This window comes from Chrysemys picta, chromosome 10 (genome assembly GCF_011386835.1).
Source record: "Chrysemys picta bellii isolate R12L10 chromosome 10, ASM1138683v2, whole genome shotgun sequence".
NCBI lineage: Eukaryota > Metazoa > Chordata > Testudines > Emydidae > Chrysemys > Chrysemys picta.
The window spans coordinates 47,406,979-47,538,497 of NC_088800.1; the positions used below are offsets into that span (position 1 = coordinate 47,406,979).

At 48.1% G+C, this 131,519-nt stretch overlaps 3 protein-coding genes across 5 annotated transcripts; 2 read left to right on the forward strand and 1 right to left on the reverse strand.

Moving 5' to 3' along the window:
- Nucleotides 1-39,587: 39,587 nt before the first annotated feature.
- LOXL1 (lysyl oxidase like 1) lies at nucleotides 39,588-90,499 on the forward strand. Of its 3 annotated transcripts, XM_005290509.5 has the most exons (7): nucleotides 39,588-41,187; nucleotides 66,593-66,701; nucleotides 69,672-69,809; nucleotides 70,991-71,147; nucleotides 73,125-73,220; nucleotides 74,107-74,222; nucleotides 76,870-90,499. In XM_005290509.5, the coding sequence occupies exons 1-7, from the start codon at nucleotides 39,984-39,986 to the stop codon at nucleotides 76,874-76,876; spliced, it is 1,827 nt and encodes a 608-aa protein (XP_005290566.1). In that variant the 5' UTR covers nucleotides 39,588-39,983; the 3' UTR covers nucleotides 76,877-90,499. The 3 variants fall into 3 exon arrangements, with proteins under 3 accessions (XP_005290566.1, XP_005290567.1, XP_005290568.1); XM_005290510.5 differs by lacking the exon at nucleotides 74,107-74,222 and having other exon boundaries at nucleotides 39,604-41,187; XM_005290511.5 differs by lacking the exons at nucleotides 74,107-74,222; nucleotides 76,870-90,499 and adding an exon at nucleotides 73,699-73,808 and having other exon boundaries at nucleotides 39,604-41,187.
- Nucleotides 90,500-92,886: 2,387 nt separating this feature from the next.
- LOC101950956 (zona pellucida sperm-binding protein 3-like) lies at nucleotides 92,887-97,989 on the reverse strand. The gene is made up of 9 exons (XM_024104018.3): nucleotides 97,506-97,989; nucleotides 96,053-96,171; nucleotides 95,868-95,971; nucleotides 95,255-95,432; nucleotides 95,039-95,159; nucleotides 94,856-94,947; nucleotides 94,039-94,184; nucleotides 93,778-93,885; nucleotides 92,887-93,701 (listed from the first exon to the last, which is right to left on the reverse strand). Exons 1-9 carry the CDS (start codon nucleotides 97,911-97,913, stop codon nucleotides 93,613-93,615), a joined length of 1,365 nt encoding a protein of 454 aa, XP_023959786.1. The 5' UTR covers nucleotides 97,914-97,989; the 3' UTR covers nucleotides 92,887-93,612.
- An 18,516-nt stretch (nucleotides 97,990-116,505) lies between these two features.
- LOC135973998 (uncharacterized) lies at nucleotides 116,506-121,079 on the forward strand. Its single transcript, XM_065559695.1, has 2 exons — nucleotides 116,506-119,632; nucleotides 120,442-121,079. Exons 1-2 carry the CDS (start codon nucleotides 119,242-119,244, stop codon nucleotides 120,942-120,944), a joined length of 894 nt encoding a protein of 297 aa, XP_065415767.1. The 5' UTR covers nucleotides 116,506-119,241; the 3' UTR covers nucleotides 120,945-121,079.
- Nucleotides 121,080-131,519: the final 10,440 nt, after the last annotated feature.

The window sequence follows — 131,519 nt, forward strand, 5'->3', positions numbered from 1 at the left end:
CGTTCCCCCCCTGCTACCCCCCGCTCACGGGTGGCAGGCTTCCCCCTCACCCAACGCTCGGCTACAGAAGCCTAGGCGTACCCTACCTATCTGCTGGCTCGCTCAGCCCCTGCAAACAAGGGCCTGAGCTTAAACTGTGTTTGCCCCGCCCTGATCCAGGGCCTGGGCCCCTGAACTTGTTATCCGCTCAGCCCCTGCAACTAAGGGCCTGAGCTTGAAGTGTGTTTGTCCCGCCCTGATCCAGGGCCTGGGCTCCTGAACTGCTTGCTCGCTCAGCCCCTGCAACTAAGGGCCTGAGCTTAAACTGTGTTTGCCCCGCCCTGATCCAGGGCCTGGGCCCCTGAACTGTTTACTCGCTCAGTCCCCTGCGACCAAGGGCCTGAGCTTTACCTGTGCGTACCCCGCCCTGATCCAGGGCCTGGGTTCTTTAACTGTTTGCCCGCCCAGCCCCTGCACCTACGGGCCTGGGCTAGAACTGTGTGGGCCCCGCCCTGATCTAGGGTCTGGGCTCCCTAGCTAGCTGTCAGTTTTGCTCCGTCCCTGCACCGGAGGGCCGGAGCTGCTGAAGTAACTGACTATTTACCCCCAACTGTAGTGAGTCGGTGTGGCTCCCCTCCCGCCGGAAGGGTTGAGCCCCGGCAAGGACCTATTACAGGGAGGGAGGACTAAGAAAAGTAACATGCCCCAAGGCTCCCCTCCTCCTCTTTCTCTGTCCATTGATTCACTGAACCAGTAGGGACAAAGGCAGCAGTCATTAACCAGAGGAAGGGTCCTGGCCTAAGTAGTTTGGCTGGTAAGACTGTTGAGAGCATGTGGTGAGAAAAAACATATGGTGAGTTTAACATAGTGCCTAACTTCAACTAGTTGTGTTTTATCTTTATTTTTCTTGTAATCTTTTCTGATTTATACATCATTACTTGTATTATCTACAAAGAGTGAGATTTTAATCGAATAAACTTGTTTTATCTAAACCAGTGTGTTTGCATTGAAGTGTTTGGGAAACTCCATTTGGAATAACAAGATTTGTGCATGTCACTTGTAGTAATAAAATGACAGACTATATATAAGCTTGTATTGTCCAGGAGAGGACTGGGCAGTACAAAATATACATTGCTGGGGTCACCCTGCAGTGTAATTCAGACTGGGATGAGCCTAGGTGTGGCTGGCTGTTGCACACTCAGACATAGCTGGGAGTGACTTGCATGCTAGAAGCTGTTTGTGATTGGAGGCTATAGCAGCAAAGCAGTGTAAAGGGCACCCCAGGTTAGAGCGTAGGGGTGACACAGCTACTCACTAGTCTGGATTGTGCCTTGGTCCTGGGTATGTCACATATCACTTCCACTTCACCCCATTTCTTAGATGGCTCATAGATAAAACCAGCATCTGGTAGCAGCATAGATTCCTGCTGAGAGATGGGATGGAGCAGTGGCTGGGGTGCTGGCCTGGGAGACCTAAGTTGGGTTCCCTGCTCTGCTACAGTCTCTCTGTGACCTTGAGTCCAGAGTTACAAAGGTATTTTGGTTTCTAGTGGGATTTACAAAGGTGACTAAGCCTGTGCCAAGGGGAGTTAGGTGCCTAACCTTCCTAGGCACCTATGTGACTTACCATAGTGCTTATTGGCGTCTTTAAAGACAGATTTAAAAAGTTATCTGAGAACCTAAGTGTCTCTGGGCCTCAGTTCCCTATCTGTAAGCTGGGATCATAGCACTGCCCTGGGGTGTTGTGAGGACAAGTGCATTAAAGAACGTGAGGTGCTCAGACTACGCTAATGCAGGCTAGATAAGGATCTCCGGTAGATAAGGAACCAATGGAGAGCAAGGATCACCAGGGACTCCCCCCTTACACATGTCACTTTGTGTCCTGCCAATAGGAAATGATAGCCAGCTTAAGCTAGGGCAGCCGTGAGCTCCCAGTGAGAGACTCTGCTGAGGAGGGAGCTTGCTGCTGGCACTGTCTGTAATCAGTAGAAAGCTCTTTGTTGCTAGTTGAGTGGAAAGGGTTCTGCCATACCAGTTCCCATTCATTACCTGCTTTAACTATATTTTCCAAAGGCTGCTCGATCATGGCCACTCAGTGAGCAAAACAACCCAGACAGACTCTGCTCTGCCATTCAGCTATTGCGCTGCTTAACACATGTGGCTGCTGAGTGTGTGTGTGTGTGTGGGGGGGGGGTTGAGGATCGAAGAGTTGGATTTAGGTACCCAAAGACTGGCAACTGGGTGCTTAAACCCCTTTGTGAATCTAACCCTCCGTGCCTCAGTATTCTTCGAGAAACTAGCACTAGTTTGCATTGGCTCTGGCAGCACATGGCTGGAACTGAACAGCCTCTCAAAGCCCGAGACTGCTGCATGTCACAACAGGAATTGGAAGGTTACTCTACCAGCCTAGGACGGGAAGGGAATTTTGAGTGTAATGAGGCCTCTCTCAGTGATATCAGTCTGTGTGTACATCAACCAAAGGACATGATTAGATGCAGTCTGTGCTGCACCAGGTGGAGCCGCACTCAAGCAGAGAACAGACCCAGAGAGAAACCCATTGTTTCCCATCTAAGCAAACAATAGATAATGATCCCTTGCTGGCAGCTAGATGCCAGATAATCATTTCAAGCTCTCCCTTGCTGGCAGGTATATTGTTATACCTTTGGGGAGAAAGAAATGAGAGAGGCTTATTTGTTTTGTTTTAATAACTATCCCCCATCTCTCTCTGGAAGGCTGCCAAGCAGAAGTGCAGTCTGCTGGAGATAGGGGCAATTTTTGAACAGGTTAATTCCAGCTGTTTCCAGGCTATGCCCCAACCACTGGATGATTTTCTTGGCTCAGACGTTGACATGGGCTCCCAAGCACTTCTCCACTCTGAACTTTAATCCACTCCTACCCATTAGCAAATCTAGACGATACAGTCAGTGCTCATGTGTTCACTAAGTAAACCCAGGTGATTCATTGTAGTAAAGGGGGCAGGGGATTGGTCAGAGTTCACAGGCAAAAGGTTTAATTGACATCTATGGCCAGCTCGTCTGCTGCTGTATACTAGTGTAACCCACACACCTCCTGGGGGTGTGGTGCTCTGTCCCCTCTCTTGGCACCTAGACCACTTGGAAATTAATGAGTCTGCTACAGCCTTAGCTGAGGGCCACATGGCTTTAGCTCATGCAGTAGAGGCTCACGGATTTAGCTCCTGAGGTCCCAGGTTCGATCCTGTCCACTGAAGACTGGGGTCTGTCAGTGTTACACTAGTGTAGATCCGTTGGTTTAGATGGAGCCACGCTGACCTGAACCAGCTGAGGCTCTGGTACCTGCTGTCCTCTGTGTTAAGACTGCACAGGAAAATAACTGTCCTAATGAACACTAGATATTCAAGAGTAAGGCCTGGGTTTGGATCTGAACCACAACCTCTCCTTTATGTGTACTTTCCTGCTTATATGAAAACACAGGTGGGGGTTTTCTTCCAGCAGCACTATGCACTGTGCTGCCTAAACCCAGCACTGATGCAGAAACTGCTCTTAGGGGGTGGATTCACTTTGATAAGAACCTGCAGGCCTACTTCACCCTTTATCCCTGCTAATATCTTATGCTCAGAATCCTCTTGTCTCATTATTTATTTCTATTATAGTGGCTAAAAGGGTATGTCTACACTATGGAATTAGGTCAATTTTATAGATTTTATAGAAGTTGATTTTTAGAAATTGATTTTATAGTCAATTGTGTATGTCCCCACTAAGTGCATTAAGTCAGCAGAGTGTGTCCTCACTACCGTGGCTAGCATCGACTCACAGAGCGGTGCACTGTGAGAAGCTATCCCACAGTTCCCGCAGTCTCCGCTGCCCATTGGAATTATGGGTTAAGCTCCCAATGCCTGATGGGGCAAAAACATTGTCGTGGGTGGTTTTGGGTACATGTCGTCACTCTCCCCTCCCTCCCTCCCTCCCTTCCTCCCTCCCTCCATGAAAGCAACTTCAGACAACCATTTTGCGCCTTTTTGCCAGGGTTACCCATGCAGACACCGCTGCTGTTGTGAGCACTGTAAACACCTCGCACATTATACTGTAGTATGTGCAAAACCTGGCTAAGAGACAGCAGCATGAGGACGATTGTGATGAGGACATGGACACAGACGTTCCTGAAAGCACGGGCTGTGGCAATTGGGACATCATGGTGGCAGTGGGGCTGGTTGATACAGAGGAACGCCGATTCTGGGCCCAGCAAACAAGCACAGATTGGTGGGACCGCATAGTGTTGCAGGTATGGGATGATTCCCAGTGGCTGTGAAACTTTCGCATGCATAAGGTCACTTTCCTGGAACTCTGTGAGTTGCTTTCCCCCACTCTGAAGTGCAGGAATACCAAGATGAGAGCTGCCCTGACAGTTGAGAAGAGAGTGGCGATAGCCCTGTGGAAGCTTGCAATACCTGACTGCTACCAGTCAGTTGGGAATCAGTTTGGAGTGGGCCAACCAGTACGTAAACCGGAAGGGGTACTTCTCAATTGTGCTGCAAGCACTGGTGGATCACAAGGGACGTTTCACCGACATCAACGTGGGATGGCCATGAAAGGTGCATGACGCTCGCATCTTTAGGAACTCCAGGCTGTTTGAGCAGCTGCAAGAAGGGACTTACTTCCCAGACCAGAAAATTACTGTTGGGGATGTTGAAATGCCAATAGTTATCCTTGGAGACCCAGCCTACCCCTTGCTCCCATGGCTCATGAAAGCCATACACAGGCAGCCTTGACCGTAGTAAGGAGCAGTTCAACTATAGGCTGAGCAAGTGCAGAATGGTGGTAGAATGTGCCTTTGGACATTTAAAAGCTCGCTGGTGCTGTTTGCTGACTAGGTTAGACCTCAGCACAACCAATATTCCCATTGTTATTACTGCTTGCTGTGTGCGCCATAATATCTGTGAGAATAAGGGGGAGACGTTTATGGTGGGGTGGAAGGTTGAGGCAAATCGCCCAGCTGCCAATTTTGAACAGCCAGACACCAGGGCGATTAGAAGAGCACAGGTAGGCGTAGGTGCGCTGCGCATCAGAAAAGCTTTAAAAAACAGTTTCATGACTGGCCAGGCTACGGTGTGACAGTTGTGTGTGTTTCTCCTTGATGCAAACCCGCCCCCTTTGTTGATTTTAACTCCCTGTAAGCCAACCACCCTCCCCACTTCGATCACAGCTGACAAAGGAAATAAAGTCACTATTGTTTTGAAACCATGCATTCTTTCTTTATTAATTAAAAAAAAGGGAGATAACTGATAATGTATCCCAGGTGGGGTAGTGTGGGGTGGGGGAGGAGGGAAGGACAAGGCCACATTGGTAGCCACACTACAAATCAAAACTGTTTGAATGATAGCCTTCTGTTGCTTGGGCCATCCTCTGGAGTGCAGTGGCTGGGTGCCTGGAACCTCCCCCCCTCCCCCCTGTTCTTGGGAGTCTGGGTGAAGAGGATCTGGAACTTGGGGAGGAGGGCAGGCATTTGTACAGTGAATGCAGCGGCGGTCTGTGCTCTTGTTGGCTTTCCTGCAGCTCCACCAGATGCCTGAGCATGTTTGTTTGCTCCTCCATTAGCCTCAGCATTGCATCCTGCCTCTTCTCATCGCGCTCACTTAATGCTTTCCTGGACTCTGCCACTGAATGCCTCCATGCATTCAGCTGTGCCCTATCAATGCGGGAGGACTGTATGAGCTCGGAAAACATGTCATTGCAAGTGCGTTTTTTTCGCCTTCTAATCTGCAATAACCTCAGAGATGGAGATGATAGGGGGAGCATTGAAACATTTGCACCTGCAAGGGAGAATAAAATTTAAGATGACACATTTCTGAGAGCAAAAGGGAGACTCTTTCACAGTGAATCAAGCAATTCACAGCAGACAGCACATGTGCTTTAAGTACAAGGTTGCATTTTGCCTTTTATATTGAGCACCTGCCGGTATGGTGACACATCACACACGGTTGGGCAACAGAATTTGGTTTCCAGGCAGCCATGGTAAGCCAAAGGGTACGCAGGTTTGGCTTCTAGTGCCTTGATAACATGTGGGAATGTTTTCAGACTGCAGTGCCCTCCTTTCCATAGCAAGCAATGCCAGTTGGGTTTGCCATTTAAAAGGAGGGGCTGCAGTTCTCGGGTGGATGTGCAGCACACACCTTCCCCCACCCCTCCGTGTGGCATTTGGGATGATACCTTCACCCCTCCCTCCCGCTGTGTGGCTATTTTCAGGAATGATCCCTTTTAGCCAAGCACAAACAGCCCAGCATGAACCGGGTCCTTTTACTGTTCCATTACAAAAATTCCCCTATTTCAACCAGGTGACCATGAATGATATCACTCTCCTGAAGCTAACACAGAAAGATATAGACCGAATGTTGCTTGAATGCGACCAAAACCCAGGACCATTTGCTGCCATGCTTTGTGCTGCAATGATTCCAGACTACTTGCTACTGGCTTGGTGTGGTAAAGTGTCCTACCGTGGAGGATGAAATAAGGCAGCCCTCCCCAGAAACCTTCTGCAAAGGCTTTTCGAGTACCTCCAGGAGAGCTTCATGGAGATGTCCGTGGAGGATTCCTGCTCCATCCCCAGACACGTTAACAGACTTTTCCAGTAGCTGTAGTGGCCGCGAATGCATCCCAAGTCTTCAGGGCAAATCAAATATTAAACACTATTGCTTTTAAACCCTGTACTGTACTTACAAATGTGCACTCACCAGAGGGGCCTCCTCCACCTTCAGGGTCGGGGATCCCACCTTGGGACAGTATTGGCTCCAGGGTGATGAAAAGGTCCTGGCTGCCGGGGAGAACGGATTCACTGCTTGCCTGCTGCGCATTCTCCTCCTCCTCCTCTTCCTCATCCACAAAATCCTCCTCTGTGTGCCGTGAGACTCCCCCCTTGCAGGTGTCCACGGACAGTGGGGTAGTGGTAGGGTTCCCCCCCTAGAATGCCATGCAACTGATCATAGAAGCGGCCTGTATGGGGCTCTGACCCAGAGTGACCGTTTGCATCCTTTGTCTGCCTCCTTTGTCTTTTGGTAGGCTTGCCTGAGCTCCTTGACTTTCACACGGCACTGCTGCGTGTCCCTGTTGTAGCCTCTGTCCATCGTGCCCTGGCGATTTTGGCATATATATTAGCATTTCTTCTTTTTGATCGGAGTTCTGCCTACACAGATTCTTCTCCCCATACAGCAATCAGATCCAGTGTCTCCCGTTTGCTCCATGCTGGAGCTCGTTTGCAATTCTGGGGGGACTGCATGGTCACTTGTGCTGCTGAGCTCGCCATGCTGACCAAACAGGAAATGAAATTCAAAATTTCCCAAGGCTTTTCCTGTGTACCTGGCTAGTGCATCGGAGTTCAAAGTGCTGTCCAGAGCGGTCACATTGGAGCACTCTGGGATAGCTCCCGGAGGCCAATAACGTCGATTTGCATCCGCACTACCCCAAATTCGACCTAGCAAAGTTGATTTTAGCGCTACTCCCCTTGCCGGGGAGGAGTACAGAAGTCGATTTTAAGAGCCCTTTAGGTTGACAGAACGGGGTTGCTTGTGTAGACGCATTCGTTATAAAATCAACCTAATGTGGCTAAATTCAACCTAACCCTGCAGTGTAGACCAGGGCTAAGAGTCCTAGTCACAGACCAGGACTTCATTGTGCTACACACTGAGATATTTGGGGCCTCCTTTTCTATTCATCCACCCATTCCTACAGATGCAGCAGGAGATGGCGGGGATCTTCCCATTTCCTTTTTCCACTTTATTCCCAACCACCTCTCCAATTTCACTTTTTCCAAATCCCCAATCTCCAGTCTTGTTGTGCATTGGAACTATTGGCTTAGGGCACCACCTAGTGGAGTTTCTTTCAGCAGCCACAGGCAATGTGTGGAGGTCTTGTCGGTAGATCTGGGAAAAAATTTTCAGACAAAATTTTTTTTGGCAAGAAACCCAGATTCAGCAACACAAAAACACTTGGAAAATTCACGTCAATTTTGCCAAATTGTTCTAGTTAGGGCAGGAGGGGGAATCTGTAAAAACTGAAAGATTTCATTTTTTATTTGAAATGACTATTGCTTCAACATTTCCTTTTAATTTTATTTTTTAATGAAATGTTTAAAAATGGTCAAAATTAAATGAAATATTTTGACTTTGGGGTGCTGGATATTTTTTATAGTGGGGGGTGCTGAGAGCCATTGAACCAAACTGTAAACCACTTCAAGCCAGGGGTGTGGCAGTGAGCACCCCCTGCACCCCAAATTCCAGCACCTATGCAAGGGGCTGTTTGCAGGAAGGGGAAGGAAGAAGAGGAGAGATGGGCCAGGGACGGAGAGCTGGGATCTTGATCTGCACTGCCACAAGTCAAGCATGACCAGATTGGGTGGGGAAGGGGCTCCGTTCTGCCCATTACTGCGCTATCCCAGTCTGGATCTGTCAAGGCAAAATCCCCACTCTGGCACTTTGAGTGCAGAAGGTAGGGGCCTGCAAGGATTCTAAAAATTAATGCTTGCCACGCCAGGCTTGTATTAAACTCCCATGGTTACAGCTTTTCTCTGACCTTGGCTTGATAAATGCTGCCACCACCTAAATGCAAAAACAAAACAAAACAAAAAAAAACTCTTGGACCCATGAAGGAACACTTGGGAATTCTTCCCTATGGGGTACCCTCAAGCCCTTTCTCTCTCTCTCACACACACACACACACACACACACACACACACACACACACACACACACGGAAAAGCTGAGGAAAAAAACCCCAAAGGAAATTAACTGTAGCCACCAGCTAATCCAACAGCATATGCACAAAACTTTTAGGACACCAAAAATCCAATCCTGTTCTTAAAGGTAAATTTTATTAAAAACAAAAAAGGAAGAAAATACATCTGGAACTTAGGTTTCTGCTAGATTTTAAAAGAGCAATTCCAAAAATTAAGCACCCAAACTAGCTTTCTTGGGGGTTCGGCTTAAAGGTTATAAGCAAACAAAAGCATCAGGGGTTAGCACAGAGGAGAGGCACTAGCCAAAATAAGAAATAAACCTGATAACATCTAACTAAACATTCCCTAGTCAAATTATTTTTTCTAGGTATGGAAGATACTTTTTCATACCTGGTACCTGCTTACAGCATTCCTGCTCCATGTCCCTCCAGCCCAGAGAACAACAGACAAAGGGAAACTTTCTTTCCTAATTTTAAAAAGTTCTAGCCTTCCCATTGGCTCTTTTGGTCAGCAAATTTTAAAGGTATAGTCTTCCCACTGGCTCTTTTGGTCAGGTGCCCACTTTTATTTTCTTTACCTGTGGGACTTTTTAACCCTTTATAGGTAAAGCAAGTAGAGAACAGCTACCAAAAGGGATTTTACAGCTAACTGCCTGGCTGGGTGTCCATCAAAGGGACACCCAGCCATCATTATCACATGCCCCCCAAAATCACAGATGGTGCTGGCCAGCCTGGTTCAGGTTGGGTTCACATCAGTTGGGACATGGGATGTGGAAACAGAATTAATAAGGTACATGCACCTCTAATTTTACTAATAATTACATGAAGAACTAATCAGTACTTTTCACATTTCAAGGACTACAGTGACTTAGAATGCAGGGACATTTTTACCCGGCTGATTTTGAGAAACCTTCCCAGGAGAGTGCATCAGCCACGTTTTTAGAGGTTCCTGAAATGTGTTGTATTTCAAAATCAAAATCTTGAAGAGCTAAACTCCACCAAAGAAGATTTTTGTTAGTCTCTTTGACTGTGTGAAGCCACTTCAGTGCAGCATGGTCAGTCTGCAGGTGGAACCGCCACCCCCAAATGTTTGGGTGTAGCTTCTCCAGAGCATACACAATTGTGTAACATTCTTTTTCTGAGACTGACCAGTGGCTTTCCCTCTCAGAAAGTTTTTTGCTGAGAAACATGAAGGATGGAATTGTTGATCTGGTCCTTCCTACATTAAAACTGCTCCTACACCACGCTCAGATGTATCTGTGGTTACAACGAACAGTTGGTCAAAGTCCAGGGCCCTCAGTACAGGGTCAGATGTAAGGGCCGCCTTAACCTGGTTAAAGGCTTTTTGACACTTTTCAATCCACTGAACTACATTTGGCTATTTTTTCCAGGTCAGGTCTATCAGTAGGGTGGCAATTTGGCTGTAGTGTGGTACAAATCGTCGGTAATACCCGGCCAAGCCCAAGAAGGATTGGACCTGCTTCTTTGACTTAGGGACAGGCCAATTATGGACAGCATTTACCTTAGCCTGAAGGGGGTTGATAGTACCTTGGCCCACCTGGTGTCCAAGGTATGTAACCCTGTTTAGGCCTATTTGAAACTGTTTGGCCATAATAGTTAATACTGCCTCCCTTATGCACTGGAAGACAGCTTGGAGATGTTCCAGGTGTTCTGCCCAGGAATCTGAGAATATAGCCACATCATTGAGGTATCAGAGAGGTAGCCGTGTTAGTCTGGATCTGTAAAAAGCAACAGAGATTCCTGTGGCACCTTTAAGACTAACAGATGTATTGGATCATAAGCTTTCATGGGTTGCGTCTGACGAAGTGGGTATTCACCCATGAAAGCTTATGCTCCAATACATCTGTTAGTCCTAAAGGTGCCACAGGACTCTCTGTTATCATCGAGGTAGGCAACTGCAAATTCCCCAGATCCAGCTAGAAAGTTATCTACCAGTCTCTGGAAGGTGGCAGGTGCATTTTGCAGTCCAAAAGGGAGCACAATAAATTCATACAGCCCTAAATGGGTGATGAAGGCTGACCTTTCTTTGGCTGGGTCATCTAGTGGCACTTGCCAGTACCCCTTAGTTGAGTCTAAGGCGGAGATGAACTGGGCACTGAAATGGAACTTCAATGATGGGGAGTGGCTGGAGAGGGACCTTGACCTGGTCTTGGGGCTTTCCCACCCTCTGGCACACCTCACAAGACCAGACATAGGTAGAAACGTCCTTGCCCATTCCCTCCCAGTGAAATGACTTCCCCAAATGGTCTTTGGTCCTGTTCACCCCAGCATAGCCACTAGGGTGATCATGGCCTAAGCTATACTTAGTTGGAACTACCAACTGTCTCTGAGGATGCCAGTCCTCCTCCTGCCCACCAGAAAGGGTCTCCTTGTATAAGAGTCCTCCTTCTATAACAAACCTGGACCTATTAGAAGAGCTGAGAGGTGGTGGGTTGCTCTGTGCTGCCGTCCAAGCTCCCTTGAGTCTTTCATCTGCTCCCTGCTTTGCCTGGAACTGCTCCCTTGATGCTGGAGACATTAGTTCCTCGCTGGGTTGTGGACTTGGGCTTGGTTCCACTGGAAGCGATTCAGGTGATAGGGTTGTTTCTGTCGACTGTGGACCGCTCTCCGCTGGTACACTAGGTGGTATTTCAGGCTCCAGTTGAGCCTCTTGTGCCGCTTTAGCTACTGCTGCAGGTGCAGGATCTATGGCGCCCTTTGGTGCTGGCTCCCCTGACTCTGGTTGGGTTGCAAGCATGGGCTCTGGTGCTGACTGCTCCACCAGTTCCGATCCTTGGGCTGGTTCTCAGGAACTGGATTTACAACTGCTGCCATAGACTCTAGTCTGGGGTCTGGTTTCAGCACCTCTGGCTGGGTCCCTGTAGGAGGTTCAGGAATGGAGTTAGGTGTGGAGGCCTGTTTAGCCTGGCTGAGGGTGACCATCCCCACCCTTTTTGTTAGACTTACATGATTGACTAAGTCTTCTCCCAGCAGCATGGGAATGGGATAATCGTCATAGACTGCAAAAGTCCATATTCCTGATCAGCCCTTGTACTGGACAGGCAACTTGGCTGTAAGCAAGTTAAAAGAGTTGGCCTTAAAGGGTTGCACCATCACTTGGGCCTCTAGGTCAATTAATTTGGAGTCCACCAGGAATTGGTGGATAGCTGACACCTGTGCTCCAGTGTCTCTCCATGCAATAAGCTTCCTTCCGCCACACTGACAGTTTCCCATTGCTCTGGGGGTATTTGGGAGGCATCTGGGCCTGAAGGTGGGACTCTCGGTGGGACTCTAGGGTGATGAGTTGCAGTCAGTTGGTGCTCTTGGGGCAGTTGGTCTTCACATGCCCCAGCTCATTACATTTAAAGCATCACCCAGCTGCCTGGGGACTAGGGCAAGGTGGGTGGGTGGAGAGTGGGGTGGTGGGACAAGAGGGCATCTGGGGTCTCCTTGGCTGTGTGGAGGGCTCCTCCTTGCAAGGTGGGGCCTTGGGATGACTCCGATGGTGGGGTGTTGTCTCGGGTTTCCCCTTCTGTTATCTGCACCAACTGCTATTAACTCTCCTGCTTCTATTACAGTTTTGGGCTTCCCATCTAGGATGTACCTTTCTATTTCCTCAGGAACACCCTCTAAGAACTGCTCCATTTGCATTAGGAGAGACAGATCTTCCAGAGATTTAACACTTGCTCCTGATATCCAGACACCCCAATTTTTTACAATGTGGTAGGCGTGTTGGGAAAATGCCACCTCTGGTTTCCACTTTAGGGCTCTGAACGGGTGACAGGCATACTCGGGTGTTAGTCCCATTCTAATTCTGGCCTTTTGTTTAAAAAGTTTGTACTTGTTCATGTGTTCTTTAGGCATTTCAGCTGCCACCTCTGCTAAGGGTCCACTGAGTTGTAGCCTTAGCTCCACCATATACTGGTCTGTAGGGATGTTGTACCCAAGGCAGGCCCTTTCAAAATTTTCTAAGAAGGCCTCTGTATCATCGCCTACCTTGTATGTGTAAGCAGAGTCAGGATGAGCTCTACCCTGACATCTGGTGGTGAATTATGGCGAGGGTGGAAAAGAACTTTAGGGGCTGATCTTGTTTGCATAGGCACACCCACCTGCCTAGCCTGGGACAACAACAACTGAAAGTGGTTACTTTGGCTGGTGTGGGATCCCCAGTTTCTCTGTTATTGGGGCAGGAAGAATAAAGTGTTGTTACCCTGATTCTGTGAATCAAGGCCAGTGGAACTGTTGTATGACAGGGGGACTCACCAGTAACTAAGTAGCACTCGCTAGACAGGGGGCATGTGTTACAAAACCCAGTGAATTGAAAGAGGTTGGGGACAGGTATGTGTACCTGATGGTATGGGCCCCTTTTGAGGGCCTGGAACACCAATTGCACTACCTCTTCTCTCCACTGTTGAATAGCAGAGCTAAGTTTGCTTCCATTAGGAGTCTAGCTAGAAGTTACTGAACTGAATTCACTTTGGGCCAATGGTGCACAAGCATTGGGGCTCTCCTACTACAAGCTGAAATCACTAAAAGAGCTAAAATTGCTGAGCCGAGATCACTGAGTGCTGTGTTAAACAGTGCGGGCGCCTGAAGAAATATTGCTAAGCAGCTGGCAGAGCTGTGGACTGCTTGGAGCAGCCCACGGAACAGCAAGCAGAGCGGAGCAGTTTGTGGGATGATTGGAGCAGCCCACGGAATGGGGAGCAGAGCGGAACAGTTTGCGGGGATGACTGGAGGAGCGGAGCGGCGCGGCACGGCTGGTAGAGCGGAGCCAATCATGGTGAAGGCTGCAGCAGAACTCCACGGAGAGGTGGGGCAGTCGGTCTTGGACCACGTAAGGTGCCCCTTAACATCCCGTGTGCCCCCCCCCCATTGCCGCCCAGGCTGGAGCGGTAAAACTCTGCAGACAAACTTTTGAACTCTGGGGTGGCCCTGACCAGGGACAGAGACTTTTGGGTTGTTGGACTTTGGGGTGATTGGACTTAAGACCCTGAGGGGAAAAGGACACTGCCAAACTTACTTGGAGATGGGTCTTTTGCTCCTGGTTTGTGTTATGAATCCTGTTTGTGGTGTTTCCCCAACATAATGCCGCATTGTTTCCCTCCTTTATTAAAAGCCTTTTGCTACACTCAGACTCTGTGCTTGCGAGAGGCGCCAGGGGGGGTGGTATGTAATTGTCCCAGGTCACTGGGTCGGGGCTCGAGCCAGTTTTGCATTGCGTTATTGAAACGGAACCCCTAGATACTGAACCCGGCCCTTGTTGCTGCCAACTCAGATGGGCAGAAGGGTTACATATGTGGGGAATTTCTTGGCCCGGGGAGCAGTACCTGGAGAAAGACTGTTGGGGTTACCTGATTGATCCAGTTTAGCCTTTTAAAGCTCTAAGCGCTTCAGCTCCATTTCCGTCTCCAAGCACTTCATTTCCGAGTGCTTCTCCTCTCTCCTCTCCTCCATTTCTGCTTCCAAGCGCTTTCCCTCTGCTTCCACCTCCAAGCGCTTTTCTTCCGCTTCTAAGAGCTTCATCTCTAGGAAGAAATTCCTTTCTGCCTCAGTTAGAACTTGGCCTGAGTTAAAGGCATCCCTCCATCCTGGCAGCTGGATCTCAGGTTGGGGAGGGCTGACCCTTCAGTCCCCCATCCTTTCCCTGTATTTCTGTCATGGAGCTGGATGTCTGTGCTTGATCTGGGTCTGTCTTCTCTGTGGCATTCCGCTTTGGGAAGACTGGTTTCTCTAGGGTTTTGGTTCTATACCTCAACCTCATGCACAGGCTGCCCTACTCTAGCCTAACTATTTCATTGCTACAAAGCTAGAAAAAAGAAATTGCTTGTTGGACTCCCTGGCTTTGCAGGCTAATCCTCTGGTTTGCCTGTTCCCCATTAGGCAGCAAAGAAAAGAAAAGAAAGAAAGAAAAAAAACCTCCTAGGCTTTCAAGCAGCCAAAAGGAAAAATATGTCCTTTTAAAATCCTGAGGTCTCTGCTTCTGGTTCAAAATGATCCCACCACTCAGCCACCATAAATCCAATCCTGTTTTTTAAAAAGGTAAATTTTATTAAAAATACATCTGGAACGTAGTCTTTTGCTAGATTTTAAAAGAGCAATTCCAAAAATTAAGCACCCAAACTAGCTTTCTTGGGGGTTCAACTTAAAGGTTACAAGCAAACAAAAGCATCAAAGGTTTTAATTTTAAAAAGTTCTAGCCTTCCCATTAGCTCTTTTGGTCAGGTGCCCACTTTTTTTGCCCCTTTACCTTGGGGACTTTTTAACCCTTTACAGGTAAAGCAAGTAGAGAACAGCTACCAAGAGGGATTATACAGCTAACTGGCTGGCTGGGTGTCCCTCAAAGGGAGCTCTTCCCCCCCCTCCCCCCTTCATTATCACAGGATCACATCCTCCTCAGTGTTTGGATGTCCTGCTCACAGAGAGGGGGGAGGTTGGGTTGGGAGTGGAGGATCCTATTTCAGAACAGACTCCTCCTCCTCTTCTTGTACCAAAGCTAGCCCAGAGTGGGAAGGATTTTTCCCTGTTCCTCTCAAGAACTGCCCCCTCCTGACCCCGACCTGTGTCCTGATCTGACCTGCCTGTCCCGATGCTAAGCTGATCAGTGGTAGCCAGACAGCTGTACATTACTGTACCTGAGCCCCATCCCCTCCCCAGCCTGTGGATCCCCTTGCCTCACACCCTGGCATATGCCTCCCTTGGGCACATCCATACTAACAGTCATCTCAGAAGGGCAGGCCCGTAGTTCTGACTCCCTGGCTTTGTAACAGAACCCTGGCCTGGCAGCTCCATCCTGTCCTTCAGTCCCCCATGGCTCCTGCAACCCCCCTCAGGGAAGCAAATTCTGGGACACACACATGCCTGCAAAATGCCAGTCTCCTTTTCAATGGGCTGGAGCAGGGGCTGTTGTTCCCTGCAGTTGTTGAGCAGTGGCTGCTGGTCATGCCAGACAGGGGTGCTGCAGGTGAATCAATAAAGGGTGGCTCCCAGGGCCAATGCAAACAAGAGGAGTGTCTGAGAAACAGCCTGTGTTGTCCCAAAACCGAGGGGAGGGGGAACTGGATGTTGGTTGTGTTAGGAAGATGGGGGAGGGGAACTGGAGCCTGTAAGATTATCCAAGATTGCATTGCTGGCAAGTGCTGCCCTGCCTGTTACATCAACTCTGGTATTTCCAACCCCCAGGGGAAGGGGTTGGGGGAAGGGGGGCGGGAGAAGAGATGAAGGAGAAAAAATAAACAGGGAAACAGCAGGCCAAGGAATTCTTCAGGGTCCTAGAATTAGCCCTGTTCAGTATCATGGCCCTGTCCAGCCCCTGCCCCTGGATGCCGGGACACCACTGGCCAGCCCTTTCCAACAGGCTTGGGTTGGCTTCAGAATGCCCTGTCCCCAGCTTCGGAGCTGGGAAGGGAGAGCTGTGGGATGGGGAAAACATGGTGAGCGTTTCAAGCACCAGTTTCCTCTGAAACCCTTGAAGAAAAACCAGCTCACGAGTGTGCCCTATTTGGTAATTAAAGGCTGGAGCTCAGCTAGGCATAGGATTGGGGGGGTGGGGTAATATCACCTGCTCTGCAATGGCAGGCTCTGCGATCCTGGGGGAGAGGCTCAGTCTCAGTGAAATAGAGACAGAAGGAAGCCAGGCCTTCCTACCCAGAGGGGACTGTGAGGCTGAGGGGGTGAATGTGTATAAAGGCCTTTCAGATCCTCCCAGGCAGTGCTGTAAAAATGCAGGAGTCTGGGCCCTGGCATGACAATTTAAGCGATCTTTATTTCATTACTGTAGTGCCTTTGGGCTCTTGTCCTGGCCAGGACCGCATTGTGTGCACAAACACAGAACAAAGAGTTTACAATCTAAATAAGAAGCAAGAGCCATCAGATGGATACAGACAGACATGGGTGTATAAGGAAACAAGGAGACCATACTGGTCAGCATGGTACACAGTGGAGATATGCAGTGATCTCAGTGCACCAGTGGCCTAACCAGGGTCAGGTGTTTTGTAGGCATCAAAGCAAAGGAGGGAGTTGAGGAGGAAAAGGAGGTAGCTTGGTGATGTTTCTGGGCAGTACCTCCCAGGCACGAGGGGCAGTGTGGGAGAAAACATGAAGGTGTTTGGTTGATAATGTAACAAATAGGAGATGGAAGCTGGTTGCTCAGAGATGGGAGGCAAGATCTCAAGAGAGCATGAGAGATAAGTGCCCAACTGTGGCATCTCACTTTGGTGTCCATGACTGGAACCTGAACTCTTAGCTTACACAGGTAAAATCCCCACTCCACTAAAGTGGAGTTTTTTTCCCTTGACTTCACAGAGGCCAAGGTTTATCTCACAGTGCCTAGCTTTACCCCGGCGGCTCTCAAACTGTGATCCAGGGGGATTTGAAGAGCTAAGCCACTGGGTGCTGGAAAACCTGGGAGGGGAAATGCAGAATACAACCCACACAGGGATTAGTCCTGCTTGGCAGGGGGCATCATGGAAGGAGCTTGCATTGCCTTGACCCAGACTTCAACTGCCATTTGGATAAATAAAGGATTCACCTTCCTTCCCAGGGATATGAACCTTCAGTACCAGAGCTCCTTGGAATTGGGAGGGAGTCTCCCAAGCAATGGTGGGTTAACCTCAAAAGAACGGGGGATTCAATTCGGATCAGAACCTCAAAGTTTGGGGGAAAGGATAGAGCCCATTTGCCATTCCTAAAACAGCCAAAGCGGGTCTCTGTGGAGCAACATACTCTTTCCTGGGGTGTAAGCATGTTCCTCTGCAGCAGCCCAACTGGCCTGGAATCAACTCCTTTCTTGCTCAGGTCACCCTGAGTAACGTGCCACCCCTTTGCTAGGACACCCTAATTCAAGCGTAATATTAGATCCCTACTTTACCAGCATAAAGGTGTGCTAGCACACATGTGGGACAGATACAGATCAGCTGGGTGCAATTGAAGAGATGGCCTTGCAAAATAAGGGACATTTGGGGAGGGCCATCTGCTTTCTCTTTCAATGCAAACATTTGAAAAGCGCTGATTAACAAGCTAAGGTTGTCAGATCCTTGACTAGGGCTCAGGTTACAGTCAAATGCTCTGCAAAGGTAAACTTTTCTTGCATCTGATATGATCAGGGAGTCCTCCCAAGAGCATAAAGCACCAGAAACCTGCCTCTGATTGTCCCCTTGCATTTGATAAGGTGGTTCCCATCCCAGGTAACCTCAAATGGTATTAAAAATAAAAACAACTCTGAGTGGTTAAAAACTAAGGCTGGAATAAATGGCAATGGAGACAGATTGATTGGTGTTCTCTGAGCTGCCCATAATCTCTTAAATTGCATGTCAGGGAAATAGCACGTCTCAGGGAGAACGGGTGAGAGCTGAGACAGCTGTTGCCTTTGCTCTTGGAAAGAGCACAGACAGATTTCTGAGAGAAACAGAGGCACGGAGAGAGAGAGAAGGATATGAAGGGTGATACATATATAGATATGTGTGTTTGTGTGCATGTCAGATAGATGCCTAAGTGTGGAGTGACTGAGGCAGGGGGCTGTAGGAAGAGAAAGTTGGTGTCATGGTTACAACAGTTGAATGCTGCCCTGGATGCTGGGCAAGTCACTTCAACCAGACTTTTCACTGGTGGCCACTGTTTGGTCTTTGTTTTCTGGGTGCCCAACTGGAAACACCTGAGATCTGATTTGCTGATATGTAGAGAACTCACCCTTGCAGCTGACATCAGTGGCAGCTCTGCTCTGAATGGAGGGCACCCAAAATTAGCTGATGCTTTTGGCAATTATGACTTTAATTTCTGTGTCTCGATTCCCATAAGAACATCAGAATGGCCAGCTGGGTCAGACCGATGGTCCATCTAGCCCCGTATCCTGTCTTCCAACAGTGGCCAATGTTAGGTGCCCAGAGGGAATGAACAGAATAGGTAATCATCAAGTGATCCATTCCCCGTCGTCCATTCCCAGCTTCTGGCAAACAGAGGCTAGGGACACCATCCCTGCCCATCCTGGCTAATAGCCACTGATGGACCTATCCTCCATGAACTTATTTATTTATCCCCGTGTGTAAAATGGAGATAAAACCATCCCCGCACCTCAAAGGAGTGTTCTAAAGATACATTCATTAATATCTGTACAGGATTAATGATACTACAATGAGAGCACCTTAGAAAATCCTATGAGAAGATTAGCAACTCTGTATTCATAGCAGATTTTGAATAGTGTACCGTGAATAAGGCAGGGGGCATACATTGAATGCTGAGGAAAAACTAGTATGTGATCATGTAATTAAAGACCATCATAATGCATGTGCACCAGGTGACACAGGTAACCTTCTGGGTGCTTGATTTTGCAGGCTCCATGTTCTTTTAATGTTGTTTTGGTAGATATAATTTCCTAAGTTTTTCACAAATTTAAAAAACAAAAATTTCACTACATGGAACCATATTGATCCCCTCACAAGTATCATCAGCGGGGCTGGGATTTTTATGATCCTCCACACAGTCCCTGACCACTTGCTCTAATGGAATAACCAGTAGCAGTAGTAGGCAATTATCTCTATGTGGAGCTACCACTAGATGGGGTTGAGAGATGGTTTGCCAGTGAGTTTCATAGATATTTGCTGACAACAGAAGGATGGTGAGACTCTGGAATCGTGGGTTCCACTCCAGGCAAGCAACAGGAGTGTGCTCTAGAGATTACAGACCTTTCTGACCCTTCCCCCGCTGGCTCTCAACTTTTACCATACCAGGATTCACCCCCCATCTTGCCAGGATCCCCTTCCCATGAAAAAATGTTGCTACCAAACAAACGATTTGCAGAGTTGATTCATATTTAACAATCAAGCAGTCTGAAGCCTGCATACCCCCATGTGGTAACATACTACATGGGAGGCTGCATAAGGAAGTCCAGTTTGTGTTGGAGGCTTTGTTAATGTTAATAGTGGGCTGTTGGGGTTAGCTGCATTTCCTGCCCTTTGAGGGACTGATTTGTCACCTATAATGTTGCATTAATGCTAGTTTTTTGGCATAGAGTTTTCTTGTTTTTTTTTTATTTTTTGTTTGTTTTTATAAGATTTTTAAAAAATCACTAAGGCAGACAAAGGCAGCATGGTCTAGTCCAATGTTTCTCATCCTTCTTTATACCAGGGACTGGCTTGCTGTCTTCCTAAACTGTCAGGGAGATCTCAGGGACCAGTACCAGGCATTAGACCAGTCATTGAGAAACATCGCTCTAGTGGATAGGGCATTGGGATGGGACTCTGGACATCTGGACTCTATTCCTTGCTCTCCCACTGGATAATCTCAGTTTGGATCTCTAGGCTATCCTGCATTCTCTCTCGTTCAAGTGCTTGGCAGGCTGGTTCTTGCCCACATGCTCAAGGCTAACTGATCACCATATGTGGGATCAGGAAGGAATTTCCCCCCAGTTCAGATCAGCAGTGACCCTGGGGGGTGGGTTTCACCTTCGCCTGCAGCATGTGGGTGAGGATCACTCACCTGGGTTATCTGGGTATTTTTCACTTAATCATTTCCATGCACTGTGGGGGTCTCTTGCCTGGGTGCACCTCGTCCCTCCTGTTCTTTGCCTGTGGCACATAACAGTCTAGTCTCCTGTGGGCTGAGATACTTTGGTCTCAGCTTGGTTGCGGGATTTAGTGTGTGGGTGCTGGCTGGTGTTGGCGGCCTGTGAGATACAGGAGGTCAGTCTAGATGATCTGGTGGTCCCTACTAACCTTAAACTTTACAACTCTATGACTACTATAAAGACCAAGGAAAAGAGTGCCAGTGTGGCTTATAATGAGGAGTCCTTGTGGCACCTTAGAAACTAACAAATTTATTTGGGCATAAGCTTTTGTGAGCTAGAACCCACTTAATCAGATGCATGAAGTGAAAAATACAGGAGCAGGTAATTCCTTCCTCTGAAGGTATTGGGCTTGACTCCTGCGAGCTCTCATCCTGAACCTAGCTCTCCATGCCCTTTGCAGACATCAGCATGGTCAGAGACAAGAGTCAGGAGCCCTTTTGGTCCTTGGGCTCTGAACCACCTGTGACAGCAGAGTGATCTATGATTCTATGATGGGTCATGCTGTTATGAAAGGACACTGGAGCTGGGTCAAAAAAGGAAACTGAGGGTAAGAAGAAAGTTATCATACTCAGCAGTGTAGGGGCCAAGACTTACAGTTTAATGAGAGACCTGCTAACCCCTGAAAAGCCGGGAGATGAAACTTTTGATGAGCCAGTAAAAAACCATTTCAACCCATCATCCAATGAAATAATAGAACAATTTAAGTTTAACTCTCAGTCGAGGAAATCTGGAAAGACAGTGGGGGGAATTTGTGGCAGGACTGAGGAAGCTCTCTCAAGATTGTAATTATGGTGTGACTGACACAAATCTAAGAGACAGATTAGTTTGTGGCATTAACGATGACAAAATGTTAAGGAGAGCACTATCTGAACCGCTGTTAACGTTTGAAACAGCTCTGAAATTGGCCCAGTCAATGGAATCTGCAAATATAAAAATGTACAGGAGTTACAAATACAAGCTACAGGACCCTGGGGAGATGGAAATAGCAGACAGGAAACACAAAGAGTGGTGTACAAAATTGCATGGCAACATGGGAAACAGATCCAATTAGCTAGCAAAGAGTGGTATAATTGGGGAGGCAAACACACTCCAAAGGGCTGCAGATTTTAAAATGAGAAATGTCACATCTGCGGTTTGACAGGGCACATTCGAAGAGTGTGTCAAAATAAAACTAGGATAAAAATCATGATAAAACCATGATAAAAAAACCCCAAAACCATGATAAAAAACAGCCACATAGTCATAGTACTTTTCATGTACTTGAGGAGGAAAGTAGTGAAAAAGCAGCTGAGGAAGTAGCTTATACCGTCTATAATATAATTGAAACAAGTATTCCTAAAGTAGGTCCCATTCATATTGGGCTGTCTGTAAGTGAAAAAAAAAAGTCCATTTGAGCTTGACATGGGATGTAGTGTAACTATTATGAGCCCAGAAGCATGAGAGACTTTGTGGAAGGATAGTGAACAGCTGAAATGTAGGGTAAGATTAAAAACATACACCAGTGAAGCAGTGAAGATACTGAAAGACACCAATATGAATGTTTCCCACCAGAGCCATATTAGACATCTACTGTCACTAGAAGTTGCAGGCATGGTCTCTAACTTGCTCAGTAGCGGTGATTGGCTGACCTTTCACTGGATTGGAAAGGAAAAGTATATCACTTGAAATCAGAAGATGATCTAGTTCAGGAAACTGTTTTAAATAAACATAAGGAAGTATTTAAAGATAAACTGGGCACTTTAAAAGGTGCTACTGCTAAAATTTACATAAACTCAAATGTCATACTTTCTTATTTCAAACCCAGATCTGTATCCTTTGCCATGAAACAAAGAGAATGAAATTGAGTTAAAAAGACTATAGACAACTGGTATTATTGAATCTGTAAACTTTTCTCATTGGGCTGCACCAATAGCACCAGTGTTGAAGGCAGATGGCTCTGTATACCTATGTGGTGACTATAAGTTGCCTGTAAATAGACTATCACAATTAGAACTGTACCCAATTCCAAAAATTGAGGCTCTGTTTGCAGTTTTAGCAGGATGGCAATTGTTCACAAGGTTAGACATGAGCTATGCCTACCAACAGATCATCCTAGAAGAAGAGTCCAAGCGGTATGTCACTGTAATACTTACAAAGGGCTGTTTAAATATAAATCAGTTACCTTTTGATGTGTCCTCAGCCCCTGCTATTTTCCAAAGAACGACTAAGGGACTGATTCAAGGAATTTCACATGTGGCAGTATATCTAGATGATATACTAATCACAGCTACCACAGACACAGAACCTTTACAAAACAGGCTAAAGGAACCAGGTCTACACCTAAAAAGGGGTCAGCATTCCTTTGTGCCACATGAAGTGATATCAAGTGGGGATGCTCAGTGATTACATTCAGTGAGAGATGAAGTAAAAGCAATGAGAGATGCCCCAGAATTTAGGAATATTTCAGAGCTGTAGGCTTACTGAATTATTATGATACATTTTTGCCAGCTGGTCAACACTCCTAATGCCTCTGTATATTTTATTTAAAAGGGGGTAAATGGTATTGGAGATCAGCAAAGGAACAAGAGTTTCAGGATTCTAAACTATTTCTGCAATCCTCAGAAGTCCTGGTCTATTACGCTGACAAAGAACTGATATTGACTTGTGATGCCTCTCCTTATGAAATTGGAGCCATTTTAGCTAATCAGATGGAACATGGGTCAGAGAAACCAACTGGATTTGTATCCCAGGCTCTGTCTTCTGCTGAGCATAATTATTCACAGCTAGATCAAGAAGGATTAGCTGTTATCTCTGGGGTGCAGAGGTTTCACAAATATATACAGGTGTAGGTTTAAAATGTTAATCAATCACAAGCCCTGATGTCATTGTTTAATGAGATGAAAGCTGTGCCACAGATAACATCATCCAGGATCCAGAGATGGGCAGTGACATTAACAGCCTATGAATATACCATTGTATACAACGCTGGTAAGACGATGGAAAATGCAGATGCTTTAAGCCAGTTGCCTTTACCAGAGATGCACAAAAACTACCAAAATGGACTCTCTCGATGCACCTCCAGTGACAGCATTACAGGTAAAATCATGGATTGATAATGATCCAGTACTCACAAATGTGTGCTAAGGGGATAGTCCCTGACCAAAGCAGCCCTTATTATAAGTGATGCAATAAACTTAGTGTGCAAGGTGGGTGTGTATTATGGGGAGCATGGGTCACCATCCCAAAGCAAGGACACGAATTAATAATGGATGAACTGCATCAGACACACCCAGGTGCTACTAAAATGCAAGTGTCGGCCCAGAGTTACTTGCGGTGGCCAAAGAGGGATACTGATATTGAGAGTAAGGTACAATCCTGTTCTAACCGTCAAGAGAGTCAAAAAGCTCTCACTGTGACTCTGCTCCATCTTGGGAGTGGCCAGATAGGCCCTGGACAAGAGTACATAGTGATGATGCTGGACCATCAACAGGAACAATGTATTTAGTACTAATGTATGCACGTTCCAAAGTAGATATCTATCCCATGAATTCATCCACTAGTGAAGCCACCATAGAAAAACTAAGGACCGGTTTTAGTATCCATGGTTTACCTGAAATGCTTGTATCAGAGAATGGAAGTTCTTTCCCTAGCATGTCATTCCAAAGATTTATGACACGAAAGAGCATTCAACATGTTACATTAGCACCTTACTATCCACATCAAATGGGTTTTCTGAATGGGCAACTGAGTCATTTAAAGAGGTTATTAAAAGAATACCCAGGGGTACTATAGATACAAAAGCGCCTTGTTACCTGCAGTCAAGTACAATCCTGTCCCCAGCAGAGATGTTAATGGGAAGGAAACCAAGGTTAGACCTTATGCATTAATACTTAATGAGAAAAATTCTGAAATAAACAACAGAAGCAATAGCAGCAACATGACAAACATGCTAAAGAAAATAGTTTTACATTGGAGAAGCTTTCTATACTAAAAACTCTGGGTCTAGTCCCAACTGGATGCTATTCTCCAACATGGTAATTCTGGGGGATGACAGGGTCATGTGAATCAACCGAGAAAAAGGATTGTGATGAACAATGAAGATGTTAATACAGCAAGAATGGAATTGCCACTGGAGAATGCCCAATTAGATTCAGTGCTAGTTTCTGGAAGTCTGGAGGCAACAGCCTGACACAAGATTAGCTACTATGGAAAAACCTTGTGGACAGACGCTCAAGTTACCACATCACAGAATGACAGGTTTGAACCAAAAGCTGTTCTTGAAAATGCAACCGCAACAGTGGAATAGTAAGAGAAAAAAGAGCTACCATGCCAAAACAACAAAGTAAAAGAAGCAGTGAGAGGCAAAAAGGCATCCTTTAAAAAGTGGAAGTTAAATCCTAGTGAGGAAAATAGAAAGGAGCATAAACTCTGGCAAATGAAGTGTAAAAATATAATTAGGAAGGCCAAAAAAGCATTTGAAGAACAGCTAGCCAGACTCAAAAAGTAATAGCAAATTTTTTTTTAAGTACATCAGAATCAGGAAGCCTGCTAAAACAACCAGTGGGGCCACTGGACAATCGAGATGCTAAAGGAGCACTCAAGGATGATAAGGCTATTGCAGAGAAACTAAATTAATTCTTTGCATTGGTATTCCTGGCTGAGGATGTGAGGGAGATTCCCAAACCTGAGCCATTCTTTTTAGGTGACAAATTTGAGGAACTGTTCCAGATTAAGGTGTCATTAGAGGCGGTCTTGGAACAAATTGATAAATTAAACAGTAATAAGTCACCAGGACCAGATGTATTCACCCAAGAGTTCTGAAGGAACTCAAATGTGAAATTGTAGGACTACTAAGGAGTCTGGTGGCACCTTAAAGTCTTAACAGATTTATTTGGGCATAAGCTTTCATGGGTAAAAGCTTCTTCGGATGCATAGAGTGAAAGTTACAGATGCAGGCATTATATACTGACACATGGAGAGCAGGGAGTTACTTCGCAAGTGGAGAACCAGTGTTGACAGGGCCAATTCAATCAGGGTGGATGTAGTCCACTCCCAATAATGGATGAGGAGGTGTCAATTCCAGGAGAGGAAAAGCTGCTTCTGTAATGAGCCAGCCACTCACAGTCCCTATTCAAGCCCAGATTAATGGTGTTAAATTTGCAAATGAATTTTAGTTCTGCTGTTTCTCTTTGAAGTCTGTTTCTGAAGTTTTTTTGTTCAATGATAGTGACTTTTAAATCTGTAATAGAATGACCAGGGAGATTGAAGTGTTCAATTACTGGCTTATGTATGTTGCCATTCCTGATGTCCAATTTGTGTCCATTTATTCTTTTGCGGAGGGACTGTCCGGTTTGGTCAATGTGCATGGCAGAGGGGCATTGCTGGCACATGATGGCAAATATAACATTAGTGGATGTGCAGATGAATGAGCCCTTGATGGTGGGGATGATGTGGTTGGGTCCTCTGATGATGTCACCAGAGTAGATATGGGGACAGAGTAGGCAACGAGGTTTGCTACAGGGATTGGCTCCTGGGTTGGTGTTTCTGTGATGTAACTTTCACTCTATGCATCCGAAGAAGTGAGGTTTTTACCCATGAAAGCTTATGCCCAAATAAATCTGTTAGTCTTTAAGGTGCCACCAGACTCCTTGTTGTTTTTGTAGATACAGAGACTAACATGGCTACCCCCTGATACTTAACTGTAGACTGTAACCTATCATTTAAATCAGCTTCGGTACCAAATGACTGGAGGATAGCTAATGTGATGCCAATTTTTAAAAAGGGCTCCAGAGGTGACCCCGGCAATTACAGGCCAGTAAGCCTGACTTCAGTACTGGGCAAACTGGTTGAAATTATAGTAATGAACAAAATTGTCAGACACATAGATGAACATAATGTGTTGGGGAATAGTCAACATGGTTTTTGTAAAGGGAAATCATGCCTCACTGATCTACTAGAATTCTTTAAGGAGGTCCACAAGCATGTGGACAAGGAAGATCCAGTGAATATAGTGTATTTAGATTTTTTAAGTCTTTGACAAGATCCCTCACCAAAGGCTCTTAAGCAAAGTAAGCAGGCATGGGATAAGAGGGAAGGTCCTCTCATGGATTGGTAACTGGTTAAAAGGTAGGGAACAAAGGGTAGGAATAAATAGTCAGTTTTCAGAATGGAGAGAGGTAAATAGTGGTGTCCCCTAAGGGTCTGTTCTGGGACCTATTTAACATGTTCATAAATGATCTGGAAAAGTGGGTAAACAGTGAGGTGGCAAAATTTGCAGATGATACAAAACTACTCAAGATAGTTAAGTCCCTGGCAGACTACCAAGAGCTACAAAAGGATCTCTCAAAACTGGGTGACTGGGCAACAAAATAGCAGATGAAATTCAATGTTGATAAATGCAAAGTAATTCACATTGGAAAACATAATCCCAACTATATATATAAAATGATGGGGTCTAAATTCGCTGTTACCACTCAAGAAAGAGATCTTGGAGTCATTGTGGATAGTTCTCTGAAAACATCCACTCATTGTGCAGCGACAGTCAAAAAAGCAAACAGCATATTGGGAGTCATTAAGAAAGGGATAGATAATAAGACAGAAAATATCATATTGCCTCTATATAAATCCATGTCGTCTTCACACAATGCACAGTCAACCCGTGGAACTCCTTGCCAGAGGATGTTGTGAAAGCCAAGACCATAACAGGGTTTAAAAAAGAACTAGATAAATTCATGGACAATGGGTCCATCAATGGCTATTAGCCAGGATGGGCAGGAATGGTGTCCCTAGCCTCTGTTTGTCAGAAGCTGGGAATGAGCGACAAGGGATGGATCACTTGATGATTACCTGTTCTGTTCATTCCCTCTGGGTCACCTGGCACTGGCCACTGTCAGAAGACAGGATATTGGGCTAGATGGACCTTTGGTCTGACCCAGTAGGGCCATTCTTATGTTCATGGTACGCCCACATCTTGAATACTGTGTGCAGCTGTGGTCGCCCCTGTCAGGGTTCCCTCCCCATTCTGAACTCTGGGGTACAGATGTGGAGACCCACATGAAAGACCCCCTAAGCTTATTTCTACCAGCTTAGGCTAAAACTTTCCCAAGGCACAAATCCTTTCCTTGTCCTTGGACAGTATTGCTGCCACCAAGTGATTTAGACAAAAAATCCAGGAAAAAGGGCCACTTGAAGTCCCTGTTTCCCCAAAATATTCCCCCAAGCCCCTTCACCCCCTTTTCTGGGGGGGCTTGAGAATAATATACTAACCAGTTGGTTACAAAGTGAGCACAGACCAAACCCCTGGGTGTTTAGGACACTGAAAATCAATTAGATTCTTAAAAGAGAATTTTTATTTAAATAAAAAAAGGTAAAAGAATCACACCTGTAAAATCAGGATGGAAGGTAACTTTACATGGTAAATAAAAAGATTTAAATCACAGAGGATTCCCCTATAGGCTTAACTTTACAGTTATAAAAAACAGGAATAAAACTCCCTTTTAGCATAGGGAAAATTCACAAGCTAAAACAAAAGTTAATCTAACGCATTCAGGGGCTCAACGGGTAGTGATCAATGGCTCCATGTCTAGTTGGCAGCCGGTTTCAAGCGGAGTGCCCCAAGGGTCGGTCCTGGGGCTGGTTTTGTTTAATATCTTTATTAATGATCTGGAGGATGGTGTGGACTGCATTCTCAGCAAGTTTGCAGATGACACTAAACTAGGAGGCGTGGTAGATACACTAGAGGGCAGGGATCGGATACAGAGGGACCTAGACAAATTAGAGGATTGGGCCAAAAAAACCCTGATGAGGTTCAACAAGGATAAGTGCAGAGTCCTGCACTTAGGACGGAAGAATCCCATGCACTGCTACAGACTAGGGACCGAATGGCTAGGCAGCAGTTCTGCAGAAAAGGACCTAGAGGTCACAGTGGACGAGAAGCTGGATATGAGTCAACAGTGTGCTCTTGCATCTGAAGAAGTGAGGTTCTTACCCACGAAAGCTTATGCTCCCAATACTTCTGTTAGTCTTAAAGGTGCCACAGGACCCTCTGTGACTTTTTACAGTGTGCTCTTGTTGCCAAGAAGGCTAACGGCATTTTAGGCTGTATAAGTAGGGGCTTTGCCAGCAGATCGAGGAACGTGATTGTTTCCCTTTATTCGACATTGGTGAGGCCTCATCTAAAATACTGTGTCCAATTTTGGGCCCCACACTACAAGAAGGATGTGGAAAAATTGGAAAGAGTCCAGCGGAGGGCAACAAAAATTATTAGGGGTCTGGAGCACATGACTTATGAGGAGAGGCTGAGGGAACTGGGATTGTTTAGTCTCCAGAAGAGAAGAATGAGGGGGGATTTGATAGCAGCCTTCAACTACCTGAAGGGGGGTTCCAAAGAGGATGGAGCTCGGCTGTTCTCAGTGGTGGCAGATGACCGAACAAGGAGCAATGGTCTCAAGTTGCAGTGGGGGAGGTCCAGGTTGGATATTAGGAAACACTATTTCACTAGGAGGGTGGTGAAACACTGGAATGCGTTACCTAGGGAGGTGGTGGAGTCTCCTTCCTTGGAGGTTTTTAAGGCCCGGCTTGACAAAGCCCTGGCTGGGATGATTTAGTTGGGAATTGGTCCTGCTTTGAGCAGGGGGTTGGACTAGATGACCTCTTGAGGTCCCTTCCAACCCTGATATTCTATGATTCTATGATTCATTTTCTTGCCTTACTTACAATTTCTGTAATTTTAGATGCTCATTTCAGATATGTTTTTAGGAGATTTTTTTTCCTGCCTGGTCCCTCTCTCTGTCCAGCGAGGAAACAAACAAAGAGAACACAAACAAAATCTCTCCCTCCTCCTCCCCCCCCCAGATTTGAAAGTATCTTCTTTCCTTATTGGTCATTTTGATCAGGTGGCAGTCAGGTTAATTGAGTTTCTTAACCCCTTACAGGTAAAGGGATTCTGTACCTCTGGCCAGGAGGGATTTTATGTTACTTCATACATAAAGGTTGTTACCCTTCCCTTTATATTTATGACACGCCCCCCAAATCACAGACGGTGCTGGACAGACTGTTCCACACTGGCTGTGATTTCTTCCTGGAGCTCTAGGAGAAAAGAGTTAATAAAACACATGCACCTTTAGATATACTACTGATTATATAAAAACTAACAATATTTCTCACGTTTCAAGGACGACTTTAACCAGTTCATTCTGGGAAATTTTCATGGGAGAGTGCATTAGCCACTTTGTTAGAAGCTCTTGAAATGTGTTGTATTTCAAAATTAAAATCTTGGAGCGCTAAACTCCACTGAAGAAGTTTTTTGTTATTTTCCTTGACAGTATGAAGCCACTTCGGCACAGCATGGTTGGTTTGCAGGTGGAAACGCTACCCCCAAACGTATGGGCGTAGCTTTTCCAGAACGTACACAATGGCGTAATATTCCTTTTCAGTGATTGACCAGTGGCTTTCCCTCTCAGACAGTTTTTTGCTGAGAAACACAACAGGATGGAATTCTTGATCTGGTCCTTCCTGCATTAAAACTGCTCCCACACCACGCTCGGATGCATCTGTGGTTACTAGGAAAGGTTTGTCAAAGTGTGGGGCCCTTAGCACAGGGTCAGACATGAGTGTTGCTTTAAGCTGGTTAAAGGCCTTCTGACACTCTTCAGTCCACTGAATTGCATTTGGCTGTTTCTTTTTGGTTAGGTCTGTCAGTGGGGAGGCAATTTGGCTGTAGTGCGATACAAATCGCCTGTAATATCCGGCCAAGCCTAAGAAGGATTGGACCTGTTTCTTTGACTTTGGGACAGGCCACTTTTGGATAGCATTCACTTTGGCCTGTAGGAGAGTTGATAGTTCCTTGACCCACCTGGTGTCCAAGGTAGGTCACTCTGTTTAAGCCTATTTGACACTTTTTAGCCTTAACAGTTAGTCCTGCCTCCCTTATGCGCTCGAAGACTTTTTGTAGATGCTCCGTGAATCAGAAAAGATGGCCACATCATCAAGGTAGGTGACTGCAGAGTCTCCCAATCTCACTAGGAAACTATCTACAAGTTTCCGGAAGGTGGCGGGTGCATTTCTCAGCCCAAAAGGGAGCACATTAAATTCATACAGCCCTACATGGGTGATGAAGGCTGACCTTTCCTTGGTGGATTCATCTAGCAGTACTTGCCAGTACCCCTTGGTTAAGTGTAAGGTACAGATGAACTAGGCACGTCCCAGTTTCTCCAATAGCTCATCTGTGCATGGCATTGGATAGTTGTCTGAGTGAGTCACAGCATTTAGCTTACGGTAGTTCATGCAAAAGCATATTTCCCCATCTGGTTTGGGAACTAGAACCACTGGAGATGCCCATGCACTTTTAGAGGGGCAGATTACTCCCATCTGTAGCTTGTCCTGTATCTCCCGTTCTATAGCAATTTTGGCTTGAGGAGCCACCCAGTAAAAGGTAGGGCTCTAATTGGGCGAGCATTACCTGTGTCAATGGAGTGGTATGCCCATTTGTCCTGGGGTGGCTGAGAACATCGGCGTGAAGCTAGTGCACAGCTCCTTGATCTGTTGTCGCTGCATATGTCCGAGGGTCATTGAGAGGTTCACCTCTTCCACACCACAGTCACGTTTTCCTCCACAGTAGACCCCTTTAGGCCACTCAGCATCATCTCCTCTCTGGGCTGTAAACTGACAAACCTTTAATTCTCTGGAATAAAAGGGTTTTAGAGAATTAACATGGTACCCTTGTTTAGGCTTTAGGTTTGAGGTGGGAGATGCTATGAGATAGTTAAATGGCCTGTCCCACAACGCTTCCATCTTATGGGCCAGGAGCGCCTTCAAGACCATGACCTGGTCCCCTACTTTGAAGGAACACTCTCTGGCATGTTTATCATACCAGGCTTTTTGCTCTTCCTGAGCATCTTTTAGGTTTTCTCTAGCAAGGGCTAAAGAGAGGGTGTTTTGTAGGTTGTTTACAAAGTCCAGAATGTTAGTTCCTGGAGAAGGCGTAAACCTCTCTCACTGCTGCTTCACCAACTGTAATGGCCCCTTAACCTCGTGACCATACACAAGTTCAAATGGTGAAAACCCTAAACTGGGATGTGGTACAGCCCCGTAGGCAAACAGCAACTGCTGCGACACTAGGTCCCAATCATTGGAGTGCTCATTTATGAATTCATGTATCATGGCCCCCAAAGGTCCATTAAACTTCTCCACCAGGCCATTTGTTTGATGGTGGTAAGGGGTGGCAACCAAGTGGTTCACCCCATGAGCTTCCCACAGGCTTTTTATGGTCCCTGCCAGGAAATTAGTTCCTGAATCCATAAGGATGTCAGAGGGCCAACCTACCCCGGCAAAAATGTCTGTTAATGCCTAGCACACACTTTTAGCCCGGGTGTTGCTTAGAGCTACTGCTTCCGGCCATCGGGTGGCAAAATCCATGAAAGTCAGTATGTACTGCTTTCCTCTGGGTGTCTTTTTTGGGAAAGGACCCAGAATATCCACAGCTACTCACTGAAATGGAACCTCAGTTATGGGGAGTGGCTGGAGAGGGGCTTTGACCTGGTCTTGGGGTTTTCCCACTCTTTGGCACACCTCACAAGACCGGACATAAGTAGAAATGTCCTTGCCCATTCCCTCCCAGTGGAAGGACTTCCCCAAACGGTCTTTGGTCCTGTTCTCCCCAGCATGGTCACTAGGATGATCGTGGGCTAAGCTCAAGAGGTTTACCCAGTACTTAGTTGGAACTACCAACTGTCTTTGAGGATGCCAGTCTTCCTGGTACCCACCAGAAAGAGTTTCCTTGTATAAAAGTCCTCTTTCTACAACAAACTGGGATCGATTAGAAGAGATGAGAGGTGGTGGGTTGCTCCATGCCACCATCCAAGCTCCCTGGAGGCTTTCACCTGCTTCCTGCTCGGCCTGGAACTGTTCCCTTGATGCTGGAGACATCATTTCCTCACTGGGTTGTGGACTTGGGCTTGGTCCCTCTGGAAGCAATGTAGGTGATGGGGTTATTTCTGTTGACTGTGAACCGCTCTTTGCTGGTGCACGATGTTGTATTTCAGGCTCCGGCTGAGCCTCTTGTGTAGGTTTATCTGCTGCTGCCAGTGCAGGCTCGGTGGTTCCCTCTGGCGTTGGAGTTGTAGACGGGGTTTCAAGCACTGGATTCAGTGCCGGCAACAGTTTTGGTGCTGGTTGCTCTGCCCATTCCGGTTTTGGGACTAGTTCTGGTTGGGTCTCTGGGACTGGATCCACTATGGCTGTTGCAGTCATTGGCAGGGGATCTGGTTCTACCACCTCAGTTTGGGGCTCTGGTAACACAGACAGGGCCCTGGTAGAAGGCTCAGGAACAGGGATAGGTGTGAAGGCTTGCTTAGCCTGGCTGCGGGTGACCATTCCCACCCTCTTTGCTTGCTTCACATGGTTGGCCAAGTCTTCCCCCAGCAGCATGGGAATGGGATAATCATCATAGACTGCAAAAGTCCACATTCCTGACCAGCCCTTGTACTGGACAGGTAACTTGGCTGTAGGCAAGTTTAAAGAGTTTGACATGAAGGGTTGAATCATTGCTGGAAACTGATGTGCACCGGTGTGAGCTAGATTGACCTTTGGTCTGACCCAATATGGCCGTTCTTATGGAATTTCCTTTTGCAAAGGTTGAATTGCGGCATTCCATACAGGAGAAACGTCCGTCTAGATATTTGAACCATTATACAGTGTAATAGGGGCTGAGTGCCTGTTTTATTTATTTTATTATTTGCAATTTGAAATGCATTGCTAATTACTATTGCTGGGTTTTGTACATTGTATAGTGAATATCTAATAGGGGGACGATGTTATGTGTTCAATAAACCATCCACTAGGTGGAGTGGGCAGATTGTTAAACAAGGAAATGTGTGGCTGTCTAGTATTGGCTTGTTGCGTGTTGGCAACTGTACACCGTGCAGGATCAGAGAACCACTGCAGATCTATGTGTGTTGCCTAACTAAGATGGTTAATACTTAAAGAAGCTGCTGTGTCTGTGTTTTACGATACAACAGTCTACAGGGCCCAATGCAATCTCAGGGGCCTGCCTGCGGTGTTCTCCGTGCAGGATCTGTACTTAGGGAGTGCCGTGGAACTGGTTACCTGTGTAAGATACTTGTGTGCATCAGGCCCTGTCTACAACACTGTGGGCACAATGGCAGCACACCTCCAGCTCTGCACTGTAGCTATGCCAGAGAGGAGAGGGGAAAGGAGTCCCAGGGAGCCTGAAGAAGTGGGCTGTAGTCCATGAAAGCTTATGCTCTAATAAATTTGTTAGTCTCTAAGGTGCCACAAGTACTCCTGTTCTTCTTTTTTCATCAGGAGAGAGGAGCCCCAGGGGGCCTGCTGCCTCTCTGGCTGCTGCCGGGAGGGGGAAGTCCTGGGGGACCCGCTGGCATGCCAGCCGCTGCAAGAGGAGGGATCCCCGGGGGACCAGTGGCCGCTCTAGCCACCCCATGACCACTGAGTCCCTCGACCAGCTGCATCGGCCGCTGCTCGGGCAGTCCCCAAGGTCAGCTGGCCAGGGCCCCAGAGCAGTGGCCGGTGCGGCTGTCCCCAGGGATGTCTGAGTAGCTGGCTCTGGGACCAGCTGTTTGGGGGGCTCTGGGGTCAGCCACACGGACCACTGCAGAAGTCATGGAGGTCACAGGAAGTCACAGAATCCATGACTTCCACAACCTCTGTGACAGTCACAGAACCCTACTGATAGGTAATCCACCTCCCCAAGCAGCAGTAGCTAGGTTAACAGAAGCATTCTTCCTTCAATCTAGCTGTGTCTACACTAGGAGTTAAGTTGGCATAACTACAGCACTTTCACACCCCTAGGGTTGCCAACCCTCCAAGATTGGAATGGAGTCTCCAGGAATTAAAAATTAATCTTTAATTAAAGATTATGTCATGTGACATAAAAATTTGTTCCAAAATTGGCAACCCTACATAGCTATGCTGAGCTAACTTTTAAGTGCGGACCAGACCTAAGTACCAGAGAGGGTGGAGTGGTGCTTTGAAGCAGTACAGAGAATCCTCTCTCTAGGTGCCTGGCATCATCTTGGCATGTTCCTCCTAATCAATTCCCTGCCATGACAGGGGTCTTGGTGGTACCTCAGTCCTGTTCTCTGCCTGTAGTACAGTTTAGTCTCTTGAGGACTGAGCTGTTTTAGTCTTTGGGCTCAATATGGGTAGTTGTGTGAAATTCAATGATCTGTGCTATGCTGGAGGTCAGACTAAATGATCTAATGGTCCCTTCCTGGCCTTTTGCCCCTGGGCATAGTTTCGCAGAGTTTAAGGTCACACTGGGAACTGCTGGCCAGTAATGGCCAAGCCAAGTGAAAGGAGAACAAATGGTATTATTATTCTATTTACTATTTGAAATATGGTGGTGCCCAGCAGCCCCGGGCATGGCCTAGCACCCCATTGTGCTAGGTGCTGTACAAACACAGAACAAAAAGGCCTAAAGAGCTAATTAATGGAGGAATTTTGAATCCTTGCCATGCTCTCAGAGGTAGTGAGAAAAATGACTTCAGTCTGTCTTGCATTCATTCTCCATCAGTGACTGCTAGATCAGATTTGCTCATGTCAATGACAAACCAAGATTCCCTTAACTGCTAGTCTTGCCAGCTCTGATTGGGTCTCTGAAAACTAAGCCACATTCTTTCTTGTGTCAGGGAGCACAGACCCTCTCCACAGTTTGGCAGGGAAGGGATTAACTCTCTTGGGCTGGCTGAAGGGAGCACAGGTGCCTATCTTGGGTGCAAGGATTTACCAGGGCGCTGGGTTGGTAGTTCACCCCTAGGGTTACCATTCGTCCGGATTCCCCCGGACATGTCCGGCTTTTTGAGCTAAAAATAGGGTCCGGGGGGAATTTGTAAATGTCCGGACTTCCCCCCCCCCCATGCAGAGCGCGCCGCTAACAGGGCAGCCGGCCGGATGGTGTCACTTACATGGGGTCCGACAGCCAGAGAGAGCACGTCCTCCACCTCCCCTGCAGCAGAGCTCACTCCCTCCCTCCCTCCCTGCATTCACAGATTGCCTCCGGCAGTTCGCACCAGCAGTCTGGAGCTCCTCCCCCGCTCCTCCTCCCCTGCCAGCCAGCCTGCCGGGACGAACAGCTCACAGAGACGTTAGGCGAAGGCCAACAACAAGGGGGCCAGGGGGTCGGAGAAGGGGCAGGGAGGTTTTGGAGGGGGCAGTCAAGAGACGGGGGGGTCCTGGAGTTCGGGGGGGGCTTTCTGGGAGGTGGGTGTGGATAAGGTTTTGGGCAGTCAGGGTACAGGTAGGAGGTAGGTTCCTGGGGGGCAGTTAGGGTGGGGGAGGGTCTTAGGAGGGGGCAGTTAGGGGACAAGGAACAGGGAGGCTTAGGTAGGGGGTGGAGTTCTGGGGGGCAGTTAGGAGCAGGGGTCCCAGGAGGGGGCAGTCAGGGGACAAGGAGCGGGGGGAGGGTTGGGGGTTCTGAGGGGGGGCGGAAAGTGGAAGGGGCAGGGGCGGGGCTAGGGCAGGATGGGGGCGGGGCTAGGGCAGGACCGGGTGGGGCTAGGGCAGGGCTCCTCCCGTCCTCTTTTTTGCTTGCTGAAATATGGTAACGCTATTCACCCCCCACCACCACAGTAAGAACAAGGAGGCTGAATCCAGCAGTAAGAATCAGGATTTCTAAGTAGAAGGCTGGAGCTAAGCAGGGATCGAGGGATTTCCCCCTCCTTTTTGGAACTCAGCCAAAGCTAGTGCCAACTTAGACCTTTGCTTCGGACTTTGGCTGCAGCAGGCCCTACCTTATCCCTTTGACTGGGGCACTGGCTGAGGAAAGCCTACTGTGTTTGTCTTTGGCCTGTACAGTAGAAGGGCATTCTTCAAATTTGCTTTTCTGTTTTTTCCCCACAAAGCTCATCACAGAAGTGTTTAAATTCCATTGAGTCCAGTGGAAATCTAGGAGACTTCGTGGTTGCACCAAGACCAATACACTCTGAGATATTAATGGCGTCCATTGCACACCTGGTTGAAGGCCCTCAAGGAGCAACTAGAAACACACATAACAGGGAGAAGTTCTTTGAGACCTAGCAAGCATACTCAGATGGTTTCCTGCCTTGTGATTAGCCTGCCAGCAAGAGACTGGCCTGCTGATGCCCGTTACTACACACGAGCTTCCAATAAACAAGCCCATTTGGAAGGGCATGTGATTCCATGACAGATGCCTTCAAATTTCGTTTCCAAAGGCCTCAGGTTATTTCCTCAAAAATTAAACAAGCCTTGAAGCTGCCAGGCCTTTCAGAGGGTCCCAAAAGAGTTGGCAGTTGAGAGGCGTGACAGAGAAAGGCAAAAGTATTGAGAACATTGGAAAAGAATAGTAGCTTCAGACTAGGGAAGGTGGCCATGAATTCATCACGGAGGGTTCCTGTGTGTTGGTGTCCACTGCCTCCCCATAACCAACCCACAGAGTTGGTTCTGACAACATTTTTGTGCCCACCCTCAGAAGTGGAGTATTTAGTGAACAGAGCTGGCTGAAAAATGAGAAAATGACCTTGATACAAATTTTTAAATTTCAAAGTTGTTCCCATTTCTCAGTGTTCCAAACATCCATTTTCCATTTCACGTGATTTTTAATCAATATTTTTGCTACATTTTTATCCATATCCATTGCTAAATTGTTTTCTACTTTTTTCATTTCCTGAAACCCTAGTTTTGTACTGAATTTTCGATTATTCCAACAATTTTTGGTGACGTTTCCTTTATGAAAAAAAAAAAACATAAAAAAACCCCACAGTGGAGTGGGAGGGTGGGGTGGGGTTAAGTATGTTCTGATGGAACAGTTTTACTTAGAGCTAGGTGGGAAATTGTTTTCCTCTCCAGTGAGAATGTGATATTTCAGCATTTTTTTCCTGTCCTGAATTGGGACAAAATAATCATCAAAATCTTGAGTTTTTGCAAATCGAAAATCTGTGAAGAAATAGCATTGGATCCACTGAAACATTTTGTTTCAATAATTTCAAAATGTTATGTTTCAATTTTGATCTTTTAAAATTGTATTTACATTTTTTACTATAAATAATCTTACATTTCTAAACAAAAAGTTGTTTTGACACAAAAAGCAAAACTTAGAAAATGCTGAAACAGGACAATGTCAAAACTAGTGTTTCCAAAATTTGAGTAAGCCAACAATTTTCCACAAATGGTTTTAATTTCAATGAATTGGTATTTTCTGACCAAAAAAAGTTTCATTGGAAAACCTCCAAATGAGCTCTAGTTTTCCAATGGAAAATGGTGATTCAATGCAATCAAAATGTTGAGAACATATTAATTTCATTGAATGTTTCATGGCAAATTAGAGAAAATTAGCTTGAAACACCTTGTTACAAATACACCTCTACCTCGATATAATGCTGTCCTCGGGAGCCAAAAAATCTTACCGCGTTATAGGTGAAACTGTGTTATATCGGGTCGTGTTATATCGAGGTAGAGGTGTAATACAAGGGTGGAAATGATAAAGTCAAAACTAAATATTTCAATAAAATTTAAATGAAATATTTTGGGAATATTTAATGTCACAACAAAAGTCTAAGATTTCAACTTTTTATCCTGATTTAGGACTGTAACGGGGTCACACTCACCTCTCACAAGCGCCCCTGGCCGAGTGCCTGTGCCTTCACGCTCTCTACCTGTTTGTGGTGGGTCTTCACTGACTCAGCTCTCCAGCCAAGTCATACACAGTATGTCTGTGAGATAAAAGCAAAGCAAATCTCTTTTGGGGTACAAGTCCAACAGGGGCCTCTCTCAGTGCCCTCTGTGATGTCTCTCTCAGTTTGTCCCTGCTCCGGAATTGAGCAGTTCCTCAGGGCTTCTTCCCTGGAGGCAGTGTCTTCACTCTCTCAGGGCCTTTCTGGCCCCATCTCATCAGCTAGGCCACTGCAGTTCAGTTTCCCTTCTGGGGTGCCTCAAAGACCATGCCATTTTCCCAGTGGCTGGTAGGGGGGACCTGTGCCCACCCTCTACTCCAGGTCCCAGCCCAGAGACCCTATAGATAGCAGCCATCGACAATGTTCCTTTAAATATACTGCATTGCTGCTACAATTCCCAGGGCCACTTCCCCGCAGCCCTGTGCCATCTTCACCCTTACCTCAGGCCCTTGTCCTGATGGAAACCCCGCAACCAGCTCAGGGCTCCTTCTTGCTCTCTCTGGCTTCTGGCAGCATTACCTCAGCCAAGGTCCCTCAGCCAGTCACACGCCATCCATACTCCTCCAGCTCTAGCAAGGCACTGAACTCATTCTGGCCCTGCAGCTCTTCTTATACTAGCCTGCTGGGCCCTGATTGGCTGCGTCCCACACAGCCATTGTACACCTCTCGGAGGACCTCTCTACTGCCCTTTTCTGGGGCGGGGTGTGGCAGGGCCAAAAGGCCTCCAGCAGGGGGCCTCAAGCTAGTCCAACCCATCACAAGGACAGAACCAAATTTCAATATAATAGAATTTCCGGTGGAACAGACATTTTGTTTGTTCAACCAGCTCTAATGCAAAAACTTGCAGGCACAATCTGAGAGATACAGGCCAGTTTGAAAACATGACCCACACTCTGTGGCTAAGGTAGTAGTTAAAAAATTCAGGGGATCTCAGAGAGAAACCTGAACTCTTTATATTCAAGAAGACGTCAAACTGAAGGGTCAAAGCTATGGAAAGGATTGGAAGAAAAAATTCCCAGTGAATCTAACCATTGGAACATACTATCAAGGGCTGTGGTAAATTCTCCATCTATATTAGGGATGTATAGTGTATATTAAATCAAGATTGGATGTCTTCTTAAAATATACTTTCAAGGTCAACTAGGCTCAATATGGGAATCACTGAGTGAGGTTTTCTGGCCTGGCTATACAGGAGGTTGGATTAGATCAGAATGTTCCTTTCTGGCCTTAAGACCTCTGAAATCCAGGAATGCATTTCATTTTGAGATGGGCTCTGGATCTATACAGCCCCAGACTTGCGGGGTATCAGTAGCCAGGTCTGAATTTTGCAGTCTGAAATGGGGTCCTGCGAGATAGGAAAGGTGGGGGTCTGCCTCCAGATCTGTCACTAACTCATTCTTGTGACCTTCAGGTCACTCTACCTGACTGAGCATCTCACTGACTCCATCAGTAACAGGAGGATTCTGATGTAAAGAGCTTTGAGATCTCTGGGCAAAAAGTGCCCATTACTGTTAAAACAGTCAGCTTTATTCAAGCTGGCTGTTTCAGGAAGAAACGACGATTGCACTGAACTGCACAGACACTTGTTGCTCATAAATAGTGTTCCATCTTGAGGCTGTTTTACTCAAACGCCATATATAAAATAGTGTTGGGGAAATTGTGTAGTGCTGCTGAATTACTGGAAACTGATGGGCTCTAGGACCCAGTGGAGACTTATTCATTGAGATCAGGAGGAGTAAATCCATCCAGCCCAGAGAAAGAGAGAGAGGAACATCCCTGCTCGGGACATAGCAGCAATGTGAAAACCACTCACGGAGAAGCCCTGCAAACTTTACTGAAGCCTTGAGACCAAAAGCTGCTCTTTTCCTCCTTTCATCTCCCAAGTCAATTCCACATATGTTGGCCTGGCCATGCAGCCTGCGGGAGAGCTGTGCAGTTTAGAACAGGCCAGGAATGGACAGAGTTAGAGCTGTTCACATCAAGAAGCAGCGGTAGAGGCTCTGGAGAGAGGAACAGCTGGCAGAGGCCATCCAGGCTGCCTCTTTGGTTTGGTTTTGCAAATACTAGCCATTAAAGCATCCGCTCCTCTTTGGCCACAATGACGGCTTGTGGCTTATGGGACTGGTGGGCTGTGATGGGCTGCGGGGTTTTTCTGCTGGTCCACGGGCAGCAGCCACAGAGCAGCAACACAGACGGCAACCGGTGGAGGCAGATGATCCAGTGGGAGAACAATGGCAGGGTGTACAGCCTCTTGAACACAGGGTCTGAGTATGTGCCCGCTGGCCAGGAGCCGGCGGATGGCAGCACCAGGGTCCTGCTAGCCGACACCCCGAGGAGCCAAAGCAGAAGGGGACAGGGGAACCTCAGGAGGCAAGCGCCAACCTTGCCAGTCAGGGCGGGCTCAGACACCATCCGGGGCCAGACGCGGCATCCATTCGGCTTTGGCCAAGTCCCGGAGAACTGGCGTGAAGGGCCCGTCGGAGACAGCACCAGCTCCCAACGGATCAGGCCATCCACCAGCCGGCAACGACAGACCAGCTCCTCTGCTGCTGCCGTCGCCACCTCTTCTTCGTTCTCACACTCCTCCTTTGGGCAGCCCTCCTACTCACAGTTCCCCTTCCCCCATCCCCCTTTTGGGAACCAGCATGAGCCCTATGATGCCCAGGTGTCTCGGAGCTATGACGAAGGCTACCTATACTACCGCAGCACAGGAAACGGAGGGGGTGCTGTTGCATCAGCTGCTGCTGGTGTCCGTGTCCTATACCCCTTCCAGTCCAGGGCACAGCATGAGGAGTATGGGGAGGACCAGAATCCCTACCGAGCCCAAGGCTACTATCCTGCTCCAGAGAGGCCCTATGTGGCAGTGCCCCCCCAGCCCCAGCCCGCTGATGGGCTGGATAGGAGGTACTCCCACAGCTTGTATCATGACACTGGTGCCACCGCAGAGCAAGGCTTCCAAGATCCTTATTCGGCAGCTCAGAACCAGCAGCCAATGGGACAACGGGTCCCCGCTATGGACAACTTACAGCTCAGCCCAAGGTCCCCTTTGGGGGCCAGCCCCGGGTATGGAACTGACCCACGATTGGGGCAATACCCCCCTTATGGTAATGTGGCACAGGAGCCCTATGTCCCGCCCCACAACGTGGAACCCCAGCCACCTTTCCGGAGCTTGGATCCCTATGGGTCTCCACAACCCGAACCCTACCTTCCTGTGAGGAGCCCGGAAGCCCCACAAGTGATATCTGACAACCAAGCCCGGGTCAGCGTGGGCAGCGTTTACAGACCCCCTCAGAATGGACGGGGTGAGTCCTTGGCCCTGAGGGCTATGTGTGTGGGGGGCGAGGGAGGGAGGGGGAAGGAATGGTACCTGAGCTAGACACACACTATGTCCTGTTCACCCACAGCCTTTTCAGGGACACGCCAGAGGGCAGAGCCCTGTGGGAGCAGAGACTCCCCTACACCTGCGTCAACTCCCTTCCGCTCCCCGGGACACTGTGGGCAGGAGGGTCTACCTGAATCACAAGCAGCCCAGCTGCTCACAGCAGCCCAAGGCATCTACTGCAGTTCGGCTACCTGAGTAATGAGGATGGGACCCCAGGGTCTGAGCAGAGCCAGTGGTGGACAGAGGGAGGCATTCCTGCATATTCAGGTTGTGGGTGGGGGCATATGTGGGGAAGGGGCCATTATACACTAGGGTGATCAACAGCCTGTTAACACCTTATATAGATCAGGGTGAATTGAGTGGCAAACCTGAGAATGGGGCCTTGCAGCACTGCATCGCAGGGCCTGAGCTGCGCTATACTCCTGGGCCCTGCATCACTGCATCGCAAGGCCTGAGCTGCGCTGTACTCCTGGGCCCTGCATCACTGCATCGCAAGGCCTGAGCTGCGCTGTACTCCTGGGCCCTGCATCACTGCATCGCAGGGCCTGAGCTGGGCTGTACTCCTGGGCCCAGCATCACTGCATCGCAGGGCCTGAGCTGCACCGTACTCCTGGGCCCAGCAGCATGGCATCATGGGGAAGGATAGCTCAGTGGTTTGAGCATTGGCCTGCTAAACCCAGGGTTGTGAGTTCCATCCTTGAGGGGGCCATTTAGGGATCTGGGGCAAAAATCTGTCTGGGGTTTGGTCCTGCTTTGAGCAGGGGGTTGGACTAGATGACCTCCTGAGGTCCCTTCCAACCCTGATATTCTATGAACTGCACTGTGCTCCTGGGCCCCAGCATCACTGTATCGCGGGGGCTGAGCTGCGCTGTACTCCTGGGGCCCAGAAGCACTGCATTGTGGGGGTGATGTGTGCTGTGCTCCTTGGCTCAGAAGCACTGCATCGTGAAATCTCAATTGCAGTGCACTCCAGCTATGAACCGATTTGTAATTATGCCCTGTTTCTTGCCTGTATTCTGCACCATGGACTGCTCTGCAGTTGTACAGGGGATAGGGTACAGGCTCTGTTGCACTATTTAGCACTGCATTGTGCAGGAGGGTCTGGTGTGATGAGCATCGTCAAGGTCAGAACAGGGACACTCAGTGGTTTCACATGATTTTGACCCCAAAATAGGCCAGTGTTGTAGCTTTTGGCTGAGGTTTGCTTTGCATATTTTGTTTTAAGTTGGAACTTAAACAAAGGCTAGCGTGTGTGACAGGAAACCCGTGGAATTTAACTCCCCCCTCCCCCCCAAATAATTTGGATGAACCCACGGAAACCCCAGCTCACCAGACCCCTCTGATCCCTGTGATTCCTTTAGCCAGCTTCCTAGTGGTTACTGAGATAAGCACATCCAGAATGGGCTGGCTGATACGCAAGAACCAAGAAACCTCTCCAAGCTCCACGCTCAGTTCCCCTGGGGAAGCCCTACATGCTGGTGTAGACTGGATGAGTATGATGGTCCTGTGTGTGCTGCTGCTGCTCAGCAAAGGCTACAGGTTCCATGCTGGCAGTGCAGCAAGGTGTGGCTGGCATGTCTCAGTGCAGACAATCTAGGAGTAACGGACTATAGAAACCGAGGACACCTGTTTGGAGCCAGCCATGGATGGTAGAGCCCAAGAACTGTAGCCATCAGTAGTGGTTTGGGGGACTATATGTGATTAATTGGTGGGTCTCAGTCCAGTTCCTAATCAATATGGGTCTCACATCATGAAAACTGGTCTCACAATTGGCATTAATTGGCCCTCTCATTGACATTCTCAGCAGAGAAGCCAAAGATTGTATGGGAATCAGTGTCCATGCTAAGATCAATCAATCTGTCAACTCAGCTGCATCAGTGCTGTTGATCACGAGGTGTTGCTGATTCATTTGGAAGTTCTAGCAGGAGAGGAGGGGGCTGCTCTTGGTGTCTGTTCTTTCCTCGCTGAGCACTCCCCAAGAGGGATTTGGGTGACTATTTGAACTCCCACTGGAGGCCCCCAGGGCTTCATTTTTCACTCCTGTACTCCGTGATCTGCTCTTGCTTCCTGATGGCCTCCCTTGGTGGCGGTTTCAGGCAGGTTTTTTAATTGGTAAAATCACCTTTAGAATGTTAATTGCTGTTTCTAATCTCTTTAAACATTCAATCCACCCAAGTCACGGCTCATGGCCTGAAAGGAATTTACAAAAGTCCAACCCAATAACTGAGCTGGTTACATCGCCTTTTAGTCAAGCAGCCAGATCACTGGATTGTGTGAGCTTGGTTTTGTGCACTGTATGGACATTCTATCTTTCTAGCCCCATCCTACAGACATGGAAATTGAGACATAGGGAGGCAAAGTGATTGGCCTAGAGTCACAAAGTAAGTAGGAGCTTATCTAAATAGTTTTATCTGAGAAGTTAAAGAAGGTAGGGTGACAAGTGCTGATCAGTTGTGTAGTCAATGGCTTGACCATGATTTGGTTCATTATGAAGTATATACAAAGACCAAATAACCAATGTCAGTGAGGTTTATTAATATGGTACGAGAAAAAAGGTTCTTTCTATATAATACCAGTCTCCAAGCTGCCCCGTGCAGTGATGTCACTTAACACAGAAGGTGTGATCCCCAAGTTACATGTTTCAGCTGGTATTATTTATATGATTTTACAATTTACACATAGAATCATAGAACTGGAAGGGACCTCGCGAGGTCATCTAGTCCAGTCCCCTGCACTCATGGCAGGACTAAGTATTATCTAGACCATTCCTGACAGGTGGTTGTCTAACCTGCTCTTAAAAATCTCCAATGATGAAGATTTCACAACCTCTCTCGGTAATTTATTCCAGTGCTTAACCACCCTGACTGTTAGGAAGTTTTTCCTAATGTCCAACCTAAATCAGTCTTGCTGCAATTTAAGCCCATTGCTTCTTGTCCTATCCTCAGAGGTTAAGAAAAACAATTCTTCTCCCTCCTCCTTGGAACAACCTTTTATGTACTTGAAAACTGTTATCATATCCTCTCTCAGTCTTCTCTTTTCCAGACTAAACAAATCCATTTTTTTCAATCTTCCCTCATAGGTCATGTTTTCTAGACCTTTAATCATTTTTGTTGCTGGACTTTCTCCAATTTGTCTACATCTTTCCTGAAATGTGGTGCCCAGAACTGGACACAATACTCCAGTTGAGGCATAATCAGCATGGAGTAAAGCGGAAGATTTACTTCTCGTGTCTTGCTTACAACACTCCTACTAATACATCCCAGAATGATGTTAGCCTTTTTTGCGACAGTGGTACACTGCTGACTCATATTTAGCTTATGACCCTAGATCCCTTTCCGCAGTACTCCTTCCTAGGCAGTCATTTCCCATTTTGTATGTGTGCAAATGATTGTTCCTTCCTAAATGGAGTATTTTGCATTTGTCCTTATTGAATTTCATCCTATTTACTTCAGACCATCTCTTTACACATCACTAAAATCCAACCCATTAGTTTGTCCCAGTTCCCTAATTTGTTCTTCTGCTCTGTCCTTATCTTTGTTGTGGATACTAGCATTCCAGGTACTGGTCCATGAAGGAACTTCCTAGCATGTACTAAGATATAGAACGAATGTCTCTTGATTTTGACAAGTTTTCTATCTGCTTATGCCATATGTTTATTTCAGCAAATACAAGGAGTTATGGGATACTTAGTATACTTATAAGTGAACAATCTTATAGTATAGTCCAGTTTAGGTTATATCACTGTGCTTAATGTTACTAGTGCTTAATGGATACTAATATATATGGTATGGATAATACATGTTATTAATATGATATATATTTATATGCTAGCCAGCATATATTAGTCAACACAAGGGTCTCTCAAAGAGAAGGGGTGAAACTTCAGAGTTTTAGGAAAGGTTCCTACTCATGATTGGCAGAGATGTCCAAAATGTTCACAAGAAATTCTGAAACCAGGTGAAACTGGGGCAAATCTGTGGTTTCATTCCCACAGCAATGACTGCATTCAGATTCACTGAGAGTTTAAAAAACCTTTGGAGTCAATGCAATCTGGTTTTCAAGTGAGCCCAGGCCAGCATATGGTTCAGCTATAAAGCCAAGTGAATCTCTCTGAGTCACTTATCAGGGGGTAGCCGTGTTAGTCTGTATCTACAAAAACAACAAGGAGTCTGGTGGCACCTTAAAGACTAACAGATTTATTTGGGCATAAGCTTTCATGGGTAAAAACCTCACTTATTCAGATGCATAGAGTGAAAGTTACAGATGCAGGCATTATATACTGACACTTGGAGAGCAGGGAGTTACTCCACAAGTGGAGAACCAGTGTTGACAGGGCCAATTCAATCAGGGTGGATGTAGTCCACTCCCAATAATAGATGAGGAGGTGTCAATTCCAGGAGAGGAAAAGCTGCTTCTGTAATGAGCCAGCCACTCCCAGTCCCTATTCAAGCCCAGATTAATGGTGTTAAATTTGCAAATGGTAGCACTGGCTCGGGCAGCTTGGCTCTTAAACAGAGCCGAAGTCTGAGTCTGGGGAGGAGCAGAGCAGCCGCGGGAGAGGAAGTGCCCGGCTGGTATTTTTCCCGGACATGTTCGGCTTTTTGGCAATTCCCCCTGGACGGGGGTTTGATTGCCGAAAAGCCGGACATGTCCGGGAAAAACTGGACGTATGCTAACCCTAGCTTATGCCCAAATAAATCTGTTAGTCTTTAAGGTGCCACCAGACTCCTTGTTGTCTCTGAGTCACTGAGATTCACTCTGACCCTTCAGGATAGAGTTCTGTGAATAACTGAATTTTCGGTTCAGTGGCCAAACCAAAAAATCGGGGAAAAAATCATTGTGGGTCAACCCAAAATAATTATTTTCAGTGAAACAAAAAAAATAAAAAAATAAAAACTTAATTTAGATCAGACAAAAGACTGAATTTGAGCTGAAACATTTTGTTTTGGTTTGGGGTTTTTTAACCTACTAATAAAAATGCAGTGAAATCCTAAACAAAACAGAATTTCAAGTGGAAAAATTAAAATGTTTCATTTCAAAAATATCAAAACAAAACATTTATGATTTTTCAGCATTTTTTTCTGTTCTCCTCCCCCCCCCCAACAACAACAACCAGTTTGGCAAATTCAACTGGAATTTGAAAAATGTTTTGGTCAACACAAACGTGTTTTTCAGCCAGAAAAAGAAGTTTCGGCTGATAAATTGTGTCCAGCTCTAGTGATCAGGACATGACACTCAAGGCAAAAGTCAATGAGGAGTAAACATACCTGTGATCTACTGCTGAGGAAAAGGGTCACAGGAGGCCCGAACTGATCATGTTGTCCAAAAATCTCCACAGGGGCCTACTGTAAACTTATAAAAATCCAGCTGGGTGGTCAGTTCTGGACAGAGGGAGAAGGCAGGATTGGGACAGAGATGAGAGGCTCCAAGAGGAGTTGAACTTGAGAAGCTCAGGCCTGGCTTCTGCTGTTGGCTACAAAGTTCACTGAAGTTATAGAATCTAAACTTCAGCCTGATCTCCTTCTGCCTGTGGGCAGAGCTATGGGGCCCAGCAGCATGATGCAACAGTAGGAGCCATGTGGCCCAAATGTCAGGTGATGATACTGCAATGCTGTGGACCTGATCCAAAGCACATTTAACTCAAGGACCCCAATGCAACCAGCAAACAATTGGATGGATGTTTGAGAAATCTTCTAGGCACCTCCGCGGTGTCCAACCACTCGAACTTGGATATCAGTGATGGAGACCTAGCAAGTCTTTCCACTGTACCTTTCCCTCCCTCCCTCCCAAAATGCCATGAACTCACTGGGTGGCAGGAGTGGGACTGTCTGGGTGGAACTCCACCTTGAGCAGGTGTCTTCAGCTCAGAAAGAAACCCAGCCTCTGCTGAGATTCTGTGCCTGGAAAATTCCAGCGTTCACGGGCATAGCTGGCGTTGAGCATGTGCTTGTGATCAGATCCCTCCAAGTCCATGTTTCATGCAAGCAGCACTGAACAAAGGGCTAATTTTATGAGCTTGACCTCATTTCCTTCTGGCCTGGCTCAAGGGGCTGCAGAGGCAAAGGGGAGCTGAGTGTGTATATATTCTTGTCAACTTGCAATACTAAACACATGTGAACTTTTTAAAATAAACGCAACCCCCATGCTCTTTCCTCCATTTACACTACCATTTATTTTTCTCTCTTTCTCTGCTGTTAACATGCTCTCTGGTGTCAATTCTTTCCTCTTCCCCATCCATTCTCTTTCTCCTTCCTTTTACCTTAATATTTATTTCCAGCACTTGCTACACTTTCTCCATTGCATCTTTTGTTATATTTAAGTCTTCTATTTCTCTTTCTCTCTCTTTCGCTCCATCTGCTGCCATTTGTCTCTGTCTCTTGTCTCCTTCTGTCCTTCTCTCCTCTTGATCTAGTTTAACACCTTTTCATTGGAAACCCACTTACATGTTTTACTTTTCTGTCCTTAAGCAATCCAGACAAAGATCCACAGGGAATGTGTGACTTGGGGAATTGAAACAATAACGAGAATCCTCATTGGTCAATCCAGAAAGTTCAAAAATTGCGAGTCAGGCCCTAAAACTTGTGAGATTAAAAAAATCCTTGATAAATCTGAGGTTCTTTTGCTTTGCTTTCTGGTTGTCCTCAGGCTTCTCTCTCCAACCACAAGGACCAGAAACTTACTTTAAAACAATTAAAGCATCATCATCATCACATGATTCCAGAAACTGGAGATTTAAAACAAACACCAATTATCATGAGACTTGGGCTACACTGCCCTCTCTCTCAAGGGTATTTTTCATAAGTGACCAGTCATCCCAGGAAAGCTCTCTCTGTCAGTGGACTGGTTGGCCAGGAGAACCAAGGGGATTGTACTGGTGACAGGATTGTTCCATGAGTCAAACACCATCCCAATCTTCCCTCAGTTCCCTTCTCCTGCCCCCAAAACCAGGTAGACAAAACCTGTGGTTCTTGCAGGGTGCCTGGCAGCTGCTCCCAAATGGGACCTGGGACCAGAGCGCTCCAGGGCCATTAAATTTCAACTTCTAAGGGTACATCAGCAGTGCGATTCTGGGATGTGATTGCAGCTCATGTGGATGTACCAGAGCTAGTTTTGAGCTAGCTAGGTCAGGCACTGGAGTAGCGAAGTGGTGGCAGCACTTGGGTGCTACCAGCCCACCTCAAACCCTCATGAAGTGTGCACTGATGCCACTTCGCTGCTGCAGTACCATGGTAACTGGAGTAAAGCTAGCTTGAAATGTTTGGGTCTGAACTTTGTGTCTCTGGCCAATCTCTCCATCCGAGATAGGGAACAGAATAGGGCAAGGGACAACCACCCCTTATAAAACATCTAAAGAAGATGTGATCTTTTGCCTGGCGGGGTACTGAAGGGGTCATCCCATTGCCTGGCCTCCTCAGCTCCCGTCAAAGAGAGGGCTGTCTCCAAGAGGCCTGGCCATTCTGCTCTGAGCAGTTTCTGCATCAGAACATCTTTCTTCCCCTTGCCTCCACATGTCTCTGATTAGATTTATTTTCATGTTTCTTTCCATATATGTACTCAGGTCACCTAGCAACCGCTCAACCCAGCATAGCTGTCTTGGTTTCCCTCAGGGATTTGTGTTCACTCTGTAGGCAGCTTGGTTTGGAGGGCTGGGATTTTTCTTCACATTCACTAGCACATATGAGTTCAGGGTACCAGTGGAATAACAGACCCCCTCCCTCCACTGCTCTCTCAGCACTCACAGGTGGGGCTCCTGTGTCCTTCCACTGAGCCATAAACTCCAGGGCCTGACCGCTTGTGGGCATTAAAGTTCCTGTGACACTTTTCACAGAAGATGTTAGCCCCAGTGTCCTGGCCAGCTTCCAGGCTGAGTAATTACATTCTGGCTGAGCTGCAAGTCCCTGAGCAGCGTCAGTTAGAGAAGTTAGTCTCCTCCTATAAACTGTTGGGTAGTGTTGCTAGTAGAGAAGAGTGGCCATGTTCCAGTCCAGAGTTACGTGTGTGTGCGTGTGTGTGTCAAAGCAGTTTGCAAAATTGACGAATGAACCATGTGTGAGGTAGGTCCATGTTACTGTTCCCATTTTATAGGTGGGGAAACCAAGGCACTGACAGAGTAAGTGACATGCCCAAGGTGACCCAGTAAAATGGCAGCAGTGCTGGAAATAGAATCCTAGGGTCCCTCGCTCCAAACCCTCGAAACTCCTCCCTCTTTGGAAACAGTCAGTAATAATAATACCTAGCTCTTTTCATCAGTAATCTCAAATCAATTTACAAAGGAGCTTGTAGCGGGGTGGTTACCCCGCTCCTGCCTGAGGGGTTTAAAACAGCCCTGGCAGAGGGCTGGGGCAAAGGGAAAAGCTACTGGGCTGGTTGGGGAAGTAGCCACAGCTGGGCCACGCCCCAATCAGGCCCCAGGTGGCCCTATATAAGAGGCAGGGAGCCAGACACTCAAGAGTCTCTCTCTGCCTTCAGAGAGAGAAGGGCCTGGCTGCAGGGAGCTAGACACAGGGTACCTGAGGGGAGCAGGGCTGGAGAAAGGCTGGGGAGCTCCAGCCTCAATAGCCCCAGGCTGTGGCCTAGCGGAAGGCCAAGGGGTACTGGGGGTTGCAGAGGGCAGCCCAGGGCTAGGCCAAGGCAGCAACAGGTCCAAACCCTCCTTGCCAGTGATGAGTGGCCTATACTGCAGTCTGCCCCAGGGAGCGGGGGCTAGTTGGTGACTGGCAGTGGCTTAGTGCTGAGGCAAGGTGGGGATAGTGGGTGGGGGTTCCCCAGGGAGGGGAGACCTAGTGTGTGGGCACTGGGGTCCTGGGAGGGACATGGGGGCCAGAAGAGGACAAGGCGGATCACTGGCCTGCAGAGGGCACTCCAGAGGCTGATGAGCTAATTCCCCGGACAACCAGCAGGAGGCGCCGCAGGGTTGAGTCCGGCTCCTCTACAGAGCTCAGTACTGCTAATGAGGGCCAGCTTCAGGGAAAATGGCACCCTGTGTGAACTAGCATTTTGGTGCTCCTGACCCCTGTGGGTGCAGCACCTCCCACTGCCCTGACCCCCCACCTGTATCCCCAACCCCTGCCTCTTTCTTGTGTCCCAACCCCTGCATTGTGCCCCCTTAAGCCCTGCACCCCTCTCCTGCACACATGTGGGGAAACTGACCTAGAAGCATGAAGCAGCTGGCATTGCTGCTTGCTCTCCCCACCGCCCAACACTGCTCCTCCGCACACCCCTAGGGAGCTGTAGGGGGAAGTGAGGACTGACATCAGGGGCCCCTGCATCCAGGTCACTTTTCCCACCTAGGCTGCGTAAGTGCTTGGAGTTGCTCCTTGCTTCCCCACTCACAGCCCCCTAGGGGAGCATGGAGGAACATTGTGTGGGAGGGATTTGAGCAATATCTGTGCATCACACTCTTGGGCAGTTGCCTGGGTGGTCCACCCCTAAGGCCGACCCTGCCACTATCCCCCTTTTACAGGTGGGGAAACTGAGGCACGAGGAGGTGAAGGGACTTGCCCAACATCCTACATGGGTCACTGGCAGAACTGGGAACTGAACCCAGGTCTTCCTGGTCTCTAGCTCTAGACATGTGTAGTTATCAGCAGGGCAGCTCAATCCTGCAGCCCTCATTCAGGCACAACTCAGTTGAAGCCTCTGGCAATTGTGCCTGTCTGAAGGGACTGCTGTTATTGGTCCACAGTGAGCACAGTCCATGTGGCTCAGCAAGCTGCCCTGTGAGACCTCTCCCATGGCTGGCTGCTTCCTTGCACACTGCTCCCCAGTCACACATGACATACTCTCACTCTGCCCACCAATACACTGGTGCATGTGTGCTATGGACACAATAGATAAGACTGATTCCCCCCATGCTGTTTCTGCCAGCTGGTGGGCAGGTTTCACAGCAGGCCTCCTGCATGATTGGTGTTTGCAGTGTGATAGTTGCACTTGCTGTGCGTGGGTCTTGCAGAGACCCTTGCTGTCCAGAGGGAGCTAACACTTTTGTGCAAGGTTCTGACTATGAAATTATCTAGTTCTTTTTGGAATCGGATTACATCTTTTGCCCTCACAACATCCTCTGAGAACGACTTCTACAGATTGACTGTGCATTCTCCACTGCATTCACGATTTTATAGTCCTTTGTCATATCCAATCTTAGTCGTCTCTTTTCTAAGTGGAGTAGTCCTGTTCTCTCCTTGTTCAGAAGCTGTTCCATACCCCAATCATTTTTGTTGCCCTTCTCTGTACCTTTTCCAATTCTATCTTTTTTAAGATGGTTTCAGAGTAGCAGCCGTGTTAGTCTGTATCCGCAAAAAGAATAGGAGTACTTGTGGCACCTTAGAGACTAACAAATTTATTAGAGCATAAGCTTTCGTGGACTACAGCCCACTTCTCTGTATGTGTGTATATATATCTCCTCAATATTTATTCCACTCTGTATGCATCCGAAGAAGTGGGCTGTAGTCCACGAAAGCTTATGCTCTAATAAATTTGTTAGTCTCTAAGGTGCCACAAGTACTCCTGTTCTTTTTTTAAGATGGTGCAACCAGAACTGCACACATTATTCTGTGTGTGGGCACAGCATGGATTAATATAGTGGCATGATATTTTCTGTCCTATAATCTATCCCTTTCCTAGTGGTTCCTAACATTCTCTTAGCTTTTTTGACTGCAGATGCACATTGAGCAAATATTTTCAGAGAACTGTCTATAATGACTCCACGATCTTTCTTGACTGGTAACAGCTAATTTAGACTCCATCATTTTGTATGTATAGTTGGAATTATTTTTTCCACTGTGCATGACTTTACACTTATCAATATTGAATTTCATCTGCCATTTTGTTACACAGTTCTGTGGTTTGGTGAGATACCTTTGTAATTCTTCACAACCAGCTTTGAACTTAACTATTTTCTATAATTTTTATATCATCTGCAAATTTTGCCGCCTTGCTGTTTACCCCGTTTTCCAGATCATTTATGAATATGTTGAACAGCACTGGTTGCAGTACAGATCCTTAGGAGCAGGGGCGATGGATTCTTTCTAAAAGTAGGGTCCACAAGGCCCCTCCCCCTCCGTGGCCCCACCCTGTTCCTCCTTTTTCCCCTGAGGTCCCGCCCCCTGGCCAGCTGGGACAGGGAGCCCAGGCCCCTTCACCTGCCTGGGGTGGGGGACCTGACAGCAGCTCCTGGCCCATGTCCCAGACCCCGGGGTATCCTGCCCAGGGCTGGTGGAGGGTCCACGACTTCCTACAGCTGCTTGCACAACTCTTACTCCAACCTAGCTCTGGCTTACAGCCTGGGGGTGGGGTCTTGGGGGCCGAAGAGCTGCAGCCAGGCCATGATAAGAGCCACCCAGGCAGCTGTGGGGAGCCACGGACCCTCCATCTGCCCTGGGTGGGGGACTCAGATGGCATGCTCTGACCTGAGCCAGGCTCCATCTTCTGGCCTGGCCGGGGGGCAGGATCTTGGGAGGAAGAGGACGGGCAGGGGTCAGGCTCGTGGCAAAAAGTGGATGGGCCTGGCCTATTGGTCCCCCACTGTTCCGGCACCCCGCTTGGATGTATCCGCTATTTACCTGTCTCCATGGTAAAAACGGACTTTATATTCCTACCCTTTGTTTCCTATCTTTTAACAAGTTACTGATCCATGAGAGACCTTTCCTCTTATCCCATGGCTGCTTACTTTGCTTAAGAGCCTTTGTTGTATTTTCTCAAAGTCCAAGTACACTATATCCACTGTATCCCTCTTGTTCACATGATTGTTGACACTCTCAAAGAATTCTAATACATGGTGAGGTATGATTTCCTTTTACACAAGCTGTGTTGACTCTTCCCCCAACTAATTGTGTTAATCTAGGTGTCTGATAATTGTGTCCTTTACTATAGTTTCAACCAATTTCCCTGGTTCTGAAGTTAGGTTTACCGGCCTGTAATTCCATCATTGCCTCTGGAGCCTTTTATATATATTAGGGCTGTCAAGTGAAAAATTAATCACGATTAATCACACTGTTAAACAATAATAGAATACCATTTATTTAAATATTTTTGGATGTTTTCTACATTTTCAAATATATTGATTTCAATTACAACACAATACAAAGTGTACAGGGCTCACTTTATATTCATTTTTTATTACAAGTACTTGCACTGTAAAAAACAACAAAAGCAATAGTGACAGGTTTCAGATTCAGGAAATTTTGATTCAGGAATCAAAATACTCAAAAACCAGTGGGAGAACACTTTAACCTGTCTGGTCATTCAGTGACAGACCTGCGGGTGGCTATATTACAACAGAAAAACTTCAAAAACAGACTCCAACGAGAGACTGCTGTGCTGAAATTGATATGCAAACTAGACACAATCAACTCTGGTTTGAATAAGGACTGGGAATGGCTGAGCCATTACAAACATCGAATCTATCTCCCCTTGTAAGTATGCTCACACTTCTTATCAAACTGTCTGTACTGGGCTATCTTGATTATCACTTCAAAAGTTTTTTTTTTCTCTTAATTAATTGGCCTCTCAGAGTTGATAAGACAACTCCCACCTGTTAATGCTCTCTGTATGTGTGTATATATATCTCCTCAATATATGTTCCATTCTATATGCATCCGAAGAAGTGGGCTGTAGTCCACGAAAGCTTATGCTCTAATAAATTTGTTAGTCTCTAAGGTGCCACAAGTACTCCTGTTCTTCTTTTTCTAAAAGCAATAGTATTTTTCAATTCACCCAATACAAGTACTGTAGTGCAATCTCTTTATCATGAAAGTTGAACTTACAAATGTAGGATTATGTACAAAAAAACCTTTCATTAAAAAATAAAGCAATGTAAAATTTTAGAGCCTGCAAGTCCACTCAGTCCTACTTCTTGTTCAGTCAATCGCTCAGACAAACAAGTTTGTTTACATTTGCAGGAGATAATGCTGCCCGCTTCTTGTTTACAATGTCACCTGAAAGTGAGAACAGGCATTCTCATGGCACTGTTGTAGCTGGCATTGCAAGATATTTACGTGCCAGATGCGCTAAAGATTCATATGTCTCTTCATATGAACCTTCAACCAGCATTACAGAGGACATGCATCCATGCTGATGATGGGTTCTGCTCGATAACAATCCAAAGCAGTGCAGACCGACACTAGGGTGACCATATAGAAAGTGTGAAAAATCGGGACGGGGTGGGGAGTAATACATGCCTATATAAAAAAAAGCCCCAAATATCAGGACTGTCCCTATAAAATTGGGACATCTGGTCACCCTAACTGATGCATGTTTATTTTCATTACCTGAGTCAGATGCCACCAGCAGAAGGTTGATTTTCTTTTTTGGTGGTTCAGGTTCTGTAGTTTCCGCCTTGGAGTGTTGCTTTTTTAAGACTTCTGAAAACATGCTTCACACCTCTTCCGTCTCAGATTTTGGAAGGCACTTCAGAGTCTTAAACCTTGAGTTGAGTGCTGTAGCTATCTTTAGAAATCTCACATTGTGATAAAGTTCCTCCTCTACCTTGGTGAGTCCTGCGCTTATTGGCGGATTTTGCTTGCCTCAGAGATTCACAGTAGCCCTCAGTTTGGCCACTTTCGTGGCTCAAATCTGCTGTTCACTCAGATAACCTCATCACTGGCCAGTATGGGGAAAAAGAGTAAGAACAATCCCTGCAGTTTCTGCTAATCCACCATGTGGGTTGGGGAAAAGCCCAGACACTTTCCCCTCTGGTGGAACCTCCTCTGTTGGATCAGGAGTTGGGAGGTTTGAGGGGAATCCGGGCTCACCCTCTACCCCGGGTTCCAGCCCGGGGCCCTGTGGACTGTAGCTATCTAGCGTGCCTTCTGGAACAGCTTGTACTCCGCAGTCCTCCAGCACATCCTCTCACTCCCAGCTCCTTATGCACACCTCACTAACTGGAGTGAGAGCCTTTTTAAACCAGGTGTCCTGATTAGCCTTAATTAATTCTAGCAGCTTCCCAATTGGCAACAGGTGTCATAATTAGCCTGCCTGCCTTAATTAGTTCTAGAAAGTTCCTGAGTGTTCTGGAATAATCCCTGTTATCTTACCTAGGGAAAAGGTTACCTGCTTAACCTGGAACTAATGTATCTACCTTCGACCACTCTCTTGTAGCCATCTGTATACCCTGTCAAAACCTTCTTTGCTTTTTGTCAAATGTGCAGTGAAAGTGTTCTTAAAATGAACAACATGTGCTGTGTCATCATCCAAGACTGCTATAACATGAAATATATGGCAGAATGCGGGTAAAACAAAGCAGGGGACATACAGTTCTCCCCCAAGAAGTTCAGTCACAAATGTAATTAATGCATTATTTTTTTAATGAGCGTCATCAGCATGGAAGCATGTCCTCTGGAATGGTGGATGAAGCATGAAGGGGCATATGAATATTTAGCATATCTGGCAGGTAAATACGTTTCAATGCCAGCTACAAAAGTGCCACTTTTTGGTGACATTGTAAATAAGAAGAGGGCAGCATTATCTCCTATAAATGTAACCAAACTTGTTTCTCTTAGTAATTGGCTGAACAAGAAGTAGGACTGAGTGGACTTGTAGGCTCTAAAGTTTTACATAGTTTTGTTTTTGAGCACAGTTATGTAACAAAAAAAAATCTACATTTGTAAGTTGCACTTTCACGACAAAGATTGCACTACAGTACTTGTATGAGGTGAATTGAAATACTATTTCTTTTGTTTATCATTTTTACAGTGCAAATATTTGTAATCAAAAATAATATACACTTTGATTTCAATTACAATACAGAATACAATAGATATGAAATGTAGAAAAACATCCAAAATATTTAATACATTTCAATTGGTATTCTGTTGTTTAACACTATGATTAAAACTGCAATTAACTGCGATTAAATTTTTTAATCACGATTAATTTTTTTAGTTAATTGCGTGAGGTAACTGCAATTAATCGACAGCCCTAATATATATATACACACACACACACACATCTATCTATACACACACACAGGGCAGCTTGCTGATCCACATGGACTGTGCTCACTGTGGACCAATAATAGCAATCCCTTCCAAAAATTCCTACAAATCACTGGGATTTTTTAACCAACTAGCATCCTGCATCTCCACACAGACAGGCACAATTGCCAGAGGCTTCCTCACGCATATGTCTCCACTACATTCCTATCTTATGGAGCGAGGTCACTTTCCATTGCTCTCTTTCTTTCCAACTTTTGTGGTTCATTGATTCCTTGGGCTTTCTACAGTCTGTTTATATCAGGAATTTAGGGCCAACTCTTATTAAAGCCAACTGGAGTCTTTCCACTGTCTTCAGCAGGCAATGGATCGGATCCTTAAAGGGTACCCATCACCGTAGTATCTGGGCACTGAAGCACTTACATGTACAGGAACATAAAGCTGAAGGTTTAATGAGTTCTGCTTCCTATAACTCTGAGTCCAGCTGGTTTGACTTACAGAGCTAAAAGTGGGAAGGGGCTGCATTGCCAACAAGATCTCAGTTTTACTCAAGTTCACTTGGATCCCTCTGGGGACAGAAGGCTCTCCTTGGCACAGCCCCAGTAGCAGAAATGCAAAGCTCAGCTCACTTTGCCTTCAGCCTTGTGTGCCTCAGGCCTGACCTGGGGCTCAAGGTGGGAGAGTACAGTTCAACATGCATGGCCCAATCAGTTCTTGGCCTTCCTCTGAGACAAAGGCGATAATCTGCACATATTGCAGGGGTGGTTTGATGATGGAGTCACTTGCCCTCTAACAAATGGGTTTGAACTGGTGATCTAAAGCAAATGGTTCCATATCCTGCTGTCTCCGGCCTCTGCCAGGTTTCATTTCAAACACATCACTTGTTGGAGGTGTCTTGCAATAACACTCTACACTTGTATAGCTCCTTTCCTAACATTGTGCAGGTAACCACCATACCCATTTTATGGAAGGATAAACTATAAGAAAGGAACTTATCATACAGCAAGTCAGTGGCAAGAGCCAGAAACATAACCCAGGAGTTCTGACTCCCAGCCCTCTGTTCTGTGCCCCAAACAGCACTTCCATCACTATCTCGATGTAAACCCCCACTTCTTGTTGTAGTGAAGCCATAGGAAAAAAAAGGCAACGAACAAGTTTTTTTAATCAACATTTTTTGGATGTTGACGTGAAATTTCAAAACAAAAAAAATCTGGATAATGTTGATGAACAATTTTTCAACTAACTATGGGGCTAGTCAGATTGGATTTGGTTGGCAGGGGAGGCCTATTTGATTGTTTTTGTTTGTTTTTTGAGGAATTTTCAAAATTTCAATTTTCAAAAAAGTGTGGGGAAATGTTGATGAAATTTTCATGAAATGTTTCCCCTTTCTTTAAGCTACCATGTGTAGTGAGGCTGCCAATCTGCTTCCTTTTACCAGCACTGAATTAAGAAAGAAAGAAAGAAAGAAAGAAAGACTAGCATCTTGATTGGAAAGGAACAGAAGAACTTAGTTAAATGATCCTTGTAAGACTTGTACATCCATTAATGCTGTCCTCAAGCACACTTGTAGTTCTTTAACAGGTACACTTGACAGTTGCTTAAGCCACAATCAAGAAAGTTTTATATTCAGTTATTCAAATATGTTGAGGATTCTTGACATAAAGATCAAAGCTTGCCATTCTTTCTCAGTGCTTCCGCAGACAGAACTCCCATTGATTGAGCAGGTCATGCAGCCCAGTGCTTGAAAGCAACTCTACAAGAACAAACCAGTATGTGCAACCCAGGATTGTGAGCCCCCTTTGATTGCCAACCAGCATGCACAGTCCAGCACTATTGAGTGATTAGAATAACAAATCAGGGAGTGCAGCCCTGCACTCATAAGCAACCCTACAGTAACAAACCACTGTGCTCTGCCCAGTGCTTTTGAGCAGCCCTACAATAATAAGGCAGTGCAGAAACTTGGGGGGAGGGAGGATCCATGCTGGTAAAGGAATCTGATTGCTGTCTCAAGTTCCCAAGATTTATTATAAACATCAGTGAAAAGGAAACATTTTTATAAATAATGACCAAACCCCTGGCAATATTCCTTTCTATAATGTAGGCACAAATCATCAAGCAAGAAGGATGGGGCCCAGTTCTGAATTCGTTCCCCGAAGCATGGCTGATCAGCCTGGGGTGTTCTTTTTTTTTTTTTCTTTTTAGGGAACAGTTTCTTTTGAAAAAAACAGTTGCTTCCCCTGATGCCTTCTCCTTGTCTTTGTGTTCAAAACCCCCTGTGCATTACATCACCAGAAATGACCAAGCATAGAGGCAGGAAACAAGATCCAATCTAGTGACGTGATTTCTCCAGGGAAAGCAGTCCAAGAAACAAGAAGGCATTGTTCTCTGAAAAAAAACAAAAAACACTCAGGACCTGATCCAGTTCCCGTTGAAACCGATGGAAAGGTTCCCACTGACTGTAGCAGGAGCTGGAGCAGAGCTGAAGTCTCTGGAATTCAGCAAACCCATGGCAGCACAGAGGAAGGCTTGTTGCAACACTGGCAAAGGGTGAGCCCCGTAAAGCTCACTCTGCACAAGCATCCCAGATTGTCTGAAGCTCACCTGAGCTGCTCTGCTGTGGGAAGCTGGGCTGCAGATCCATTAGAAATTGCAGTCAAAGGAGGAGGACTATGCCATAACAGTGAGGTCTGAATGCACTCTGAAATACAGAAGAAAGGGGGAGATGGGGGCTGTAGAATTTGGGGATTGGTCTGCTGGGGCATCAGCGCTGATGCTGGGGCTATGTGGTAATCTTTCAACTTGTACCGCACAGTGTATCCAGGTATTTAAATAACAGCTGGAGCATGTCACCCATAGAGGTGATGGTGGTTCGCAAACATGGGTGTGCAGCATTATCCCCATTCCTCAGAGAGGGAAACTGAGGCACAGCACATAGCAGAGACTTGCCCAAGATCCCACAGGGAGTCAATGGCAGAGCTGAGGAATAGCACCCAGATCCCCTGAAGTCTAGCCCTCTAGACCATAGTCACTCTGCGGCAGTTCTAAAAGCCTTTTATAAGTGCAAACTTGTCCAGCCTCATGAGTCCCCATGAGGGAGGTTAGCGGAACTGCAGCACAGCAAGGTGAAGCAATTTCCCCAGTCATTGTCACACTGGGACTGAGGGCAGAGGTGCAAATGGAAGAGTCCCAGCTCCCCCCAGTTCCAACCATCAGGCCAAACTCACTCCCCCATTCATAGTAATGGGATCACGTCACTTTCTTGCCACTGCCCTTCAGGGACTCTGAAGACTGAGGCTCTACTTCCAGCTGAGCTCTGTAATGACTTGGCTTCCGCCCAGCCCTATCTCCTAACCCAGCCCTCTCCCGGCCATTGCCAACATCTTGCCTCCCTCTGCTTCTGCTATGAGGCTTCATCTTCCAGCAGGGGCCTCCTTCCTGGGGCGTGAGGCTGGTCTGGGGATACGGCACAAGAACGAGGATAAGCTGATGCTAAGCCACTGCAAGCTAATCTACTCTTCTAAAGCGAGATGGGAAGACATCCCTTGGCAACGTCAGGGAGGCTGGCGCTGAGTACTTACTTTGCCTTGCTTTGGAGCCTGGAAACAGGAGAGTCTGATGGGAATGTGCTGGAGGAGCATGAAGGGCCAGGAGACAAAATAACAACAATCCAGGATGGAAAGCAGCCCAGGCATCCCATTCCTGCTCTGTACACTTGCCTCACTAGCTGCCAGATGTGTGCAATGTGCAACGTGTTTTGATGCCTGGCTCAGGGCACTATCGCCCGTGCCTAGCATCCTGGCTCCTGGAGTCACAACCTGAGAGCAGAGCCTCAGCTAACACAAACATTGTGTTTGGCCCTCATGGACGCAAAGAAAGCTTGACAAGGTGAACTGGGTGTAACCGATGCCTGCCTGAGTCTACAGGCAGTCCAAAACCATAGTTTCAAGAGGTGTGGATTGCCCCTTTCATCTTAATTCTGATTCCTGCAGCCTCCCAAAGGAGTGGGAGGAGGGTCGTGACTCAAGGATAGGGCCACAGGGGCACCATGTGGGTTTTGTCTAGGGCGCCCCATGGTCTGAACTTGGCCCTGCTCTCGATGTCTCTCCCACTATCTTCTGAGCATTTTCCCTGGTTGTGCTCCTCGTTGAAGTCCATTCCCTGGGATAATTGCCCCCTCTGTAAAAGCAATTCTCCCAAAGGAGCCTTTCTCCCCTTCAGCGGCATCCCCTTGCTTTAGAATCTTTGGCTGGGATGTAACATCCCAAGGGAAGGAGTGGGAGCCCCAGCCCTTGGACTGTACAAATGGGGCTGCACAAAGCACTGGAGACTATGTTAGAGGAACATAAGAACAGCCATATCATGTCAGACCAAAGGTCCATCTAGCTCAGTATCCTGTCTTCCGACAGTGGCCAATGCCAGGTGTCCCAGAGGGAATGAATAGAGTAGGTAATCATCAAGTGATCCATTCCTTGTCACCCATTCCCAGCTTCTGGCAAACAGGCTAGGGATACCATCCCTGCCCATCCTGGCTATTAGTCATTGATGGACCTACCCTCCATGAATTTATCTAGTTCTTTTTTGAACCCTGTTATAGTCTTGGCCTTCACAACATCCTCTGGCAAAGAGTTCCACATGTTGACTGTGCATTGTGTGAAGAAATACTTCCTTTTGTTTGTTTTAAACCTGCTGCCTATTAATTTCATTTGGTGACCCCTAGTTCTTGTGTTATGAGAAGAAGTAAATACCACTTCCTTATTTACTTTCTCCATACCAGTCATGATTTGATAGACCTCTGTCATATTCCCCCTTAGTCGTCTCTTTTCCAAGCTGAAAAGTCCCAGTCTTATTAATCTCTCCTCACATGGAAGTTGTTCCATACCCCAATCATTTTTGTTGCCTTTTTTTGAATCTTTTCCAATTCCAATATATCCTTTTTGAGATGGAATGACCACATCTGCATGCAGTGTTCAAAATGTGGGCACATCATGGATTTATATAGAGGCAATATGATACTTTCTGTCTTATTATCTATCCTTTTCTTAATGATTCCCAACATTCTGTTAGCTTTTTTGACTGCCACTGCATGTTGAGCGGAGGTTTTCAGAGAACTATCCACAATGACTCCAAGATCTCTTTCTTGAATGGTAACAGCTAATTTAGACCCCATCATTTTATATGTATAGTTGGGATTATGTTTTCCAGTGTGAATTACTTTGCACTTATCAACATTGAATTTCATCTGTCATTTTGTTGCCCAGTCACCTAGTTTTGTGAGATCCTTTTGTAACTCTTTGCAGTCTGCTTTGGACATAACCTAAGAAATTTTGTATCATCTGCAAATTTTGCCACTTCAATGTTTACCCCTTTTTCCAGATCATTTATGAATATGTTGAATAGTACTAGTCCCAGTACAGACCCCTGGCAGACACTAGTATTTACCTCTCTCCATTCTGAAAACTGACTATTTATTCCTATCCTTTGTTTCCTATCTTTTAACCAGTTACTGATACATGAGAGGACCTTCCCTCTTATCTCATGACCAGGGCTGGCTCCAGGCACCAGCCGACCAAGCATGTGCTTGGGGCGGCACCTGGTAAGGGGCGGCCAATCTTGGGGTGGCGGGGGGCGCTCATGGTTTTTTGTTTTTTTGTGGGGGGGTTCACTCGGACGGCGCTGGGGTTGGGGTGGGTTGTTTTTGTTTTGGCAGCTGGGGTGGGATTCGGCAGCGGCGCTCCGGGAGGGGGGGTGGCGCGGCGGGGCGCTCCCCGGGGAGGGTGTGTTCAGCAGCATGGCTCGACAGTGGGGGCGTTTAGCGGCGCTCAGCGGGAGATGTGTGTGGTGGTGGGAGGGTTTGGCGGCGCGGCGCTCCGCAGTGGGGTGGGGGGTGTGTTCAGCAGCGCTCCACGGGGGGCTGGGGGGGTTCAGCAGGGGGGTTCGGCGGCGCTCCGCGGGGGCTGGTGTGTTCAGCGGCGCGGCGGTCCACGGAGGGCTGGGGAGGTTCAGCGGCGCGGCGCTCTGCAGGGGGCTGGGGGGGGCTCGGCAGCGCTCCGCGGGGGGCTGGGAGGGGTTTGCGGTGCGGCGCTCTGCAGTGGGCTGGAGGGGGTTTGGCGGCGCTCTGCGGGGGGCTGGGGGGGTTCAGCAGTGCAGCGCTCTGCGAGGGGGGGTGGCGGCGCAGTGCTGTGGGGGTGTGTTATGGCGGCGCTATGGTGGGCGGCACTCTTTTTTTTTTGCTTGGGGCGGCAAAAAAGTTAGAGCCGGCCCTGCTCATGACAGCTTACTTTGCTTAAGAGCCTTTGGTGAGGGACCTTGTCAAAGACTTTCTGAAAATCTAAGTACACTATATCCACTGGATCCCCCTTGTCCATATGCTTGTTGAGCCCCTCAAATAATTCTAGTGATTGATGAGGCATGATTTCCCTTTACAAAAACCATGTTGACTTTTCCCCCAAAATTATGTTCATCTATGTGGCTGACAATTCTGTTCTTTACTATTCTTTGGTGTCACATTATCTATCCTCCAGTCATTTGGTACAGAAGGTGATTTAAATGATTTAAAGGTTGCATACCACAGTTAGAAGTTCTGCAATTTCACATGAGTTCCTTCAGAACTCTTGGGTGAATGTCATCTGGTCCTGGTGACTTATTACTGTTTAATTTATCAATTTGTTCCAAAATCTCCTCTAATGACACCTCAATATGGAACAGTTCCTCAGATTTGTCACCTAAAAAGAATGGCTCAGGTTTGGGAATCTCCCTCGCATTCTCAGCCGTGAAGACCAATGCAACGAATTCATTTAGTTTCTCCACAATGACCTTATCGTCCTTGAATGCTCCATTAGCATCTCAATCGTCCAGTGGCCCCACTGGTTATTTAGCTGGCTTCCTGCTTCTGATGTACTTAAAAATGCAGGAGAAGCCTGCATCGGCTGGCCACCTACAGACTTTGCAGCTCTGATTTCTGCAATTGACCTTTTGATGGCACCACCCACAGGCTCCGGCTTCTTCCTTTCCCTGGAGGTGCTCAATCCCCGCTCCACCCCAAGTCCCACCTCCACTCCACCCCTTCCCCCCACCCCCGCCCGACCGCTGCCCTGCCTCTTCCCATCACTGCTCCTCCCCCTCTGCCCACCACCTCCCGCATGCCATGGAAAAGCTGATCTTTAGCGGGCAGGAGGCACTGGGTGGGAGGGGAAGGGGGAGGAGCTAGCTGCCGGTGGGTGCTAAGTATCCACTAATTTTTTTTCGTGGGTGCTCCAGCCCTGCAACACCCACAGAGTCAGCACCTATGGCACCACCTTCTCTTTCCTGTTTAGCTGTGGAAACATCTGCATCATACATCCCTTTCAGTGCAAAGGAAGGTAAATCTTGGCCCTTCACCTCTTCTTATAACTAGATTAGCTCCCTATTTGCCACCTTCTGTACTTTTGCCAAATATTAATCTCTCTCCTGTTATATCTCAACCAGAGTTACGGTGTCCCATACTCCAGCAAGGCAGCAACAGCCCTTTTGTAGTGTTGTAATGATCATTCTCCGCTCACTAGTATCCAGCTTGTTGGTTTCACAGACTATGTCTATACTATAAGGTTTGATCAATGTAAGTTACGTTAGCATTCTGCTGCCAACTTTTGTATATAGTCCAAGTGTATTTCACCACAAGCCCATCCCCAGATCCTTTGCCTGGTCAGAATTCCTGAAACTTGTGTTTGTAATGTCCTGGTGATATCCCTGCCACATTCCTGACCAGACCTTGGGAATAACCAAAGGAGAGACTGTCTGTCCCCAGAGAATCCTGCCCCCCCTCACACACACACCTTTCTGTGGATCCCTGTGCTTGCTGGGACAGGACTTCGGGAGTTTAGGGCTCAATCTAACCCACTGAATAATAATTCAATCCAATCCCCAATGATAGGTTTTTTTTCCAATGACTTTAACATGAGTTGGATTGGGCCCTAAGTGAACTCTATCTATCTATCTATCTATCTATCTATCTATCAATCAAACATTTCCACATAAGTGAATAATAAAAATGTTTGCCTTCGATAGCACATTTCATCAAAGGATCTCAAAGTACTTTACAACCAGTCGGTATTTAAGCCTCACAATATTCCAAAGAGACAGAGCCATTCTGTTTCTCCCATTTAGAGATGGGGAAACTTGGCATAGACAGGCTAAGAGATCTGGCTAACAGCACACAGTAGTAGAGCTGGGAATAGAAGGTAATAGCCTAGACACTCAGTTCCCCAGCTCTAACCATCGCATATCCCTGTCCTCCCTCAAAATGCTGTGCTTTTCATTTTGACACACAAAATAAACATGAAAAAGCAGTAGATCTCCTTCCCGCCCTGCACCATCGCACACTGGAAATGCTGCAGTAACACAGAAATGGAGATATCTGGAAGTAACTTGGATTTTTTTATAAAAATGAAAATACCACATGTATTTAAGATGCAAGCAATGCTGAAGTGGAACAACATTAAAACAGGACCAAGCACCAGTCAATGAATTCAGAGGAAAGGATGAACATTCGGGGTGAAATCTTGACCCCATTGAGGCCAAACACAAAACTCCCATTGACTTCACTGGGGCCAAGATTATGCCCTCCCCTTTCTGAGTATGACACATTCTGAGTTCAGTGGAACATCAAGAGAGAATTTAAGCAATCAGATTTGTCTAATGCAGAGGGCATTAGTTCCCTGGAAAAGCCCTGTCAGTACCATTTGTAACCATCACAGCACCCAGAACTAGAATGCACAGCATCTTGGCAGCCTCTTTTCCAGGAGCGCTGCCAGCTTTTTTGCCGCCCTAGGCGGCGGAAGGTCCCTCCCCCAAAATACCGACGACGACCAGCACGGCCAAAGATCCAGCCGCTGCGGTCGCTGCCCCCCAAATGTTAGCGCCCTGGTCTCCCATGTTTAAAAAGGATGAATACAAACTGGAATGGGCACAGAGAAGGGCCACTAGGATGATCCGAGAAATGGAAAACCTGTCGTATGAAAGGAGACTCGAGGAGCTCGGTTTGTTTACCTTAACCAAAAGAAGGCTGAGGGGGGATATGATTGCGCTCTTTAAATATATCAGAGGGATAAATACCAGGGAGGGAGAGGAATTATTTCAGCTCAGTACTAATGTGGACACGAGAACAAATGGATATAAACTGGCCGTCAGGAAGTTTAGGCTTGAAATTAGACGAAGGTTTCTAACCATCAGAGGGGTGAAGTTCTGGAACAGTCTTCCGAGGGAAACAGTGGGGGCAAAAGACCTCTCTGGCTTTAAGATTAAGCTTGATAAGTTTATGGAGGGGATGGTTTGATGGGATAACGTGATTTTAGTCAATAGGTCAATAACGTGCCATCGCTGGTAATTAGTAACAATGGTCAATGATGGGATATTAAAAGTTACTACAGAGAACTTTTTTCCGGAGGGTCTGGCTGGAGAATCATGCTCGCATGCTCGGGGTTCAGCTGATCGCCATATTTGGGGTTGGGAAGGAATTTTCCTCCAGGGTAGATTGGCAGAGGCCCTGGAGGTTTTTCGCCTTCCTCCGCAGCATGGGGCAGGGGTCGCTTGCTGGAGGATTCTCTGCGACTTGAAGTCTTTAAATCATGATTTGGGGACATCAACAGCTGAGACAAGGGAGAGAATTATTCCAGGAGTGGGTGGGTTAGTTTTTGTGGCCTGCATCATGCGGGAGATCAGACTAGATGATCATAATGGTCCCTTCTGACCTTAAAGTCTATGAGTCTATGAGTCTAATGGGTTGCGCCGGTCCTGCTCTTTTCCTTTTCAGATTCCTAGTAAATCACCCGGAGAGGTGGTGTGGTCTCGCCAAAAGGAGTGAAGAGATCAAAAGCTTCCTTTACTGATTTCTGTGCTATCACTTGTCTGTGGATTCCCTGGCATGTTACCAAGATTGTTAATTTAACACCTTTCATGCCCACTAAATTCACTTAAAAATAAATCATTAAATAGGAAGAACTCATTTCAGGTGCTGTATCCCCAGCCAGGTTGGTACTAAAGTAATTGCTATCTCTGCTGGTTTGGAAGGGAAAAGAAGCCACAATCCATGGCAAATCTGATGGGTAACCCAGCCAATGGAATCTTTCATTTAATCAGTTCCAGGAGGCTGGATGGAGTAGCCAGCCTTTGGAAATGTAAGAGTTTGATTTGCCAATGAAACGGGGGTTGGAGGGGGGAAGCAAGGAGGATTTTCCATCTCTAGCTGAAATTAAAAAAACATGGCAGTCACCAAGGCAAGCCTTCCCAACAAGGTTAGGAGCAGCTGCCTCCAAGTCTGAGAATACTGCTGTGTCAGATGCACACAGCGAGCAGCTCCCGTTAGTCTTTAAGTGGCTGGTATATTTTCAGGTTTTTCTCAGGCTGCGTCTCCATCTTTTACAGGCCTCCCTGACTTAGTACCTGATCCAAACTATGTCCAGGCCTCCACCTACATCCAGAGAGCTCACCTCTATTCTCTTCGCTGTGCTGCTGAGGAAAAGTGCCTCGCCAGGTAAGGAGATGGGTGATCCCATATTGCCAACTCTTGTGATTATATCATGAGTTTTGTGCTATTTGGGGTTCTCTCTGAATCCCCAGCTCCTGGAGTCAGGAGATTAGGGGAGAATCTGAACTTTCCTTTATAAAAGAAGTTTCTAGCCCTCGTGGTTGAAGAGAAAAGCTTAAAACATGAAACTTAAAGGCCCAGAAACCTGAAGACAAAGAAAAAGAATCCAATTTTTTTCAATCTCATGATTTTTAAGACAATGATTTTTGAATGATTTTGAATGATCTCGTGATTTTTGAATGACCAACTCATGATTTTTGAATGTTTGGAGTTCGTGATACTGTTGTCGCTACCTTGATATTAATGATGGGCTAGCCAAAAATCTGGTTGAATTTGGAAAGCTTTTGGGGCCCATAGATCATGTGGGTAGTCCCAAGAACTGCTTGGTTCTGGTTGAACAGGATAGAGATATTGCAATAACATTTCCGCTTCCGGTGCCAGCTGTGAATTCAGAGATGTGCAAACATGTGGCCAGCAAAGGCACTAAACAGGAAGTCTAGGAGAGAATGAATCTGAGGATTGTTGTTTTACTATTGTACAGCCCTTTTCGGCACATGTCCAGATTTCCGAGAAGGGTCAAAATATTTCAATGAAAACTTTTTTTTATTAGAAAAAATAATTTGTGCTTATGAAAATCTACCCTCATTCACTGTGGATACAGTGGAATTTGAAGATTAGTGTAACTGTTCTTTCTGGTTCATACACTGAATATATTGGTGATTATGTTCTATTAAATTAGACAGATAGATAGATGCCAACAGCAATAATAGTCTCTGGAATTTACTTGGCATTTCTGTAGCTGCTTAAGGCAGTGCTGTGCTAAATATAATGAAACATTGTCTTTGCTTAGTAAGGACCAGATTCTGATATTGCTGCACACATTGGGTAGTATATTACTCTGCACATAGTGCCATTAACAACAGTGTAGTAAGGTGTTGTTTGACAGAAGTAAGGGTATCAGAATCTGGCCTTAATTAAGCAGATGTGCCTTGGAATGCACAGTATTAGCAGATGTGGCTCGTAGTGATCTTAATGAGGGACTGGATTATTTTACTTGATGTATTTTTGTTCCCCTTGCAATGACTCATCTCAGCTTCTCCGCACTGTAAAGTTGAGAGCACACATAGAATTGCAATCAGTTCCTGTGCTCAAAATGAACTTTGTGTGAGGAGCCCACTCGGAGCTGGGCAGCTGTTCTCAGCTGGACTCTACGATGGGGGACAGCAAATTTAGCACCACTTAAACCCAACAATTTAGCAATTGATGCCTCAGCCTTGTCACACTCTGTATAACCCTTTTCCTCCAATGGGGTAGCAGAGCCTTTTCCTGGTAGAAGAAGTGAGATCTCCTGGCCAATGTGGAGCAGCTTCTGATCTTCTTTAACAGGGTATGCCATGATGGTAATAAAAGGGGGAAATGTGAGTGCTGAGAGTTTGGGGGGGACGACTTTGCAAGGTGTGGAGGCTCTGTCCTTTTTTAAAAAAAAAAAATCTTTTTTCCGCTAAGGAGAATCTTAATACAGATTTATTTGCTGTTATTTTTCAAATCTGCTCTAGCTCTCATACTGCTGAGCAAAGCTTCAAAGAGCCACTTGCTACAGCCAGAATACTCAGAAGAACTCAGCGCTCTAGACACCAAAATAAGGGACCAGATTTTCACCAGAACCCAGAGCACTAGGTGCATATTGTGCGCTGAGCTCTTTTGACAATCTGCCCATCAGCGTCACACCGGGAGTCATTGAGGGATGAGCCCTGGTGAAAATTTGGCCCTTATTTGGGAGCCTAACTATATGGTGACCATATCCCATTTTGGTCGGGACCGTCCCTTTTTTAAGCCCTGTCCCGGCCATCCCGACTTTTTTGGCAAAAGTGGGCATTTGTCCCATTTGCTTTTGCTGACTTGATCAGTTGGCAAGAGCAAACAGGACAAATGCCCAGTTTTGTCAGAAAAGTGGGGTGCAGAGGAACCTATCGGGGGGGGGCAAGCAGGGCTCAAGCAAGCAGCTCAACAGCCCTGATTGGGGGGAAGGCAGGGCTCAAGCAAGCAGCAATGCCCGCCCCAGCGCCACACGGAGGCGGCGGGGAGCGGGGAGGGAGGCGGGCGCCTCAGGCCAGCCCTGTGTGGTGTCCCATTTTCCCTTTGGGAAATATGGTCACACTACTACTGGGAGTGGAGTCCATTGGCAAAATCTAATGCTGAACTTGGGAGATGAGCATCTGGGAATCTGACCCTGAGCTCCTTTGAAAATCTGGTCTGCTGCAACAGCTATTGAAATCAATAGAAAAGTTCTCATCAACTGAATAAATGTTAGAATAAGCCCAAATTGCCTGGAAATAGGACTAAGCATTTCACCCCCACCTCCCACCCCCAGGGGCAGGTTATAACAAGCTGAATGGAGCAAATAATGGATTTTTCAGTTTGGCTGAAGAAAAGGCCGGTTCAATTCGAACGAAAACCATGTTTTTTCAAAATATTTCATTAAATTGAAAACTTGGACAATCTAATTTTGGAATGTTGCATTAGTTTTGAAATTAATCTGCTTTCAAGTTTTTTGTTCTGATTCAGCCATCTTCATGTGTTTTCACCACTACCACCCATTTGTTTTTTGTAACTAGCCACATTGGAAAAGAAAATGCTGCTTCAAACTGAAAAGCTGAAACGAAAAGTTTTGACTTAAAATCAAATCCAAAAGGGATACATCAGCTTTAACCCAAATTCAGGAACAGTTTCTGAGCCAAAAAAAAATGCATTTTTCAGCAAAAAAATCTATTCACTGAAAAAAATTCCCTCCGCTCCAAGTAGAAGCTCACCCAGCCCCATCCCTCAGCCCCTCCAGTGCTGAGCTGTCCCCAGCTGCTTTCAGGGTGAAGTGACTTTCACCCATCTCCCCCATTTCCTTCCTTTTAACCCCTTCAGCACTGCCTACACCCCCGAGGCCACCGACTATGACATCCGGGTGCTGCTGAGGTTCCCGCAGCGGGTGAAGAACCAGGGCACAGCAGACTTCCTGCCCAACCGCCCCCGCCACAACTGGGAGTGGCACAGCTGCCACCAGTAAGTTGAGGAGAACTTGGCACTCTTCAGCACCTTACTAGTCCATCTCTGGGTGACAGGGCCTTGCCACTGGGACCTTCCTTTGGTGGGCAGAGGCTGGTATCCAGCCATGGGGAGCCACCCAGGCTCTGGCTCAGTAAAGTAGCTTGAGCACATGCTTCAGCATTTTGCTGAATTGGGGCCTACGTCAATATGCTGAGGGTGAGAGCCACCCCTGGCTATAGATCAATGGACTGGCCTCCTCCATTCCTGCACCCACCTTACCTTGCTCTCTCCATTTTTCTTGTTCCCTCACTCCAACCCTTTTCTTCTTTCTTTTTTCCTCTGCTCCTCTTTTCTTTCTTCCTTTCTCTGCAAAATTTATTTATCCCACCCCATTTCCCTGCCAGCTCCCCTTCATGTATCCATAAGCCCCATGCTGCTCAGGGTGAAGAATTAGAATTAAGAATTAATGGAGATATCCCATCTCCTAGAACTGGAAGGGACCTTGAAAGGTCATCAAGTCCAGCCCCCTGCCTTCACTAGCAGGACCAAGTACTGATTTTGCCCCAGATCCCCAAGTGGCCCCCTCAAGGACTGAGCTCACAACCCTGGGTTTAGCAGGCCAATGCTCAAACCACTGAGCTATCCCTCCCCACCCAATGGGTCAGGCCACATCATCACAGACCCCTGAACTGAGCACCATGGGCAAAGAGAAGGTCGGGCTTCTAATGCTGTGATTGATGCGTTATGGGAGCAGGTGGCTTTCAAGAAGCCGCACACTCCATCACTCAGAGCCACAGCATTTTCCCAATGTGGGGTGGGGAGGATCTGGGATCCTGCCACTTTCCCTGCCCCCACCCACTCCTGGGCTGCTCTGATGCCCCTGCACCCACCCAGCATGCATCTGTGAATAGCTCTGTGGTACATGCCCAGGGCCGGCTCCAGGGTTTTGGCCGCCCCAAGCAGCCAAAACAAAACAAACAAACAAACAAAAAAAAGCCGCGATCGCAATCGCGATCTGTGGCGGCAATTCGGCGGGAGGTCCTTCGCTCCCAGGCGGAGTGAGGGACCGTCCGCCGAATTGCCGCCGAATACCTGGACGTGCCGCCCCTCTCCGGAGCGGCCGCCCCAAGCACCTGCTTGAGAAGCTGGTGCCTGGAGCTGGCCCTGTACATGCCTCTGCCCTGGGTTTTCCCCAGGCACTACCACAGCATGGACGAGTTCAGCCACTACGACCTGCTGGATGCGCCCACGGGGAGGAAGGTGGCCGAGGGCCACAAGGCTAGCTTCTGTCTGGAGGATACCACCTGCGACTTTGGGAACCTGAAGCGCTATGCCTGCACTTCACATACCCAGGTGAGAGGAGGGGGAGATGTATCCAATAGATCCAGGGCCACTCCACCTTCTGACTGCGATTTAGTGCAGGGCTTTCTTCCCCTACTGGCCCCAGTCTCCTAGGACACCCAGCTGTGTGAATGGGCAGGGACAGTCACCTCTGGGAGCTGGGGAAGGGATTAGTGAGTGTCCAAACCTGGTCAGGAATCTCCCTCATGGCATCATACCAGTGCAGGTGTTACACCTCCCTCTGGAATATCAAGAAGGCTCAGGTGGACATGTCCTATTGATTTCCTGGCACTTCCCCAAAGGGGGGGGGTGACCCCACCCCCCGCCAAGCCAGAGTGGGGCTGGGGAGTGAAAGCAGCCCCCTGTCTGTGTCCTGGGCTCCCCGCCCAGGGCACATAGAGGGACCCAGGCTCCCCACAGCTGCCTGCGCCGCTCTCCCAGACCTGGCTCCAGCCCGGGGGGGGGGGGGGGGGGGAGGGGAGGAAAGGGGCATCAGAGCTATAGCCCGGCTATGAAATGAGCCAGGCGGGCAGCTGTGGGGAGCCTGGGTCCCTCCATCTGCCCTGGGTGGAGAACACGGGCCGGGGTGCCCTCAACCGCCTCACACCCCTGGCAGGTGGAGGGACCCAGTCTCCCCCACAGCTGCTGCCCAGGCTCCCCAGACGGGGTCCCTCCACACTGGCCTGGCTAGGGGGTTGGAGAGGAGGAGAAGGGGGCAGAGTCCACCCTGGTGCAAAGTGGACTGGCAAGGCCCCCCCTCCCCCAGTTCTGGCGCCTCTGTTTCCTGGGCTTGCCCAGTGCTGGGGAAGGAGAGGCACCCAAGGCAGCAGTATCTTTGGCTGAGCACTCAGTAGTGCTTTTATATGTATATAGAACTAATATGCACTCTACACTTGAATCTTTCTGATGCTCACCTATATAGGTGTAGCTGGGCAGTTACCCTGCTCTGGTGGAAAAAAGCTAGGCTGATTGGGGAAGCAGCCACAGCTGGGGCCTCGCCCCAATCAGGCCACACCTGGCCCTGTTATAAGGACTCAGGGAGGAGTCTTGGAGGGAGAAAGACCTAGCTGCCTGGGAATAAGGTACCTGAAACAGAGCAGTGCTGGGGAGCTCCAGCCTGGCATCTCCCCAGGCTGAGGCCTTGTTAAGGGCCTATGCAGGTACTGGGGCTGGGAAGTGCAGCCCGGGATTAGGCAGAGGCAGCTGATCTAACCTCCTTGCTAATGGTGAGTGGCCATGACAGACTGCAGTTTGTCCCAGTGAATGGGGGCTAGATGATGACTAGCAGTAGCCACTGAGGCAAGGTGGGTGTAGAGGGTTGGGGGTTCCCCTGGGAGGGGAGACCCAGAGTGTGGGGGTACTGCTGGGGCAGAACCCTGAGGTAAAGGGCACTGGGGTCCAGAAGGGGCATGAGGCAGGTGAGCCACTAGCCAACAGAGGATGCTTTGAGTGCTGGGGTGAGCAAAACACAGATGCACCAATTTTTCCTGAAATGAGGTAAAATAGTTATTCCCGATGGGCACAGGAATCCACTCCAGTATTTTCATATAGCCATCACTGGCATCACATTTAATGGACAGAGTCCTCAGACTGCTCATTCCCTTTCATTCAAAATGCCTGAACTGGATTATGGTGTCCACCCGGAATGGACTTTGCATGCAGCCCTTGGGAAAGAGAAGAACCTGAACTGGATTACTTTGCTCACATGGAATGGACTCTGCAACACTGCTCCTGGGAGGAAAATGTGTTTTGCATTAGCAGAAGTCGCAGACTAGGCAGGCCACCTGCACAGAATTGAGCAGTGTGGGTAATTCCTGAACATATTTCTATATAAAGAAAGAGAGGGAACAACAGAAAAGGAAAAATGAGAAATGCTGAAGATAAAAAGCAAAGTATTATAAAGACCTGTATTATGCAGGTCAGACTAGATGAACTGATGGTTCTGTCTGGGCCTTATGAAGCATGAGCACTGCTCTTTCCTTCTGTCAGGGCTTGAGTCCCGGTTGCTATGACACCTACAATGCTGACATCGATTGCCAATGGATTGACATAACAGACATTCAGCCTGGAAATTACATCCTAAAGGTTGGTTTCCCTGTAATGTAGGACTTCTCTGTATGGGCCATTGCCATGAATAGAGCTAGGCAGTTACTCATGAAATCTATGGTACTGGATTTTGGTTTGTGTGTGTCCACGGCCCCATTGCCGGTCCCCTTGGTTGTGAACATCCATCCACACAGCATGTGAATAACATGGCTGATCAGACATTCTTCTGAAGACAGAAGCAACTGCATGGAGGGCTAGTCACTGCTAATTGCCAATGCATAGCTTGCAACAGTGGGGGTGGGGGAGGGGTATGAAAATTAAACAATAGCTGGTCACCCCTGAGAACAGATGGAAAGAGAGCCATTGTGTACTCATACTCAAACACATTTTTAGGACCAAATTAAGCCCTGCTACAAGCAGGCACAATGCCATTCAGTTCAAGGGAAGCTAAGCCCAATTACATTTGACTTTGTTTACACTTTTTTTTTTTTTTTTTTTTTTTTACCATTTGCTACAGAGAAGCAAGATGGTTGCGTCAGGATGACAAGCTGTTTTCTTGGAAGAAAGTGGAGGCATTTTACCTTTAGAAGAAATCCTAAAATTAAAAAATGTGACAGTATAAAAGCAGAACTGCCCATGACAGTTTATTTCCCTAAAAGGAATTACCCCGCCACATCCCATAAATGTGCATTTTTCATTGCAAAAAAATCTAGCTACATATGATAATGTACATTACAGTAGAGCCTAGGGACCTGCCAAGAACTAGGCCCCGTTGCACTAGGTGCTGTACAGCCACAGAGTAGTAGCTAGTCCTTGCCCTGACTAACTTACAAGCACGCTCTCTTTTGCGCTCTCTCTCTCTCTCTCTCCACCTCCATTATCAGAGGAACTGTTTCCTGATGCGGTCTTTGTCTTGTTTTCTCAGGTTCAAGTGAACCCCAAGTACATGGTGCTGGAGTCAGACTTCACAAACAATGTTGTGAGGTGCAATATTCACTATACTGGACGCTACGTTGCCACTACAAACTGCAAAATTGCCCAGTAAGAGCACTTGTGAAACTCTTCCCATTCCTTGTCTGTCTCCCTGAGTTCTTCCATGGTGCCCATTGCCAGGGCCGCCCAGAGGTGGGGGCAAGTGGGATCATTTGCCCCAGGCCCCGCAAGCCCTGGCCGAGAATCCTTTCCTCACCCGGCGGCGGTCCGGGTCTTCAGCGGCATTTCAGCAGTGGGGGGCCCTTCAGTCGCTCCAGGTCTCCAGCACCATTTTGGCGGCAGGGGGCCCCTCAGTGCTGCCAAAGACGCAGAGCGACTGAAGGGCCCCCCACTGCTGAAATGCCGCCACCGCAGACTCAGAGCGCCGCCTGGTGAGTACAAGCTCCCCTGCTTTGCCCCACGCCCCCTGAATCCTCTGGGTGGCCCTGCCCGTTGCTGCGGTGTCCAGGCATCTCACCTCTTTCTTCTTCTGCCTCCATCACTTCTTGATGGTGTGGACTTAAAGATGAAAAGGGAAATGTGAGGATGGAGCTGCCAGGAAGTTGCTATTGGGGAGGGGCATGGGAAATGCAGAAATAGTACTTGAATGGGGGGGGGAGAGACAGGTCTTTCCAGAACTAGACTTGAGGGTCTAGTGCAGCAATTCTCAAACTTTATTGCATCATGACCCTCTTCTGACAACAAAAATTACTACACAGCCCCAGGAGAGGGGACAAAAGACTGAGCCTGACTGAGCCCTGTTGCCCCGGATCGGGGGGTAGAGGCAAAGCTGAAACCCAATGACTTCTACCCTGGGCGGGGGGCATGTAACCTTAGCCCTGGGGGGTGGGGATTGGGCTTGGGTTTCAGACATGGTGGGGCCCAGGGCCATCACCTGTCTGGGTGACTCCATTAAAATGGGGTCCCAACCCACAGTTTGAGACCCCCTGGTCTAGTGGAGCAACAGCTGCCACCTGAAATGGAGTAGTTCTGTATCCAGCTGCCACCTTCAGAATGATCTGCTCCCCAAGCAGCCCTCTGCCACAGAACTAATCATACCTTGCTTTGCTCCCTTGCTCAATGTTAGGCTGTGGTCTCATCAACACCATTCCCATGAGATGTCTCCATCGTTAATTCTTAAGCAAGAAACACCATGTGCCTCTTATGTCATTTCCTCCACTCCTACCACGTGCTTCCCCCATGCCAGGCCTGTGCAGGCTTGTTCCCCCCACTCTGCTGCTTTGCACAGCCTAAGGTAGTTCAAACACATGACTAGGGACCCGGAGCTCTGGGGCCTCGTCCCACCTCTGCCACTGATCCACTGGGTGACTATGGGCAAGTCACTTATGGCTTGGTTTTCAGAGGTGCTGAGCACTAGCCGCTCTCATTGACTTCGCCACCTCTAGAAATCAGGCCTTTAACCTCCTTAGGTCTCAACCTGTAAGGTGTGGTGAATCTTTGCACAAGGGGCATGATGATTAAGGGATTGTCTGTGAAGCACATGTAGAGCCTCAGCCAAAGGTGCTAGTTACCCAAGTGAGTCAAAGCAGCACTTGGTGCACGTAGGGGAATTATGCTATCTTTCCACTGGATAAGGTCAGTTTGACCCTGGGACAAGTTAGAGCAACCTCAGGGCTGCTCTAACTTCCACCAGTGCTGGCAGCTCCCAAACAGCCTGCTTCACAAGCCAGGAGCACAGAAACATGTTGTGTGCTGTCCCCAGCCCCACCATCCCCCACCTTGCCCCTCCTCAGCCCAGGGTTGCCCCTACACAGGTCCCATCGCAACCCTCTCTGTGCGTGTTTGGGAAGCACTGTGGTGTCTCTGTGAACACTATAAGCGCACAGCTAGGGAAACCAGCACAAACAGGACTGCTGCGGTGAAGCTATCCCAGGACTGCCAAGTGACAGCAGTTGGTTTGGACACAGTAACCAAGGGGGGGGGGGAATTAAATTATTTTTCTTTACATTTTTCTCATAAAAAACATACTTTGCAACTGGCTCACGCTTGGTCCTGAATGGAAAAAAAAACAACTGTCAGGGAGGAGTGCGAGCTACAGACATCACACAGCCTTACAAGATGGAGGGATTCCTGCCAGGCACTGCTAGGGGTCCTGGGAGCTGCTTCCCCCGCCAGTGCTCCATGCCGCAGTGGGACAGGATGCCTTGCCAGCATTCTACGAGTTGTGGATTTCAATTAAACTCACAGGCTGAAATTCTGGCCCCATTAACATCAGTGGGAGCTTTGCCATTGATTTCAGTGGGGCCAGGGTTTCATCCACAGGTCCTCCAGATCCCAGGGAAGACCAGGCTGTATTTTATGGGGTCTGGGATTTCCAGATTGTTCTGTAGCTCTCTGGTACCTAACTCCCTTTCAGGATCTGGGCCATGATGGCGGTGCTAGATGACAGCTGAACCTTAGCTGGGCTACCCCTCCCTTCACATAACAAGCCACAATAAATTTAGTCAAATTTTTCCATTGAAATTTTTTTTCAGTGGAAATTAGCTTTTTGACCATTTTGCATATTTCCAGTAAATATATTAGTTTTTCAGTTTAGTTTTTGGTTTTCAAAAATTGAAAATTTTTACTAAACACATCTTTGCCAAAAAAAAAGGGGCAGGGGAAGGGCCACACAGGACTTTATTTTTTGGTGGGGGCGGGGGAGGAATGAGCATTTTCCAACCACTTGCTGAGTGCTCTTATTTTCCCCTTGTAGGTCTTGATCCACACAGGGAGGGACGCATGACACCTGACCCCACCTCCCAACCCAAATTCAACGCTTTCAAGATGGTGCTTGAGATGTCCGCTTCTGGGGTGCATGATACAGTGGGGTATAAAACATTGCTCCATTCCAGCAGCCCCTGGAAACCAAAAAAGTATTTCTCAATTTTAAGAACATGAGGGAAATGAGAGTGATTATTTTAAATATTTTTATACTTAACTTTTCTTCAATCTTGGGGCTTTTCTCTGTTTCCAAGTGGAGTTTGCTGATGATTTAGGTTAAATAAAACAAAGGTTATTACTTTACCAGGCACTACCAGTATCTGCAGATTACATGCTATATCGGTAGATAGCTCTATAGTCTAAACTGTGCCCAGCTGTACAATATGGGGCTGTATTTTTGTGCAGGCTTGCTAGTGACATTACAAATCCTAGTCCCCAGCCTCACAGTAAGAATACAGCTGTGATCTGGGTGTATTTTATTATTTATAATCTGACACCAATGCACCCCAAATAGGAACTAAGGTGAAAAGTTTCAAATGCGACTTCTGGTTTTGTCTATGTTCTTGAGTGCTCAGTCTAAGACTTCTTGGGTCTGATTGTCAGAGGTACTGAGCACCTGCAGTTCCCATTGCCTTCAGCTGGAATAGTGGGTATTCAGGGCTTCTGAAATCAAGCCCAAATTGTTCTGCTTTAGGATACCCAACATTTAGCCAAATCTCTAGGGCTAAAATCTGCTCTCAGTAACTGTAATGTTAATAAAAAGTTATTTTATTATTTGTATTGCCATAGTGCCTAGCAGTCCGAGTCATGGACCCAGGCCCCATTGTGCTAAGTGCTGTTCAGATACAGAACAAGCCGTTCCCCATCCAAAGAATTGACAACTTAAGTAAAGCAATGTAACGCCACTTAGTACTGACGTCACAGTCAGAGGGGTTACTCTTGATTTACATTGGTGAACCTGAGATCAGAATCTGGCGTGGAGTTTTAATTTTTATTCAGTTTAAAGGGATGTTGTAAACTGAGTATTTATATTTTGTTTAAAAAGCCAGAAGGGATTAAAAAATACCTAATATGACTGGAAATATTTTAGTTTATGATTTAAAAGAAAAATAATAATCACATCAGGTTGTTTTATAATTTTTTTAAAAATTACTGTTAAACTTTTCCCTGCAGTGTTGTAAATCCAACACCAACACGGCAGGGGGATTGTGACAGGTTCCCCATGGGGTGCCACCTGGAACTGGGGTGCCAGTGAGCCCTCTGACCCACCAGCCTGGGCTCCTTCTCAAACTGTACTGCTGTGACAAGCTGCAGACACGCTCCTGGTCTTACATTTCCACCAGCATATACAGAGGTAGGAACACACCCAGCTGCAGTTACATGCAGGGTCTCTGACTAAAGCCAAAGTAACTCTCAGCTCCTCAGGCGTGCATGCCCCTCTGGAGCATAAACCCAAAATTATACTGTCTTGCACTGTACAGGGAACTACAGCTCATAGATTTCGCCACTTCCTTCCTCAATGTGGAGAGGAATATGCAACAGCCTATCTGAACTAAGATTCCCACACACTTCATTCCAAACTCACTGGTTTAGATTAAAACATAAAATAAATTTATTAACTACACAAGATAGATTTTAAGTGATTATAAGGGATAGCAAACAGATCAAGGTGGATTACCTAGCAAATAAACAAAAATGCAACTTAAGTTCATTATACTAGACAGATTGGATAAGAATAGCAGATTCTCACCCTAACTGATGGTACAGGCAGACTTGTAGATTCTTAAAGCACTTACGGCATTAGCTTTACAGCTTGGGTTTCTCAGGACTTCATACACAGGCTAGAAATCCCTTTAACCTGGGTCTAGCACTTCCTCACAGTTCAGTCTTTGTTCCTCAGGTGTTTCCAGGAGTCTTCTCATGTGGGGAGTGAAGAAGAACAGATGATGTCACTCCCCTGCCTTATATAGCATTAGCATAGGGTGGGAACCCTTTGTTTTAAAACTTGGTTCCCAGCCCAATCTGTGAGGAAAATACTGATATCTGGAGTCCAGAGACATGTGGTCTGGTCACATGATCTTGCAGTGTTATAGCAGCCATTGCTTACAGGCTAGTCAAAACGCCCACAGGAAGGTTAAACTATTCCACAGTCATAGAATCATAGAATATCAGAGTTGGAAGGGACCTCATGAGGTCATCTAGTCCAACCCCCTGCTCAAAGCAGGACCAATCCCCAACTAAATCAACCCAGCCAGGGATTTGTAAAGCCTGACCTTAAAAACTTCTAAGGAAGGAGATTCCACCACCTCCCTAGGTAACCCATTCTGGTGCTTCACCACCCTCCTAGTAAAAAAAGTTTTTCCTAATATCCAACCTAAACCTCCCACACTGCAACTTGAGACCATTACTCCTTGTTCTGTCATCTGCTACCACTGAGAACAGTCTAGATCCATCCTCTTTGGAACCCCCTTTCAGGTAGTTGAAAGCAGCTATCAAATCCCCCCTTATTCTTCTCTTCTGCAGACTAAATAATCCCAGTTCCCTCAGCCTCTCCTCATCAGTCATGTGCTCCAACCCCTAATCATTTTTGTGGCCCTCCGCTGGACTCTCTCCAATTTTTCCACATCCTTCTTGTGGTGCAGGCCCCAAAACTGGACACAGTACTCCAGATGAGGCCTCACCAATGCCAAATAGAGGGGAATTATCACATCTCTCGATCTGCTGGCAATCTCCTACTTATACAGCTCCGAATGCCATTAGTCCATTTTCTTTGCTGATTGGTCATCAGCCCCGTCCGACTTCCTCATTGTTGTACCTGAAAGGCTGGCTGTGGGTGTTTTCCAGAGTAAGCCCATATGAATATTGACTAGGGATCTGTATTTCAAAACTTCAGATACAAAATGATACATGCATACAAATAGGATAATTATATTCAGCAAATCATAACTTTTCTGATGACACCTCACATGACCCCTCTTGTACAAAATGCATCATGATCATGCCATAATCATATCATAATATCACTGTGAAGAATATCAGGTGCAGTGTCACAGGGATTAAGGGAATGAAAACTGGAAATGAAATTGACTAACAACAGAGGGTCAAACTGACTAGCCAAGTGAAGGGCACAAATGGAAACATTCTCCCTTGTGGTGAAAACCAGCAAGGAGAGCTTAAGTAAGATCTAAGTGGTGAATAGATCCTTTTACTCTTCACGAAGCTGATGCAAAGTAAATTCAGTGTGACTACGCTAAGGGGTACTGTGTTAAGTACCCTCTGGGTATGTCTATACCACAAAAGCTGTGCAGGGCTAGTCTACTGGGGTTAGCATGAATCCAGCTAGAATGGCTAACAATAGCAATGAAAACAGCACAGGGCAGGTAGTACAAGCCCTGGGTATGTACTCAGCTTACTAGCCCACGCTGCACTGTCTTTTTGGTTGTTGTTACCTGCACTAGCTGGATTCAAGCTAGGTCAGATTTGCTAGGCTGTGCACAGCTTTTGCAGTGTAAATATACCCTAAGTAATACTATTGCAGGGACAGCTGCAGCTGCATATGGTATTATATTTCCCCAGGCTCCATAACGGAGGAGTGGGTGGACCTCAGAACAAAGCCCCAGAGCCAAACACTACCCTGTCCCCTCTGAACTTTGGATCTGGACCCAGCCTTTGTGGATCAGGACTAAGGCTTCTGGTCTTGCACCACAATAGCCCAATGAACCCATATGTGATCAGTGAAAGGTTTAAAGCTATTACAGGTGATACAGTGCAACTATATTTTTGAGCCAACCAATGAAATAAAATCCTTTTTCAATCACTATGATACAGGAAATTAACATTATTATTGAGGTACCAACTGCTTTTTGCCATTGTATCTGATGCTATAATATATGGCAATGAGTAGCAGAGCTGTTAAAGGACTAGAGCTACCCTGGGCTGATTTCTTCACCATCTGCTTGATGTGACATGGATGGCCCCCACTTCCACACTCCTCTCCCTCCCCTCCCCCCCATGCTGGATCAGGAATGAAAATGAGGAATCCACTTATCAGTGACTCTGGAGAGGCTCCTCTGTGTTATGTTTAGAGATGAGCTCAAGCAGCAATGTTTGGCTCTAGGTCTCAACCTTCCAAAAGTTCAAGGGAATTTGGCTCTGCGTTTTGTTCTGGGCCTGTCTCCAGGTAGTCTTGAACAAAGTAGTGAGAATTGGAACAGAGCCATCTGGGAGCTGCACGTTGCTGTCAGCACTGGGAGCCAGAAGGAATTGATCGTTGGCGTCATGTGAGCTTAATCTCCATGCTGCCTCTAGAGCAGAGTCACCTGATGGATGTTTTGTGCCACCATGCATCTTGCATGGCTCTAGGACCACTCCAGAGATGTTGCACAGACCCAGCGCAATCTCAACAGGCTCCAATCTGGCCATGCCTGTCCCTCCCTCTGCACCCTCCTCCCGGCCTAAATTAATGCCCTACTGGAAAAAAGAGACTGCCCCATAATTCAAGCCTGTTGCTCTTCCTGTTTCCACCCATGCCCCAGCGCTCTCCACTCCCTCCATCTCCCCTCCTAGGCAGACCACGGGAGGGAGAAATCTTGGCTTCTTCTCTTCCCATGGTCTTCCCTCTCTTCTTTTCTCCAGACAAAGGGCTGTCACCTCTGACATGTACTCCATGGATGCCTGGACTTCACAGCCATAAGCAGGGAGAGAACTCAGCTTCTCCTGCGCCATAGACACAAGCTTCTACTCCCTGAGCTAAAGGAGACTCCATTTGCTATAGTAGGGCTTTTATCAGATCTGGGCCTCCAGCCACTAGGCAGAGCCATGATAATACTCACTCAAAGCAGTTCTGATGCCATCCACTAAAGGGTAGTGGTACACAGACACACTGTGTACATGGGCAATTTGCAGCTGGTACCAATCCCCCTGGTTTCAGCATGCCTGCAGAGCAGCGATAGGCAAAGCTTGAGAGGGCTGATACAAGTAAACAGCCACAAGTGCAGCAGAACCGCTGCAGTCTGGAAATATGCTGAGAATCTCTCCCAAGATGTGGTTTCCACTAGGTCGTAAATCTGGTGAGCAGAGTCCTCGTTTTGCTTTTGATCCCTGCCAGAAAGCAGGATGCACAGAGGCCAGGAGGAAATGTAAAAAGAAAAATGTTAAACCTCAAGTTCAAAAAGGTTGGGTTAAGTGCTGGGTGAGGCTTGGGGCCTATTGTTACTTTAGCTGCCGTCTAAGAAACCTTCAGGGCCCACCCTTCACAGTTAAGTCGCATGATTTGTCTCATAAACAAGGCTGGTGTGGGTCATATTGGAATTCTACTCCTGGCCTAGACCTGGGGTGCTAGAGCTTGCAGCATGTCCACTGTCTTCCTGCCCAGTGTGCATTTCCATGGCAATGGGAACACAGCCTCGAGGCTGCCCAATCAACAAACACACACAAAGCCCTACCTAGAAACCGCTGCAGGGCAGTGCCCCATCACTACATCATCACAGTCTATCTCAAAGCAGACCAGCGCAGCTTGGGTGGGGCAACGGGGTCGATGAATTTGGGGTCCACCAGGGATTGGTGGGTAGCTGAAACCTGTGCTCCAGTGTCTCTCCATGCAGTAATCTTCCTTTTGCCCACACTCACAGTTTCCCTTCGCTTTGGGGGTATTTGTGAGGTATCTGGGCCTGAAGACTCTCGTGGGACCCTGAGGTGATGAGCTGCAGTCAGCTGGTGTTCTTGGGGCAGTTGGCCTTCATATGCCGCAGCTCATTACATTTGAAGCATCACACAGCTAACTGTGGGCTGGGGTGAGGTGGGTGGTTGGAGAGTAGGGTGGTGGAACGAGAAGTCATCTGGGGTTTCCCTGGCTGTATGGAGGGCTGTTCCTTGTGAGGTGGGGGCCTTGGGCTGACTGCGATGGTGGGGTGTTGTCTCAGGTTTCCCCTTCTATTATCCACACCAACTGCTACTACCTTTCTTCTTCTCCGCCACCTCCACCAATTTGGCTCTGATCTCCCCTGCTTCTATTAAAGTTTTGGGTTTCCCATTAGGATGTACCTTTCTATTTCCTCAGGAACAGCTTCTAAGAACTGCTCCATTTGGATTAGGAGAGACAGATCTTCCAGAGACTTAATATTTGCTCCTGACATCCAGGCATCCCAATTTTTTACAATGTGGTAGGCGTGTCGGGAAAATGCCACCTCTGGTTTCCACCTTAGAGCTCTGAACCACTGACGGGCATGCTCGGGTGTTAGTCCCATTCTAATTCTGGCCTTGTGTTTAAAAAGTTCGTACTTGTTCATGTGTTCTTTAGACATTTCAGCTGCCACCTCTGCTAAGGGTCCACTGAGTTGTAGCCTTAGCTCCACCATATACTGATCTGTAGGAATGTTGTACCTAAGGCAGGCCCTTTCAAAATTTTCTAAGAAGGCCTCTGTATCATCACCTACCTTGTATGTGGCAAATTTTTTGGAATGGGGAGCGGTACCTGGAGGAGGATTGTTAGGGCTACCTGATTGATCCAGCTTAGCCTTTTCTAGCTCTAAGTGCTTCAGCTCCACTTCCAAACGCTTCTCCTCCTCTTCCACCTCCAAGCGCTTCATTTCCACTTCCACCTCCAAGCGCTTGTCTTCCGCTTCCAAGCGATTCATCTCTAGGAAGAAACTCCTTTCGTCCTCAGCTAGAACTCGGCCTGAGTTAAGGGCATCCCTCCATCCTGGCACCGGGATTTCAGTTGGAGGAGGGCTGACCCTTCCCTTCTGGGACATCTCCATTACCCCATCCCCTCCCTGCATTTCTGTCATGGAGCTGGATGTCTGGGGTTCATCTGGGTCTGTCTTCTCTGTGGCGTGCCACTTTGGGAAGACTGGTTTCTCTAGGGTTTCAGTGCCCGACCGCAACCTCATGCACAGGGCTGCCCTACTCTAGCCTAGCTATTTTGTTGCCACGAACCTAGGGGAAAAAATAAAATAAACTGCTTGTTGGACTCCCTGGCTTGGCAGGCTGAACCCTTTGCATGCCTGTTCTCTCTCAGGCAAGAAAGAAAGAAAGAAAGAAAGAACTCCCTGGCTTTGCAGGCTACCAAAAGGAAAAATGTGTCCTTTTAAAATGCTGAGATCTGTGCTTCTGGTTCAAAATGATCCCACCACTCTGCCACCATGTCAAAACTGATTCCTCTCTCTGGCACTTCGAGTGCAGAAGGTGGGGGCCCTCAAGGATTCTAAAAATTAATACTGGCCATTCCAGGCTTGTATTAAACTCCCAAGATTACAGCTTCTCTCTGACCTTGGATGGGTAGATGCTGCAACCACACAAATGCAAAAAAAAAAAATAAAAAAAAAAACTCTTTGAACCCAGGAAGGCACACTTGGGAAATACTCCCTGTGGGATACCCTCAAGCTCTTTCACCCCACTCCCGGGGAAGAGCTGAGAAAAAAAAAAAAAGGAAATCAGCTGTTGCCACTGGCTAATTAAACAACATATGCACAAACCTCTTAGGACACAACAACCCAGTCCTGTTCTTAAAAAAGGTACAGTCTATTAAAAACAAAAAGAAAGAAAATACATCTGGAATTTAGGCTATTGCTAGATTTAAAAAGAGCAAATATAATAATTGAGCATCAAGAATGGTTTTCTTAAGGTCCATCCTAAAGATTATGAGCAAAACAAAAGCACCTAGGGTTAGCACAGAGGAGTCCACAAGCCATACAGAAATAAAAGGGATAAACCTAATCGCATCTTCCTAGACATTTCCTGATCTACTTACATATCTGGGGGTTCAAATAAGTCATTCTAGGTATGATCTGGTGATTTTCATACCTGGCCCACAGCTTTTTACGGCATAGCGCTAGTCCTGTTGCTCATCTCCGGGAGAACAACCATAGATAGACCGACAAAAGAGGAGTCTTGTTTCAATTTTAAAAAGTTCTAGCCTTCCCATTGGCTTTTTTGGCCAAGTGTCACTTCCTTTTACCTATGCATGCAGTCAGACTTTTTAACCCTTTACAGATAAAGCAAGTAATGAACAGCTACCAAGAAGGATTTTATAGCTAGCTGGCTGGCTGGGTGTCCATAAAAGGGAGCTTCCCCCCCCCCCCCGCCTTCATTTATTACAGAATTGCTGAGCAGGAAATGGTTTTTCCCATCCCACAATCATTTTTGAATGTTTTACCATGCTGCATAGGGATGAAAAGTCAAGAGCTTGAAAATATCTGCAAACCAATAACCCCCCCACCCCCAAATTGGATCAATCAACTGATTTCTTTAGCTAGTTTTGAAACATTTTGACCGTTTAAATCTTTTCTAAGTATAAAATTAACTACAATTTTGAAACCAAAAATAATTTTGAACCAAAAAATGAAGCTTTTCATTTAAAAAAAAAGATGAAATAGGACCATTTGGAAACATTTTTCCTCCAAAGCAGGAGATTCATCAACACCAGCCATTGCTTGGAAACAATTTTGGTTTCACTACCTTGCCATTTTTCAATGCCAAACATTTTGTTGGAAAATGCCCACCCGGCTTTAGTTCCAAGGCACCATTTTGCCCGCTGGCTTCTCAGAGTAGCACTGCACTTTAAGGGCACATCCCTCTCCAAATGTAAGCTCTGACCTTACATTGAGGATACCAAAGAAGCCATCTTATGTTCCAGTCTTTAGGGAAGGTAAAGTCACTGGAGCGCTTGGCAGGCAAGTAGAGGGAAAACCAGAAACCCTACCTCTCTGAGACCCCTGCAGCAGCAGCAGCCAGAGCAGGTCTCTTTGGAATGTAAGGTACCAGCAGTAATGGTGAGGTTTAGGACTAACAAGGAGCCCAGATATGCTGTGCACCTGGGAGGCTGCCCCTTCCCAACCCACCTTGCTGCCTGTGATGACTTGTTTCAAGAACCAACTTGTCCCTGAGGTAAAGGCAGGGCCGGCTCTAACTTTTTTGCTGCCCCAAGCAGCAAAAAAAGCGCCCCCCCGCCGAGCCCCCCCACCCCGCCGCGCCCCGCGCCGCCCCCCCACCGAGCGCTGCGCCACCGGAACCCCCCCTCCCCCCAAGCGCAGCGCCCCGCACCGCCGGAGCCCGCCCCCCGCCAAGCGCCGTGCCGCCGGAACCCCCCCCCGGAATGCCACGCCGTGCTGCCCCCCACCACCCCAAGATTGGCCGCCCCTTACCAGGTGCCGCCCCAAGCATGTGGTTGGTTGCCTGGTGCCTGGAGCCGGCCCTGGGTAAAGGCCACAAGCAAACCATATTCCTACAGACTCCTCAAGCATGTCTTTCCTCTGCCTCCCCCCAACTGGAGACCCAAGCAACCTCCCAGATGGGAGCCAAGGAAATGGAATCCTTGAAAAACAAAGACCTGGGAAAGCAGGTCAAGGCAGAGTCAGACAGGAATGACTGGTATGTGGCAGCCCTTCAACACATTCCTCCCACTCTTAACTCTTCGCTGGCAGGAGGCACAGGAGCGCTAGCCAGGGAGGCTGCTGCTGCACAGCCACAGGCCTACACTGCTGCTGCTGTGTCGGTGGGAGGCCAGGGAAGGCGACTGCCTTGCTCGGCACTGATAGCACTCGCTGGACAGGTACTAGTAACTGGCTTGGTAGAGGGAGCAGCTCTCTACCAGCAGGTAGACTGCAGCCAGGAACAGCGGCAAATGTCATCCATGCAGCTCCAAACAGGTCCTGCTATTCCAGGCCTGGGCCCCTCAGACAGCCCTGGCAATGTCCTCCTCCCCCCTTTCAGTGATTCCTGACAGCCCTCCCCAACCCGGTGATGCCCCTCAGTCCCAACCTGCAGCCTGACCTCCACTCCTGGCCAATCATACACAGCTCTGCCAGTGCCCCTCAGCCCAGCTCCCATCTCCCCTTGCTATTCCAGTTCAGGGAGCCTGGTACTCCATAGAGCCAAGCAAACCTACTTAGCTCAGTCCTAAGCGATTCCACCCCCTGTTCTTCAGCCCCCCATGGTCTTGTCTCCTGGTCTCCCCATGGCCCCCACAGCCCCTCACTGGGATCACCAGTCTGGCTGCATTGCTATGGCATTTGTGCTGTGCCAGCTGCAATGGGACTCCCCAGAAGTTGTGTCTCCACTTGGGGTGGGCACATTAATCCTCTGAAGTGCTTGTGTGCCCATCTCCCAAGGGCTGCGACCAGCTCCTGGGCTGCTGTGGGAGTCCACAGCCCCAGTCGAGGAGGAGAGATGATGACGAGACCGTAACTAACTGTTGAACTCCTCGCAGAGGACTGAGCCCTCCTACCTCTTGCCCCAGCCAGTGGAGTTATTCATGGAAACACCCTGGTTCTTCCACAGCCCAGTCTTCACATCACATAAGCACCCTGCCTGGGAGGCGCTGGCAGGGGCGTAGCAGCATTTGGCTGGGCTCCCAGACAATGCACCTCTCCTCCCAGCCTGAGTCATGGGTTTTAAGACCAGCAGGGCCCACTGCGATCATCTCATCCACCCTCCTTCAGCGCCAGCCAGAGAACCTCGCCCAGTGACTCCTGCAGCCAGCCCAGAACAGCTGCTTGAGCTGGCTGCCTGCTTCCTTCCCACAGAGGGGAGGGATAGCTCAGTGGTTTGAGCATGGGTCTGCTAAACCCAGGGTTGTGAGTTCAATCCTTGAGGGACCCCCGGGGGGCAAAAATCTGTCTGGGGATTGGTCCTGCTTTGAGCAGGGGGTTGGACTAGATGACCTCCTGAGGTCCCTTCTAACCCTGATATTCTATGATTCTATGAAACGATCCATGTCCCAACAACCACCTGCTTGGAGCCTCCCAGACCCTTTTTTTAGTGGCCCTCTTACCCCTTTCCCAATGCCCTATGGTGCTGTTGCCCTTTCTTCCTCCCCCCCACCCCCAATTTACAGACCTTGGTGGCATGGCTGGGGAGCAGGTGGCTCTGTCACCTGCAGGTTCAGGTGAGCAGCCAGCAGCATTGGGGCTACTCTTGAAAAGGCTTCAGCAATGGTCATTGCTGCTCCTTAATGGGCCAGAGAGGTCTGTACATAGGGACATAAAACCCCTTCTCCCCTCAACAGGGCTGAATACTCAGCCAATGCTGCGGCAGGAGGCAGTGCAGACTAGTGGCTAGGGCACCAGGCTGCGATCTAGGCACCTCTGCTGAGGGACCGTGGACAAGACACTTCCCCTCCCCTTTGTCTGTCCTGCCTATGCAGATTGTAAGTGCCTGGAGACAGGGACTGCACCTAGCGCAATGAGATGCTGATGGTAGTTGCAGCCTCTAATATAAATTCCACAGTCCTCTGCAGCCCCTGCCAGAACTAGCCCAGGGCAGGCCAGCCAATCCTGACCTCCAGCAAGGTAGTGACAGCAAAGCAATCATTGTGACACCTGTTTTCGGAACTCAGGTGGGCTGCTGGGACATGCAGTACTGGCCCATGTGAAGCAGAGAAAGCAGGGCCAGTGGGAGTTGGTCTAAGGGGAAAGCAGAACAAACAGTGATGTGTCATTTCCATAACGCAGGGCAGCTCTCAGCATCCCAGAATCTCCAAGCTGGCCAGCCGGCTTTGCTCTCCTTGCGACAGAGCTGCACATGCAACAGGAGCACTCCAACCCTGGAGTTTACTGGTTTAACCCTTGAAAAGCTGGCCCTCTGCCAGCAGGCTGACACTGCAGCCTGTGAGTATTTTCTCACCACAGCCAGTCCATGAGTGCCTAGAGGGCCCAGCCAATAGCAGGGTAGGTCTTGGTGGCTAAAGAGCAAGCGAACCAGGGAGGTGAAGCGATTGCCCAAGCAATCGCATGAGCGAGGTAGCACAGCTGCAAATAGATGTCAGGGCTGCTGAGTCCCAGGGCAAGGCCCTAGCAACTAGACTACGCTGCCTCATTTCAGGTTTTGTAGACAGGCTACATAATGGTGCTAGTGAGGGCTAGCCACTCCTGTGGTTTGGGGAAAGGCCCCTGCAGCACTTCTTCCTGCTGCCACAAACCCAGGCAGCCAGTTTTCCTGGCCCCATCAAGAGGTAGGCAAGCCAGCTGCGAGAACCTGGCTACTGGGACAGGACGTGTGGAGGTGTGTGGGTACAAGGAGAGTCAGGGCTGGGCCCAGCCCTAGAGTAAGGAGGACTTGGTGGCTGGCTTGGGATTAGGAAGGGGCAAGGGCTGAGGAAGTGTTGATAAGGGGGTCACATTTCCGGGGATTGTTTGATTTATCCCCCCTCCCCTCCAACAATGGGGCAGTTGGAAAGAAAAGGCAGTTGTGAGCAGAGATCCCTCACTCCACGTGTCAACCTACTGCAGAACTTTTATGGGCAAGTGGTAAACCTCAGTGAGGGTAGGGCTGTGGAAGGAGACTGCACCTGACCGTTAACTGTGGCAGCATGAATTAGTGCTGCTCCTGAAGAACAAGCTACCCATCACGTAACACCAAAGTTAGCGTGGTGTTTGGAACTGACACAGGCAGGAACCATGGGTCCTCTCTGCACCAGCTCACTGTGCAAGGAGGAAGGTGGGGTTGGGGCTAATGCTAAGAACTGGCACTCAAGAGACCTGCTTTCCATTGCCAGCTCTGCACCAGGCTCCCAACCATACTCTCGGGTACAGCATTTCACCTTGCTGGGCTGAAAGTTTCCTATGCCATTAAATGGGGATAGTAAATGAGCTATGTGAGAACAACACATCAGAGTCCCTAGTGCTGCCCCACTAGACTCATCTGATCTATAGCCAGGGCTGAGCAGTGCTCCTGCTGACCTCAGCATCCCCTCCCACTTCTGGCTGAAGAGCCCACAGCACTTGCCTGCCATTAACCCTCCTGGCCTCCCAAAAAAACAATGAAATGTTAGTGCATCTACTTTAGACAGAGGGAAACAGATGTAATTGAGCTGGTCCAAAGACACCCAGCAATCACCAAGGGTGAACAAAGGGAGTTCCCATTCCCTGCTGTCTGTTCTCATTCTTCGACTGCATTAAACTCACTGTGATATTCTATACCTTGAGGGAGCTTACCGTAACCCCCATTTTCCTCATTTTCATATAATTGTGATCTTACATATAAAGCATGCCTTGTAAGGTTATGATCTGCTGAAAGACATTTCTCTGTCCATATATGTGTATCATTAATACATATGAAGTTATGAGAATTGTGTTGTATGGTGGTCACTAAAACATGCTGTAAGTTGGGGAAAGTAACCAACACCAAGACGGGGTGTGAAACAACCCATCAACAGCCATTGTCCAGCAAGGGAGCTACAATGCAATGACTCACCTGCATGAGGCCACACCAGAGGAATTGCTCAACCTTGCTTGGAGAGACTCAGCAATGCCCCCCAGACACACCTGGACTTGTGCTCCCCAAGCACATGGACAGAGTATAAAACAGACAGAGTGGACACATACTGGGCCCTTCTCCTGCCCCCACCTTCGCTGCAAGCAACTAAGACACTGAGAAGAAGACAAGACTCCAACAGAGGAGATTGGCCCAGGTTTAAGGAACAAACTTGTATATTAAGGACTGCAATATCCAATGGGGTGAGAAAAACTGCTTAATCTAGATGTTGCTCAGTCTAATAGGGTTGAGAGTTTAGATTGCATGCTTATATTTTCTTTTCTTGTGGTAACTAACTCTGGCTTTTTGCCTATCACTTAATATCACTTAAATATATCTTTTATAGTTAATAAATTTGTTTGTTTATTCTACCTGAGGCAGTGTGTTTGGTTTGAAGTGTGTCAGAGAGTCCCCTTGGGATAACAAGCCTAGTAAATATCAATTTCTTTGTTAAATTGACAAACTCATAGAAGCTTGCAGCATCCAGCGGGCATAACTGGACACTGCAGGACAGAGGTCCTTGGGTTGTGCCTGGGACTGGAGGTATTGGCTAGTGTCATTCGGTTGCACAATCCACGGAGCAGCTTACATGCCAGAGCCTGTGCATGAACAGCCCAGGAGTGGGGGTTCTCACAGCAGAGCAGGGTAAGGCTGGCTCCCAGAGTCGAGGATTGGAGTGACCTAGCAGATCACCAGCCCAGATAACACAGAGGGGAACACACACCCACACCCACTACATATTGCGTTCTTTCTTACAGCAGACAGAGTTCCCTGCTGCCAGAGTGACCTTCGGCAAATCACTGAGCTGCTCTGTGCCCCACCTGTACAAAGGGAAGAGCAGCACTGTCCTACCTCAATACCTGATGGATAGGAAGTGGTCAGAGATGGCTGTCAAAGAGGCCATAAAGTACCCTAGGTAGATACTGTTGCATCATGCAGTACTGGACCTATAAGTTGCAGTGCTTTCTAATAAGCTGTATGTTAGAAAACCTTAAGTTTTCACCTTCTCCTTACATCCATTATTCTTCTCTCACACAGTTGAAGTGAGGCCAAGACACCTGTTTTCATTGCTAGTATAATGAAATCCATTGATTTTACTCTGGCTGATGTTCAGCCGAGTGGTAGCGGCACCAGGCAGAATATCCTCCGGCTAGTAGGAGCCAGAACAGAAGGCAATTCCTAGTCGGTTATTGGCAGCTTACTGATGGAACCTGGTTGCCCTGACAGGACCAAATGCTGAGCTAGTGTCAATATTGATCAACTGAAGTCAATAGAACAACACAGATATGCATCAGCTAAGGAGCTATAGCTGAAACAAGTTGCTACTTGTGAATTTCAGAAGCAGGGATTTAAATATAGTTGTTGGAACTTGTTTTTTTAAATAAAGCCTCTAAACTTTAGACAAATGAGCATCAAAGCAGGGGGGGGGGGAAAAAGAGTAGGATTCATGTATCTCAGATTAGCAAAATAAGTCCTTCAAAAACCCAGTCTACCAGCAGCTGTCTGAAGCTGTAGGTGGGCAGGATTTTATTTAAAAAGACATGTGCAACAAGCGTATAAGTGGCAGCAGCAGGATTTTGCTAACCACAGTCAGCAGCACTGTGAGCAGGAGGGCTTTACACCTCTTTAAATTTGGAAATATTTTTAACATGGGATAAGGCTCAGGGGAATTGTTCTATATTACAAAATTTCAGTGCCAGCAGAATCCAAAGGAGAGACTGCAGAGAAACCCAGCTGGTGTAACCTCTGCTTTCTTCCTGTCCCATCCCAGTTTATAGCAGGCCAACTTAGTCTCAATCATTTACCCCTCCCCTTTTCACATCATCACTCCATTTGCTGCTAGGTCAGGATCAGAGGGACTCTAAATAGACATAATTCCCATGGGGAAGGGGCAGATGAGAGGAGCTAAGGGCTATGCAAGAGGTGGTCTGTTAAAGTTGCCTCCACCTCTATTTTGACTTTCCAGCTTCTTGCATCTTCTCAGCATTAGTGGCACTAGTGCACATGTCCTTATACAGCAGGAGAGCACATCAAAGGCAGTCTGAGTGATCACAAGTGGACCCACAGTCTAAAAGAGATCATAAAGACCAGCATCATGTCTCAGTACAGAGTGATGAGGGGGGCAGTAGGAGAGTGAGTTCAGTTTGGCCTGTTAGCTAATCAAGATCACGCTAGGGTTGACTTTGGCTCACAGGGACTTTTTCCGCTATGAAGTGCTCTTGTTCCATGACCTCCAGCCCTCTTTCCCCACAAGGTGGCAATGGAGGACAGGATTTCCCTTCTCACACTCACTTTCTACAGCTTAGTAAGAACAGCTTTAGCACCTTCCAGTTTGCAACTGCCCCAACCCGAGGCTAATCAAACAGTTCTAGTAGTTACACACTGGCACTTCAGAGAGCTTGCTGGGGTAGGGAAGGAAGAAGCAATCGGTCTGTTTCAGACCACTTCCTTCCCCCAGTTACAGTGGATCACAAGTTTAGTTGAGACAACAAGCTGATGCAGTTGAAAAAAGGGGGCACAAACCAGAGGGGTGTCATAGGTAAGATACATCACTCAGCTCAGCTTTGATGATGCCCCAGCTGGAGTATGGTGGCCAGTTCTGGAAAGATGTGTATGAGTTAGAGTTCAGAGCTATGAAAGAGTTAGAAAAGCTGGCCATGGAGGAAGGGTTAGAAAGTTGCACATGTTCAGGCTTGAGAAAAAGACAACCGAGGGAGCACTTGATAAGTCCTCTTTATAACAGCCTGTAGCCAATTTGAAGACAAGGATCAATTGTTCTTGCCCTACGTTTGATGGATGTAGAGACATAATAGGCTTCAGGTGCAACAAGGGATATTTAGGTTATTTATTAGGAAATACTTTCTAGGTGTAAGGGAAGTTAAGCTCTGGCACAGGCTTCCAAGAAGCTGTAGAATTCCCATTGCTGGAGGTTTTTAGGAACAGATTGGACAAACCCCTATCAGAGATGGTCTAAGTTTACTTCTGCCTCAGCCAGGGGCATGCATGAAAGAGACTAGATGACTTCTTAGAGGTCCCTTCCAGCCCTACATTTTGTTTATTGCTACATGGATGTGCAGCAGGGAGAGACTTAGGGCAGTTGATATAGTTGGTTCTCATTAGTATGAAGATACCCCTGTTAGCAATGCTTGGGATAAATTACATGTATTTATAGTAGGCCAGGTTTCAGAGCCCCTGCAGAACGAACACACTCACTCTCACTGATGGCCAGGTATTAGGAATCTCCACTACCTGTTCACACCACTTTTTACCCCTCTCAGGGGTAGTTTCATCATTAAAAGAGCATGCCTCCCCCCAGCCCAATCCACAGCAGAGTTCATTCTCCTCCCAGCTACAGAGGAAGAATTCAGCATTAGCACAGAATCCCATTGTCATGCTTTATTAGAGAAGTCACAAGAGTAAAGCCAAGGAAGCAAACAGTCACTTTTGTTGCCTAAGAGAACAATTAAGACAAGAAAGACTCGAGCTACAGCCACAGCCATGGAAACCAGGCCAGAGCTATGGCTGCTGCCATGGAAACCAGGCCCACCTTTATGCCCTGCACTTCTGCAGCACCTGTGGAGAGACAATAAGGCCATTAGAACTGAAACCATGGGCATTTCAGCCATGTCACAGCTTGCAGCTGCCTTACCCTGTGGTGCTTTCAGCTGATGTTCTAAGAGACCCTTTGAGCCTTGATTAAGGATGAACAATGGTCCAACCACAACATCAGCCTGATCTTCTCTCCCCCAGGAGTCACCTGGATGGAGAATGGAAGAGAAACTCACCAGTAACACCTTAGACACTGGATTTGGGATGGAGCCCCAAACGAATAGCCAGAGCTGAATCTCACAGTTTGAAGTATTTGTGTGTATTATATCTATCTATCTATATTTAACACACCAGACCTTACCATGCCTGCAGGGCACATCTCTCTGGAAGCGCCTCCCTGACCATCTGTCCAGAGGGTTCACACTCCTGGACTGTCCTCCAACCAGCCCACAGTTCCCAGTCTCACAGCAGCTGCAGATCTGTCTGGTGCCTTCCACTGGAGACCAGCTGGAATAGAAAGAGCACAATTACCCATTTATTTCCCTCTCCCCCCCCCCCCCGACCAAGTAACTGCTGTAGACAGGATTCCCCACCACAGCTTCCTGAATTAAGTGAACACAGAAAAACTGGTACTGAAGGGAGCCTAGGGTGAAGGTTTTCTAGATCAGCAATGCAAATCCTGCATATAGGAATCTCCAGCCACCCCACAAAAGTGATCTTGACCCTAGGAGCAGTTACCCAACTCCTCAGAGCACATCACATGTCAGAGGTGTAATTCCAGTGACTGATGTCACAGCTGACCTATATCAGTCATATCCTTAGTGCACAGGCAGCATCCTTCACCCCAGGGGCCCCAGCCCAACAGTCCCTGGACCCAGGGCCAGCTTTAGCAAGTGCGGTGCCCGATTTGTGGGGCTTGTACTCACCAGGTGGCGCATGCTGAGTCTTCGGCGACACTTTGGATTGCTGCGCTCCAGCTGGGGGAGGGAGGCCGCGGGGCTTGCCGCGCTCCGGCCGGGGGGGGAGATTCGGGGGAAACCGGCCTAAAGCTGGCCCTGCCAAACTAGTTCCTATATTCAGAGAGTAAGCATGAGCCCTGCCTCTGGATCCAAGCCATGCAATAGGTCAGATCTCCACTTTCTCATCAAATGCAAGTGTTTTGTGCTCCAGCTACTCACATGTTGCCTGCTTTGTTGAAGGAACAAGCCTTGTTCAAGGCATCTGGGGCTTGCTCAGCTGCGGTGACTTTCAGATGGCAGGTGATATAGATCTGGAGGGAAAGGGGAATAGAGGAGTTAGGAGCACACAAGGGGACACCAACATCTGCTTAGTCTGGGTTTAGGGGGGAGGAACAATCTCACCAAGTCACTGGCATCTCCTGCAAACCTGAACACATCCACCATGAACTGCAGTGTGTCCTGCCTGGGTCTGGGGGATACAAAGGCTGAGGTGGTGTCATCTGATCTCCCATCCACCAGGCAGCTAGACACAAGAGTCATAGTCAATAAGGTGCTAACCATGTATAGATCCTCACCAGCTACAATAAATATCCTCTAGAAGAAGGCCCCAGCCCTTACCCATTGAAGTCAATGACAGCATAGCGGGGAGAGGAGTCCCTGTCTGGGCCCAGGGTGGCCACACAGCTGTCCACAAAGAGCCTCAAAGCCACATGGTTCCCAGTGCGGACATCAGCTTGGATATGCATGACCTCTCCCAGCTGGAATCCATTGGAGGGTCTCTCAGCGCTCCAGTCATCTGCAAGGCAAGTTCACCCTGAGCACCACAGGCAGATGGTATGGTTCCCTATAGACCCCTAGCTCCTGGGCCAACATGGAGAGGAGTCATTGCCCTTGGAGGAGGAGATGCAAAGGGTCTGGATGGAAAACAGAGCTGCAGGTGGGAATGCAAGCTAGTGGGATATCGTCATAGGAGAGAAGCCTCAAAGGTAATCATACTGGGGACAAGAGAAGCTGGCTGGGAAACACTGCATGGTCTGTGGATTATTCTGGCTCTGCCATCCAAGTCTCCTTTCTGAAGTATGGGGTCAGTGGCCAGTGTCAAGAGCTGCCCAGCTTTGTACTGAGTCCTAGTGCTCCAGGAAAGCTCCCAACCCCTTTGAAGCTAGCGAGTGGGTCCAATGTAACAGCTATTGGCATGTCTGACTAGAGGGTAACAGGACCTCCCACCTACCATTCATCAGGCGCAGAGAGAAATCCAGCCTCTCCTCTGCAGACAGGGTAGAGCTGAAGGGCACCCACGTTGGCTTGATGGCTCTGCTGCTCACATTGTCCTTCCTGGGAGAGGTAGGCCCAGTGATTAAGACGGACCCCAGAATGGCCATTAAGTGCAAGGACAAGATTAGAGTCTCACCTCACCTGGGATAGTGACACTCAACAGGAATCACAGCTGCACTGGTTCTCTGGATCACTGGGTTGCTGGCAGGGGTCGGGTTGTAGAACAGGCTTGTACTGTAGACTAGGGAGTTCGGGGTCATCTGGGAAGAGGCAGATGTTGAAAGGCTCACAGTAAGATTGGCATTTCCCCTCTGCTTTAGAGGGGTTTAATGAAGAGCATTCACAATATCCCCATCTTTCCAACCTGCTCAGTTACATGTTTAACATTTTGTACATGAGGCAGGTATCAGGAAGTGAAGGGTCCACTCGAGAGGTGACTGAAGGGGAATTTAGAAGGCATCTAAGCTAAAAGAATTCACACTGTGGGGGCCTCTTGGACATACATTGATGCCAGCTTAGACTCAGTCACACATTGGCACAGACAGAAAGGAAGGTAGGGTAAAGGGCATGTTTGAATCCTACAGCAAGTTCTGCCCCCACCCCATACAAGCCTTAGTGATCACTGACCCAGACATTTGAGTCTCTTTGTGCTGCTAAGACTTGAGAGGACAGTAAATTTTAAGCTTTGTTATTTGTTAGAGATGAATTGAGCCAATGCAAGGCTCGTGCACTAGATACGCCCTATTTTGAGGGCTTTAGTCAGGCATAGTGATGAATTTTGCCTCAGCAGTAAGTTGTTAGTAACTATAGTATATTAAGGCTCACAATGAGAGAGCAGAAACAAAACCACAGCTGAGGTAACTAATCAATGGCTCAAATTGGAAGTGGTCCCAGCAGAGCTATGCAAAAAACTAGAATTTGCATCCCACCAGAGATTTTGCATTTTTGAAGAGGGGTTTTGTTCCTTACTGGAAGGATCACAAACCTCTTATCTATATCTGCTCATCAGCAGATCTCAAAGCACATTACAAAGGAAGCAGCTATCATTCCTTAGCCTCAGTGTAGATAGGGAAACTGAGGCACAGAGCAGGGAAAGTGACTTGCCCTTCACCACCCAGTAGGTGAGAGTCCCACTCCAGCACCACTCTGCCTTCCAGATTGGGAATGGTTAGTGAATTTGCATGTCATCCTTGTCAGCATAGGCCTCACACAAGGAGACCAGGAAGTAGACCAACGAGAGATTTGATACCAGTCACTACAAACTATCTTCTCTCTAGAAGGATTCCCTCCCCACAGCCTTTCCTCCCATATTTTGGAGAGCACAATAGAACAGCTTACCATGCTTCTGTACAATCTACGTTCCCATTGGCTCAGACAGGACTTACAGCCAGGCCCCGAGATACCCACAGCTGCACACCACCCACAGTCATCAGGTCACAAGCACAGAGCTAACAGTTCTTTCAGGTACTGCACAGAATACTTCACATATGTCTAGAACACCAGATGTAGAATTATACATACAAAATAGAGGAGTGGGCGCTCTTGACACCTCCCACCCCAACATAGCAAGAGGAGGCTTCTGAGGGATGCTTACCTGCAAGGTGCTGCCACATTCATGGAGCCCAGCTGCAAAGGTCACTGTGTTCTCTGCAGCATTAAGGGACGTGTACTGGCAGGCAGCCGAGCCAAGGCTCAGGTCAGTAGCTTTGATCAGTTGCCCCGTCCCAAACAGATCCCTGTGCACAGTGATCACCATCTGAGCCTCCTCACACTGCACCATGACAGGCCGCAGCAGGGACACAGTCCTGAGCTGGGATGCATCAACCCGAGCCCAGGGGTAGAGCTGGGCAAGAGAGGGCACATGGGCTTCTCTGCGAGGTGGCTCAGCCCTGGGGGTGGGTCTCCAGATGGCTGAGTCACTCCTAGAGAAATCCCAGGGATTGAAACAGGTCACCCCACTGACTGCCCAGCACAGGAGGGCAAAGCCCACGCTGTACCTCATTCTACCTGCCTGCAGCAAACCTAGCCTGGAAGGAAACTGCTACTCTGGGGTCCTTTATACCCTGACCTAAAGCCAGCTCCCAGCTGCCCAGATAATTAACACCCTCCCCTAGACTGCAGGCAGGCGGGGCCCAATCACAGCCACTGCCCTGACCCTGAGGCAGGGAAAACAGTGAGAATCAGACCCAGCTGGCCATCAGTGGCCTGCTCTCTAAACTGTCCAAGGTAACAAAAATCCCACGCTGCCTGTTACACACAATTGTTTATAGATGGAATCGGAAGTTGGAGACAAATAGGCAGGTGCACACTGGACTGTTTGGGTGAAAAGAATGGTGATAAGAAGTGTTCAAGGCTCCTGGTGAAGTCATGGCTTGATATGACAAGCTGAAGGGTTCCAGCAGTTGGGTGCAACCTGGGAGCAGGATGGAATGGAAGGAGTGAACTTCATCATCGTGGCTGCCCCCACCCCCATCTCCTGGGACCCACCACCACATCCCTGGGCCTTCCTGATCCTGAGAGACATCCTGACTAGATTTCAGAGGGGTAACCGTGTTAGTCTGTATCAGCAAAAACAACGAGGAGTCCTTGTGGCACCTTAGAGACTAAAAAAATTATTTGGGCATAAGATTTCGTAGGCTATAACCCACTACATCAGATGCATAGAGTGGAAAATACAGTAGGCAGATATAAATACACAGCACATGAAAAGATGGCCTTACCGAATAGGGGGGTCAGTGCTAATGTGGCCAATTCAATTATGGTGGATGTGGCCCATTCTCAACAGTTGACAAGAAGGTGTAAGTATCAACAGAGGGAAAATTATTTTTGTAGTGGCCCAGCCTGTCACTGACTAGACAGGCCCAGAGAGGGATCTCCTGGCAATCACCACAAACACCTGGACCATGACACTTGGGTTCCTGATGTCACCCCATCCTTCGTGCCCTTTTCCTTCCCCACCTTATTGCTTCGCTTTCCTCTATTTAATCAGAATCTGGCATATGTGGCTGAGGCAACTCTACCTTTGCAACACACTGCTGTAAACCAGCTAAAGCACTGCCCTAAAGAGCCTGCTGCTGGTATGAGTTTGCCAGGTCTCAGAGTGGCTGATCAGACTGTGTGCTGGGCCTGTGTTTCTCCAGCAGGGAGGCTGCCAATGAGAGCCAGACACTGGGGTATGTGGATGATACCTATCATTTGGGAGCTAGATTAAGTCTTTGTAAGCAAACTCCTCATCTTGCATTGGAGAATTCTTCCCTTCACCTACTGTTGTCTACATTGCAAGTTAGAGTGGCTTAACTGGGTTGCTCAGGGGTACAGACTTTTCACATCAGTGAGTGACGTAGCTGGCTTGACTTAAGTTTTTAGGGTAGATCAGGCCTTACCATAAACCTGAACTGACAGAGCAGATTCTGCAGAGTGCTGAACACTCTATACATGCCATAGGCCAGTAACAGGGGCCTGCACCCTAGTTTTGCATATGTTGCTTCAGTTATGTGCAGCTATTCCCACAACAGAAGAGGAATGTTACATGCCTGTGCCCACTCTGCGTTAGTCCTTTTACAGTAGCTGCCATCACTGCTAGAGCAACTGTGGAATAAGTGCTAGGGAGAGTTGTAGGTGTTATTGTATTCCTTGTTGGCTTAGGGTAGAGACCTGGAGCAGGGTTGCACCTATACTGCCTGAAGTCCAGGGGAGAGATGTCTTCAAGGGGCATTCAGCAAGCACTGCATCCAAAGTATCCTGATACAAGACCAGCTGTTATCTCTACCCTCCCAGTCTGTTGGGGTGAGACCTGGCAAGCTACTGTCCCCACTATTCAGGATCCCTTGATGAAGGGCCCAGAGCACCTGAGTATTACACAACAGAGAGAGTCTTAAGAGGTAAGAGAAGGAGCTTGACTCCTGACTGGAGTAGATGGAAGGGACTGTAGCATACATGCCTGCCCCGGCTTGACAAAGCCCTGGCTGGGATGATTTAGCTGGGAATTGGTCCTGCTTTGAGCAGGGGGTTGGACTAGATGACCTCTTGAGGTTCCTTCCAACTCTGATATTCTATGATTCTATGAAAGACAGCAGGGCAGGGAGGGGGCACCCTATGCTTAGAGAGGATGGAAGTTTGCTGTACTCCCTTCCCAAGCAAATCAAGAGGGGTAGGAGTGAGGGAAGAGCATCTAGGCCTCCATTTGGGCAGAAAGAGGCAGGCTCAGGCACATTGCCTGCCTATCTCCACCCCCTCCTCATGAGGGTTTCACAGACTATTTACCAGTGGCAGCCAGGTGCTTGACCATTGTGCTTCCCCAGGCAGGCAAAGCCCTCCCCAGCCTCAGTCATCTCATTTGTGTCTAACTCCTGTGTAGCCCGTGCATGGTTAGTAGGCAGTGACTGGAGCTGGGTCAGTCTGACATCCCGGAGAATGAGGCACGGTAGCACATGGCTGCTGGGCCATTAGCACTTGGAAGAGTGTCAACATTCCAAGGAGCAGGGCTGGCTCTAGCGTTTTTGCCGCCTTAAGCAGCAAAAAAAAAAAAAAAAAAAAAAAGCTGCGATCGCGATCGGCAGCAGCTCTACTGCCGCTTCATTCTACGGCAGCAATTCAGCGGCAGGTCATTCGCTCTGAGAGGGAGTGACGGCCTCGCCGCCAAATTGCCACCGAACGGCCGGATGTGCCGCCCCCCTCTTCATTGGCCGCCCTAGGCACCTGCTTGCTACGCTGGTGCCTGGAACCGGCCCTGCCAAGGAGGCTGTTGAAGGTCTCTCCCTCACTCCTCCTAATGGCAGGCACTGGATCTGCCCCCCAGAGCAAGAAAAGTTGTACTGAGTGATAAGTCAGCACTCAGGACCCTTTTCACCCTTCTCCAGCTTCTATTAGTCACAAAAATATTTTCCTCCCACCAATTTTGGCCCAGACAATCCAGCCACAGACCCCAGTCAAGCTGGTTTTACTCTTTATTGTACAGATTTGCACATCATACACAGACCAGGCAGTGGAGTCAGGGCCGGAGCTACCATTTAGGCAAACTAGGCAGTTGCCTAGGGTGCCAAGATTTGGGGGCACCAAAAAGCGGTGCCTCCATTTTTTTTTTACAGCGTTCCTACCCCCGTTCCCCGAGCGCGCGGTCGCCGCTCCACTTCTCCCGCCTCCCAGGCTTGCAGCGCCAATCAGCTGTTTGGCACCGCAAGCCTGGGTGGGGAGGAGAATTAGAGCGGGGGAGGCGTGCTCAGGGAGTAGGCGGAGCAGAGGTGAGCTGGGGTGAGGAGCTGCTGCACGGCTCCCTGGGAGGGGAGCTGCCGCAGGGGGGGGCGCCTCGGGGGGGGGGAGCTGCCGCAGGGCTGCGGGGGGCGCAAGGTGGAAGTTTCGTCTAGGGCGCAAAACTTCCTTGCACCGGCCCTGAGTGGAGTTATTCTACTTCCTGCATATGGTCAAAGTTAGCAGGGCAGCAAGGGACAGAACTACATCCAGAGCCACAACAGCCCATCACAGTGTAATTGCAGGCTCCTCTCATGTACCTGGAGGAGGAGACCATGGGTGGAAGGTTAGAACTAGAACCATCAGCTTCCCACTCAGCAGCCTCCATACTCTGTAGTGCCATCTTTGCTGCCTCTGTTTGAAACCTTGACCCTTCAGCTGCATTAAGGATGAACAAGGGTCCAACAGCAACATCAGCCTCTGCTTCCCTGTATTGAAAGGGGCTGAACCCCCTCCCCACACACACACACCCCACAACCCGTTAATAGCAAATTAGATGCACCAGTTCCAAAGTGGGATGATGATCCAAGGAACAGAACTGACCCAACTCTGCTGGAATAGGGGTATCTATCCCATGCACTAAACAATGCAATGCATGCATTGTACAGAGAACCTACCATGCCAGGGGGTAGGGGGACGGACGGACACATCTCTCTGGAAGCACCTCGCTGGCCAGCTGGCCAGAGGGTTCACTCTACCAGCCTGTCCTCTAACCAGCCCACACAGTTCCCAGTCTCACAGCAGCTGCAGATGTCTCTGGTGCCTTCCACTGGAAGCCAGCTGTAACAAAGAGAAGATAGTTATTTATAGTAGCAAGTTACTGTGCAGCCCTTCAGTGCTTTATTACCTTTTTCCTACTAGACTTCTCCACGTGAATACATCTTTTAAGTTGTCACTATCAGAAACTACATTGTCTCGAGCATTGCCCATTTGTCTGGTCAGTTATAAACCCTCTCATATCCAAGTACTTCTTGGCCAATTCCTAAGATAGAAAGTGTACAAGAATATTGAATTTTGCAACATCTGGAAGGTTATACTCTAGCCACTCACATGTTGCCTGCTTTGTTGAAGGAACAAATCTTCTTCCAGGAATCTGGGGCTTGCTCAGCTGCAGTGACTTTCAGATAGCAGGTGATATAAATCTGGAGGGAAAGTGGGAATAGAGTCATTTCAGGGACAGAGTCTTAACAGCCCTATTAGGTGTTGACAGAGAGTGGGGGAAGGCATCTTACCAAATTTCTTGCATCTCCTGCAAACCTGAACACATCCACCATGAACTGCAGTGTGTCCTGTCTGGACCTGGGGGATATGAAGGCTGAGGGGATGTCACCTGATCTCCCATCCACCAGGCAGCTAGACACAAGAGTCAAGGGTCAGTAAGATGCCCAGCAAGCATAGTTCCTTACCAGTGACGGCAGTAAATATCCTCAGGAAGGGACACCTCAGCTCTTACCCATTGAAGTCAATGACAGCATAGCAGGGGGAGGAGTCCCTGTCTGGGCTCAGAGTGGCCACACAGCACCTCAAAGCCACATGGTTCCCAGTGCTGACATCAGCTTGGACAGGCATGACTTCCCCCAGCTGGAATCCATTGGATGGTCTCTCAGTGCTCCAGTCCTCTGCAAGGCAAGCTCTCCATGAGCACCACAGGCAGCATATGGAGCCCCTCTGGAATCTTTATGCCCCCTGCTCCATGCTCTCATTTAATCATCAGGATTAGGTTTTCGGTGGGTGGAAGCTTAGCTCCTGTTGCAGCGTACAGTCCAGCACCCACATGGATCTGTGGAGAGGAGCTGGTTGACACAAGCAGGAATTACCGCCCTGACACATAAGGGGGACCTTGCTGAGTGCCTCAGCTTGCCTGAGGAGCTACACTGCAGTCAGATTACCCAAACGTGGGAACTTGGGCTGTGTCCTTCACCACCCTCCACTGACCGCCCCTAGGGGGAAGGAGAGGGCTGTGTGACAAACACTTCCCCACAGGCACATGGCTCACTTGGCAATCATTGGTGCATCCAAATCATGACTCCAGGAGGCCCCTGGGCAAAGGAACCACCACCTACCATTCCTCAGGGAACAACTCAGCCTCTCCTCCACAGACAGGGTAGACCTGAAGGAGACCCAAGTTAGCTTGATGGCTTTGCTGCTCACATTGTTCTTCCTGGGAGAGGAGGAAACCTCAAATGCTCAACCTGCTCCCAGAACAGGGACTAGATGCGAGTGATAGGGACAGAGCATCTCAGACACTCACCTGGAATAGTGACACTCAATAGGGATCACAGTTGGACTGGGTCTCAGGATCACTGGGTTGCTGGCAGGGGTGGGGTTGTAGGACAGGCTTGTGCTGCAGACCAGGGAGTCTGGGGTCTGGAGAAAGGCAGACACTGGCATTATTACATGAAAACAAGACTGCCAAGGTTCGATGGGCTGATTCATATGAAATTAGAAGTTCAAGGCTTTGGACAGTGCTAAGATTCCAACGATTCTTTAGTGAGAGCCAAGGGGGACATAGGAGGAAGAGCTGGTATCACAGAGTGATTGTTTAGGACAGAAGAGTTACCAATACACAGATATAGCCTGACACTCAGTGAGAATAGCCTGCAGAAGGAGAGAGAGAGTGGGGAGCAGAAGAGAAACTACTAACAAGCTTGTTTTCATTATTGCTCCTGAGCACTAGTTCTTCTGTGCAAGCCATCAGTGCTTTTGCTGCAGGCTGGGTGGGATTGAGAGGTAACTGTAGAAATAGTCCGGGGGGGAGAGGGGTGTCACATTTTGGGAGCTGGTCAGAAAATTTCTAGCAAGTATTGTCAACAAAACATACAGTTTCAAAGCCTATGCATTTTGCAGAGACACTGTGATTTTGACAGGAAAGATACCAGAGGTCTAAGAGGGGCTTGGTAAATAAATCAAAGCCTGGCCTTTTCCATCTGACAATTCAATTTCACAGCAACAGTCAAAGGCTGTGTTTTGTTAGTGCCAATGCGGAAAGATGGTGACATTTCAAAACCTCAGGAGCTGTTACTCTCCATCCAACACTAGCTGAGAGATTTCTTGTCTGTATGCAGGTGAGGGAAGAGTTCTCATTCTAGCTCCATTCTTATGGAGACACAGCCCAACACAACTGACTTCCTGCTTGTTTTGTAGTGCAGCATATGGCCCACTAAACTCAGACAGAAAACCAACACCCAGGAACTGCAGCTAGGCCTCCAAGGGGGGAAGACAAGACATACTCCACCCAAGTGGTGGTGCCATTCTCAAGGCAGAAAGAGCTTGGGACAAGACTTGAATCAAGATACATAGCACAAAATTGGACTTCCCTTCAGTCCAGACCCCACCATCCAAAATGGAGATAGGCCACTAGTCTCTGCAGCCACCCCCCTCCATACACCCTCCTCCTTACAAGGTAAGCAGAGCTACTCCAGGTACACCCCCTCAGAAGGGGACTGTTTGTAAGTAGAGCTTCTCTCTTCCACAAGAAAAACTTAGATAGCCAAGGCTACAAAGTCAACCCCACAGATACAGGGACTCCAGATGGTTAATGGAGGCACCATAAGGCCAATGCAGGATGGGCAAGTGTTAGTCAAACCCATTGCAGGGACAGTATTCGGGTCAGATAGGACAGGGCCCCTCATCTGACCCACTGTGATTTGTGCAGGGATTTATGCCTCCTGGCAGTCAGTGCCCTACAGCCTTTGGGAAGTTCCTGTGGCGATCTAGACAATTAGTGGTGAAAGTCTCCAATTTGGACAATAAACATGATGTGTGCATAGAGTTAATAGTCTCTTCCCTGACTGCCTAATCCAGCCCAACATTTAGGGCCTGGCTACACTGTGGAATAAGGTGTGTTCTTAACAGAGTAGGCCACATTTTTGGATGAATAATTTGTGTGCCAGAACATGCAAATTCCGTTGATTCACACCTATGTGTGAATTTGACATCAATTTCATGACTAGTTTTGGCCAAAATACTGGGGGACATTCTGTGCTATTCCCAAATGTCCAGAGGAGGAGATGCTGTGTCCTTTATACCCTCTATTCCAGTGGTTAGAGCACTCACCTGGTATGTGGAAGGTTAATTCCAGATATGGAAAGGGGATTTGAACTTGGGTCTCCTACATTGAAAGAAAGTGTCCAATCACTGGGCTCTTCCCCTGTTAATCTCTCCTGTTGAAGCTGTTCCACTGTTCATAAATACTTGACTAGTCATTGGGCCAGAGGGTAAATGGAAGACTGATTCTCCAGCCTGGTGGTTAGGGCAGTCCTTTGGAATGAGGGAGAGCTCTGTTCACATCCTTCAGAAACCAGAATAAAGGGTCCCTGTTATTTGCGAGGGGGATCAGCCCTGGGAGTGGGTCTCCAGGTGGCTGAGTCACTCCTAGAGAAATCCTAGGGCCCAATTACACCCACTGCCCAGACCCGGGAGCAGGGAAATAAAGAATGGGAATCTGTGCCACCTGGGCCAGTTCCCACTTTTACAAGGGGAAGTTCCTGGCATGCAGGAGGGAGTTCTAGGCAATTCAATGGCAAAAAACTATGTTACAGTAGATTTATGTTGTTTGCGGGGGTCGGTCATCCCAGGCAGAGTGTGAATTTAAGCAAAACTAAAATTTCTGAAACCCCAGGAAATGCACAACTCTCCCCTCCTTTCTGCAATGCCCCAATATGCCTTTACTCTGCCAACCCCACAGTTGCTGAAATGTACAAGCTCTTCACCTCCTTTTACAACCCATTCACTCTCAATCACAGAGAACTTTTAGCAAGCAATGTGAGGTATTAAATCTTTATTGCACAGATGTACAAGTGTTTGGACTAGTAACATTAACAGCGGGGTGTTCACCGAAGGCAGTGATGTCGGCACATTCCCTTAAACTACCCAGGCAAGGATAAAGTGGCTGCAAAGAAACCCTCTCATGGGTTTTTTCTTTATTGGTACGTAAAGCTAAGATTTTGTTATGGTTATTTTTAGTAAAAGTCACAGAGAGGTCACGGGCAACAAACAAAAATTCATGGGAGCCCGTGACCTGTCTGTGACTTTACTAAAAATAACCAGGGGGCAGGATTAGGTGGGGTGAGGTCTGACAGGCCGAGCCCCCAGCTCTAGCAGCCACAATGGGACACGCAGCTCTGGCTCCAGAGCTGGCTGCAGCTGCGGGGCAGAGGCACACAAACCCAGCTCCAGCCAAAGCCACAGGCACGCAGCCCCAGCCACAGCGCCGCATGGCCCTGGGAAGCTACGAGGGGGGCACATGGCCCCGGCCGCAGCCCCTGGCAGAAGCCACAGACTGTGAACATGTCCTTATACCACTCTCAATTTGGCTCCCCAATGATTTAAGGGGTGACATGCACTACCTTGGGTAAAACTGGACTGACTGAGGCTATTTTGAACCCACATCACATCAATAGTTTGATCACTAGCTCTGCACAACAACAAAAACCCTAAAAACCTTTTGGATTTTTTCTTGGGGGAGGGGAAGAGGGAAGGACTAATATCTGCACAATCCATAGCTCAAATGACCCCAAATTTGGGTCACCAACCCTACCCTGGATTCCCCCTAGTCACAGCAAATTTCAAAGTAATCTGACCAAGTATGTCGATTTTATAAGGTCAACCTTATAAGCAAAAACAGAAGTTGTGACGCAACCTTAACTATTGGGGCTGCCGAGCCACTGTTATTAGATTCAAATCTCTAATGTGGATTATAAATGTCATTTGTGTGTGTTTTTCAGCAGTCGTTTAATAGATCCATAGGTCCCCAGGCCAGAACAGACCCCTGTGGTCACCCCATCAGACCTCTGTAGGACAGTCCTGAATTAATTCCTGTTTGAACTAGAGTACATGGTTTAGAAAACTATCCCATTTTGATTTTAAAATGGCCAGTGATGGAGAATCTAAAGCCCAGGCCAGGTGTGGATGTAGCGAATCACTGCACGCTGCTGGGATACCAGGCAACACAGCTTGTTAGTCAATGGGCCAGAGAGAACTCCAGGACCTTTGGGGTTGTCAGCTTGGGCACCCAAACATTGAGGGCCCCAAGCCTCAAGTTCTCTGTGCTTTAGCTATCTATGAAATGGAGATACAGATACCCACCAGCTTCAGGAAGTGTTCGGAGCACTATGGCTCAGGAGGATCTGTATGCATTCAAAATGGTATTACCTGTATCTTCCCAATGTCACCTGTCAAGCGAGATGTAGGAGGGTTAAAGAGCTGGCTGTGAATCACTGGGCTCCAAGGGGTGAGGCATTGGTCTGGGATGCAGCAGGCCAGGGTTTTCACTCCATTTCTGATAACAGCTGGCTCTGTGAGACATGCAATAAGACGTTTACAAACTGTCCTATCTATATAATACTGATAATTATTAGACATGGCTTTTTCACTTCACTCTTTTATAGTACCGGTCAAATAAACGTCCTACCTAATTTACAAGATCTAATGGGATCACAGTCCAATGAGTTACAGTTTGGTCATAGAACAGAGTTTACAATGGGGACCCTGGCCCAGATTATCAAAGGCATTTAGGCACCTAACTTTCATTAATTTCAATGGGAGTTAGGCACCGAAATACCTTTGGGGCTCTGGGCTCCTGTTCTTACCCCTTGTCCATCCACAGTAACAATAACCATTCTCAGCACTTCACACATCAAGGTGCTTTCTCAACTAACTAATCACTGACTTTTGAAATTTCTCATGTTTGTTTTTCATTCTTTGTTTGTCGATCCTAAAAATACTTCAAATACCAGTCTGAATCTCACCATCTCTCCCAGCTGTTCTGGTGACCAGCCTGTGAGGCAACACGGATTTGTCTTTTACCTCTGCATTTTGAATGGAGCTGAAATTCACTCAGCTGTTTATATTTAACAAAAACATTACTTCCATTTATGATTGTCACATCACACCCATATTCCTCACAGAAATATGCTTATGATATGAATATGGCATAACTAAATTGTATTTGATGTAAGATGGGTCTTGTGAGATATCATTGGAAAGGTTATGATTTACCAAATATGATTATCCTGTTTGTATGCATGTATCATTGCTGTATCTGAAATTAGGAATATAAGATCTGTATCAATTGCAAAAGTGTTTGCATCTGGGAAACACCCACCAGACAGTAGGCAATCAGCCAGAATGGGCCATTGGGAACAACAATAAGACTTTGAAGATACTAATCTCCCGCCTTCCTGAGAAGCTCCATGGGTTGCTGCTTTGACACTACAGGGTCAGGTGATCGTGGCACCTGCTACTAGACCCCCATCTTGGGCTTTCAATGTTTTTCCATTAAGAGTGGGTGGCGAGTCAGACAAAAACAAAACAAACAAAAAATTCCCACCATATGTAAATTCTATTTAAGGCTGGAGAGTGAGTTAATCATGGTCGCCAGTTCTTCACAGAATCCCCGCCCAGGATGGAAATACCTAAAATCGATCTGGGGAGAAGGACTGGTACCCAGGCCAAGAAAGGTCAGCCTGTGAAGGGTATACCTGGAGATTTAAGCTGCAATCAGTGCAGTTTACCTTCAAGAAACTCTGCAACATGATTAAAACAACATTTAGGATAAGAAATTACTATTTGTAGCCAATTTCTTTAATGTATTAAGCCTAGTTGGCGTGTTTTGTTTTATTTTTCAAGTAATCTGCTTTCTTCCATTTGCTATCCCTTTTAATCACTTAACATTTACCTTTTGTAGTTAATAAACTTATTTTTTTGTTTATTCCAAAAAACAGTTTGTGCAATTCATAACTGGGGCAGATGAGGGGGGGGGGCAAAAACTGTGCATATCTCCCTCCACCTTGAGGGAAGGGGCAATTTTTATGAGCTTGTGCTGTACAGATCTCTCTTACAGCGTAAGACAATATTATTTTGGGTTTACACCCCAAAGGAGGTGTGCACGTGAGTGCTGGGTAAATCCCTGAGCTGAATCCTCCCACACAGAGCTGATTTCAGTCTTTGTCTACAGTTGGGTGTGGCCTTACCTGTGTGTGCTAGAGAAGTCTTGAGGGCCTGGCACAGCAAAGACAGGATCAGGAAGCCCACAGGCAGGTGGAACAGACGGGCTCAGTGGGACCCCAGCTCATCAGGTGGCACTCTGGAAGGGGGATCCAACCCATCACAATGATAGTAAAAGCCACTTTCCCATTCTGAATTTTGCCCTAGCCAACCCCACAAGACCCTCAACTCTGCATCCTCTGCTTACCTAGGATGAACCACTGCCCTTTCCCATATACTCAATACTGTTGATGAGAAAGTCTTCTTCTCTATAGATTTTACCCGTTCCCTAAACGGCCCCCTCAAGGATTGAGCTCACAACCCTGGGTTTAGCAGGCCAAAGCTCAAACCACTAAGCTATCCCTCCCTCTGCAGCTGTTGCCATGTGGAATAACTTTCTCGTGTCTTTCCACCTCACTGACTCTCCATCATTCTTCAAATCCCAACTGAACAGGCTCCTTTCTTCTCACCTTCTGCTAGCATTTATTATTTGCCTCTGCAGCCATTATTACTTAGGTCTCTGTAGAGTCATAGATTCCAAGGCCAGAAAGGACCACTGTGATCATCTAGTCTGACCTCCGTAGAACACAGGCGGTAGACCTGCTGTAGGTGTTTGGGCACAGCTTATGCCCAAGAAGCTATACAAGACAAAGACATGCGTAGAGACAGACTCACCCTTATGGGCAGAAGGTACAATTTACATAGCCCTGTATGCCCAGCAGACACTCCAGCCTAGGAAGGGCAGTAGAGTACTGTCAGCAGCTGCCTCTGGAAAATGTGCAGGGAAAGCCATCTTTGAAATCCATCCAGAGGCTCCATGGGAGACAGTGTGAACCAGTGTCCCACTTGACTGGCCTGATCCCAACTCCTTCCCAGCAGACCCTGGCCACTTTCTTGCTTCAGGCCTCCTTAGGGCTGCAGACAGCTTACCCCACTACACCCTCCTTCCCTCCCAATCCCAAGCAGATTGTTTAGCTGCTGGGAGCCTGTGGTTACTGGGAGCCAGGGTTTTGCAGTGATGCAGCCCTGGTGTACCCAGTCAGCCTGAGCCAGATTCCGTGAGACAGGGCCCATACCTCCCCCGGTGTTCAGCCGTCGCACTGCTGTGCTGCGTTTCGCTGACCCCGTGACACCTGCCACTGAAGCGGTCTAGTGCAAATGCCACAGGCAAGTTCTGGAAGAGCCCTAGAGGGGCTAACTAACCTAATTAAACATTCAGAAGCCCTGCTCCCAAGCCCATTGAAACGAATGGGGAGTCTTTCCATTGACTTCAGTGGGCTTTGGCTCATATCCCTCTCTGCTCTGACTGGACAGGGAAGGGGCTAAATGCTGACTGGGGATCCCCTGAGGGAGGCTAATGGGATGTCCCATTATCCCAGCAAACAGTGTCGCTCCCACCCAGAAATCCTGAGCAAAGTCTCACATTTTGTAATGAAATGAAACACAATAGCCGGGATGCATCTCTGCTTTCCCATCTGAGTCCCCCACACTCCCCATGGATTGGACTAGTCCATCTGCCTGGGGCCTGGGCTCCAGTGCGACTCTCTCATGCATGTGCAGAAATGATTTAGCATAGTTTGGAGGGAGTTGGAGGTGGGGGCAAGGCAGGGAGACACAGGGTTGCCATTATTCAGCCTAAGCCAAGCCCAAACAATACAGACCAGATCCTCTGGCTCCTTTGTGCTGCCAGCCTATCCACAAAGCTGCCAATGGCTGGGAATGCCCTGGGCCTGGTGAAATCCCTAGCTGGCACAGAGCTGGCTTGGCTAGTCCTTTGCCACCCTCAAGCTAAGTAAGCAAGCAAAGAAGCAAGGATCATGCAGCCCAAGACATGCTCTCTTGATCTAACAAGCATGGTGTTGAGTCAGTTATTTATGATCTTTCTTAAGGATGCTTTGCAGGAAATTTTGTAAAAATACCAGTCTTCCTTTGTAACAAGTGCCGTTGCTGTAATGCTGGGTTGTTAGCCTTTGTAGAGAGACAGCTGTGTTTTATGTATGGTGTACAGACTCCTGAGGTGGAAATTCACATCGCTCTCCACTCTTTGCCAAGCTCTTTTCTCCTCGTGACTGCAACACAGCGGCTTCTGTTCTCCTTCTCACAATGGGTGCTGCATCCCCCACTTTCCTCTGGCAACAAAGCCTTTTTCAGTTCACACTTGGATCGCTGCTGCTGAAATGAGAAGGTAGGCATGGCTGCTGCTGTGGATGTTTTAGGAGCTTCCTCGGCTTTCGGTCTCCTTATCTCACTGCTAGACACAGCACTGGCATGGCTGGTTACTGCTGGGTTCCCTGGTTTATTCCGGTAGCAAGGACCTCTTCAGTACACGCCTTCAGGCTTTTCGGCTTCTGAATCTGTCTGATTGCTCACAGCTGAAATGAGAAGAAGCTGTGTTCATACACCACCTGGCACAGCACCTGGCACAGCAGTTCCTGGATCCATGCATGGGGTGCCAAGGTGATACTGAAATACAAATACTGTAAAAAGTAATTACTATCACAGAGCGGATTGGAGAATCCCATCAGTTCTCTGTGTAACTGATTAAATTGGGCATGAGGAGCATAGGCACCGACTCCATGGGTGCTCCAGGGCTGGAGCACCCACAGGGAAAAATTAGTGGGTGCTCTGCACCCACTGGCAGCCAAGCTCCCCTCACCCCCCGCCCCACCCCCTGAGTGCACCATGTATCCGCTCCTCCGCCTACCTCCCAGCGCTTCCCGCCACCAAACACCTGTTTGGCGGCGCTTAGGACTTTCCAGGAGGGAGGGGGGGAAGAGTGGGGACGCAGCGCACTCAGGGGAAGAGGCTGAGAAGAGGCAGGGCAGGGGTGGGGACTTGGGAGAAGGAGGTGGAATGGGGGCGGGAAGGGGGTGAGGACTTTGGGGAAGGGGTGTGTAGCGGGGCGGCCTGGCTTCCAGGCGCCCCAGGAAGCGATGAGCCAGAACAGCCGCCAGAGTGGGCGAAGCCACCGCGGCCTGTCCCCGCCCCCCGGAAGTCAAGGGGCGGGACAGGAAGTATAAAGGCCAGGCCACAGCGCTCAGTAGCTGGCCGGCAGCGGGAGAGGACAGAAGCTGGTGCCCGAGCTCCCGCAGACCTGAGCCTGCCGAGAGCCCGGTACCCCGAGGAGGACTGGCCGAGCCTGCCGAGAGCCCGGTACCCTGAGGAGGACTGGCCGAGCCTGCCGAGAGCCCGGTACCCCGAGGAGCGGCCTGAGCTTCCCTCCGCCGAGGGCCCAGAGGGAGGGACAAACCTACCTGGTGCTCGGGGCCCGGAGGAGCCCATGATCTGGGACCCAGCAGATGGAACTCAGGAGGAGCAGGTACCCATGGAGGAGGAGATGGGAAGTGGCCCGGGGATAGCAGACCCCGAACCCATGTCAGTGTGTTGCGGTCAGGATCCGCACTGACTGCGCAGCAGACGAACTGCTGCGGATAGGGCCCCGGGCTGGAACACAGTGGAGTGGGTGGGCCTGTGTTCCCCCCTGCCACCCCGCGCCGGGTGGCAGTCTCTCCTCCTCCTTGTTCAAGGGGCCTGGGCCCCTGACAGACTATCTGTTGGCGGCCCCGCCCTGACCTAGGTCCTGGGCTAACCAAACTGACCCAGCCCCTGCTACAAGGCCTGGGCCACTGATTGACTATTGGTTTGCTGCCCCGCCCTGACCCAGGGCCGGAGCTGTTAATTGTGCTCAGTCCCTGCCTAAGGGCCTGAGCCCTGAACTGTTAACTGTGTGCTCAGTCCCTGCCTAAGGGCCTGGGCTCTGAACTGTTAACTGTGTGCTCAGTCCCTGCCTAAGGGCCTGAGCCCTGAACTGTTAGCGGTGTGCTCAGTCCCTGCCTAAGGGCCTGGGCTCTGAACTGTTAACTGTGTGCTCAGTCCCTGCCTAAGGGCCTGGGCTCTGAACTGTTAACTGTGTGCTCAGTCCCTGCCTAAGGGCCTGGGCTCTGAACTGTTAACTGTGTGCTCAGTCCCTGCCTAAGGGCCTGAGCCCTGAACTGTTAGCGGTGTGCTCAGTCCCTGCCTAAGGGCCTGAGCCCTGAACTGTTAGCGGTGTGCTCAGTCCCTGCCTAAGGGCCTGAGCCCTGAACTGTTAACTGTGTGCTCAGTCCCTGCCTAAGGGCCTGAGCCCTGAACTGTTAGCGGTGTGCTCAGTCCCTGCCTAAGGGCCTGAGCCCTGAACTGTTAGCGGTGTGCTCAGTCCCTGCCTAAGGGCCTGAGCTCTGAACTGTTAATTGTGCTCAGTCCCTGCATAGGGGCCTGAGTCCTGAACTGTCAATTGTGTGCTTAGCCCCTACGCAAAGGTCGGGGCCCTAACTGTTATTCGCTTTGTAGCGGGGCGCCTGGCTTCCAGGCGCCGCAGGAAGGGACGAGCCCCACCCCGGAACTACTACAGGGTGGAATGGGGGCGGGGTGAGGGTGGTGCAGGGGCCTGGGGCGGAGGTGGGGTTGAGCACCCACCGGGAACAGTGGAAGTCGGCACCTATGGTGAGGAGTGTCACCTATCTGTTACACATAAAGCACCATCTGTCCAATGTAACTTATTCCACTAGAATTCAGAGATATTTTGGGCTAGTGCTTGCTAGACAATAGTCTGCCACCTGCTGGAGAAGCAGGAGACCATAGCACTCTAGCTTTCCAAACTGCTCAAGAGCTGAGGCACACTAAAGATTTGGAGAGAGCTTGGCAACTGCTTTTCATCCCTCACTATATTGATGATCCATGAAGAAGCAGAGTCAGCAGTTTCAGAGCAAGCCCCGTCTTTGTGTCTACATTCTTAGAAATAGGAGCGTGCCACCATGGTGGTGTGTAACCAGGAGACCCAGTTCAGAGAAGAAGCACGTCAATTGCAAGACCAAATAGAATAAAGGAAAATAAATCAGTGCTCTAATTATGATATAGAAGGGATTTAGGCCCTAATCAGACCAAGCACTTATGCACAAGTTTAATTTTAAGCATATGAGTAGTTCCTTTGAATTGGGACTACAAATATGCTTAAAGTTAAGTACATGCTTAAGTATGTTGCTAGATCAAGGCCTAAAAGCAAGTAAAAATCTACAGAAGGAAAGAAATCTAAAGAAGGACATTTTCAGACTCCAGAGAGAGGCATAAAATTGAGCTAGAAACTGGAATTAATAAATGACACAAGTAGATTAGGTATCAGAAATGATATTTCCTCCTTGAGCCATTAGAGAAAGGAATAGTCAAGTGAAAGCAGAAGTGAAGAACCATACCAAATTTAAGGGAAAAAGAGACATCTCTTAGAATTCAATATTCTACCTTGTTTCCATGTTGTTTAATCTCACAAAGCCCTTGTTCAAATTCATTAATATTTTCAAAAAAAGCACGAGTTGTCCCTGGAGCTTATCTGTAAAAATGTGAATGCATGAGGCTCTCTCTCCCCCTTCTTTTTGCAGTAATAAGCGGAGCTAAAGAAAAAGAAATCAACCTTAATGCTGTGCCCAACACCAATAGCTCGGGAGAAGCTTTCACCTCTCCACAATGCTCACCAAAAGCAAGTAAGGCCCTCAAAGCTCTTTAGCCAGATGTCTCCCACTGATTTCAATGGGTGTTAGGCTCCTAAAATACCTTTGAGGAACTGGGCCTAAAAGACTCCCATTGTCATCAATGGGCTATGGATCAGGCCCTAACACCCAGAAACAGAGTAGTGATGGAAACCCTGGTCCTTCAGCTCTGAAACACAGCCATGGAATAACCTTATGCCAGCAACAATCTCATGTTCTTTATCAGATGTAATTAGCCAGTAAGGGGCCTGATCCTGCTGTCTCTGAAATCTATGGCAAAGAACCATCTTCCCATTTTCATAATGAAGAGCAAGTTTGGGATGATAACTCCCCCTGAAATCAAGATCTGGCCCCCAAACCATGTGGAACAAAAATCATTTAGAACATTGCTCAATTCATTAATTATAAGCAGTGTTTATCTTCAGCTACAGCCAACACACGAGCCTGCAAGGAAATGTAGCTACATGTAAAGTTTGAATACCAGCTTGTTATTCTATCTGTGGTACCTAGCTGGTCCCCTATTACTGGTGCAGTCTTTCATGTGGGGCAGGGACTTTGGGGAAGGGGTGGAATGCAGGTGGGATGAGGGCTGTGCAAGGGCAGGAAAAAGCAGGGCAGGGGTGGGGTCAGGGGCGGGGCGGCGGGGTCAAGCACACACCAGGCAGAGGGGAAGTCTGCACCTATGCTCAATTGTGCCAGAGCTGGCAAAGGAAACAGATACCTCCTACCTGCTGCTAGAGCGGGATCCTGAAGAGGACCTCTGCAGCGCTGAGCACTCGAGGGGACTGCCAGGACTGCCAGCCGACGAGGGCACAGCAGAGCTACTGGGTCTCCTGCTGGCCATGTACCCCAGGGAGACAGAGGAATTCCATGAGATTGAGATGCACTGCAAAGGGATAGTAGGAAGTAGCCCAGGGACACCCAGTTGTGTGGCCAGAATCCTGGTCAGTGTGTTTTGGCTGGATCCCCTCTGACCCAGTGGCAGAACTTTCTACCTCTGTTAGGGCCCTGGGCTCGGACCTGATGGAGTAAGGTGGGCCCGGGTCCCCCTACCCCCTGCTGCCAACCCCACCCCTGGGGTGGCAGCCTCCCCCTCTTAGGCCAAAAGGCCTGTGTTTCATAGAATCATAGAATCATAGAATATGAGGGTTGGAAGAGACCTCAGGAGGTCATCTAGTCCAATCCCTGGCTCAAAGCAGGATCAACACCAGCTAAATCATCCCAGCCAGTGCTTTGTCAAGCCGGGCCTTATAAACCTTTAGATAACCCATTTCAGTGCTTCACCACCCTCCTAGTGAAATAGTGTTTCCTAATATCCAACCTAGATGTCCCCCACTGCAACTTGAGACCATTGCTTCTTGTTCTGTCATCTGCCACCACTGAGAACAGCCTAGCTCCATCCTCCTTGGAACCCCCCTTCAGGTAGTTGAAGTTTTGACTTCTGTCAAATCCCTCCTCACTCTTCTGCAGACTAAATAACCCCAGTTCCCTCATCTTCTCCTCGTAAGTCATGTGCCACAGCCCCCTAATCATTTTCGTTGCCCTCCACTGGACTCTCTCCAATTTGTCCACATCGCTTCTGTAGTGGGGGGACCAAAGCTGGACGCAATACTGCAAGTGTGGCCTCACTGGTGCCAAATAGAGGGGAATAATCACTTCCCTCGATCTGCTGGCAATGCTCCTACTAATACAGCCCAATATGCCTTTGGTCTTCTTGGCAACAAGGGCACCCTGCTGATTCATATCCAGCTTCTCGTCCACTGTAATCCCCAGGTCCTTTTCTGCTGTCTGTCTGAGTTAGGATGTCAGGTGATAGATTGTGTGGTGCTCCGCCTTGCCTGAGGGCCCAAGCTCCTAGGCTGTTTGGTGTGCCGCCTTGCCTGAGAGCCTGAGCCCTGGACTGTTTGTGCCTTGCCCTGCCTGGGGCCAGAGCTCTAGACAATGGGCTGTTCGGCCCTGTCTAGAGAGCCAGGGCCTCAGAGATTGCTAATTCCCCAGCAACCATTACCTTGATAGGGGTACAAGAGTGAGGGGGCATGGCCTCCCTTTGAGACTGACAGGGAGGGATGGCCACATCCCCCTATAGTCTCTCTCACATATCATGCAATTAACACCTCAGAACTGTTGCCCATGAAGATAAGGAGAAAACAAAGGTAAGAGTGATGCCAACTCTAGTGATTTTATTATTATTTGGGATTTTTCTTAAAGCCCCAGCTCCTGGAGTCAAGTGAAGACATCAGAATTGCAGCTTTTATTTAAAATAAAAATTTCTAGCCTTCATGGCTGTAGAGAAGAGCATGAAAATGTAAATCCTAATCATCTAACACCACTATAAAAAGAACCCCAAACTTATTATTTGGCAGACAAAGCAAAAGCTATTCATGGGCTAGCCTACCTGAGCTAGCTTGAACCCAGCTAGCCCAGGTAACAACAGCAGTGGAGACAGTGCAGCACGTTCTAGCAAGCAGAGTATGTACCAGGGTCTGTGCTGGGCTTCTCCTACCTGTGCTGAACCCCGTGCTGTGGTGTCTTCAGTGCTGGTCATGCTACTTGAGCTGGCTAGCCCGGACCCAGGTTTTGCTGTGTAGACAGATTCTTTATTTTGAGACTGAAGGTTGGAGACTGATAATATTCATTAGTGATTGATCTGGTTTCATGACTAATATATCAAACCATAAACCCCAGGGGTTCTGAGTTGATTCAGCCAAGGGAACAATCATATGATCAGTGTGGAATGGCAGCAACTATCACTGTTCTGTAAAGCCATAATCCTGTAGAAACTCCTCTGGGAGTAATTTTACAAGCATGAGCAGAGGTACTGAAGTCGAGGGTGGGGGAGGGGCTGTGCACAGGAGCACAATGATTGCACATTCAGTGTTTCAGGAGCAGGCCAAAAATGTCATTTTAATAATTAAAAATCTAAGAAAAGGATGCAAGATTCTTAAGAGGGGTAAATAACCAATCTGATTGTCTAATGAACACTACCAGTAATGTGTTTTGGTACCATGTGTGCTGGCCACATGACCCTCTTTTGACCAGAGAAAGGAACAATAGGGAAAGCAAGCCCAGGAAAGGAAATCTCAGCTCTAACACCACCGATTGACTCAAACCATTTGGAAAACCCTCTTTAAGTTTCCCTGGCTGACTGTTTTGAACCAGAAATAGCCTTGGGATTAGCTAGCAAAGCTTTGCCCTCTGATTTAAAGGCAAGATCCAGCAAATTACTTAAGCACGTACCTAACTTTAAGAGCTCGTAGGCTGACCAGATAGCAAGGAGGTAGGGGGTAATAGGTGCCTATGTGAGAAAAAGACCCTAAAATCGGGACTATCCCTATAAAATCGAGACATCTGGTCACCCTAAGAGCATGTGAAGTCCCATTGAAGTCAAGCACTCATGTTTAAAGTTAGGCATGTGCTTACGTTCCTTTTGAATCAGTGCCTCATGTACGTTATATGACATTGTATCTCAGGGTTGTGTCAATTAATAGGCTTCCTGACTCTCAATCCAGTGCCCTACCTACTAAAAGAGGCTACCTCTATGGACTTATTTATACTAGACTCTTCTGGGAAATTTCTCACCACTATACCACACCCAGTACAGCCCCAGTGTTGGTATCAAAGGATGAGATCAATACAGTTGGTTGGAAAATAGGGTAATTTTTCCCAGAGGAAACATACTTGATTTTTTTGGTGAAAAATCAAAAATGGAAGAATTTTGAGCTGAAAACCAAAAACTTTCCACTAAAAAACAAAAATGTATAGTCAGAAATACTACTATGGTGCTTGTGGGAGCTATAGTCTGGGTGCCTCATACACTCATTCTCCTTTGTGGTCTGGGATCCCTCGCAAGACTATATCTTCCATGATGCATCATGGTCTCCCTTCTTGCCAAACCACTGCAATGCATCCTGGAAGTCATAGAATAATAGAATATCAGGGTTGGAAGGGACCTCAGGAGGTCATCTAGTCCAACCCCCTGCTCAAAGCAGGACCAATTCCCAACTAAATCATCCCAGCCAAGGCTTTGTCAAGGTTAAAAACCTCTAAGGCCTGGTCTACATTACGGGTTTAGGTCGACTTTAGCAGCTTTAAATCGAATTAAGCCTGGACACGTCCACACGACGAAGCCCTTTCTTTCGACTTAAAGGGTCCTTTAAACCGGTTTCTTTACACCACCTTCGATGAGGGGATTAGCGATAAAATCGGCCTTTGCAGGTCGGAATTGGGGTAGTGTGGACGGAATTCGACGTTATTGGCCTCCGGGAGCTATCCCACAGTGCTTCATTGTGACCGCTCTGGACAGCACTCTCAACTCAGATGCACTGACCAGGTAGACAGGAAAAGACCCGCGAACGTTTGAATTTCATTTCCTGTTTGCTCAGCGTGGAGAGCACAGGTGACCACGCAGAGCTCATCAGCACAGGTAACCGTGATGGAGTCCCAGGATCGCAAAAGAGCTCCAGCATGGACCGAACGGAAGGTACGGGATCTGCTCGCCATATGGGGAGATGAATCAGTGCTAGCTGAACTCCGTAGCAGTAAAAGAAATGGCAAAGTATTAGAAAAGGTCTCCAGGCCATGAAGGACCGAGGCCATAACAGGGACACACAGCAGTGCCGCGTGAAAATTAAGGAGCTATGGCAAGCCTACCACAAAGCCAGAGAAGCAAACGGAAGGTCTGGGGCAGAGCCGCAAACTTGCCGCTTCTACGCGGAGCTGCATGCCATTCTAGGGGGTGCAGCCATCACTACCCCAACCGTGTGCTATGACTCCGTCAATGGAGAAACACACAGGGAAGACGGTTCGGGGAACGAGGAAGATGAGGATGGAGGTACTGTAGGTAGCTCACAGCAGCAAGGAAGCGGAGAAACCGGTTTCCCCAACAGCCAGGATATGTTTGTGACCCTGGACCTGGAACCAGTAACCCCCGAACTCACCCAAGACCCTCAGGGCACACAGGAGACCTCTGGTGAGTGTACCTTTGTAAATATTTGTAAACATTACACATGGTTTAAAAGCAAGCGTGTTTAATGATTAATTTGCCCTGGCAATCATGGCCAGTACATCTACTGGAAAAGTCGGTTAACGTGTATGGGGATGGAGCGGAAATCCTCCAGGGACATCTCCAGAAAGCTCTCCTTCATGTACTCCAGGCCAGTAGCACGTAGTCTGGAATCATTGCATAACAAAGCATGGCAGCGTATGGTCCCGGTGTTTGCTGGCATGCAGACAATATCCATTCCTTATCTCTCTTTGTTATCCTCAGGAGAGTGATATCATTCACGGTCACCTGGTTGAAATGGGGTGATTTTATTAAGGGGACATTCAGAGGTGCCCGTTCCTGCTCTTCTGAACAGAAATGTTCCCCGCTGTTAACCACGCGGTGGGGGGAGGGGTGAAGTGATCATCCCAGAGAATCGGGGGTGTGTGTGGGGGGGGTGGTTTACTTGGGTTTGTGCCGCATGTTAACCAGGAAACCGCAGCCCCTCCTTTTACATTGAAAACCCATTTTCAATGGCCAACCCAATTCATCCTCGATATGGGAAATGCGCTGCTGTTTGAAACCTTTCCCGCATGTTAAGAAGGTTAAAAAAGCCAAAAGACTGTGGCCTACCATGGCTGCCTGCAAGCCGAAATATGTTGCCTGGGGCACTGCGTGAGTGATCTCTCATACCAAACCGGCAGGCAGAGGAAAAATGCGACCTTGTAATGAAAGAGTGTACCCATTGTTCTCTAAAATGTGTCTTTTTTAACCACCTCTCCCTTCTCCTCCACCAGCTGCAAATGTTTCTCCTTCGCAGAGGCTAGTGAACATTAGAAAGAGAAAACGGAGGACGCGGGACGATATGTTCACGGAGCTGCAGATGTCCTCCCACGCTGATAGAGCACAGCAGAATGCGTGGAGGCAGTCAATGTCGGACATGAGAAAAGCACAATATGAACGAGAGGAGAGGTGGCGGGCTGAATGGCGGGATGAAAAGAGCAAGTGGCGGGCTGAAGATGATATGTGGCGTCAGCTTGCAGACAGACGGCAAGAGTCAATGCTCCGTCTGCTGGAGCATCAAACTGATATGCTCGAGCGTATGGTTGAGCTGCAGGAAAGGCAGCAGGAGCAGAGACCGCCGCTACAGCCCCTGTGTAACCAACAGCCCTCCTCCCCAAGTTCCATAGCCTCCTCACCCAGACGCCCAAGAACACGGTGGGGGGGCCTCCGGCCACCCAGTCACTCCACCCCAGATGATCGCCCAAGCATCAGAAGGCTGGCCTTCAATAAGAGTTAAAGTTTTAAAATGCAGTGTGTCCTTTTCCATCCCTCCTCCCCCACCCATCCCAGGCTACCTTGGCAATTATCCCCCTACTTCTGTGAGGAATTAATAAAGAATGCATGAATGTGAAAAAACAATGACTTTATTGCCTCTGCAAGCGGTGCTCAAATTGGGGTGGGGTGGTTGGTTTACAGGGAAGTAGAGTGAACCGGGTCGGGGGGGAGGTTTGGAGGGTTCATCAAGGAGAAACAAACAGAAGTTTCACACAGTAGCCTGGCCAGTCACAAAACTCGTTTTCAAAGCTTCTCTGATGCGCACCGCGCCCTGCTGTGCTCCTCTAACCGCCCTGGTGTCTGGCTGCGCGTAATCAGCGGCCAGGCGAGTTGCCTCAACCTCCCACCCCGCCATAAATGTCTCCCCCTTACTCTCACAGATATTGTGGAGCGCACAGCAAGCAGCAATAACAATGGGGATATTCTTTTCGCTGAGGTCTGAGCGAGTCAGTAAGCTGCGCCAGCGCGCTTTTAAACGTCCAAATGCACATTCCATCACCATTCGGCACTTGCTCAGCCTGTAGTTGAACAGGTCCTGACTCCTGTCCAGGCTGCCTGTGTACGGCTTCATGAGCCATGGCATTAAGGGGTAGGCTGGGTCCCCAAGGATCACGATAGGCATTTCAACATCCCCAACGGTTACTTTCTGGTCCGGGAAGAAAGTCCCTTCCTCCAGCTTTCGAAACAGACCAGAGTTCCTGAAGACGCGAGCATCATGTACCTTTCCCGGCCATCCCACGTTGATGTTGGTGAAACGTCCCTTGTGATCCACCAGGGCTTGCAGCAGCATTGAAAAGTACCCCTTGCGGTTTATGTAGTCGGTGGCTTGGTGCTCCGGTGCCAAGATAGGGATATGGGTTCCGTCTATGGTCCCGCCACAGTTTGGGAATCCCATTTCAGCAAAACCATCCACTATTGCCTGCACGTTTCTCAGAGTCACTGCCCTTGATATCACCAGGTCTTTCATTGCCCTGGCAACTTGGATCACAGCAGCCCCCACCGTAGATTTGCCCACTCCAAATTGATTCCCGACTGACCGGTAGCTGTCTGGCGTTGCAAGCTTCCACAGGGCTATCACCACTCGCTTCTCAACTGTGAGGGCTGCTCTCATCTTGGTATCCTGGCGTTTCAGGGAAGGGGAAAGCAAGTCACAAAGTTCCATGAAAGTGCCCTTACGCATGCGAAAGTTTCGCAGCCACTGGGAATCGTCCCACACCTGCAGCACGGTGCGGTCCCACCAGTCTGTGCTTGTTTCCCGGGCCCAGAATCGGCGTTCCACGGCATGAACCTGCCCCAGTGACACCATGATTTCCACATTGCTGGGGCCTGTGCCTTGTGAGAGGTCTATGTCCATGTCAATTTCCTCATCACTCTCTTTGCCGCGCTGCAATCGCCTCCTCGGGTGGTCCGGGTTTCACCTTGGCATGTCCTGGCTCTGCATATACTCCAGGACAATGCGCGTGGTGTTCATAGTGCTCATAATTGCCGCGGTGATCTGAGCGGGCTCCATGATCCCAGTGCTAGCTATGGCGCCTGGTCAGAAAAAAAGGCGCGAAACTAGTATCTGACGGACTAGGGGAAGGAGGGAGGGCGGGAGGGAGGGTGGGCCGAGTGACGACATGGCGTACAGGTACAGGTACAGGGAATTAAAATCAAGAAAGGTGGCTGTGCATCAGGGAGAAACACAAACAACTGTCACACAGAATGGTCCCCCCAAAGATTAAACTGAAAACCCTGGGCTTAGCAGGCCGTTGATTTCACGGAGGAAGGGGAAGCAAATGAATACAGAACAAATCTATTTTTTACATCTTAAGCTAGCAGCTGACGGTGCAGCATGACTGATAGCCTCTGCAGTACGATGACGACGGATACCAATCGTAATATACCATCTTCTACCAAAAGGCAAGGGGCTGCTGCTGTGTAGCAATGCAGCCCCATGTCTGCCAGCACCCAGATCGCCCTTGGCCTCTTCTGGGTGCTTAGCAGACAATACTGGGCAATTGGCAGAAAATAGTATACTACGACTGATAGCCATCATCATCGAGACAGTAGCATGTCTGCCCAGGTGCCCATGATTGACAGCCACTGCAGTATGACGACGACGGATACCAGTCGTAATATACCATCTTCTACCAAAGGGCAAGGGGCTGGTGCAATGCAGCTCTACGGCTGCCAGCCCCACGGCTATTAGTCATGCTACACCGTCTACCGCCAAAAGGCAGTTAGCAGCTGCTGCTGTGTAACAATGCAGTCCCATGTCTGCCGGCACCCAGAGGACATATGGTGACGGTGAGCTCAGCTGAGCTGAGCGGGCTCCATGCTTGCCGTGGTATGTTGTCTGCACAGGTAACCCAGGTAAAAAGGCGCGAATCTATTGTCTGCCGTTGCTGTGACGGAGGGGGAGGGGCATGACGACATGTACCCAGAACCTCCCGCGACACTGTTTTGCATCATCCGGGCATTGGGATCTCAACCCAGAATTCCAGTGGGCGGCGGAGACTGCGGGAACTGTGGGATAGCTGTGGGATAGCTACCCATAGTGCAATGCGCCGAAAGTCGACGCTAGCCTCGGTACTGTGGACGCGGTCCGCCGACTAGAGCACTTAGAGCATTTTATGTGGGGACACACACAATCGGCTGTATACAACCGATTTCTATAAAACCGGCTTCTATAAATTCGAACTAATTTCGTAGTGTAGACATACCCTAAGGAAGGAGATTCCACCACCTCCTTAGGTAACCCATTCCAGTGCTTCACCACCCAAAGTTGAGGGTGGTGAAGTGCATGGTGGGAGCTGCAGTTTGACTGAGAACCTGGCCCACAATGGAAAGCAGGGGGTATGAGGCTCCCAAAGTACAGCTGCCATGAGATACTGTTGCGGTATCACCCAAATAGAAATTTTTCAAGTGTTTGGTTTTTCAACAAAAAGTAATTTTTTTCTTGAAAAGCAGACCCTTTTCACATTTTGGGGGGTCAAAATCCCAATTTTCCCTATTTTGACAGAAAAAAAAATCAACCAGCTCTAGTGTAGACAAGGCATCGAGACCAGTTCAAAGCAGGGTTAGACAACATGGCTCTTAATATTGCCAGGGCCCTATCTATCCTACCACTTTCACCACAGCTATCATCAATGGGGCTGCCTGCTAGTGTAGCAGCAGGAGATGTTCCCAAAGCCAATCTAATGTAGACACCACCTATATCAGAGGTGGGCAAACTAGCCCGCGGGACCATCCTGCCTGGCCCCTGAGTTCCTGGCCTGGGAGGCTAGCCCCCGGCCCCTCCTCTGCTGTCCCCCCTCCCCCACAGCTTCAGCTCGCTTGCTCCGCCGCTGGCACAATGCTCTGGGCGGCAGGGCTGTGAGCTCCTGGGGCAGCGCAGCTGCAGAGCCCGGCCTGACCCGGTGCGCTGAGCTGCGTGGTGGCAGCGGCAGCAGTGCGGCTGTAGCACTGCCAGCCACCGGTGCTCCTGGCAGCGCAGTATGGGGCACGGAGCGGGGGGGGGGGTTGGATAGAGGGCAGGGGAGTTCGGGGTGGTGGCCAGGAGGCGGGGGTGTGGATTGCGATTGGGGCCAGTTGGGGGGGTGGGAATAGGGGGTTGAATGGGGGCAGGGGTCCAGTGGGCAGTCAGGAAGGAGCGGGGGTTGGATGGGGCAGCAGGGGGCAATCAGGGGACAGGGAGAAGGGATGGTTGGATGGGGCAGGGGTCACGGGGGTGTGTGTGTTAGGAATGAGAGGAGGGGTTGGATGGGGTGGCGGGGGGCAGTCAGGGCTGGGGGTCCGGGGTGGTCAGGGGACAGGGAGCGGGGGGGGGGGTGGATAGGGCAGGGGTCCCAGGGGGGCCGTCAGGGAATGGGGGGGGAGGTTGGATGGGGCAAGAGTCCCGGGGGGGCAGATAGGAGGTGGGGGCCGGGCCACGACCCTCTCCCCTAACCGGCCCTCCATACAATTTCCGAAACCCGATGCAGCCCTCAGGCCAAAAAGTTTGCCCGCCCTTGACCTATATGTACCTAAGTGAGATGCACTTGCACACAGTGCCTGTGGGCCTGAAGGCCATTGTCTGATATGTTAGGCTCAAGGAAAGAGAAGCAAATTATACAGCTAGCTTCTCCTGTTTCCTCCTCTTCTACTTGGATGCTTTGAGTGGTCCATGCTGATAACAGACTGCTCTATAATGCAGCACATGGAAAGAAACCAATCATTTCAGTGTAAGCATTGCACACACTGACTAACAGTAATAAATTAGTCCTGGACCCTCTGCTCAAATATTCGTTGGTGAGAAAACTGAGTGGGAGATACAGTGAAAAGAAATGTCAGCAACTCTGTTTAAGTTAGACCAGGGGTTGGCAACTTTTCAGAAGGGGTGTGCTGAGTCTTCATTTATTCACTCTAATTTAAGGTTTCGCGTGCCAGTAATACATTTTAACATTTTTAGAAGGTCTCTTTCTATAAGTGTATAATATATAACTAAACTATTGTTGTAGACTCATAGACTCATAGACTTTAAGGTCAGAAGGGACCATTATGATCATCTGGTCTGACCCCCTGCATGTTGCAGGCCACAAAGCCGTCCCTACCCTTTCCCTTGACTCTGTTGTTGAAGTCCCCAAATCCTGTGGCTTAGTGACTTCAATTGGCAGAGAACCCTCCTGCTAGTGATCCCTGCCCCATGCTGGGGAGGAAGGCGAAAAACCTCCAGGGCCTCTGCCAATCTACCCTGGAGGAAAATTCCTTCCCGACCCCAAATATGGCGATCAGTAAAACCCCGAGCATGTAGGCAAGAGTCTCCAGCCTGACCCTCGTTGGCCATTATACTATTTACCTACCAAGGCACGGTATTCATTTGGCTAAAATCATGTATGTAAAGTAAATAAGGTTTTTAAAAGGTTTAAGAAGCTTCATTTAAAGTTAAATTAAAATGCAGAGCCCCCTGGACCGGTGGCCAGGACACGGGCAGTGTGAGTGGCACTGAAAATCAGCTCGTGTGCTGCCTTCGGCATGCGTGCCGTAGGTTGCCTGCCCCTGAGTTAGACATTAAACAATGAGTGCAGCAAATGAAAGGGGAATAAAACAGACCTTAACACAAGCCACAGCGACTTGGTGCATTTCCCCAGGCTCTGCAGCTCAGAGAAGGTTTGGGAGGTGAGTTCACAGTGGCCTCCATGGCCTTACTATCAATGGACACAACTTGCCCCGTGAGCAGACCTCACAGGAGACACTGCCCTCAAGTGCCCAGTGTTCTGGGGCTGCTAGTTGCTGCTGGAGATTCTGCAGCCCAGGCACCATTCTAGGATGGTAGAATAGTGGCAGGGCTGATTCATAAGTAGCACCATGGTGGGAGTGTCAGTGGATGGCCAGGGTGACAGGGCCCAGTCATGCTGGAGTGGAGGCCGTACTGGGTTTCTCTCTGGTTCACATGAACAGACCCCTATCTCCCAGTTTTAAAGCTTCTCCTCAGGATGGAGGCCCCGTGGGCGACATCTTCCCCTTCCTTAAGCCAAGGACCAGCCAGCAGGGAGAAGCAGGTGCTGAGGAGCCCACAGCACAGTCTCTAATGCCTTTCCTCAGCTTTTCCCCAAATCTGTCAATGTTATCATGCCCAAGGCCCAGCGCATACGCTGCACAGGAGGGGAAGAGAACAGCCAGCAACATGAGGGCCGGAGACTGCACATCCTCCAGTGGGGAAAGTGACAACAAAGGTAGAGTTTATTTCCCTTGTTCTTGGAGGACAGAGCTTAGAGTGAGCATGCTCAGGCTTCAGCACAGGAGAGCACCTTCTATCATAATAGCGAACCCCCCTGGCTGGGAAATATAGGGTTCAAAGGAGCATATCTGAGGCTCAGCAAGAATTGGAAAAGACCTCAAGATAAATCCTGGGGACAGAGATGTTGCCATGCAGGAGGCTGAGTCTGACCTAGCCTGTGATTTCAAAGACATTACACTAAAGATGCATTTGGTACAAAAACATTTCAATTCAGCAGAAATTTGGATCAGATTCTACAGCAAACATTTAATCCCTCCAGCACAGAGTGAGCCTCTAATCCTGTCCAGGAAAAGGGACCTTCTCCCCCTCAATCCAAAGGGCAGCTTGTCAAATAGTGAATGCGCTTGCAGAGCTGTGGAGAGGATGTGACCGTGGCTGAGACAGAAGAGGAAGGAGCCCTACGTCTGGATTATCCCTGCACCAGAGGTAATGATGATTATCAGTGAGTTCAAGGAAACCCAAACTCCTTTTGGGAAGGCTCTTTGAAAACCCAGCCTGACTCCCCATAGCTTAGAGCCTGAATTGTCCCCACAGAACATGTCATTTTCACATATTTGAAGAGCTTCTGTGACTTGAATGTTGCTGTTCCTCACCCAGCGTGTGTGGGGGTGGGGGAGAGGGGAGGTCAGGGCATGCAGGGATTTCGTCCACACATTCCAAGCGGGCTAGAAAAAAGAAAAGCAGAGATCTATGGTCACTCCTGGGCAAGGAGCGTGGTGTGACACCCCTACACACAACTTGCCAAAGCCAGAGCCCAGCCTGAACCCTCCCAGCCTCTGGCCCAATCTTTAGCTGCTGTAACAGGCATCGAAGAGCTACACTGATTGACACCAGATGAAGATCTGATCCCACGGGTGTCACATGAGCTATAGCGATTGGCACCAGCGGAAGAGTTAGCCCATTAACATCGGTGGAGCTAGGCTGATTTACACCACAGGCCCACTGATGTCAGCTGAGCTGTGCTGATTTATATCAGCAGAGGATCAAGCCCATTGAATTAAATGTGGCTGCCCCAATTTTACACCATCTGAGGTCCCGGCCCTACACAGTAGCTTTACCTTCCCTTTCCCATTTTGCACCCCCATGCAACATATTTCCCTATCCTCCATAGCGCCAGAGCACTCACCACAAGAGACAAAGCAGTGCAGCTTTCTTATTAGCTCGACCCAAACCACAGACTTTGTCCTGAGCTCACATGATTTTGCTCCCACACCTTTGGCCTACAACCAGCTAAATGAAGTAAGTGATGAGTCATATTGGTTCAAATGTAGCTCATGTCTAGCAGTTGTCATCCATAGATCTCAAAGCACTTTACAGAGCTCAGTGTCATTATCCCCATTGTACAGATGGGGAAACTGAGGCACAGAAAGACATGACTTGCCCAAGGTCACCCAGCAAGCCAACATCAAAGCATGGCATTGAATCCAAGCCTCCTGAGTCCCAGTGCAGTGTTCCAGCCACTAGGTAACTTACACTGAGTGGACATGTAGGTAAATTAAACACACTAACTAACACAAGTCTTAGGCCTCATACCGCCACTAAGGCCTGGTCTACACTGGGGGGGGGAGGGGAATCAATCTAAGATACGCAACTTCAGCTATGAGAATAGCATAGCTGAAGTTGACGTATCTTAGATCGACTTAGATTGACTTATTTCGCGTCCTTGCAGCGCAGGATCGATGGCCGCCACTCCCCCGTCTACTCCGCTTCCGCATCTAGCCCTGGTGGAGTTCCAGAGTCGACGGGGAGCGCGTTTGGGGATCGATGTATCATTCTAGATGAGACACGATACATCGATCCCCAACAGATAGATCACTACCCGCCGATCCGGTGGGTAGTGTAGACATTCCCTAGGGTAAAATCCTGGCCCCACCAAAGTCAATGAGAGTTGTGCCATCAGTGGATGCAGGATTTCACCCATCGGCACACCTGCCGGGGAGATGAAGAGTTCAGAATATTTAGACAGATATTTCTAGCAGTCTAATGAGTTTCCATGAGATTTCATAGGGATAAAAGCACCCCAAGAAGGAATCCCAACCTCTTCCAAAAAGGAAACAGAATCATATCATGAATTAATAACACTTCACTTAATATTCCACTGATACTCTATCATTTGTATTTTTCTACAGACTGAGTTACTCTGAGTTTCCCCTTTATCCTAGAAGTCATTTGAATAGGAGCATTATATATGGAGATTATGATATTGCACTCCATATGTTTTATGGAAATATGCTTATGAGTGTGAATATGATGTAACTGGAATATGCTTTATGCAAAAAGTCTCTTGTAAGGTATCATAACAAAGGATATAACCTACTGAATATATTTTTCCTATTTGTATGCATGTATCATTCTTGTATCTGAAGCTAGAAATATGAAGTATAACTCTGAGGTCCTATTGTAATTATGTAAAGTGTGAGCCATTAATGGTGGTTTAAAATCTTGATGGCTCCCATTGACTAGGACAATTGGTTGTAAATGGTTTATTTACCTGAAAAACTTCCTGTATATATGCAGGCCAACCCAGGAAGAATGGAGACTAGGGATCTTACAGTGACATGTGACCTTGTCACATGATACTGGAATCCATCTTCATCCTTGTACTTTTCCATTGATGAGGCAGGGGTGGGGACAAGCACAGACAAAAGATTCCCGCCTTGTGCCAAAGCTATAAAAGGGGGTGGAGCAGGACAAATGGGGCTGCCAGTCATGAGAAAACCCCTGCTTATCACTTGAGATGTCTGCTGGAACTAACAAGGACTGTACCAGGGGAAAGGATTGGGCCCTGACTAGGAAGGAGTCTAGTCTGTGAAAGAAGTTTATTGGAACACTTTTGAGGGTAAGATATTACCTGTAATCAATTTCTTAATGTATTAGGCTTAGACTGGTGTGTTTTGTTTTATTTTGCTTGGTAACTTACTTTGTTCTGTCTGTTATTACCTGAAACCATTTAAATCCTACTTTTTATACTTAATAAAATCACTTTTGTTTATTAATAAACCCAGAGTAAGTGATTAATACCTGGGGGAGCAAACAGCTGTGCATCTCTCTCTATCAGTGATAAAGAGAGTGAACAATTTACAAATGTACCCTGTATAAGCTTTATACAGAGTAAAACGGATTTATTTGGGGTTTGGATCCCATTGGGAGCTGGGTGTCTGGGGACAGGTAACCTGCTGAGCTGTTTTTAGTTAAAGTCTGCAGCTTTGGGGACATGGCCCAGACCCTGGGTCTGTGTTGCAGCAGGCTAGTGTGTCTGGCTCAACAAGGCAGGGTTCTGGAGTCCCAAGCTGGCAGGGAAAACGGGCTCAGAGGTAATTTCAGCACATCAGTCAACAGTCCCAAGGGGATCTCTGTGACCGAACCCGTCACAGAGGTCATTGGCTTCATTGTTTTAATGGTGAAGAACAAAACACAGTAAATTAAATATGAGTGTCAGCATATTCTGCATGCTTGGGATGTTGGTATGAATGAGAGAAGAGGCTTTGTTTGACTTCTACAGTTTTAGAGACATGGCATTTGCCAACCCTGATCAGGCCACTGATCTACCCAGTCCAATAGCCCATCACCAACAGTGACCTATGGGATAATGTGCCCCCCAGGGAAAGTTTTCTCCTAACTGCCAGTGGCTAGAGGCTGAAATAGAAGCACAAAGAGGTGAAGTGACTTGGCTACACTTGATCTCAGGTGATGCTTCGAGGTGCTACTGTAATACAAATAGCACATAACAATAATAACATGGGCAGAGTTATTGCTGAGCAGGGCGTTCCTTGAGCTTTGCCATGCAGTGGCATTGTCAGCCAGTCTTCAGCTGGCATTTGACAGAGATTATCGTATGTGCAGATCAGGCACAGCAGGGGCCTGTAACACAGATTCACCAGTGGGTTACATAGTCACAGACTCTTCTCAGCGCATGAGCATTCTCTTGTACAGTAGGAGAAATTAGTAAAAAACTGAGCTGACATCCACAGGGCAAATTCCACAGTATGTTGCCCAAATGAGCTGACAGTCATAGAATCATAGAATCTCAGGGTTGAAAGGGACCTCAGGAAGTCATCTAGTCCAACCCCCTGCTCAAAGCAGGACCAATCCCCAACTAAATCATCCCAGCCAGGGCTTTATCAACCCTGACCTTAAAAACCTCTAAGAAAGGAGATTCCACCACCTCCCTAGGTAACCCATTCCAGTGCTTCACCACCCTCCTAGTGAAAAAGTTTTTCCTAGTATGCAGCCTAAACCTCCCCCACTGCAACTTGAGACCATTACTCCTTGTTCTGTCATCTGCTACCACTGAGAACAGTCTAGATCCATCCTCTTTGGAACCCCCTTTCAGGTAGTTGAAAGCAGCTATCAAATCCCACCTCATTCTTCTCTTCTGCAAACTAAACAATCCCAGTTCCCTCAGCCTCTCCTCATAAGTCATGTGCTCCAGCCCCCTAATCATTTTTTTGCCCTCTGCTGGACTCTTTCCAATTTTTCCACATCCTTCTTGTAGTGTGGGGCCCAAAACTGGACACAATACTCCAGATGAGGCCTCACTAATGCCGAATAGAGGGGAATGATCATGTCCCTCCATCTGCTGGCAATGCTCCTACTTATACAGCCCAAAATGCCATTAGCCTTCTTGGCAACAAGGGCACACTGTTCACTCATATCCAGTTTCTCGTCCACTGTAACCCCTAGGTCCTTTTCTGCAGAACTGCTGCCTAGACACTTGTTCCCTAGTCTGTAGCAGTGCATGGGATTCTTCCATCCTAAGTGCAGGACTCTGCACTT

What these genes read in the sequence shown, in the direction of transcription:
- LOC101950956 (XM_024104018.3), bottom strand. Translation starts at nt 97,913, where the DNA reads ATGAGGTACAGCGTGGGCTTTGCCCTCCTGTGCTGGGCAGTCAGTGGG. An exon ending in GTTGAGTGTCACTATCCCAG is followed by an intron (nt 95,972 to 96,052) that starts GTGAGGTGAGAC and finishes TACCTCTCCCAG; the next exon opens with GAAGGACAATGTGAGCAGCA. An exon ending in TCAGCTGAAAGCACCACAGG is followed by an intron (nt 93,702 to 93,777) that starts GTAAGGCAGCTG and finishes GTCTCTCCACAG; the next exon opens with GTGCTGCAGAAGTGCAGGGC.
- LOC135973998 (XM_065559695.1), top strand. Translation starts at nt 119,242, where the DNA reads ATGAAGGACCGAGGCCATAACAGGGACACACAGCAGTGCCGCGTGAAA. An exon ending in GGGCACACAGGAGACCTCTG is followed by an intron (nt 119,633 to 120,441) that starts GTGAGTGTACCT and finishes CTCCTCCACCAG; the next exon opens with CTGCAAATGTTTCTCCTTCG.
- LOXL1 (XM_005290509.5), top strand. Translation starts at nt 39,984, where the DNA reads ATGACGGCTTGTGGCTTATGGGACTGGTGGGCTGTGATGGGCTGCGGG. An exon ending in GAGGAAAAGTGCCTCGCCAG is followed by an intron (nt 66,702 to 69,671) that starts GTAAGGAGATGG and finishes TAACCCCTTCAG; the next exon opens with CACTGCCTACACCCCCGAGG. An exon ending in CTGGAAATTACATCCTAAAG is followed by an intron (nt 73,221 to 74,106) that starts GTTGGTTTCCCT and finishes TTGTTTTCTCAG; the next exon opens with GTTCAAGTGAACCCCAAGTA.